The following is a 141239-nucleotide window of genomic DNA, read 5'->3' as shown; positions in this document are numbered from 1 at the left end:
CAGCCTGCTCCCTCACATATCCCTGTTGATCCAGAGGAAGGCGAAAAAACCCTTACAAGGCATGGTCCAATTAGCCCCTAAAGGGAAAAATTCCTTCCCGACTCCAGATGGCAATCAGATAAAATCCCTGGATCAACATCATTAGGCATTACCTAGTAATTGTAGCCATGGATGTCTTTCAACGCAAGGAAAGCATCTAAGCCCCCTTTAAATGCAGGTATAGAGTTTGCCATAACGACTTCCTGTGGCAATGCATTCCACATCTTAATCACTCTTACTGTAAAGAACCCTTTCCTAAATAAATGGCTAAAACGTTTTTCCTCCATGCGCAGATCATGTCCTCTAGTCCTTAGAGAAGGCCTAGGGACAAAAAGCTCATCTGCCAAGCTATTATATTGCCCTCTGATGTATTTATACATGTTAATTAGATCCCCTCTAAGGCGTCTTTTCTCTAGACTAAATAAACCCAGTTTATCTAACCTTTCTTGATAAGTGAGACCTTCCATCCCACGTATCAATTTTGTTGCTCGTCTCTGCACCTGCTCTAAAACTGCAATATCTTTTTTGTAATGTGGTGCCCAGAACTGAATTCCATATTCCAGATGTGGCCTTACTAGAGAGTTAAACAGGGGCAATATTATGCTAGCATCTCGAGTTTTTATTTCCCTTTTAAAGAGACTCCGTAACAAAAATTGCATCCTGTTTTTTATCATCCTACAAGTTCAAAAAGCTATTCTAATGTGTTCTGGCTTACTGCAGCACTTTATACTATCACTGTCTCTGTAATAAATCAATGTATCTTTCCCCTGTCAGACTTGTCAGCCTGTGTCTGGAAGGCTGCCAAGTTCTTCAGTGTTGTGGTTTTGCTATGAACTCCCCCTTCCAGGCCCCTCTATGCACACTGCCTGTGTGTTATTTAGGATTAGAGCAGCTTCTCTCTTCTCTCTTATCTTTTACAAGCTGGAAAAATCGTCCTCTGAGCTGGTTGGGCTTTCACATACTGAAGAATTACAGACAAGGGCAAAGCTGTTTGCAGGAAGAAACAAGCAGCCTGAAACTTCAGTGCATGAGAACACGGGGAAAGAAACACACAAATGATCTCTTGAGATTCAAAAGGAAGGCTGTATACAGCCTGCTTGTGTATGGAAGTATTTTCTATGTGTGGACATACTGTACATCAACCTACTTCCGTTTTGGTGGCCATTTTGTTTGTTTATAAACAAACTTTTTAAAACTGTTTTTAACCACTTTTAATGCGGCGAGGAGCGGCGAAATTGTGTCAGAGGGTAATAGGAGATGTCCCCTAACGCACTGGTATGTTTACTTTTGTGCGATTTTAACAATACAGATTCTCTTTAATGCATCCCAAAATTTTGTTAGCTTTAGCTACAGCGGCTTGGCATTGGGGTGGTGAAGTGTCAGTTGGCGCGGCCAGGAAGAGAGAGCTTTCCAATAGCAGCTCCAGAAACCCTGTAGGAGCGCCCCTGGTGGACGTTTTAAACAGGGAATTCCTCACCTCAATGTTTACCTCTGAGATAGCGACAAATATTGTCGCTAATCTCGGGGGGGGGGGGGGGGGGGGGCTATAGCGTGGCGGGGGGGGGGGGGGGCAGAGAGCGGCAGTGTGGGAGCACAGAGGCGCACAGAGGCTTGTCATGAGGCAGAGAACATGCCTCTGTGTCCCATCTGCCCCCCGAAGATCCACCTCGGGTTCTCTTTAACCATGTTGTCCCTGGCTTCTCTTTTGGGCATAAAGCCTGCTTGATCCAAATGTACCAAACGAAGGCGTGAAGATGGGGAGCAATCCTGATTACCATGATTTTTGCATACAATTTTAAATCTACATTCAGTAGAGAAATAGGCCTGTAGCTTGTACACAGGGCTGGGTCCTTTCCCACCTTGTAGATCACTGCAACATATGATTCCAGTGAATCTTGATCGTTTACCTCCGTCCTCCACCAACGAGTTCATAGCCTTTACCCAAAAAGGACCAACCATGTCTTTATACTTCTTATAATAGTGTATTGTGAAGCCGTCTGGGCCTGGTGATTTTCCAGGAGGTGTCTATGCAACAGCCGGAAGAAATTCTGCTAACAAAAGCAGGGCCTCCAGTTTGTCTGCCTCCTCTTGCGATATATTGCAGATATCTTCAACCTAAATTGCCTTTTGCCCTTGTGGTAGTCAACTGTGAACCATGATACTGTTTATAATACCGGTTGCGGTTTTGGGCTCTTTGCTAGTCATCTCCCTAGTCATCCCTGCTAGTCCCTTTAAGCAGGGGTCCCCAACCTTTTCCGGCCCGGGGGACCACTTTCTGACTAAATCTTTCTCTGTGGACCTTGGGGACAGGAGTGGTTGGAGTTGCCCTAGTGGACAGTGTCATGCGCAGTGGGTTACGGGGTTAGTATAGTGCCCAGTATAGGTAGTATAGTGCCCAGTATGGCTAGTATAGTGGCCCAGTATAGCTAGTATAGTGCCCCAGTATAGCTAGTATAGCGCCCAGTATAGCCAACCCAGGATACACATCGCCGCTTCAGGAAGCCGCTCTCTCTCCTGCTTCCTCCCTCATCAACACAGCAGTCGCGGGGCACGCTGCTGTGAATCACACGGCAGGAGAGAGGGGAATATAAGAGAGAAAGCGGCCGCCAGGGTTAACAGCGGCCGCGGGGGGTGGGGGGGGGGAGACGGGTGGGGGGGGGGGGGTTAGACGGGCGGGGGGGGGGGGGGCAGAAGGACAGTCCCGCGGCCTAACTGCCAACGTCCTGCGGACCACAGGTTGGGGAACCCTGCTTAAGTACATACAATGTGTAATTTACTACTACTAATTTTCCAATCATTCACGAACCCTCACTTTAGTCTGCTATGACCACAATAAGGGTTACAAAGTTTGGCTACCTAAGGGCTGGTTCACGCTGCAGAAGCATTTTAAGTGCTAGATATTTAAAAAGATCTTGCTAATGCAATGCTATGGGGGATTCTTAAAAAATTCACATTGCTCAAGTGAGAACACATAAATAGCATTACATTAGCAAGAGCTTTTCAAATCACAAGCACTTAGAAAAAGCTCTTTCAGTGTGAACCAGAGTAAACAGCAGGAAACAAATTATATTGTGCTCAACAGTACTGCTAACAGGGCTGGATATACCATAAGGCACTGTACGCACATGCCTACAGGCACCTGATGAAGGAGGGGAGGCTCACTCCCTTCCCCTAGCGCCTCCCTCCTTCCTTATGCTGTGTCCCAAGCAGAGTGTATATGAGAGTTTAGTCACCTGGCTCTCGGCACTCCACTGACAAGATCCCCCTTCAGTCGGTGGCACCATTAGCTACTTAGTACTGAGGGTACCTCTGGCTACCTAATGCTAAGGGACACCTATAGCTACCTATGATGAGTAATGGAAAAGTGATAGCTGTGTCAGCCAGCACACTTGCTGTGCGGTTCAGTGGGGGTTTCTGGAGGGCAAAGTCTAGGGTGCCAGGACATCTGTGCCTTTAGGCTCCTGTAATGTAAATCCGTCCTGACTGCTAAGTTCTACTTTACTGTCCACAGAAAAATGTATTAATGTAAGCATGCATTAGGCCAAACATCAGAATGGTAAGGTGCCAATTTCCTTTACTGTCCTAGTATAATATCAATATAGCGCTCTTATTAAACTGTCTTTGGTCATTTGCTTTACTACAGTATTTAGAATTAGGGCTTGAAATACCTTGAGGGGAATTCCTTAACACAAGTCACGTTTTACCTGTTTTCCTACCCGTTAGCTGCAGGTTACAGGACTGGCCACCACACATTTCTGTTTACACAGTTCTCTGGTCATAGACACTGATCTTCAGGCAACAGAATATACTGTATGTATTATTGGAGTATTGTGCACTGCATTTAGCTGTCTTTCTAGTTCCATATGGTAAAATGTGATTACTTTTGTGTCCAGAAAACTTCAGCAAACTTCAGCTAGGACCTCAGGATACTGTGATTTCTGCACACTGAAATCAGCAGGGTGAAAATGATTAGGGATTACTGCATGCTTTGCATGCTTCACAGGCTTCTACACGTTTCCCTAATAGTGCATGTGTATTGCCATTCATTGCACTCATTATAAGCAAAACACTCAGTTTTATTACTAATTAAAGGGACCCTGAGCAGTGGCAGAAAAGACAAAATCTGGACCTATCTGTGGCTTTCATCCGTTGTGTCCCTTCCGTGGTCCCACTGGCGGCTCTGGTAATCTAGCAACTTTGGCTGAAGTCGCCCCTGGTGCGTCATCAGACTAGTGGTTGTAAGCGCCCAGTGCATGCGCGGTTCTCTAAAGACTGAATGCGCAGGCCGCTTACAGTGACTGGCGTAATGACGTGGCAGGTGCATGCACGTGTGACTTCAGCCAAAGTTGCTGGATTACTGTAGCCGCCAGCGGGATCACGGAAGGGACAAAGAGGATGTGGGGGGCTGGAGGAAGCCCCAGGTAAGTCCAGATTTTGTTTTTCTGCCACTGCTCAGGGTACCTTTAAGAGCCCTGACTATCTTTTTCTTTAGTACACTGTAGCAGGAAAAAACACCCAGCACTCAGCTGTTACTTCAGAGGGTGGGCCTTACTCGAAGAAACACCTGCGACATGCGAGGTAAAAATCATCACCTTTTGTTCATAAACACCTCTGGACTGGCTTACAATCAAAGCAATGAGACGTGCAGCAAGTTTAAATAGTGCAGGGCACAAATTAGAAACACATGGCACATAGAGAAATTACTGTGCACTTGTCTCGTTAAACGCTTTTATTTAGTCCTTCAGCCAGGAATCAAACGGCATTGACATAAAGAAGAAATTGCGTCAAACCTGAATTGCAGACGGTGTGCAGGGGAAGGGTGACCAGGGGAAGAAGGGACGGCATTACAGCCGTTTCACGCGAGACCGGTGCTTGCTCACGTGCATCTGTCCTAGAGAGACAGCGCCGTGCGGTTTCCTAGATAGGACCCTCTGGTCACCCTTCCCCTGCACACCTGCACATCGTCTGCAATTCAGGTTTGACGCAATTTCTTCTTTATGTCAATGCCGTTTGATTCCTGGCTGAAGGACTAAATAAAAGCGTTTAAAGAGACAGGTGCACAGTAATTCCTCCATGTGCCATGTCTTATCTTTTTCTTTGTCTCTGCATACATGCATGTGCATGGGAACAGCACCGTGGCATAGTGGTTAGCACTCTCGCTTTGCAGCACTGGGTCCTTGGTTTAAATCCCATGTGCAGCCCTCTTTTCCATGTGTAACATCCATGTGCTGCTGCACCACTCTTTCATGAACAGCCCCCTTGGGCATAAGCTTAACTTTTTCATTTGTTGCTCCCTATTTGCAGCTTCCTCTTTCATATGTATCAACCTCTTTGTCATGACCAGGTGCCCCCTAGTGTTGAAGCTGCCCAAAGTCCGGGCCTTTGTGGCCTTTTCCGAAATTTAGCCCTGGCCATCCCTATGCCCTGCTGGTCTGGACAGGTCCACTCACTCACTCTGCACCCACACAACGCAGACCATTGTCTCCATGCATGCACTGGTAGATGCTGTAAGTAAGAAAATAACCGTTGCGGTGTACCAGCCATGAGGTGTCTGCTGCTCAGTAAAAACACATAGATCCAGGAACATGACCTCAAGTTAGGACATTTAAATAAGTTATAAGGGAGGTGCTAAAGGGAGTGGTGTGGCCAATAAAATAGCAACGCCAGTCAACCCTTCGCACACTCGCACATGCAAATGTTTATACAAATGTTTTCACAGAAATCAATTATACAGGAAACACTACTATCCCTTCAGCTAAGTTAAAAGCAGAGGTCTTGGTATGAAAGAATACATTCTCTTGCGTAGCCACCGACACTGCGCAGAGGTACCCCAGTATTCATAGGTGTCTTAACTCTGGTCCTGTAACATGTTTATTGCAAACATTCATTTTATCAAACCTATCGAATGATTAGGAGCCCATATGCTTACATCCTCTCTTCAGAATCAGAATCAGAATCAGAATCTTTTATTTCGCCAAGCACGACTGGGCCGTGCCCGGAATTGGGTTTGGCAAGTACAGGGCTAGGTGAGAACAAGCGGGACATAACGATACATATATGTAAGCAGACAGACAATATAAAGGGTACAGTTACAGCATTTGAACACATTTGAACATATATGAAGTGTGCAGCCATGCGGTCAGGCTGGGTGCTACTAGACACCACTTGTCGTGGTAGGATGAGGAGGGATCTAAGAGTTCAGATAGTTCACGGCTGAGGGGAAGAAACTGTTCCTGTGTCTTGTGGTCCTGGTGTAGATGGATCGGAATCTCCGGCCTAGGGGGAGCTTACTAAAGAAGCGGAAACCTGGGTGGGACGGGTCATTAGCGATTTTTTGAGCTCTGGAGCGCAGTCTAGAGTTGAAGATCTGGGGGAGAGAGGGGAGTGGTTTCCCGATGATTCTCTCCGCTGATCTGATGACCCTCTGCAGTTTGTGTCTGTCGCTGGCGGAGGATCCAGCATACCAGACCAGGATGGAGGAGCAAAGGACAGATTCAATTGTGGCAGTGTAGAAGCTCGTCAGAAGCTCGTGGGCCATACCGAACTTCTTTAGTTGGCGTAGGAAAAATAGCCTCTGCTGGGCTTTTTTCTGGGTTGAGGTAGTGTTGGTTTTCCACGTCAGGTCCTTAGAGATTGTCGTGCCAAGGAGGCGTGCACAGGGGACGTTCTCAACTACCGTGCCGTCAATGCTGATCGGGGGTGGGGTGGTGGCGCGTTTCCTAAAATCGACAATCATCTCAACCGTTTTTGTAGTGTTCAGGACCAGCCCGTTCTCCCTACACCAGTGGCAAATTCTGTAAATGTGGTGGCGATACTCCTGCTCATCATTTCCAGAGATGAGGCCAACGATGGTGGTGTCGTCAGCGAACTTGAGGACTTTGACGGAGTCTGCGGTAGACCTGCAATTGTTAGTATATAGGGAGAATAGGAACGGCGACAGTACGCAACCTTGGGGGGCCCCTGTATTGGTGGTCCTTGGTTAGGAGATGATAGTGTCCAGCTTGACGGCTTGGGATCTATTACTTAGGAAGTCCGTGATCCAGAGGCAGAGGGTGGGGTGGACTCCGAGGGCAGCAAGATTTTCTTGAAGTATTAGGGGGCTGATGGTGTTAAACGCCGAGCTAAAGTCGAGTAGAAGGATCCTGGCGTATGATTCAGGTCTGTCCAGGTGTTCATTTACAAGCTCCAGGCAGATATTTATGGCGTCGTCAGTAGACCTGTTTGCTCTATATGCAAACTGAAACGGGTTCAGCAGGGATTCGGTCGATTGCTTGAGGAAAGGCAAAACCAAGCTTTCAAAGGCTTTCATGATGACCGAGGTGAGAGCCACCGGCCTGAAATTGTTGAGGTCTGAGACGCCCTGTTTTTTGGGGACCGGGATGATTGTGGATCTCTTGAAGCAAGCAGGGACCCTGCCTTCCTGGATGGACTTGGTGAAGATGGATGAGAGAATGGGAGAAAGCTGCTGTGCGCAGGTTTTCAGACAGGCTGGTGACACTCCATCTGGGCCTGAGGCTTTCCTTGCATTAATCCTTGACAGGTGTTTCCTGACGTCATCCTCATACACCTCAAGGGGGGGGTGGGCTTGGATGTGGGGGTTCTAAGTCAGAGGAGGTGGCCGGAGGCTCTGGGGACCTTGCTGGATTCTCAAATCTGCAATAGAACTCGCTGAGGTTCTCAGCGAGCTCGGTGCTGGGAGTTGCATGCTGCGGAGGGGGCTTGTAGTTCGTGGCAGCCTTGAGCCCCTTCCAGACAGTTCGTGTGTCTCTTGAGGAGAGGTTCTGTTCCAGTTTTACCGTGTAGTTCTTTTTGGCGGCCCTCAGTTCCTTGTTTAGGGTGTTTTTTGCCCTCCTATACTCCTCCTGGTTGCCAGACTTGAACGCCAGTTCCTTGCTTCTGCGCAGATGCCTAAGTTTATTGGAGAACCAGGGTTTGTCATTCGGGTAGTGTTTGTGGATTTTTGTTGGTACACACTGCTCCTCGCAAAAGCTGATGTACGAGGATACAACGTCTGCCCACTCATCTAAGTTCGGTGTTTCCAGAGCCTTCCAGTTCGTGCAGTCGAAGCAGGCTTGAAGTTGTTGTTTAGCCTCCTCCGACCAGACTTTGCTGGATCTTAGGACTGGTTTTGCAGTTTCCAGGCGTCTCCTGTAGGTGGGTATCAGGTGAATGATGCAGTGGTCCGATGAGCCAAGTGCAGCTCGCGGGGTTGCCTTGTAGGCATCTTTCAGGACCGTATAGCAGTGGTCCAGAGTATTGGCGTTCCTGGTGGGGCAGGTGACGTGCTGGTGGTAGCGCGGAAGTTCATGGCGTAGGTTGGCCTTGTTGAAGTCCCCTAAGATAATGAATAGCGAGTCCGGAAGGGACGACTCCCACTGCGTGATGGTGTCGCTGAGCACGCTCAGGGCCGTTTTGACATCAGCGTCAGGAGGAATGTACACCCCAACAAAGACATAGGAGGAAAATTCCCTGGGTGAGTATACGGGTCTGCAGTTGACCAGAAGGAGATAGATAGTGCATCAAACTAATCCCACAAGGGAGCTAACAAGAGAGGACATCAGGATATTTATTCCTAATCTTGTATGAACATTTGCATGTGAGTGTGAGAAGGGTTAACTGACTTTGCTGCTTAGTAAAGACAACTGCCCAGATGATCTATCATTGGACAAGATTGCCCAAACAAGTTGGAACAGTCTCACCAGTCCTGTATGATCTCCGGGTCCTGGTTTACATTTAGGGATGTCCATGTTCTCAGATCTTAAAGAGCCCACACTTTGACCAGAACTTCTGAGCCTCCAGGTCTGTACTCCCATCAGGATGTCGCCCAGGCCCAATTGAAACTCTTCCAAGGCATGGAGCACATCTCTAGAATCCTTCAGGAAAGAAGGAAGATTTGTGTCCATTTTTTGTGTTTAAATCAACAAAAACAATGGTATGGCCTGTTTGTGGCAACCACTATAGGCCTGCCCGGAGGATCAAATTTGGCAATATTGTCCGATTATACATAACAGCATCCTGTACCAAGATTGCTGATGAAAAATGTTGTCATGCCATTTCTGAAAAATTACTAGCCAAATGTCTTCTCCTTTCCTAAGTACATGTCTTACCATCCGCAATGGCTGCTCTACTGATCATGTGACACTCTTTAGTGCTACAGCAGTCAACATGTATTTCTCACAATATGTACATTAAAGCGGGGATCCCCAACCTGTGGTCCGCGGCCCACTGGTGGTCCGCAGGACGTTTTCAGTTGGGCCGCGGGACTGTCCTCTTGCCTGCCCCCTCCGACCGTCCCCCTCCGCGGCCGCCGCTGCTGTTACCTTTGGCGGCCGCTTGGTCTCTTACATTCCCCTTCTCTCTCTCTTGCCAGCGTGTGAGTCACAGCAGAGAGCGGCTTCCTGTAGCGGTGCGCCGTTACTATGGGAACCGCTCTCTTTTTCCTGCTTCTTCCCTCTCCATCACAGCAGCCGCGGGGCGCGCTGCTGTGACTCACACTCCGGCGAGAGACAGAGGGGAATGTACAGAGACCGCCGGCCGGCAAAGGTAACTGCAGCAGCGGCCGCGGGGGGAGGGGTGTGGGCGGGGGCTACTATACTGGGGCCCAATGCTAGCTATACTTGGGCACTATATTAGCCGTACTGGGCACTATACTGGCTGTTCTGGGGCACTATACTAGCTATATTGGGGCACTATACTACCTATACTGGGGCACTATACTAGCTATACTGGGGCACTATACTAGCTATATTGGGGCACTATACTGGGGCATACTAGCTATACTGGGGCACTATACTAAGCTATACTGGGGCACTATACTACCTATACTGGGGCACTATACTAGCCATACTGGGCACTATACTAGCTATACTGGGGCACTATACTACCTATACTGGGACACTATACTAGCCATACTGGCACTATACTAGCTATACTGGGGCACTATACTAGCTATACTGGGGCACTACCTACCTATACTGGGCACTATATTAGCCTTACTGGGCACTATACTAGCTATACTGGGGCAACTATACTAGCTATACTGAGGCAACTAAACTCCCTATACTGGGGCAACTATGCTAGCTATGCCCCCCCCCCCCGGTAACCCGATGCGCACAACATTGCCCCCCCCCCCCTCCTTCCCCCGCCGCCGGGCCCAGAGAGAAATTTGGTCAGAAAGTGGGCCCCGGGCCGGAAAAGGTTGGGGACCCCTGCATTAAAGGACAACTTAAGTGTCTTAAGGCCCATATGCAATTAAAGGGGAACTGAAGAGAGAGGTATATGAAGGCTGCCATATTTATTTCCTTTTAAACAATACCAGTTGCCTGGCAGCCCTGCTGATCCTCTACCTCTAAGGCCCATATGCAATTAAAGGGGAACTGAAGAGAGAGGTATATGGAGGCTGCCATGTTTATTTCCTTTTAAGCAATACCAGTTGCCTGGCAGCCCTGCTGATCCTCTGCCTCTAATACTATTAGCCATAGCCCCTGAACAAGCATGCAGCAGATCAGGTGTTTCAGACTTTAAAGTCAGATCTGACAAGACTAGCTGCATGCTTGTTTCTGGTGTTATTCAGATACTACTGCAGAGAAATAGACCACCAGGGCTGCCAGGCAACTGGTATTGATTAAAAGAAAATAAATATGGCAGCCTCCGTATACCTCTTACTTCAGTTCCCCTTTAATTGCATATGGGCCCAATGCTTTTAGCCAAAGATCCTGAACAAGCATGCAGCAGATCACGACCCATATCTCCTACGTAATATTTTCAAACTTTTCGAAAAAACTTAAAATAGTTTTGATAGTACTTTTTTTCACCTACTTTTTGCTACTTTTGTAATTGCAAAGTGCTGAAAAGTTGTTTTAAATAGAGGTTTAAAAATTATCTCCTAGGAGAAAACTCAGGAGAAAAAATTAATTGCATATGGCCCCCTGGTGTTTCTGACATTATTGTCAGATCTGATAAGACTAGCTGCATGCTTGTTTCTGGTGTGATTCAGACATTACTGCAGCCAAATAGATCATCAGGGCTGCCAGGCAACTAGTATTGTTGAAAAGGAAATAAATATGGCAAAAAAGTTCACATAAAATTTCAACTATATCTACTTAGAAATTTCACACAACACCAAGTTTTAAAGGGGAACTGAAGAGAGAGGTATATGGAGGCTGTCATGTCTATTTCCTTTTAGACAATACCAGTTGCCTAGCAGCCCTGCTGATCCTCTGCCTCTAATACTATTAGCCATAGCCCCTGAACAAGCATGCAGCAGATCAGGTGTTTCAGTGGTTCAGACTTATAAGTCTGATCTGACAAGACTAGCTGCATGCTTGTTTCTGGTTTTAATCAGATACTACTGCAGAGATATAGACCAGCAGGGCTGCCAGGCAACTGGTATTGATTAAAAGGAAATAAACATGACAGCCTCCATATACCTCTCTCTTCAGTTCCCCTTTAATGGTTTAACTATTTATTAGCTGCCACATCATATATCCATGTACTGTATCCGTTGGCATTTATGCTTAATATAGTACAAAGATAAATGAAGTGGTCTAATAAAAACATCATAGATGTGTAATAAATCCAGTTGGAATAGTCGGTTTTGTTTGATTATTAGGAGTTCTCCAAGTTTCAGAATTAAATCATGAAGAATCCGAGTTGTATTATAGATAAAAAGCAGCTCTGCCATTAGAACACATAGGACAATATGTAGTATTCTTATGTAATAGATGCTATTTTCCCTCAGTAAAAATGAGAGTGACTGAATGTCATGCCATTGGCTTTTACCGCCTGGTAACAGGGGAGGATGTAAAAGATTAGTGCCATCGAGTGGATGATTAAAGATTAAAAGCGACTCTTTCAAATTGCAGACTTCATCCAGCAGAGCGGATTTAGTTATTCACAGAAAGCAGATTCTAGTGTTAAACATCCCCAGTTTTACCTATTTTTACATGCAGTTATAAACTGGTATATCATTTGTAAAGATTTTTTGGTATTTAATGACTTCACACTAAGCTTATGAAGTCGAGCAGTTCAGACATCTTAGCTTTGTCCTTATTGATTCAGCAATAACTGTATTGGTGCTTACAACATTAAAGAGAACCCGAGGTGTGTTTGAAGAATATTATCTGCATACAGAGGCTGGATCTGCCTATACAGCCCAGCCTCTGTTGCTATCCCAAACCCCACTAAGGTCCCCCTGCACTCTGCAATCCCTCATAAATCACAGCCGTGCTCTGAGGCTGTGTTTACATCTGTAGTGTCAGTCTCAGCTGATCCCCCGCCTCCTGCATAGCTCCGGTCCCTGCCCCCGTCCCTTCCCTCCAATCAGCAGGGAGGGAAGGGATGCAGGCGGGGACTGGAGTTCTGCAGGAGGCGGGGAGAGCAGCAGACTGACACTATAGAGATAAACACAGCCAGCTCTGACAAGCTGTTTGTCAGCAGCGTGGCTGTGATTTATGGAGGGATTGCAGAGTGCAGGGGGAGCTTAGGGGTGTTTGGGATAGCAACAGAGGTTGGGCTGTATAGGCAGATCCAGCCTCTGTATGCAGATAATATTCTTCAAACCCACCTCGGGTTCTGATTTTGTATTCAGTTCCTTATCAGTTCATTATGTTGCATAATGTATAGTGATACTTTGAAATAGTTTTTTTGCTTTGCGTATTTTTTTGTACTGCGTCTATAATATAATGATGATGGTAAGTGAGAAAAAAACAAGTCAATAAGGAAGTTATTTGTATACTGTAGATTTTGTTTTAAATGTGGGTGCAGATAGAGTGAAAGGCTGAACACTTTTCTTTTTAAAGCGGGATTGTCAGCCATAAAATCAAATTCCATTTACCCACTGCTCTGTGTATTTCAGCCTGAAATTCACCCTGCATTGCAAACACTCCAATCTAATCAGAGATGTTTCTGCTGTAATAAATCGTTTATCAGTCAACCTGGCTCTATTATCTGGTACATTGCCAACGAGCAGGAAGCTTGTCATCACCACTCCCACATTCCTGCTCCTCAATGATTGGCTGAGGGCATTTCAGCGACCTGCTAAAATACGATCTATGCTGTGCTCACATGTATTTACAAAGCAAGCTAGATAGGACAGTACAGTGTGAGGAAACGCGGAAAAGCCGCCGCTAGCACTCAGAGGGAGGCGGCTGTTTCCGCGTCTGACATGGCGGCACAACGCGAAGAAACCGCCGCATGGGCAGAGCGGTGGGGTCCGCATTGGACGCGGAAGATTGTCCGCATGGCAATACTACTAGCGCGTCTCAACGCGGAAAAACCGCCGCAAGCCGTCCAGGCAGAGCGGCGGAATCCGCTTTGGTAACGGCGGAATCCGCATCAGAGGCGGCCCCCGCATTAGATACATTGCATGACAGTACTGGTGTGGCTGGGACTGGTAGTCCACCAAGACTCAGACTTACACGCGCGCGAGCACAGAGGCAGAGTTTAAATAGCAGTTAGAAGGGTGTCGGCTGACCAGCTGGGTCAGCTGACAAATTCCACTGCTCCCATTGGACCAGCAATTAGGGAGGTCCTGGAAAGGTCCTAGAGTATATATACTGCTGGTTGTTCACTTGCTCTTTGTCTGGCGTGCGATCACACATGTGGGAGCACCCAGATCCGTAGTCAGATCCGTTAGTGTGCCGGGACCAGCTGGAGCTGTAATCCTACACTAAGCTAGATTTCGTTGATAGCTTAAAGTACTAGTTTGATTGTGATTATCTGTTATGACTTCTTGCCTGCCTTGACTACTCTTCTGAACTTTGATCTTGTACCTCGTTATTTCTGATACTCCGTTGCCGAACCCCGGCTCGCTCCTAGACTCTGTTTCTGCCTCCTGATTCTGTACCCCGATATATCTGATACCCCGTTGCCGAACCCTGCCTGTACTTTGACTCTGCCTTTTGTCTGCTGATCTTGTACCTTATCTGTCTGTGTGTTTACGACTTGGCTTGCCCGACCTCGAGAACCGACCTCACGATTGGAGGCGGTTCCTTGTCCCGTTAGTGACACTTGCGTCTGAGTGTCACTTTCAGACTTTCCTTCCCACTGTTAGTCTGACTCCTCCCGTTTTGGAGAGCTCAGACCTGTGGAAGGTATCTGTGCAGTACTCCTTGCTGCACTGAGGCTTGTCCTCTGTATTACTGTTGCACCAAACACAACGCTCTACTCGGGTGAACAGAGGTTAGTTTGTATATCGGATTATCGGTGAGACTGCAGATCACTTATAATCTGGTATATATCTGTATTTCCGGTGATACTGCAGATCACCGGTAATCAGATACTCTCTGCGCCCACCGATCGTTACAGAACGCCAGACCAAAAATGCAAATGGACGCACACACTGACCGTCTGGGCGCACTTGCCACTTCGGTGGAAAACATCAACCAAGTGCTGGGTAGCCACAAGACTATGATTAATGTCCTGTCAGGCTCTGTGCAAACCCTCCAGACGTCAGTTGATTCAGTGCGATCCTCTCCTAGTACTGATATACGTATGCCTGTACCTGATAAGTTTTCCGGCCACAAGTCTGACTTCCGGAATTTCAGGAGTAGAGTGTTGTCGTATTTTGACTTGAGACCCCGATCCTCGGGGACGGAGACCCAACGGGTCATCTTTATTAAAACTTTGCTGACTGGGGACTCCCAGTCTTGGGCATACAACCTGCCTCCTACCAATATTGCCCTGACCTCGGTGGAGGAATTCTTTAAGGCCATGGCCATAATTTATGACGACCCTGACCTCGCCGCGTCCTCTGAGCGGAAGCTCAAACTTTTGCGGCAAGGCAGAGGCTCGGTCGAGGATTATGCGGCAGAGTTCCGTAGGTGGTCAGTCACCGCTAGATTCGATAACTTTGCTCTGATGGATTACTTCCTTTCTAGGTTGTCGGAGGAAGTCTCTGATCTAATGTTGACTATACCCGAGCCCGAGACAGTCGATGAGGCCATATCATCGGCCATTCGAGTTGATCGTAGGTTACGCCATCAGAAGCAGGTTAGGGGTACTCACCACGACAGGGTGACATCTTACGCGGCACCGTCCGCTACACCCCTAGTGACACCTTCTCCGCCTGTCTCACCCTCTCCGGTCTTGCCTCCGCCCGAACCAATGCAGATTGGTCGTTCGAGGTTGACCCAGGTGGAGCGACGGCGGAGAATGACGGAACAGCTGTGCCTGTATTGCGCAGCAGCAGGGCATAGGGTGCGAAACTGCCCTACCAAGTCGGGAAAACGACTTTGTCTAGGAGTAGTGGAGAGTGACACCCTAGGCACACAATTTTCACCTCTTAAAGAGAAAAAATTGCTTCTCCCCTGTACTATCACATGGGAGAATAAGTCTGTAGCCACTGAAGCGTTTGTTGATTCTGGCTCGGCGGCTAATTTTATGGATCTTGAATTCGCTCAGGAGTTGGGTATTCCCCTCACTCCAGTGAGTCCCCCCATTCAGGTCACGGCAGTGGACGATTCCCCTCTGCAACGGGATCGCCCCCTGTCACAGACCCCGGAGGTGAAGGTCGTCATAGGGGTACTGCATGGGGAGCAGTTACGATTTTTTGTGTTACGCATGTCTACCTCGACTATTATCCTAGGCATGCCGTGGCTGCAAATCCATTCTCCGCACATAGACTGGGCTACGGGTCAGGTAACCAGATGGTCCGATCATTGTCACCAACGGTGTTTAGGGAAGGTGACATTGGGTCGGACCAAGATTCTTGTGGAGGGGGTTCCCGAAGAGTATGCAGAATTCTCTGATGTATTTTGTCCTAAGTCTGCTGATCAGTTACCCCCTCATCGCCCGTTCGATTGCCCCATTGATCTCCGTGCTGGTTGTATGCCTCCTAGGGGTCATCTGTATAACTTGTCCGGTCCAGAGAAGATGGCTATGCAGGAATACATTCGTGATAACTTAGCCAAGGGGTTCATCCGGCCCTCCCGGTCGCCTGCTGGGGCCGGTTTCTTTTTCGTTAAAAAGAAAGACGGGGGTCTCCGACCTTGCATTGATTATCGGGGCCTCAATAAGATCACGATAAAAAATCGCTATCCGTTACCCTTGATAGACGATTTATTTACGCAAATCACAGCCGCAAAGATCTTCTCTAAATTGGATCTGAGGGGGGCGTACAATCTAATCCGCATCAGAGAGGGTGATGAGTGGAAGACGGCCTTCAACACACCCGACGGGCATTACGAGTACCTAGTGATGCCCTTCGGGTTGTGCAATGCGCCAGCCGTCTTCCAAGAATTAATCAATGAGGTATTCCGGGAGGTTTTGGGTAGATTCGTATTGATATACCTCGATGACATACTGATTTATTCCAATAACCTCGCCGAACACAGGGTTCATGTAAAATTTGTCCTAAACAAATTAAGACAGAACAGGCTCTACGCGAAGGTGGAAAAATGTATATTTGAAGTGACCACGGTCACGTTTCTGGGATACGTAATTTCCACCTCGGGCCTCTCAATGGATCCTGCCAAGGTCACAGCCGTGTTGGAGTGGCCACAGCCAGTGGGGTTGAAGGCCCTGCAGAGGTTTTTGGGGTTCGCAAACTATTACAGGAGGTTCATCAAGGGATACTCCACTTTAGTCGCCCCCCTTACCAGTCTCACAAAAAAAGGGGCGGATACCAACCACTGGTCTCCTGAAGCCGTGACGGCATTTGCTTTATTGAAGAGATTATTTTGCTCAGCACCAATTTTGAGGCATGTTGACACGTCCTTTCCCTTCATTGTGGAAGTTGATGCCTCAGAAGTTGGGGTGGGGGCAGTGCTGTCGCAACGGTCTGGGTTGCAGGGCAGATTACACCCATGTGCTTATTTTTCCCGCAGGTTTTCACCTGCAGAGAAAAATTATGATATAGGCAATCGGGAACTTCTGGCTATTAAGTTGGCATTTGAGGAGTGGCGCCACTGGTTAGAGGGGGCAGAACACACAATCACAGTTTACACCGACCATAAGAACTTGGAATACATCGAGGGGGCGAAGAGATTGAGTCCCCGTCAGGCCCGATGGTCTTTGTTTTTTACAAGGTTTAGATTTATAATCACGTACACCCCAGGCAGCAAAAACGTCAAGGCAGATGCCCTCTCCAGGTGTTTTGAACCAGAAACGGCACAGCCACCCGCTCCTGAGTCTATCATCCCGCGGGAACTAGTGTTAGCCGCAACAGAGACTTGGGAGGATTGGACGGAGGTTTTGGGTCCATTTCAGCAGGACGTTCCTGAGGGAAAACTCGAAGGGGTTATGTTCATCCCTTTGCCCTTTCGTTTACAAATCCTGCACCTCTTTCACGCCCATAAGAATGCTGGTCATCCGGGAGCGGCTAGAACACAGGATCTGATTGCCAGGTGTGCTTGGTGGCCTTCTTTGGCAACAGATTGCAAAGAGTACGTCAGGGAGTGTGCGGTCTGTGCCAGGAGTAAACCCTCCCGACTGGCATCTGTAGGTAAGCTGCAGCCTTTGCCCACCCCGAGTGAGCCATGGACCCACTTGTCCATGGATTTTGTGGGAGAATTGCCCAGGTCTGAAGGAATGTCGGTCATTTGGGTGGTAGTCGACCGTTTTAGCAAGATGGCCCATTTTGTGCCCCTGAAAGGACTCCCCTCGGCTCAGGAACTGGCCGAGTTGTTCATCCTTCACGTCTTCCGGTTGCATGGCATTCCGGAAGACATTGTGTCGGATAGGGGAGTCCAGTTTGTCTCTGGTTTCTGGAGGGCATTTTGTCGCCAGATGGGCATGAAGTTGTCTTTTTCGTCGGGCTACCACCCACAGACCAATGGGCAGACGGAACGTATCAATCAGTCTTTGGAACAATTCCTAAGATGTTACGTTGCGGAAGCACAGACTGACTGGGTGAGGTTTTTGCCCTTCGCGGAATTTGCACAGAATAATTTGAAGAATTCCTCATCTGGGTTCTCTCCATTCCAGATTGTGACAGGGAGATCACCCAAATTTTCCCCTTTTCCAGTCGTGTCATCCCCATTTCCAGCACTGGAGGATTGGCAAAGATCACTTAGGGACAATTGGGGAATTGTTAAGGGGAATTTGCAGAAGGCGTTCCAGAGTCAGAAGGGTCAGGCAGACAAAAGACGATCCGTGGAATGGAAGTTTCAGCCAGGGGAGTTAGTCTGGGTGTCTACACGTCACTTGACCCTGAAGCAGCCTTCTACCAAACTGGGTCTCAGGTTTGTGGGTCCATTCCCAGTAACCAAAAGAATCAATAACGTGACTTACGCCATTGATCTTCCTGCCAGCATGCGGGGCGTAAGGTCGTTTCATGTGTCCCTACTCAAACCTGCGGTCCAGGTGGGTTCTGCTCCTCCTCCCCCTGTGTTGGTAGATGATCAACCTGAATATGAGGTGGAAAAGATTTTAGATTCACGTGTTGTGCAAAATTCAGTACAATATCTCGTACACTGGAAAGGGTACGGCATTGAGGAAAGGCAATGGGTACCAGGGACGCGCATGCATGCAGACGAATTAAGGAGAGAATTTCATGCCTCACATCCCGAGAAACCTGGTGGGAGTTGTCCAGAGTCCACTCCTCGGGGGGGGGTACTGTGAGGAAACGCGGAAAAGCCGCCGCTAGCACTCAGAGGGAGGCGGCTGTTTCCGCGTCTGACATGGCGGCACAACGCGAAGAAACCGCCGCATGCCGCATGGGCAGAGCGGTGGGGTCCGCATTGGACGCGGAAGATTGTCCGCATGGCAATACTACTAGCGCGTCTCAACGCGGAAAAACCGCCGCAAGCCGTCCAGGCAGAGCGGCGGAATCCGCATTGGTAACGGCGGAATCCGCATCAGAGGCGGCCCCCGCATTAGATACATTGCATGACAGTACTGGTGTGGCTGGGACTGGTAGTCCACCAAGACTCAGACTTACACGCGCGCGAGCACAGAGGCAGAGTTTAAATAGCAGTTAGAAGGGTGTCGGCTGACCAGCTGGGTCAGCTGACAAATTCCACTGCTCCCATTGGACCAGCAATTAGGGAGGTCCTGGAAAGGTCCTAGAGTATATATACTGCTGGTTGTTCACTTGCTCTTTGTCTGGCGTGCGATCACACATGTGGGAGCACCCAGATCCGTAGTCAGATCCGTTAGTGTGCCGGGACCAGCTGGAGCTGTAATCCTACACTAAGCTAGATTTCGTTGATAGCTTAAAGTACTAGTTTGATTGTGATTATCTGTTATGACTTCTTGCCTGCCTTGACTACTCTTCTGAACTTTGATCTTGTACCTCGTTATTTCTGATACTCCGTTGCCGAACCCCGGCTCGCTCCTAGACTCTGTTTCTGCCTCCTGATTCTGTACCCCGATATATCTGATACCCCGTTGCCGAACCCTGCCTGTACTTTGACTCTGCCTTTTGTCTGCTGATCTTGTACCTTATCTGTCTGTGTGTTTACGACTTGGCTTGCCCGACCTCGAGAACCGACCTCACGATTGGAGGCGGTTCCTTGTCCCGTTAGTGACACTTGCGTCTGAGTGTCACTTTCAGACTTTCCTTCCCACTGTTAGTCTGACTCCTCCCGTTTTGGAGAGCTCAGACCTGTGGAAGGTATCTGTGCAGTACTCCTTGCTGCACTGAGGCTTGTCCTCTGTATTACTGTTGCACCAAACACAACGCTCTACTCGGGTGAACAGAGGTTAGTTTGTATATCGGATTATCGGTGAGACTGCAGATCACTTATAATCTGGTATATATCTGTATTTCCGGTGATACTGCAGATCACCGGTAATCAGATACTCTCTGCGCCCACCGATCGTTACATACAGTTTCTAGGAGAATAAAAAGCGTAAGGGAGGAAATTACATCAGGATTGGCTTCAGTCTGAGCGAATAAATATGGTAAATGTCAGGAACTGTTTTTTCTTTATTAACTATATAAAATTCACTGAAGTCAAAATGTGGACAGTACGATACATATGTTCTGTAAGGAGACCCAAGTATTTATCTACCTATATATGTGTTTTTTCCGGAGAGAGTAGGGCTGTCCCTCTTGCTTTAACAGAGCCCATGTTTAGTGCTCATTCTGTGCTCCTGTTGGAGAGGGTTTCCCCTTTAGTGTGCCTCCAAATAAAGTCTCTATAGGGTCTGTGGCATATACCTCTTAGCAGTCTCCAGTAGTTTTGTAGACCCTAATGTAGTGCCCCACCAACTCTTGCAACAAAAAAATTTGTGAAGAGCAGACCATGAGGCTGGTATGGGGACCTGCAGAATAAGGAAATGGACCACAAATATAGGGAGTCTGCGATAATTCCGTATCAACAGATGTGTCACATTCACCGATTGCTAACGGAACAGATGAAAACTAATGCTAAATAAAAAGTGATATGTTTTATGGATCCATTTTTTGATCCATACAGTATGAACTGGCTTTAAGGGTGGAAATAGGAGTTTGTGTGCAGTAGTTCTGCCACGCATTACACACGCTCTAGTGTAATATGTATTTACATGGTACAGCATTGTCCCAAAGGGGACTTTAGTCCAACACTTTGATCTGAGGGGCCTGACGCCATGCTGGAATAGATCCAGGGTGCTCAAATGCACCCACACATGGCAAAGCATGGGGCTAGCAGTGATCAAAATGTCAGACAATAGTCAGATTATATTTGAAAACGGCACCCCTAGTGGCAGCCATTATTATTTAGTATTTATATAGCGCCGACATATTCCGCAGAGCTTTACAGAGTATATATAGTCTTGTCACTTAGCTGTCCCTCAGAGGAGCTCACAATCTAATCCCTACCATAGTCATATGTATGTATCACAGTCCAGGGCCAATTAACTTATCTGTATGATTTTGGGATGTGAGAGGAAACCGGAGTGCCCGGAGGAAACCCACACAGACACGGGGAGAACATATAAACTCCTTGCAGATGTTAACCTGGCTGGGTTTCAAACCAGGGACACAGCGCTGCTAGGCAAGAGCACTAACCACTACGCCACTGTGCTGACCCATTATGCTCCTTGTCAGACTATGACTGACATCAGAAGCTGGGAGGACTAAGAACATGTCTGACATTGGATTGGAATGGGTTAAGAAAGGAAGTCACCCAATATGCATAAAAAATGAGCCTGAACTAGGACTTTAATTATTCACCTTTTTTGGGGCCCCTGAAGGGTATACACACACAGCATTAGATACTGATGTTTTAACTATATTAATCTACCATTATAAATATAGGTTTTGGTTAGGGTCTAGTGTTCTATTTCACAGCACTAGATGTAAACCACTTTGGCAGTCATTCGTATTAAGAGAACAGCAGTGTACTGTATTAAGCATCTCATAAATGAGCTGAGAGTACCCACTCCAGCATTACACATGGGTAAAAATTCATTAAGAGCTGTTTGTGTCACACAAAATGAAATACATAAAACGTATTTTCTCTGAAATATTTTAAACAGGTTTGGAAGTGTCAGCTGCGCTTATGCTATGATTTTTATTTTTTTTTACTTCTTCCCGGTGTTCTCTGCTCTGCTTGGCTTCACCCACATTCTTGCATGTCCCCGCTCTCCCCTATGGCTGTTTTAAAACCCATTGGTCTGATCTCTTCTGACAACTGTTCTATTAGGGAGGGGCTATGCTGAACTTGTTATAACGATGGGAGGTCATAAGCAGTAGATAAACAGTGGAAGGCAGCGGCTCTCATCATTTCGCTTTTTTAGTCACAAATCCAAGTCGGTACCCGGCTCTGCATCAAAAGGTGAAAACTGTTTGTTTATTTTTGTTGTGCTAAGTGGACAATGGAGTACTTATGGGGTATGAGGCTGACAAGATGGAAAAAAAATAGATAAACTAGAACAATGGAACAGTTTGAAAAAAAATTGCTATCAAACAATAGAAATAAGAGGCAGTCATGAACACGGATATACATGTTAAACCTCTATGGGAGGAAATTAATGCTAGACCGTTTGTTTTACTTTCTACAGAATCTGAACTCTAAATGACAGCTTGCCTGATAGTTTAGCTTTAAAGAGTGCACTGGTTTCTGCCTTGCATGGATGGTGCACACATGGGACATCTAAACCATTTAATGCTATAATGAGATTGGTGTTTTATGCAATCTGTAAAATATTTCTGTTTCTAATACAATATATTCTTCCACAGCTTACATAACCCTTCTGGAAGGGTCTGGGCTGGAAACCCGACGCATCAAACTAATTGCACAATGATCATCCGCCTTGGACGTCTCACTCCGGGGTATTTCCGCCTACTGCAGGTATCCTGACACATGAAGGGTGGATTTGTTTTTGTTATGACTACACATATTACATATGCAGCCTACGCTCTGAATATGTGAACACGTATTACAAGGACACAACAGGGATCCAAGTGTAATGTTCCATTGGCCACAGCAAAGTAGGACAAACGATGATTCATTATTGTGTGTTCATTGAGATTTTATTTTTATTTTCCTTATTAGCATTTGAGCTAGCAGTTATCCCCTTGAAGTAAACATGTTAATGAATAAATAAAATACAATATAAAATAGTTCTGTATCAAATTTATTTCAGCTGCAAGTATCTGGGGAAGTGGCATCGGAGCCCAAAGACAGATTAGTGAATCATTTGGCCTTTCTTCTCGCCCTTATGGGCCTTGGGCTGTCCTACTACAGCGTCCGTCAGATGATGCATGAGTCCAGTTTCCATTCTTCACATGCACACAGATGAGACCTCTGCCAGATGGGAATAGGAGAGGAGAGCCCTGAATGCTGTATAGAAGCCCCACAGGTCATTGTTATATGTAAATAGAGGATAGCTATGAATTCAGGTCTTCCGAACTGTAGTAGGAAAGATGAAGAGTGTGTGTCTAACGAAAGGAATAACGTGCAGAACACCAAAGAGAATGTATTTTAAGGACTAAGAATGTAGGAATTGAATCCAGAAAGCTTTGGTTCTGGGACACCTGATATAAAAATGAAAAACGCTGAAGAAGAAGTTGGTTAAATATTATATGTATAGGATATGCTGTAAAGAAAAAAACAGTGTGCATGATGTGGAAAAGGAAAACAGAATGCAGACAAAGGTAAAACATGATAAAGGGTTGACCTTGATCACCCAACAAGAAAGAGGGGATATTATTGAGAACCGGTACAAACACTAGAGGGGAGAAGGTCCCATACATCATGAAATGATTACCATCTTTCAGTCAGACCAGTGACTGCTGTACAACTGTGCATGTGTGGCCAAGCCTACATGTCATTTACCATAGAGCGAGGAGGGGGGAGAGGAGCAATACCCCCTTCCACATAGGTATATTATGATGACTGGTCTACTGGTCCCCAGTCATTTCTCCTTATGCAGAGTCTCCAAAGAGAACAGACAACTCTACAGACATCAGGTAGTCACCTTTTCTGATAAAACAGTTGGATAAGGCAACAGCCATCTAATATCTATACGAATCTTAAAGAACCACGGTTGCAAAAATCTTAACATTTTAAATATATGTAAACATATACATAAAAGAAGTAAGTTTCTTCCAGAGTAAAATGATCCATAAAGTACTTTTCTCCTATGTTGCTGTCACTTACAGTAAGTAGTAGAAATCTGACAGAACTGACATGTTTGAGACTCCTAATGGGGGCTTCTCAGGGTTTTCTTTATTTTCAAAAGCACTTAGTGAATGGTAGTTGCTCCGCCCAACTGCCAAAAAAAGGTGCAGGGAGGCTGACCAGCATCTTTATATAAATCTTTTTCAAGGAGTGTCTTAAAAGAATTAAGGCCATGCTGAGAATCCTCTGTGAAGAGATGGACTAGCCCAAAACCTGTCAGTAATTGCAGATTTCTGCAACCTACTGCAAGTGACAGCAACATAGGAGAAAAAGTAATTTATGGCTCATTTTACTCTGGAGGAAATGTACTTCTTATTTCTATGTGTTTATATATATTTTAAATTTTAAGATTTTCGCGACAGTGGTCTTTTAAAGTAAATCTGTCAAGCCACAATACAATCTGATCTTTAATTTCCCTGCTGTAATGATGATCAAATAGCCTTACTGCTATAAATCACTTCCCTGAAAACAAGTATTCAAACCGTGGAAGTCAGAGGAAGGGCATAACAGCTGATCTGTACGCTTGCCCCGTGTGAGAGAGACAGCAAGAAATATGGCTAGGTTACTGTCATTTTTTAGCAAGTCAAGATGACAGCTAACATAGCTTTCAAATGAGGGGTGCACTTTAACCTAGTGGATAGACCTGACTTATGTGACCTTGTACCATCCGTGCACTTTATATCAACCCACAGCCCACACTCTAGCAATGACCTCACTGCAAGGTAAATCAACAGGCATCGGACTTAGCTGCTGTTCACACTGTCATCCTACTGTAAGCTGCCACAGTTAGATCATTCTAAAAAGGTTGTATTAGTTATACCCATACTTGTTTGAGTGGTCTGTATTCAATTAATATAAATGTTGTTTTTAAAGATGATGGTTTCATTAAAAATGGGCTGCAATGAGAGAATGTTTTTGTTTAAAATCATTTGCTTTTCTAGAAATAAATAGATCTATGAACAGCATCTTGGATATGCGATTTTTATTCATAGTACTACATGCAAACATACCGAGAAACAAAAAAGGAAAAAAAAAACTCGTTCACCATCTCAGTCTGACCAGCAGCGCAGAGGTTAACCGCCCGTGCAAGATGAGTGAGCAGACATAATTGAGACTGACAAGAGGATGTCTTTATGGATGCCTGAGCAAGCTGCGCATTATTCCCACCCATACAGAGAATAGGTCATGTAGTTATATAATCCAAGAACAGACGCAGATCATCCACTGCTGAATGCAATGTCATGACTTGCAGACTGTTTACACTGTGCAATCTGTATACTCGGAGTCAAGCAGTCACGTATCAGACAGACAAGTAGAAATAGTCTGAATGTTGATTCATTCGTTATTTATTATTCACTGTTACATATTGTTGACTCATGTAATGACAGAATCAGAACAACTGCAATAATACTTTACTTCAGGGGTGGACCAATAAGCATTTTTAGCTTGTAACTCAGGAATGTCCCAGAGGGACATACCCATGCCAGTGTTTAGGATGGGCTGAGAAATAGAAAAGGTGTGGCTTATCAAGTAGAACACATATCTCCAAATCAGTCCCATAAATAAATTTGATCTGTGCCAAACATGTGAGGAACTCAGCCCTTTAGAACTGGAAGTTCGACGTCCCTAATTTAATTCTATTCACAATAGGCAAGGGACACAAAAGTTTCCCATTTAGATACTTACCTCAGTAGAAGGAAACCTTTGGATAATCCATAGGTTTCCAAGATGCTTTTGCCTCCACTGATCCAGCACTGGGACCCCTCAAACCCCTGTAACAAGGGCTTGTCAAGAGGTGCACACGCCTGTGCTCCTGTCCATGAATGAGTGCAGCTACACTGCACAGGACACCTGGCACCGCACGGGCTAGCCTTTTTTTCCACCAAGCCTGTGAGGCTCTGCTGCTGCGCAGACACTAGGTGGCCTGCACAGTGCATCTGTGCTCATTCGCAGAAGGGATGGTGGCCATGAACTTCCAGAGGGTCCCAGTGCTGGATCAGTGGTGTGAAGGAGAACGTGGGAAACCTCTTAAGGATCCAGAGGCTTCGCTCTACCGAGCTACATATGTGACCTTCTCTCCTTTGAAAGTCAAAGGTTTGCTTTAAGGTGCTTTGGAGAGTTGGCTCCTGTTTTCTATCCAGTTCTGGCTTTTTATCGGATTATTTGTACAATTTGTAAAACAAAAACAAACAAAAAAAAACTTTTAACCCAATTGGTTGTGTAATGTGGTGCAGATAATCTTTAGGAAATCATCTTCATCACACAACAGGGGAGGTCTTGGCATGACACACAGTATCCATAAATTACAAAGGCACTTCTGCTAGCAACCATGGGCTGCATATCGAATGTTGTAAATCAGCTGTATGTTTCTGACCAGCTGACTGGGTAAGCCATTCACTGAAAGACCTCAGAGTCCAATCGATGTATGTGATGCAGAAGTATGGCAGAAGAGGACACACTATTCCATATCTTCTCCCACCTCCTGTGTCTGGACCACAATTTGTTTAGGAGGTTTGTAGGAGCCCATGCCAGCCGCTCTTTCGGCTTCCTCCTGGGTGTATGGCTCTTCGCTCAACTGCTTCAGCCTGCAATGACAATATTAGATTGAGACCCCTCATACCTCAGTCACAGCTACAGTTCAGTACACTAAATAATGCACACATCCAAATGTGCTCCATAAAGCCTATAAATGTCAGCTACAGTAAGTGAAATAAAACATTGTCTTCATAAAACTAAAAAGGTACTTACAGAATATCACTCAATTCCCAAAATACAAACAACAAGGGGTTACTGTATAGTTTTAAAGTAATCCTAAACTCACAATAGAATATGTTTATTAGCCAAGGTCTTACATTTATTGTCATCTATTTAACAAAATTGTTCAGAGTATACTTAGCCTTCTACTTAAACAATCTTCTATGACTGTTTAATATAGCAGTGTGTGTTAAAGAGTAACTGTCAGGCTACAAAAGCTAATTTAAGGGTCTACATGAAAAGGGCGCCGGTAAAAAAGGGCGCCTGGTGGAGCCCATATATATATACCAACTTAGGCTACAAAAAAGGCGCCTGGTGTAGCCCATATAAAGTTCGGCTACAAAAAAGACGCTTGGTGTAGCCCATATAAAAACTTCGGCTACAAAAAAACCAAGGCGCCTGGTGTAGCCCATATAAAAACTTCGGCTACAAAAAAACTCTGGGATGTGTTAATTACTATTCCTCCTCCAGGCCGCCATGGATAGTGGGGGAATGAATTAATTCGGCTTACAGTGCTTGTAGCCCATATAAAAACTTCGGCTACAAAAAAAAGTCAATAATATGGGCTACAGAGGGGCACCTTACTGTAGCCGAAAAAAATATGGGCTACAAAGGGGAGCCCGCTTGTAGCCGAAAACCTTGTAGCCGAAATAATATGGGCTACAAAGGGGAGCCCACTTGTAGCCTATATCAAAACTCGGGCACCCTTTTCTACACCTTGTAGCCCATATTTCCAGAAATAACATTGATGTCTATGGCGGCGCCCTTTTCATACAGGCAGCTCGGGCGCTCTTTTCAACCGATCCCTAATTTAAACCTCTATTCTCCTGTGTTAAACAGTTTAGAAGGAAGCCAAAAAGGCATTAGTGAAGATAAAAATCTCTCTTACATTTGATGTGTGCTTATCAGCAAAGCTGTTATTCCCAAGCAGACGCAAGCCGCATACCATACTGCAAAGCATTCTGGGGCTCTCCCCTCGGCTGCTAATGAGAAGTTACAGGGTCAAGTAACAATAGCATGTAATCAGTCCAGCGCACAGCACTGATAAATCTCCGGGCAGAGTACACTGCAGGAGTCCGCTATTGTTCCTAGCCACATGACTAATTAATATTCACTGCACACTAGTGTTATTCAGTACGAGCTTTTCTGTGATCAGGAAGCAGGCAGGACATGACGACACATTTGGCTTCATAGGAGACAGACAAACATGGAACCTGCCATAAGCTGTCAGGAGCATCATTCTCTGCAAATACTATATAAAACTTCTGTGAAATCCAAACGTGGACAGTGAAATGCATATGTAATGTAAGTACAGCCTATATTTAGCTACTGATATATGTGTTTATTTTCTCTGAGACCTTTTACCTAACAGCTCCTCTTTAATCTTATTCAACAAAATACTAAAAAATATGAGAACCAGAGGTGTAGTATAGCAGAAATTTGGTGGGGCTGCCTGCAGCTACTGCTTATATAACTATCCCCATATGCACCTTGGCAGCAAATATCCAGCTGTCATAGACGCATGATCAACAGCCCAGGCAAGAATTTTTATGTTATTAGTAGCTGGGCAAAAGCTAGTACAGCTGCTTACTGGCCCCCAGCCCGCCCAAGATGCACCATCTTCTCCACCCAAACTGCAGCTTCTGCTGGCTTTTGCAGTTCCCAGAGGTATTGTAAACGCCATAATGCATGCCGGGAGACGTAGTCCACAGATAGTGGAATGCGCATGACACTGTCGGGAACTACAGAAGCCGGAAGAAGCTGCTGGCCGGGTGGAGAAGATGCTGCATCCGTACAGGCAGGGGAATAGAGGAACAGAACCCCGTAGGTAAGTAGTAAGGCTCGCTCCAATTCCCCCCCCCCATTCCCCCCCCCTTACCAATAGCACACACCATTACGAACCTCCCTCTTGAAACGTTTTTTATTTGTTTTTAACAGCCCCAGTACTGCCTAACTTATACGTAATTACAATTTGCATATGCAATTGATTTTGTGTAGCTAATCGTAATTTCGCATGAAATTTCGCTTAATTTCTTGCCGACTGTAGCAGTGAATAGCATTGCCCCCATACATGCTATTGACACCAATTGCTACATATGTAAGGAGAATCGTGGGTACAAGGCAAGCATTTTGCAAAAAGACCTCATAGTTTTTGAGAAACTAGATTTTAAATATGCAAGTAAAAAATGGTTTTTAACCTTTGAAAAATGACAGTTTAAAACCATTTTCTTTGCATTTTAAAAATTGAGTTTCTCAAAAACTACAGGGTCTTTTTGAAAAATTATTTTTGTGACTTATACCCACTATTCTGCTTAACATATGTAGCAATTCTGGTAGAAATAACATGTATGGGGGCTTTGCTATTAACCTCGAAAATCGGCACACAATTATGCAAAATTTAGCGAAAATTACGTGAAATTTTGAAATACTACTTTTACATACGAAATTAATTACGATTTTCTCTGAAATTTCACATTACCATTACGATGCGTAATTGTGAATTTCGATGCAAAATTTCGGCCCACCATTGCTTTGCCCAACATAGACATTGGGCTCTATTCACAATGACTTACCGTATGCGGTAATGTAGTATGTGAAACATACCGACCAAAATACCTCCTTTGTGTAATTCTCATTTCTTCACCCTAAATGTTCGCATGTGGTAATAGTGCGGTAAAAAGTTAATACATTTTCTCCACTTTGAGATTCATAATTGAATAACTGTGCGGATAAGTGGTGATAAATAAGGATTTTTTTATCACCTATAGAGGGCTGGTGATAATTATCACTTCTTTGCTTTTGGCCTTTAGGATGGAGCCTTTTGAACTTTGTTTCCTTGCGTTTATGTCAATTTTACATAGAAGGCAGAGAAGATGAGTGTGTCTAATCTCAAGGCGCACTTTCTCACCTCGTACAGTCTTTTAGATGATTTTATAGATGCCGAGGAGGAAATTCCTCTCTGCTCTAAAAGATAAGCAACAGCATAATAACCTTTAAAGAAAAAATGTGTAACAGCTGATACAAATCCTGCAATAAATCTCCAGTGTGCCTACTTCCTGCTTTTATGGAAGCAGACATATTGTTAACATCCTGTGTTTACAAATTAGCTGCTCTGTTGAGGCAGCCAGCTGGCACAGCTGAGAGCTCAAATTACAGTTGTGATTATTCACAGATGAGGGGGAATTAGACCGGCTAAACTATATACATACAGGGTGCATTTCTATATGTTCTCCTACTGTCTTGTGCAAGAGTTGAAGTCCCACTGTAAATGTGACAGGTTTTCCTGGGTCGTCTCTGTGTAATGGATGGCAAGTATATGGGCTGCCCTACAGTGGTCAAAAAAGCTTCTATTCCGGAACATATTACCGACCAATTACCGCAACGTTACCGAACACTTAACACATTTACCACAACATTACCGAATGATTACCGACCGTTTAACCGCACTTTTATCGAACATTAATCACACTCAGTAAATTTTTAGTGAATACTCAAAAAAGTCGGTAATTATCACTGGAGGTCATTTCCTGACCAAAAAACGTGTTACCGCACAGGTTATTGTGAATAGAGCCCAATGCTGGTATAGTTTATATTGAGTTTCAGAAGACTAAAAATGTTTTTTTTTATTTTTTGCACTATACGGTTAGGTCTATAAATATTTGGACAGAGACAACTTTTTTCCTAATTTTGGTTCAAGTACATTAGACTCAGATGCAGTTGAAGTGCAGACTCTCAACTTTAATTCAGTGAGTGAACAAAATGATTGCATAAAAATGTGATGCAACTATAGCATTTTTTAACACAATCCCTTCATTTCAGGGCATACATTTAAAATGGCCGCAGGCAAATGTGGGCATAGGGTGAAGCCAAGAGATGGATCACCTCTCCTCTGCTGATCCTTGAGGCCATGATAAATACCATTCCAGACTCAAAGTTGTCGCAACTCAGGTGGCATGTCATTTGTGCACTGTCTATTGATAAATGGCATACAGCCATTTAACTTTTGGGACATCATCAGTGCATAATGTTTAAAGAGACTCTGTAACATCAAAAACCTCCCCTGGGGGGTACTCACCTCGGGTGGGGGAAGCCTCCGGATCCTAATGAGGCTTCCCACGCCGTCCTCTGTCCCACGGGGGTCTCGCTGCAGCCCTCCGAACAGCCGGCGACAGATCCGACTGTAGATTCAATATTTACCTTTGCTGGCTCCAGCGGGGGCGCTGTGGCTGCTTTCGGCTCGGAAATAGACGGAAATACCCGATCTCCGTCGGGTCCGCTCTACTGCACAGGCGCCGGAAACTTGCGCCTGCGCAGTAGAGCAGACCCGTCGGCAATCGGGTATTTCCGCCTACTTCGGAGCCGACAGCCGTCAGAGCGCCTGCGCAGGAGCCGGGAAGGTAAATATTGACGTCACTGCTGCACGGAGGGCTGCAGCGAGGCCCCTGAGGGACGGAGGACGGCGTGGGAAGCCTCATTAGGATCCGGAGGCTTCCCCCACCTGAAGTGAGTACCCCCCAGGGGACGTTTTGACGTTACAGTTCCTCTTTAAATGGAGATATCTCTTGTTGAAAAGAAAAAAAAGAACAGTCCTTTCGGATCAACTCAAAAAAATTGGAAGAATTCCTATCCCTTGAAGTTCCCTTTAGGCTACTTTCACACCAAGATGTTGCGTTTTAGGGGACGTTATGGTCGCATAACGTGCCCCTAACCCAACGCATGGTGTTGTTGAAGTTGGACGTCAGATTGAGCTGCGTTATGCAGCTCTCAAAGCAGCCGCTCCAGGTTAGTGATAGGAAGTCCGGATCTTTTTAAGGATTCGGATCATTTGAATCGGATCACTGAAAAGATCCGGATCTTTGAACCGAATCATTTTACTAGGGAAGCAGACTGGGTGAAATGACTAGCAGGACAGGACTTTCCCTGCACTGTACATTCTGTATGTTCCTGTTTCTTCCAGACAGACATCCACTGTGAACCGAATCTTTCATTGTGATGATCCGGATGATTCGACTCACAAAAAAGATCCGGATCAAATAAACGATTCGTTCATGATCCAGACAACACTACAGTCCTACCACGAGTCTCTGCAGTGCAGTGAATATTAATTAGCCATGTGGCTTGCTGCGGAGGAGGAGGGGATACCTCCTCCTCCAACATTACTGAGCATGTGCAAACAGTCTAACAAGGCTTAGCCCAGTATACCGTACAGCATGCAGCACTTTGTTTAAACGTGCTGCGTTACTATGTAACGCACTGTGTGCACTGTGAACAGCACAATTGATTTTACAGTGCTGTGAGTTAGGCTGCGTTACTGGCTGCTGTAACGTGGGACTTTAACGTCCCACTGTGAAACCAGCCTTCAACTAGTTCCAGTTTTGTTTTGTGGCCTGGCAAAAATAGGTAGTGGCATAGAAATAGGGGGTGCAGAGGTTGCGAGCGCACCAGGGACCTTGGGCCAGCCCTCCCTCAACCACAGTATTAGCTCTTTATTGGCCTTGTGCTGATAATAATCACTTCTATAGATGCTTTGAAAAGTAGTTAATCATTAAACGGTTTCCCATCCCTTTCTTGCACCTCTGACACTGTGTTGTCCTTGGCAGGTTTTGGTGCGCCGTATAAATTGGTATGTATAGAGTGCTTGGGGAGCCCAATGTAAAACTTGCACTGGGGGCCATAGCTCCTTAGCTACACCACTGAAAAATAGCCTATTTTAAATGAAATAAAATTAAAACCTGCAATTCTCACAAAATTGTATTAAAGTTGCACCAATATGAATTATATACACCTTTTGTTAGGGATATAAGGGTCAGCAAGTAGAAATGTAATGTTAAAAATTGTCCATATACTTGGACTATAATTATGCTTAAGATCTGTTTACCTTCTTTTGTGAACTTTTGTTTTGAAATGCTCCTTTAAAGTTTTCATATCCACAAAATATCTCCTGAAAAACAAATTGTGAATCAATTACTCAGAAACTATTCATTCATTTAAATAAATTGTTCTTACAGTGTTTCTATAAAATAAGCATTTTAAAGATTTCAGAAAACACTACTAAAGCAGCTTAACACTTTGTCTAAGTACAGTGTTCTCCCCAGAAATATTTTCCAGCCGGGTGGCATGAAAAAGTAGCCGGGTGGGGAAGTAAGGTCACGCTGGCTGCTGCTGGGTGAGAAAGTAAGAAAACGCTGGAGAGGGAGGGTCACACTGGATGGGGATGATCATGCTGGGTGCTGGTTTGGGGGAAGGGGGGGGGGGGGGGTAACTTGTCTGAGAAAAAAAAAATCATTGCGAGCGCTTCCAAAATGCTGTATATGTATGATATTTTCATGCAAATTGCAACTGTAGTGTGAATGCTACCACAGGGCAACTTTGTCATAGTACTTCTGTTTGCTGGCATTCAGTAAAGCTCTGGACATTCCCTGAAAAGCACCCCAGTGTGAATGGGGCCTTAGTGTCATAGCCCCATCATCACATATATGACCAGACACTATTAACCACTCGCAGCATGCAATGTATGTGACTCCTGCAGCTGTATAGGAGCAGACGAGTGCTGACTAAAATCACACAGGCAATCATGGTGAGAAGACTGTAAAAACCATGCTAGTTGAGCATAATTTAGTATTCTGGCTGAACTGGGTGGCTGTATGTCTTCTGTTCAACCTAAAACTGTAACTGTTGAGAAAAGACAAGTTAAACATGCTGTACTGAACCTTTTGCAATTCATTTGCCCATACTGAAAGCTGGATATTTCAGTGATTTAACTGAACACTTGGGGGGCAGTTTGTGATGAAGTGCAGGGAAATATGGGGCAGAGTGAAAGCAGCACCAGGTTCAGATTACAGATCCTGTAAACCGCTTGTTATCTGTATTATCAGTAGAATGTTTCTGGACATTGCAGGGAGAGAAGGAGAGTGTCTGTGCACTGTAGTAGCTGGGGGAGATCGGGTGACTCACCAAAAGGAAAGCAATAGAGCTGCACATTCTATTCTGTGCCTGGAGTCTGGACTGCAGCTGAAACGCTCCCGCGGTCTGGCTCATCTCTTCTCTGTGCTAGGAGCTTTCCCCGCCCCTCCACGCTGCTGATAGGAAGGAGCTGAGGAGGAGGAGGGCGGAGATGAGTCTGCATTCTGAGCTGCCTAGTGATTCGAAACTGTGCAGAGGAATGAATCGAAACTGTGCAGAGGATTGAATCGAAACTGCAGAGGAATGATTCAAAACTCTGTGCAGAGGAATGAGTCTCTGCTGTAGGTAGATGGAGCCTAATCACAGCAGCCGGGCGGGAACAGAGACCTAGGTGGGCGCTCCGCCCGGCTAATAGGCTCTGGGGAGAACACTGAAGTATTTGGGTCTTTTCTCTTTTGTATAAGTATGTGCGTCACTTGTCTTAACAGTTGAGAGCTACAGTCTCAAGTATAAAGGTATTGGCTCCTTCAACACGTCATACATCGGCAACACTGTACCATTGCTATTCAGTATTCCCAGGCTTTTGCAATGGAAAGTGACATTCAGGGCGCGTTTCCACTTGAGCGGAAACTGTCGCGAATCCGCAGTTTCCCCGCAGGCGAATAGTGCGGGGAAACTCTGCCATAGGGTGCAATGGTAACGCCGGCCGAATCGCTACCGCTAGAGATTCGGACGGCTTTTCCATCCGAATCGGCGCGGGAGGCTGCGGATCCCATAGCCGTGCATGGCACGGCTGATGGTATTCGTGTGCTTTCCCCGCAGACCCGGAAGAGGCGGCTCGTGTCTCGCAGACGCGCGCCGCTCTAGTGGAATCGCGCCCTAATTGTCAGACCACAGGGACCCATGTACCAAGGCAGGAGCAAACAGAAGTGAAGCAAAAGACGAACACAGTTACTCATAATGTATGGGAACACACTCAACACTTGATCATCCAACTTAAAGAGAATCTGTATTGTTAAAAATCGCACAAAAGTAAACATACCAGTGCGTTAGGGGACATCTCCTATTCCCCTCTGTCACAATTTCGCCGCTCCCCGCCACATTAAAAGTGGTTAAAAACAGTTTTAAAAAGTTTGTTTATAAACAAACAAAATGGCCACCAAAACAGGAAGTAGGTTGATGTACAGTATGTCCACACATAGAAAATACATCCATACACAAGCAGGCTGTATACAGCATTCCTTTTGAATCTCAAGAGATCATTTGTGTGTTTCTTTCCCCCCTGAGGGGGGAGTGCATAGCAGAACCACAACACTGAAGAACTTGGCAGCCTTCCAGACACAGGCTGACAAGGGAAAGATACATTGATTTATTACAGAGACTGTGATAGTACAAAGTGCTGCAGTAAGCCAGAACACATTAGAATAGCTTTTGGAACTTGTAGGATGATAAAAAACAGGATGCAATTTTTGTTACGGAGTCTCTTTAAAGTGAACTAAGGTGAACTAAGCAGCTCCTGGCTTCAAATAGCTGCAAGGGCTGCCATTGTTCAGAAGCTCAACCCCTACTATTTTACAACTAGCATTGTTCAGGCTAGGTGTGAAATTCTTCAACTGTAACTGACGTTTTCTGTTTGAGGTACAATAGGGGTTTGTTTGTGGTCAGTTAAGTCTAATGATGTGATTTCTTATCCGTGTTCCACAATCTCCTGCTCAGGGACCGCAGTTCCTTTGCGGACGGACAAAGTGGCTATTTTAACCCTTAGATGTAAAAAAAAATGAGGTAAATTGAAAGTTTTTTTTAATAATAAACCACATTTTTAGAATGCATTTTTAATTTGGTATAGAGCTGCCCTGGGTGTTAAAAATGATGCTCGGTTCACTTTAAAACCAGTAGATCGTACTAATCACATTTCCCTTATCTGCAAGTTATAATCCAGTTAAGTGTTATATACAGGACTGCAGGCCATCTTAATACTTAACCTAAAGAAACCAGCAAAACTGTCCTGCCAGCATTGTGCTTCCTTATATGGCAATTCCTACTTGTCCAGTGTAACGATTGTGGAATTCTCTCCGTGGTCAGCGCACAGGACGTGCGCGGACACTGCGGAAATCTTCCACAAGCGTATAATTTGAGAGAGCCCAGCAAAAGGTGCACGCACCTGTAGAGGGAAATTCCTGTCGGCAGATGGAGCTGTGGAGTGCAGATGAACAGCTCCTCTGCCCTGCCACAGACGCCAGACAGGAATTGTACGAAGGGAAGAACGCAGGGCAAGATAGCCCTTAAAGAGAGAGTAAAGCGACAGAGTGTTTGTGTGTCCACCAATCTAGTCGCCACCCAGCAACGATGAACACACAACCATGAAGATCAGGTGAGAAGGCAATCGCAAGGGATGGCGATTGCTAACAGCGACACAGGACCGAATAAGCACAGAGGAGGAATGTATGTATGTCCACCAATCTAGTCGCCAACCTGTGACGGTGGACACACAACAGAGGAAACCAAGTGAGAACGCAATCGCAAGAGAAGCGAATGAGAATGAGCACAGGGACAGAATGTATGTGTGTGCACCAATCTAGTCGCCAACCCGCGACGGTGCACACACAACAGCAGAAACGAAGTAGGAACGCAATCGCGAGAGAGGCGATTGCCAGAGGTGACACAAGGCTAAAGCAAGACAGGGCACGAGAGTAGCAAAGGCACAGCAAATCATACAATGAGAAGATAAGGAAAATAACAAACGCTAACTAAATGCGAACACCGCACTCATTCGCAACAGCGAACGCGTTTACAGCGCGATCTCCGCACGTTAAGCGCAACAGAGACAAGCACGCCTAACTAACCCCTGCCAACTAAACATGAAACAGGGAACGCAAGCGCTTGCTTAATGGTTACCTCACCGAGCCTACAGAAAGCGTTCGCATCAGACAAGACAGACAGACGGGAAACAGGATAGGAAAGATCCACTGCTCTTTCCGCCAGAGCGAGTGCGATCCAGGTACAGGGACAGAATCACAGATCAGAAGGATCCACAGCCGCTACCGCTAGAGGCTGGTGCGATCCAAGTAAGACAGATGAAACAGAAGGGGCTACCAGTAGCAACCGCTGCACTGGTTAGCACCCACAGACAGGGCGATTTCCTATCGACCACCGTTGGCGACAGGACAATAACAGCAGAGAGGCAACATAGACAAAACAGATAAACAGGCTAACTGCACAAGAGAAGCTGCCTAGTGCAGTTCCCAGGATTACTCTAAGATAACTATAACAATCCAACAGGGAAGGCTGACACTCCAGGAGTGTGTTAACAAACCATCATGACCAGCAAAGCCTTCTGATCAGCAGAAGGCTTTTATACTGCCAGCCCTCAAAGGAAACAGCTGGGCAATTTGCATGTATGCAAATCCCTCAGCAAAGCAACTCTGAAAGTTGCAAGATGAAGCCAGGTCTCTTTTCCAGAGACCTGCATCTCTCAGACATAAGGAATGGTCAAACAGCTGTCTGCCTGTGCAGCCAGCTGAGCGGATCATTACATCCAGGAAAGTGGAAATTTGGTGCATCTGCAAATGCGTACGAGAGGAATCGGCACAGGAGACCTGGGCGGTATATGGCTGATCCTGCTGCTGCACAAGTCCAGGCCGTGTTAATTAGTATTCCCCCTCCAGGCCGTCATGGATGGTGGGGAATGAAATAATTTGGCTTCCAGCAATTGCGCTGAAGTTACTCACTGCTGTGCCCAAGTCTCCTGCGCTGGAATGGCAGTGTTCGCTGCAAATGGATATTTGGAATTCTGATGTCCCTTTAGATGTGACAATGCACAACCTATTATAAATGCAATACTGCAGAAACCCTAAGAATTTTTAGCTTAAGATGCGAAAATGAAAAGGGTTTACAGAATGGTGGGCTGTTGCTATATGGTTTACTGATGGACAATAGGCAAGTGTCAGGTATTCCTTAGCTATAAGTGCGACACAGTCTTGTGATTAAAATGTCATGCTTTACATACTCCACATACTTTCTAAAAGAGGCATCAACTAAAATATATTGCAAAATCTTTACACTTGCAATCCACACAACTTTGCATATCGCATGTGCATGGAAATTCAATCACATGCATGTAAAAAACTGGAATGCTGAACAAGGGCTTTAAACTTTATGAAGACTAGCACAGCTGCAAAAAGAGCTACAAAATGGGTTTATGAATCAGAAAAGGTAAAGGTAGCCATACACTGGTCGATTTGCCATTAGATCGACCAGCTGACAGATCCCTATCTGATCGAATCTGATCAGAGAGGGATCGTATGGCTGCCTTTACTGCAAACAGATTGTGAATCGATTTCAGCCTGAAACCGATCACAATCTGTTGAGCTGCTCCTGCCGTCTGTGCCCCCTCCCCTATACAATACCTGACGCTGGCTCCCGGGCGTCTTCTCCGCGCTGCACCGCACTGCTCTGTTCTTGCTCCATCCCGGCGCTTCCTGTGTCACTCCGTGACTAGGAAGTTCAAATAGAGCGCCCTCTATTTGAACTTCCTGGTCACTGCAGTGACACAGGAAGCGCCGGGATGGAGCCGGAACAGAGCGGTGCAGCGCTGAGAAGACGCCCGGGAGCCAGCGTCAGGTAATGTATACCTGATCGGATCGGCCGCGGCTAACGACGCGCACCCTACCCGCGGGCGATCGAGGGTAACTTCCCGCACGGCGCGATCGACGGACCGATCCGATTTCGGGAGGAAATCGGATCGGCGGGTGTGTTTAGCGCGAACGATTGGCAGCAGATTCGATCCCAGGATCGAATCTGCTGTCGAAACGGCCGCGAATCGGGCCAGTGTATGGCCACCTTAATTCTTATAAATTTACACTAATCAGCATAGCGTAATTGCTTAGTAGATTTGGCGTGTTCACTTTTTGCTTTAGTTTGGCTTATTTATGGCAAAGGACCTTACTGAGTAAGCTAATCTTGGTATTGCTTGTTAGCGTGTCAGGTATAGAGTTCATAATGGTTAGCTAAATTAATAATAAGGCTACTTTCACACCAAGACGTTGCGTTTTAGGTGAGTAGGTTCTTTTTAGCCACTCCATAAAACATGGTGGTTTTGAGTCTACCCAATATGATTGTACTTGCACAGCTTCAGCAGCTGGCAGCCACACCTCTGGTTGATGCCTATTTATGTATTCATTTTAATTTTTACATGTTTCCAAATATTTCTGTGCTTTTTGCCAAGAAACTGCCAGAAGTAGGTGATGCAGTACCTGATAAAATGCTTCTTAAAGCAGGCATCTGGCATAATAAGCAGCATTCCTCAACATGAATCAGATCCAGCCAGGAATCAGACAGCAACAATGTCTAGGGAGAAGCCACTGAGTGGGCATGATGAGCATACAGACAAAATGTCGGCTAATCCTGGGGGTCTATGAGGCACACCAGCTGAGTCTGAGCAGCTTCTGAGGCAGAAGACAGAATGCTAGCCGAATCAGAAGGCAGGGTTTACTTACAGCACCACAACACTACATTTTTCCATGAATTACATACAGTTCCGTTTTCCAGTCAGATAGAGCTTTCTGCTAGGCTTTTGTAGGCTGTTATTTGAGAGTCACTTTATCAACTTAAAGGTTTGGTTGCATAGTTCAGTTCAACAGGCACTATACATTTTTAGTAAAGGGCCATGTGGAGAGATCCCTAATGTAAAATAATTATGGCACGAATTAAGGGGTACCTAAAGTCAAACAAAAAAAGCAGTTTAACTTACCTGGGGCTTCTTCCAGCCCACTGTAGTCCTTCTGTTCCCTCGCCATCATTCCGCAATCCTCCAGTCAGCCTCAGCCCCCTTTGAAAGCTGGCTGACCCAGCCAGTTGCAAGGGCCGCAAACCTCCTGATAGCACTCCAGTAGCTGAAAGTGTTCTGTGTATGAGCAGTATTGATTTTCACATACTGCACGAGTGTAGAATGCTCCTATCCAGGGGAGCGTGATCGGGAGGCGTGTAGCCCTGGGCCATGCATATAGCTGACAGAGGGGCACTGCGGCGGACTAGAGAGTCGCAAAATGATGGCGAGGGCACAGAAGGACTGCAGTGGACTGGAAGAAGCCCCGGGTAAGATAAACTGCTCATTTTTTTTAAACTGAGAGGGATATGGATGTTTCCTTTTAAACAATACCAGTTGCTTGGCAGTCCTGCCGATCTATTTAGCTGCAGTAGAGGATGAATCACAGGCCTGAAACAAGCATGTAGCTAATCCAGTCTGACTTCAGTAAGAGCACCTGCTCTGCATGCTTGTTCAGGGGGTGTGGCTGAAAGTATTAGAGACACAGGGTCAGCAGAAAAGTCAGACAACTGGTATTATTTTAAAAGAAAAATCCATATCCTCAGTTTAGGTTCCCTTTAAAGAACATCTGAAATGAGGGGGAATATGGAGGCTGCTATATATTTTTTTTCATTTTAAACAATACCAGTTGCCTGGTGTCCTGCTGATCTCTTTCACTGCAGTTGTGTCTGGATCACATACCTATAACTAGCATGCAGAAAATCCAGCTGGACTTAAAGTGAACTCCAGGTGAGGGGGCTTTGGAAGCTGCCATATTTATTTCCTTTTAAAACAATACCATTTGCCTGACTGCCCTGCTGATCTATTTAGCTGCAGTTGTGTCTGAGTCACGCCAGAAACAAGCATGCAGCTAATCTTGTCAGTTCTGACAATGTCAGAAACACCTGATCTACTGTATGCTTGTTCAGGGACTATGGCTGAAAGTATCAGGGCCCGTTTCCACTTGTGCGGTGTGAATTAGTCGCGGAAAACGCAAAACAAATTCGTGGGCGTTTTTGCATATGTTAGTAAGTATGCAAATTCAACCATGTCAGTGCCTGTGTGCTTTTACATTGATTTTATGTGAAAACGCACGCAAATTCGCGGTAAAATTTGCATACGAAAACGCATGCGAATTTCTTATTAAATACATTGTATGCAAATCGCTTATTAAATTCTGCGGGGTCTACCGTGCAGATTTTTTCTGCACAGAAATACACTCAGAAATCCTGACAAGTGGAAACAGGCCCATCCACTTGTATTGTCTAAACGAATCTGCATGCAGGAAACGCATACAGATTCGCTCTAGTGGAAACGGGTCTTTAGAGGTAGAGGATACAAGCAGGACAGCTAGGCAACTGGTATTTCATAAAAGGAAATAAATTATGGCAGCCTTCATATCATTCTCACCTCAGGTTCACTTTCAATCAGAGACATCTGATCATGCTTATTCAGGGTACATGGCTGAAAGTATACAGGCAAAGGATCAGAAGGACAGTCAGGCAACTGGTATTGTTTAAAAGGAAATAAATATGGATGTCTATATATTCCTCTCACTTCAGGTGTCCTTCAAATCCCTATTATGAAGGTTTATTTGCTAGCCAAGAGCAGTGAGAATCATGGCAAGATGTGAAATCCCTAAAAGTGACCCTGCAGCAGTAATACACCTAATAGAATACATGCACTGAATGCATGCAGGGACTCTAAAAACTTCAGGGTACACTAGTATGTAAATACAGTCTTCAACTCCGTTCTTCATCCCCCTCCTTCATCTTTCTTATCAGCTGAAGAATTTGCAACATACTTCACTAATAAAATTGACAAAATCCAAAGTGAATTCTCCATGCAGCCCTCAAATCCCACCTCCGCACCGCTCATTGACTGCTCTCTAACTGCCTTCTCTCCACTCTCTGAACATTCCCTCTCTCCTCTATAATATGCAAAGCTCATCTAACCACCTGTCCTTTGGCTCCTATTCCCTCCCATTTCATTCCACAGCTATCCTCATCTTTCATGCCTGCACTAACATCGCTATTTAACCTATCCCTCTCCACTGGCATCTTTGCGTCCCCACTCAAAAAGGCTATTGTGACACCACTACTTAAAAAAACATCTCTAGATCCATAGCTCCCAACTGTCCCTTTTTCGGAGGGACAGTCCCTTTTTGGGAGCCCTGTCCCTCTTTCATACTCATTTGTCCCTCTTTCAGGACTTTGTCCCTCTTTCTATATAAATATGTATGTTAATATGCTAAAAATGTGTTTGACTCTAAACTTTATTTCCATCCTTTAAATTGATATATTACTAATTTTAAAATGTTACTATGAAGGAAAATTAACCAAGATAGAAAGGACCAGTGTGGTTTGAATTATAAAACAACATATTTTTCGTATGAAATCTATATGGTGTGCGTGACTAGGGGCGTGACAGGGGCATATCTTAAGTGTCCCTTTTTCTGATCTCAAAAAGTTGGGAGGTATGCTAGATCCGCCCAGTGTCACTTCTCCCATTTGCATCCAAATGACTTGAACGTCATAAACATGCAGAATTAAGCCATTATTTATCTGCTAACTCCCTATTTGATCAGTTCCAGTCTGGCTTTTACTCTAACCACTCCACGGAAACTGCCCTTATTAAAGTGGCCAATGATCTTCTTACAGCTAAATCCAAAGGTCAGTTTTCCATACTCATCCTTCTTGACCTGTCATCAGCATTTGATACTGTCGACCACACCTTACTCCTACAAATACTTTCAATTGTAGGAATAAAGGGCCTCGCTATCACATGGTTATCTTCCTACCTCTCTGGAAGGTCCTTCACAGTATCCTACTTAGATCAGATCTTTTCTCCTCATGCTTTGTCTGTCGGGGTTCCTCAAGGCTCTGTCCTTGATCCCCTCCTCCTCTCCATCTACATGCATGGTCTTGGTGACTTAATCAACTCATTTGGGTTTCAATACCACCTGTATGCAGCCGATACACAACTGTACCTCTCGGCCCTCGTCCCTAACTCCCTCCTCGAACTGGTTCCAGACTGCTTGTCTGCTATATCCGCCTTCATGTCCTCTCGCTTCTTAAAAAACTTAATATGAGTAAAACAGAACTAATCATTTTTCCACCGTCTCTGTATGAAGTTACAATAAATTTTAATAACTCTCCCATAACTTCAGTTCCCAAAGCATGGTGCTTGGGGGTAATATTCGACTCATCTCTCTCTTTTATTCCTCATGTTCACTCCATAACCAGCTCCTGCCATCTCCAACTCAAAAACATATCTCACATCCAACCTTTTCTCACTCAAGGCACAACTAAAATGTTAATACATGCTCTTATAATATCTCATCTGGACTACTGCAACATACTACTTTGTGGACTACCTTCTAACAGTCTGGCCCCGCTCCAGTCGGTACTGAACTCAGCTGCTCGTCTCATTCATCTTTCTTCTCGATCTTCCTCTGCTGCCCCTCTGTGTCAAGCTCTTCACTGGCTGCCAATTAACCAGAGGATTCAGCTCAAACTCCTAACCCGAACCTACAAAGCTCTCCACAATCTCTCTCCCTGGTACATATCCTCACTAATTTCCAGATACAAACCAAATCACAATCTCAGATCTGCACATGATCTTCTGTTGTCCTCCTCTAGAATTACCTCCTCATATTTACGTTTACAAGATTTTGCATGCGCTTCACCCCTCCTCTGGAATGCCCTCCCACAACACATCCGTCACTCGCCAACCTTTGTTACCTTTAAACGCTCTCTAAAAACGAATTTGTTCCGACAAGCATATGCGCCATCTTAGGCCACTTTCCTTTGTCCTAAGGCCAAATTACACTCTTACTAGGTATCCTGAAACACACTGCCTCTAGACAAGACAAAACATTTATATCACGCTTTTCTCCTGGCGGACTAAAAGCGACAGAGCTGCAACCACTAGGGCGCGCTCTATAGGCAGTAGCAGTGTTAGGGAGACTTGCCTAAGGTCTCCTACTTAAAGGGGAACTTCATCCCAAACAAACATACTGTCATCAAGTTACATTAGTTATGTTAATTAGAATAGATAGGCAATATAATCTCTTACCCACCCTGTTTTATAGGAACAGGCAAATGTTTGTGATTCATGGGGGTTGCCATCTTTGTCATGGGGGCAGCCATCTTTTTGGTTGAAAGGAGGTGACAGGGAGCAGGAGACACAGTTCCAACTGTCCTGTGTCCTGATTACCCCTCCCAGCTGCACACGCTAGGCTTCAAATGTCAAATTCAAAATGTAAAAAAAAAAAAAAAAAATTGCACCAAAACAGCAGAACGAGAACAACAACATCAGAAATCCCATCATGCTTTGCACAGCATCAGGGGAAAAAAGCCCAGGCAGTTTTCTTCTGTGCAGCAAAAAATGAGGCTTGTATAAGAGAAACAAAGTTCTGATGCTGTGAAACTGTTAAAGAAACACCAAGCCTTTTCAGTGCTGCTGAGTCGATTTTTAGTCCGGAGGTTCACTTTAATAGGTGCTGGCTTACTGAACAGGCAGAGCCAAGATTCGAACCCTGGTCTCCTGTGTCAGAGGAAGAGCCCTTAACCGTTACACCATCCAGCCTCTATATATATATGTTGTATACTACCCTTTCTCTTGTTTCCCCCCCATTCCCTTTAGATTTTAAGCTTGCAAGGGCAGGGCTCTCTCCCCCTTTTGTGTCTTGGAAATAATTATACATTTTATTTATCATGCTACTTTTATCACTGTTGTTACCAATTCTGTATTTTGTATCATTTTTGTATTTTGTCACTAATTATGTATCTTGTATATTGGTGTACACCCTAGATTCTCAACGTGTGGTACGCGTACCCCAGGGGGTACTTCTGATGGTTCCAGGGGGTACTCAGGCTTCATATACTTAACCAAGAATAACAAATTTAGAGTTTTAGAAAATGATAAATCTTGTTTAAACATCACCAAATTAGTATTTTAGCTAATATAAAGCAATAGCAAATGCTTAGAAATTGTTCAGAACCAATTATGTACTACGATAAGATATATATTTGTCAAGGGGTACTTGTGATGTTTACTATGCTAGGGGGTACTTGGTGAGAACAGGGTTTTAAAAGGGGTACATACCAATAAAATGTTGAGAAACACTGGTGTACACCATTGTCTGTATTATTATGTACCCCATGTTTGTTTCTTACTGTGTACAGCGCCACGGAATATGTTGGTGCTTTATAAATCAATAATAATAATATACTGCAGGGCCTGAGCACACTTGTGTGCTTCTCTGTATTTATTATCAACACACCAATGCTATAGATATGCATTGCTAAAAAATGCACAGAGGTGCAAATGAGTGCTCAGACCAGTAGAAAGTCCTGTGTGACACTGTGACCTCCTATGCATTACAACTAACCCATCCTTGTGATAGACAACCTCAGGATCCAAAATATAAGAATGGAGTAAAGGTAAGCTGTGCTGAGCAGTCAAAGGGAAATCTGAATTTTACCTGCAAATATAGGTATATGCAGATACAAGATAAGGCGAGATGATGTTTATTGTACACAATGTTACTCACGCGCAATGCAAACAGTAGTGTTGAGCATTTCCAGGAAGATCATAGTCTATTTTCTGCTTCAACAGACTTTTAGCATTCTCAGGACGCATATCTTCATGTATCTGGTCTATGTCTTTGACTCTCCTTTTGGTCTTCCAAAGCTTTGCAATATTCTTCTTTTTGTCATTTTTGTGATTACCAGTCTGCTTAGAACGAGTCATATCTGGAAAAAGAGAAAAAACACCTTGTATCAAAAATTTGAGAACTGGTTAAAGTGGCCCTGCCATTGAAATTCCCTGATGCAAGGTCTCCTGTCATGACATCGGATCAGCTATTAGGTCGACTGGCAAATACGTACGTGTGAATGTGAATATATATATATATATATATATATATATATATATATATATATATATATATATATATATATATATATATATATATATATATATATATATACACACACACACACACTCACCTAAAGGATTATTAGGAACGCCATACTAATACGGGTTTGACCCCCTTTCGCCTTCGTAACTGCCATAACTCTACGTGGCACTGTTTCAACAAGGTGCTGAAAGCATTCTTTAGAAATGTTGGCCCATATTGATAGGATAGCATCTTGCAGTTGATGGAGATATTTGTGATGCACATCCAGGGCACGAAGCTCTCGTTCCATCACATCCCAAAGATGCTCTATTGGGTTGAGATCTGGTGACTGTCGGGGCCATTTTAGTACAGTGAACTCATTGTCATGTTCAAGAAACAAATTTGAAATGATCCGAGCTTTGTGACATGGTGCATTATCATGTTGGAATTAGCCATCAGAGGATGGGTACATGGTGGTCATGAAGAGAAGGACATGGTCAGAAACAATGCTCAGGTAGCCCGTGGCATTTAAACGATGCCCAGTTGGCACTAAGGGGCCTAAAGTGTGCCAAGAAAACATCCCCCACACCATTACACCACCACCAGCCTGCACAGTGGTAACAAGGCATGATGGATCCATGTTCTTATTCTGACTCATCAGACCAGGCAACATTTTGTCCAGTCTTCAACGTGTGTGTGCATGCGTGCGTACTAGTTTAAAGGGCCCACCTGTTTAATAGCGGGCACTATGCACGGCTGCGACTTCCCCTCCCGTGCATGCATTGCTGCAACCTGTGCGCGCAGACACCACCAACACGAGCATGCGCACTGCCACGGATCTACGCACGCTGTCTTCAACTACTACCCGAAGTCCGCCTGCGTGCCGTGCTTGCGCACCAGGCACATGTACCACACGGACACATGGGAACAGGGGGAGGACACAAGGATGGGAGAATTATTATATAGATAAATAAAAAAAAATTATATATATATATATATAGCTATATTTAAAGTCAGCGATTCTAATACTGCTTTGACAGTCATAATATATTATATTATACAGAAGATTCCCATTCCCGTAGCTCTCTCTCTCCAATATGATGCGCCCCCTGTGAAATGACTCCGTGACGTTTAACCCATTATCTCACCTACAGTTCTCCGGCGAGCACACGGTAGTTGCTAAATCGTTGTGGGCTAAAGGACCTCCGTGACGTCGCATCGTCATGTGACCGCTGCCCACGTGACAGTGTGTTGCTGCGTGCGGCGTCAGTGTGTGAGATCAATCATATGTGCATTCTTCTTTGTATCAGTATACTATAGTAGTAACAGCAGCAGCAGTGAGTGAATGAAAGGAATTTGCGTCGAGGTAGTGTTGTTTGAGTCAGTTATGTGCCGTTAGTTTGCTGGTGCCAGTGTGTCTTATATATGTGTGTGTAAAGTTAAGTGAGGTAGCCAGGGAAACACAGCAGCAGCAGGGTTTTCGTTCCATATGTGTTTATCAGTGTTTGTTTATTTTACAACCTCACTGTGATGTAATCATGTGTTTGCATTATATAAGTATAGAGCATTAAAATTAAAGCACGCTGAAAACTGCATAACGGCTCAAAAAAGTTCATAAAAACAAAATGCATATTTAGCTGGGAGGGAAGCAGATCAGATAGTTGGGGAGGATGGAGGGTTTCTTTAGGGTTAGACAGACCCAACTGATTGTTTCACTCCCTCATATAGGTGTGGTGGGTTAGAAGCTTTATCAGGGAAGAGCCATCACCGACCTACATTATTTGCGGTACGCTAGTTGCTACCTCAGGGATTGATGCTGTTGCTTTATTTGCGCTGTAACACAGGTATCCTACTGTACTGTCAAATGCTTTAGCGCAGGAGTGTCAAATAGAAAGTGGGTTGAAATTGTACACTGGGACCCTCCGGTAGTCGCGGGCCAACCTCAATGTCTACTGGCCACCTTCCTCCTTTATAAAGTTCCCAGGTGTCTAAAGGCCCCCCCCCTCTAACTGGTGTCTAGTGGCCCTGACCCTCCCGTATATAGTTCACTGGTGTCTAGTGGCCCTGACCCTCCCGTATATAGTTCCCTGGTGTCTAGAGGCCCCCACCCCTATATAATTCCTTAGTGTTTAGTGCTTTCCCCTGCCTCCCACATATGGCTTCCCTGGTGTTGTTGGGCTTCTCCTCCAATATAGCTTTCCTGCAGTGATGGGCTTCCGAGTAACTTTCTACTCGAAACTACTCAGAAGCGCTTCAATCACGCCCCCTCACTACCTTTTGCTTCCTTCTTCAACCCGGAAGAACGCAACGTGGGACGTGAATGAATCGCGTTCAAGCAGATGGCAGCATGGGTAAGTTAACCCTCACTCACCCGCCCCCTCAGGTGCTGTAGTTAACTTTTTGCTTCCGAGTAGTTTTGAATAGGAAGCTACTTGGAAGCCCATTACTGCTTTCCTGGTGGTCTAGAGTGGGCCAAACATAATGCAAAGTGGGGAACCGACTTGAGGGTCAAATTTAATGGCTCTGAGGGCCAGATTTGGCCCGTGGGCTGGAGTGTGACAAGTATGCTCTAGTGGGTGCTTGTTGGTAGTGGAACCACACTTAAATGGCCAAACCCACATACAAGGGGACATATGTGCAGGACCTTCCACCTGGGTACCGCCAGGATTACACAGCACTATGTTTTAACTTCGGTATGATAAAGCTTTCATGACTTTTGAAGATTGTGCAGACTTCATTCAATTGCTTGCTCTATTGGGTGATGCTCACCCTAGACACCCATATGCATAGAGTCCTATAGGAAAAAAAATCTTTACAGAAATGTTAGCAGGCACATTAATACAAATGTTATGAGGGAGAGGGTTATAGAGGCCACACTGTAATGGCAGGGGTCATGGTTGAAGCCCATATTACATAATCTATGTTGGTGCATAATAAGGAGATCATAGGGTATGAATCCCAATAATTTGTAGTTCTGCCCCTGCTCCATTATTTATCCTTTTAACTCCCAGGAGCATGTAATTCTATGGATGTGATCCCACTAGAGGGATGTGATTTTATAAAAAATCCCCCATAGCATTAGCAAGATATTTTCAAATCACTAGCGCTTAGAAAAGGCTGCTAGTGGGTTTAAGCCCTAAGGCCTTGTTCACATTAGAAATCGACAGCGCTATCCCAAGCGCTGAGCGATTTATAGGGCTATTTTTGAAGTGCTTTTCCAAGCGCTTTCTGAGCTTTTTTCGCTTAGAAAACTGCTTTTATAAGTGCTTTTTTTGCAGTAACGAATTCCCTATACTTTCTATTGAATCGCAAACGCTCATAAAATGGTGCAGGAGCTGCGTTCATGATTGGATAGAAAAGCTCATCGCTTATGTGAAAACACTCACATAAGCGACCATTGCACTAGCACTTTTAAGGCGATTCTTAAAATCGCTAGAGCTAAAAAAAAGAGTGAAATCGTTCTTAGTGTGAACAAGCCCTTAGGGCCCGTTTCCACTAAATGCATCTGTTGATGGCAGTGACTCTTCAGAAGTACCATTAACATCAGTGCAATGCAATTGCACTGCCTACTGAATTGTTTGAGTGATTGTGATTCTGTACCGTTCAGTACAACTGGATTTGTCCCTCTGTGTTGGGTGATTTGCAGTAGAAAGGGAACCTTGGTGTGGGTAGAAAAAAACACCCATGACCGTGTGCTTCATCTTCCTCAGCCAGGAGCATAAAATGGTAAACCTGATTAGGATACATTTTCTGTGGCTAATGTAGTGGATGTATAGAGCTCAACAACAAACAGGTTCTTGGGCTCAGTTCACACTGCAAATCAAAAAATGCAGTTGCTTAGCACTGCACTTTTGTAAAGAGATTTTGAAGGAATGTGTGAATTTGCAGCATTCCTTCAAGTATAATCACTCAAAATCCTACATGCAGCGTGATTGCAATATTATACAAATCTCAACACTGCAGTGAGAACACTTACACCTTGCTGGTCACCAGTGAGACCCACAGGAGCGCTTTCAGCAGCGATTTATACTTTCTAGGAATCGCTGGCAATATCAAAAGCGCTTGGCTGCTGAACGTGAAAGGCCATGATTCCACAGGTGCGAATACGATTTTCCAAAATTGTAATCGCTGTGCATGCAGCATTTTCAGAGCAATTTCATAAGGGAAAACGGCCAAAATTGCTCTCCCTTAAACTTTTCTGCATTTAAGTAGCAAAAAGCAAGCATTTCTGAGAGTGTTTTTTTTATTGCAAGTGGGTTCCAGGCCCTAGCCTGTGGTATAGCTGCAGGGATCAGCGCATGGACTTTGAAAAGCTTCAACAGCAGTAGAGTTGGTGGACATATTTGCAGTGTATACTAAAAGATGAAATACTATATACAGTACTTAAAACTAAGGGCTGGTTCAGATGGGCATCTGAACCAGCAGCCCGACATCTCGGGCAAATGCTTTTCTAAAAACTGGGAGTTCAGGCAGCAAGCAACTTTGGCAAAGTCTTAGGACAAGTGAAATCCCTAAACAGGTCCTTCCCAGCGTTTGCATTGATTGAACAATGGATCAAAATCCATGCAAATTCCACCTAGTTGTGAAACAGGGAGTTGTGGGTGACAACAAAAGTTATAGACAGCCGCTTTGTGGTTAATAGAAGTCCAGAGCAGTTTGGGCATTATATACCACCAGCAGATAAAGTAGAGAGTTGCAGAACTCCAGAGGCAACAAACTGCTTAGAATATCAAGTCTTTAACGCAGTACTATCGTGAAAAATTATAAAATTTAAAGTAGATACATACCGTATAAAATGTAGATTTCTTCCAGAGAAAAATGCACAATAAATTACTTTTTCCCTATGACACTTATAATTGTCTGATAATTTGAGCACTCTTTGGCATTGCCCTTTTATGGGATTGGAATGTGAACTGACCTTTTCCAGTCCAGAGGCCACGCTTGTGTTTTCAATGTTCGATTGCAAATTGCCCACGGCACTCGGACAGCATCTTAATGCTAGCTTTTCAAAAGTTCCACTGGAATTCCATTACTTCCTGGAGCCTTGTTATTAGCAGCACCTTCTAATGTCCATTTGACTTCACTCAACAAGTTGCTTGGTTTTTGTTCAGCAAACGTATTCCAAGTATCTGTATAGGTCTATGTCCTTGTATAGTTGTTCTGTATATTATTGCCACCTTTTCTTGACATAGTCTGCTTCTGTTAGATCCTTTCCATTTTTGTTTTTCACCATTTCCATTTTTGCATGGAAGGTTGTCTTCATGTCGCCAATCTTCTTAAACAAAAAATCTCCGGTCTTCCCCATTACAGTGTCTGTTTCTATTTCCATGCCCTGTTGGTTCAGATAAGCTTCCTTATATCTGTGTGCAATTCTCTGGAACTCTGCGTTCAGCTAGGCTAATTTTTTTTCTCTCTATTGGCTTTTGCTATCCTTCTTTCCTCAGCAAGTTTTAAAGCTACAGTAGAAATCCAGTTCGCCAGTCTATCTCCGTTTTGGGAGCTTATTTGTTTCAACCTCTTGGACAATATCACGAAGGGCCGAGTCAAGGCGAGAGAGGCTCCAGCCTCAGCATGCAGTGTAGGAGGGGGCGCACAACTCACTCGGCTATTATTCCCCTATTGTGTTTGAAGCAAACAGAAATAAGAAAAGGGGATGCATGGCAGTGACTGCAAGCCAAATAACTAGAGATTAAGGTTTTGGGGGCCCCAAGGCACCTCATGGTGGCCACTAATGATCCAATCTTTTTCATCCAATCTTACCATTTCTATGTAATACAAGGAAACTGCCCAAATTATCCATTCAATATATTCACTCAATTTACCCTTATACTATATAGATTTGGTAAAATTGTATGAAAAAGATTGGATCATTAGTGGCCACCTTTAGTCTAATAGCAATCAGCGTGTGACGGCTAGGGTGGGAGGGATGGAGGGGCGCACTTTGGTGTCTCAGCCTTGGGTGCTGGAGGCACAAAACTTCAAAAAGACACTGCGCTTGACCAGATGAAATCACTGTAGGATCAAGTTCTGCCTCCAGATCGTGCTGCTCCTTTTTTGGCTGGTGGGAAAGGAGCATGTAATCTAACAGAATAAAAGGAAAAGGAACACTCTCTGGTGCATTAACTTTTTTAATTTGCTTCTATCAAGAATAAAAATTGCACTTACAAGATAAAAATGAAGTAAAAGCTCATCACACCAATAAGGCGTACCACATCCGTCTCCCTCAGCTGGTAAACAATGCCTAGGGCTCCTCCACGCTGTGGCCAGTAACATGGGATTCCAACAGGAACATAGCGTTGGTGGAATGGGGACCAACGGGCCAAATGCAGTGCGCCTATTGCGTCATTACGTGTTTCGGCGTTCTACGCCTTCGTCAGATCTGACGAAGGCGTAGAACGCCGAAATGCGTAATGACACAATTAAAAAAGTTAATGCACCAGAGAGCGCTCCTTTTCCTTTAATTGGGTGCTGGAGGACCTTGTCCCGGCTCTGATATCACGTACTTCTGTCCATAGTTCCTCAGGTATTCTATCTACCTATCTGGATGAAAGAGACCTTACTGACGCTGTTATGACACTACCTGCATAATAAAATAACCAATTACCCTCCCTATTATCTTCTTTCCCCAATCTTTTACCATTAAAAATGTTCTATCATTGTTACAGTTTACAGAAAGGGTACAGTATGCAGAGAAAACATACCTTTATTTCAAAATCATAAACAAGATAAATAGTTGAAAACAATTAGATGTTTTTTTTAATCTGCAGTAACACTTTTTGGTTTAAGGCCTGGTGCACACCAAAACCCGCTAGCAGATCCGCAAAATGCTAGCAGATTTTGAAACGCTTTTTGTTATTTTTCTGTAGCGTTTCAGCTAGCATTTTGCGGTTTTGTGAAGCGTTTTTGGTGTAGTAGATTTCAGATATTGTTACAGTAAAGCTGTTACTGAACAGCTTCTATAACAAAAACGCCTGCAAAACCGCTCTGAACTGCCGTTTTTCAGAGCGGTTCGCGTTTTTCCTATACTTAACATTGAGGCAGAAACGCATCCACAATCCAAAAAATGCCTCACCCCAGGAGTATGCGTTTCTGCAAAATGTCTCCCGCTCTGGTGTGACCCACCCCATTGAGATACATTGACCAAGCGGATCCGCAGCCGCAAGCGGCTGCAGAAACGCTGAAAAAGCCGCTCGGTGTGCACCAGCCCAAAAACTACATTGGGTAAAACTAAAAAAAATGCATTCTTCCTTCTTCAAACTACCGTAGCTCTAATACTCTCTGTTAAAAACAAATCTACTGTTTCTAGAACTCTTTTCTCAAAGTCGTCTATGCTCAAGAAGTTACGAATGAATGGACTTAAAGGTATTGCTTTAGTGGCATGCCTTAGGTGACATAAGCCACAGAATGCATTCCCAGCACCACATTTCCTGAAAATACTAGTGTTACATCTCACTACTATATACATCCAAAAATAAAAATCTCTCTGTTGCTGCTGATGCCCTATATTCGTCATTGTCTGTACGATAAGTGTAGTTTTGTTTTATTACAAGAACTCTTGTTTGGCTTTGCAATGGCTTGGCTAAGGTGGAGTCAGAGCGTTTGATGGATATACAGTAGTAGCTCATCATGGTATCTCTGTGCTCTGCCACCCTAAGTTGTTTTCAGCTTTAGGGAGATGTGAGGAATTATTTATTTGCTGATTCTGTTTCGGTGCTTAGTGCGAGCTCCTTTTCACATGTATCAGTTACACCTGAAACAAGAACTCAGACAGAGAGAGGTTGTTCCATGTGGAGATACTACAGTGATAAGAAGAAAACGCAGGCCAACTAAATGTCCGTGCAGCTCAATGCACCTGTGTAAGAAAACAAGGCCTATATTAAATCTGCTGTTTTTATTTCCATTGGATTTTTAAGATTTAAATAAATAGTGAAGGCCAGGGTCGGACTGGGACACTAAGGGCCCACCAAGGAAGTTTCAGCCTGGGCCCCCCCCCCCCCCCCCCGATCCACTCCTCCTCGCCACCCCCCCCCCCCCCCCCCATTTTGGGCTCACATACACATGTACTCTAGAAATTTTGCATGAGTTTATGGTAGGGAAAAGATTGTGAGCACTTCTGAGGACAGTCTCCAATAGGGATATGTCCACATGCGGCGCGCGCAGCGCGCCGCAGCGAAAGTAAATGGGTGTCACCACGCACTGGAACATCGGCGTGGTCACGATGAGTCATGGGCAGACTTAAAAAAAAAAAAAAAACACAACATAAGTAGCGGTGTTATTCACAGAGATTAGGTCCGACCAGATACATTTTAGATAAAATATTCAAGTAGTTACATGCCTCATGATAATTCATCAAGTAGTCAAATCGCAGCAGATTTTCCGACAAAATGCAATCAGGTTGGCGGCTGATACCCCCACAAAATGCAATCAGATTGGCGGCAGATACCCCCCAAAATGCAATCAGGTTGGTGCCAGATACCCCCCCCCCAAAAGTGGGCAGCAGTGACCAGAAAATCGTAATGTGGGCAGCAGACACCTGAAAATCGCAATGTGGGCAGCAGTGACCAGAAAATCGTACTGTGGGCAGCAGACACCAGAAAATCGTAATGTGGGCAGCAGACACCTGAAAATCGCAATGTGGGCAGCAGTCACCAGAAAAGCGTAATGTGGGCAGCAGACACCTGAAAATCGTAATGTGGGCAGCAGACACCAGAAAATCGCAATGTAGGCAGCAGTGACCAGAAAATCGTAATGTGGGCAGCAGTCACCAGAAAATCATAATGTGGGCAGCAGACACCTGAAAATCGTAATGTGGGCAGCAGACACCTGAAAATCGTAATGTGGGCAGCAGACACCTGAAAATCGTAATGTGGGCAGCAGTCACCAGAAAATCATAATGTGGGCAGCAGACACCTGAAAATCGTAATGTGGGCAGCAGACACCTGAAAATCACAATGTGGGCAGCAGACACCTGAAAATCGTAATGTGGGCAGCAGACACCTGAAAATCGTAATGTGGGCAGCAGACACCTGAAAATCGTAATGTGGGCAGCAGACACCTGAAAATCGCAATGTGGGCAGCAGACACCTGAAAATCGTAATGTAGGCAGCAGTGACCAGAAAATCGTAATGTGGGCAGCAGACACCTGAAAATCGTAATGTGGGCAGCAGTGACCAGAAACCCCCCTCCCTCACCTAGGGCCCCCCCCCTCCAGAATTGCAGCCAGCGGCAAATAATCACTTACCAGCATGACGGAGATGAGATCCGTAGCTCTGCGTGCCGCTGGCTGGTCTGCTCTCTGCTTCCTGAACTGACTGTCCAATCACGCTCTCGCAGTACTTCCTGCGAGAGCGTGATTGGACAGTCAGTTCAGGAACAAGAGCAGACCAGCCAGCGGCACGCAGAGCTACGGATCTCATCTCCGTAACTCATGCCGTTAAGTGATTCTTCCCCGCTGGCTGCAATTCTGGAGAGGGGGGGAGCGCGGAAGGGGGGCCCCTAGGTGAGGGAGGGGGGGGGAGGCTTCCGCCCCTCCCCGCCGATCTGTGCACAATGTCCCCCCTTCCTGCGCTTAGCCCCCCTCCTTTTTAGCACTGGGGCCCCCAGGAGGCGAGACGGCCGGGGCCCACCGATGGGACCATCGGTGGTTCGGTGGGCCTGTCCGAGGCTGGTGAAGGCTGTTTTTGGTTCAAGTGACTCTTTAAAAAAAAAGTTCCATAGTTATTTTAACCTGCGTTTAGGTTAACTGTTAGCAAGAAGATACAGAATATTTTAATTGAAAGTTGACTTCTGTCAAGAGGGAACAGCAGAAAAACCAGACCAGACAAAGCAGGAGGTAAAAGCTGGGGTGCTGCTAAGGTTTTTTAGGCCCCAAGCGTGGAGCGTGAAGCAAGCGCTGTGGCGAAGAATAGGAGTGGCCAGGACATTATATGAACAGAGCAAACTGCATGATGCTATCATGTCAATATGGACCAAAAATCTCTGGGATGCTATGAAGAATTAAGGCAGCTCTGATGGTAAAAAAAAGGTCATACTCAGTACAAGCAAGATGTACATAACAAAGTGCCTGAAATATATCAATTTTCTGGTCATTGTGATGGTTCATGTATTAGCCCCAGCTCAGTCTAGATAGTCTGATGTCCTCTCCCCTGAGTTGATGTTTTAAGGAGCACAGTTGTGAGGGCTCTTCATCATGGTGGGCTTTAAGTCCATCGTCCCAGAAGAACCCCTTTAATCAAAGAACAGAACATCACAGCCCAACTGAGCTTTGCCCGTGAACATTAAAAAGGAAAAGATGTGTTTTGGAAGTCTGTGCTTTGGTCTGATGAAACTAAACTGGAACTGTTTATGCACATGGATGTTGCTAATGTTTGTTGAAGAAAGGGAGAGGCCTTGAATCCTAGGAACACAGTTCCCGCACTGAAACGTGGTGGGAGTATCCTGCTGTGGTGTTGTTTTACAGCCTCCGGCACAGGGAGCCTTGTTCAGATGAATGGCATCATGAAAAAAAGAAATTTATGTTGATAGTTTGAGGAATCTGCCAGTAGTCTAGGCTTAGGTCGTTGCTGGGTCTTTTAACAAGACAATAACCCAAAGCATACATTGCAATTAGTCCAACAGTTCTTCAAGGATACCAAAACCAGGATCCTGGAGTGGCCAACACAGAACCCAGACCACAATACTATTGAGAATCTGTGGCGGGTGCTCAAAGTGAATGTCCATGCTCAGAAAACTTGCAATTTGGACTAGCTAGAACAGTGTGCAATGGAAGAAAAATAAAAAATCCCTCAGGAGACCTGTGCCAATCTAGTGAAGAACTATTCTTAGAGATAGTTGTGTTTCAGAAAGGGTACACTATTGAATATAAATGGCCAGGGGGCTAATCATTTTGGATGTCTCATTTTTGCTCTTTTTTGTTCAACTCGGTGTATCAATAAAACATTCTAATTAAACTTAGTGGACAGTAGTTAGTATTTTACAGTGTATTTGTTTCCAAAATAACAAACACTTGCCATGGCCATTTACATGGAGAAATGTGTTATGTAACTTCATAAAGGGTGCTAATCATTTTGGCCACAACTGTAAGTATGAAATATGTCACTTATTTTGAGTGAAAGTCCGTGTACACATAAATCTACGTAAATATTTTGCTGGAAAAAGAATTTGACTAGAAATACACTTTAAAGGTAACCTGAAGCAAGAAGTATATGGAGGCTGCCATATTTATTTCCTTTTAAACAATACCACCTTGCAGGCCTGCTGATCTATTTGTGATATGTGGAAACAAAAAAGTATAAGGCCCCGTTCACATCTAAAATCGCAAAACGTCGGTGATTACCGCCGGCGTTTTGCTGGAGTGATTTTCCCGCAAATACACCTGAAGCAAGAAGTATATGGAGGCTGCCATATTTATTTCCTTTTAAACAATACCACCTTGCAGGCCTGCTGATCTATTTGTGATATGTGGAAGCAAAAAAGTATAAGGCCCCGTTCACATCTAAAATCGCAAAACGTCGGTGATTACCGCCGGCGTTTTGCTGGAGTGATTTTCCCGCAAATACACTTTAAAGGTAACCTGAAGCAAGAAGTATATGGAGGCTGCCATATTTATTTCCTTTTAAACAATACCACCTTGCAGGCCTGCTGATCTATTTGTGATATGTGGAAGCAAAAAAGTATAAGGCCCCGTTCACATCTAAAATCGCAAAACGTCGGTGATTACCGCCGGCGTTTTGCTGGAGTGATTTTCCCGCAAATACACTTTAAAGGTAACCTGAAGCAAGAAGTATATGGAGGCTGCCATATTTATTTCCTTTTAAACAATACCACCTTGCAGGCCTGCTGATCTATTTGTGATATGTGGAAGCAAAAAAGTATAAGGCCCCGTTCACATCTAAAATCGCAAAACGTCGGTGATTACCGCCGGCGTTTTGCTGGAGTGATTTTCCCGCAATTAACGCAGAAAAATCACTGGACACGCGGCGGTTTGGGCGCGATCGTGATTAGCAGTGCTATGCATGCTAATCGCGAATCGCCGGCAAACCGCTGCGTGTAATACGTTTGCGGTTATCGCTAACTGCAAACGCGGCAGTGAGAACACTGCCATGTGTTACATACTGCAGCGTTTTTTTAAAAACCGCTAGCGGTTTGCCTGGAGCGGGAATTGCGCAATTCCCGCTCAAGTGTGAATGGGCCCTAACACAGCAAAAACGGGAGCCGAATCTGGTGTAGTATTTCAGTATCAGGTTGGTGGAAGTAATCAAAAAAAGGGTACTAACACTCTTCTGGCCGCCCAACCTGCAGCCAGTATAATAGAAAAGTGAGGAAGTATTGTCCACACCCAGTCTTTCAGGTACAGGTGTGGTCACTTCTCCATAAGAAAAATATTTTTGGGGGGATTTTAAACCATTACATGCAGCCATCAGGAAGACACTTACAGCATGAGTTCAGTCCAGTGACCACTTCAAAAGAATGACCATTGACAATTTTGTTATTGGTCAAATCCACAGCAAATCTGTGATACTTCAAAATATTACAATAAATGTTTGTTAAAAAAAAAAAGAAGCACAATTAAATCCATAGGTCAACATTATGACACTAGACATAGCACATTGTCCAAACTTAGCTGGACACCCTGTCACTGAACACAGTGGCAGGTTGACAGCGCTATTATGTGCTTTTTTAGGAAGCCCATCATTGAGGCAGCATTCATACTCCATGTTCACATTGCATTTCCCAAAGTAAATAATCCTTAGCAGCATGCAGAGTCAGAATTGAATTGTCACACAGATCTTTCTTACGTCCAACATGAATACTTCTGTTCTTAAAACAGTCGAAAAACCCATTCAAGACCTCTCAGGGGAAACACAGATACCTTGACAAGACCATGTGAGAGTTGTGCTGATTCAGAAATGTACCGGTAATACAGTATAAGCATTGGGCTAATGTGCTTTCTTTGCAGTCTCTCTATTTGTCTAAGAGTTACAGATTGCCCAGCAAGCTCATGGTGACCCAGAGCTAGAATCTATGCCATGCACTGATGAGCATCAACTAATCTGAACGGTCTGTATGCATGTTTGATTATTGTTGCTCTGTACAGTTAACAAGCTGACACATCACTGAATTCCAGTGGATCTAGAGCAGAGATGTCAAACTGGTCTTTCGAAGGCCAAGGTCCTCACACATTTTTGACACAGCTCAAGTGAATTGATGGGTCTGAATCAGGAAAGGTGTAGTCCATCAGATATAACACATTCCTCTCTTTCTCAGTCCATCCTAAATATTGGCATGGATTGCCAGGCCTGGAGTTCGTCACCTGTGATCTAGAGGTATGTTTAGTTTACAGGAACAACAAAGGAATGATTTGCATATTCAGCAGTGATGCATCGTGGGGGACCTCATATGCTCACCCCAACCTGAATAATCACAAATACCTTCTGTTTTAAGAAAAACAACACCTCTGTTTTACTTGTGTAAGGTCACACATAAGTTGCAGCAGCTGCTCTGGACATCTTTTTGTAAAAAAGAAATAGGTTTCAAAAGTACCTTACATTGCATTTGTATATAGTTATAGTATTGTTAGGCTACTTTTGCACTACAGAGTTGACTTGTGCTCACTGGAAAAACAGGATCGCAACAGAGGGGAAAAATCACATTGCATGTAATGCCTTTGATGCGACGCATACAGTACATAGAAATTATGCTTAAAGGATACCTTAGCGCAAACAAAAATTTAAAAACGGGGAGCAGGTATGTGTGGTGGACTCTTCTCATGCCCATCTCTCCCCCATTCTCCTCCGTCCCCCTCTGTTACTGTGTACTGAACCCCCAAACTCACTTCCTGGTTAGGAGGGTCAATGCTGACTGCGCAGGCGCTGCCCAATGATGCGCGTCCTCGATTGCACGGCCGGGAGCACTCTGCACATGCGCACTTCATAGTTGTGACATAGTGCGCATGACCCCCATTTTTAAATTTTTGTTTGTGCTAAGGTATCCTTTAACCAACAATGTTAACATGCACCTTATGCTGTAATGCACTGCGTACATTGCGTTAAACCTGACGGTTCCTTCGTACCATACTTCCAACATGTCGATGTGAACAGTACCATTACAATACAATTGCATCACATTAGCAATGCAATTATATCGTCCAATGCAATGGACCGCAACACGCCAGTGTGAAAGTAGCCTAACTGCAATATACTAGATACAGTTGCATTTTAAAGTTTTATAGTTGTCATTAAATAGTAATACTGTTAGAAATATTTATTTATTGAACACAGGCTGCAACTTATGGAGAGATGTAGTGATCCCCTAATGCCAAACCATTATGAATGAATGAAGCACGGACTGATGACAGATGCCGGCTGGAGCAGTGCCAAGCAACAGGTACTTGCTAAACCATGCAAAGGCTCACTGATGACAGATATAAAGCAGATTCAAGAGTAAGCTGGGAATATAAAAGCAAAGTATGTAAGAGTACATATTGCAGGCAGAACCTACATATATTGGCTACATATGAGGACTGTTGACATACACAAGTCATCTGACTGTATTTTTTCACTGGTACTACATAATTATAGTCCCTAAGCCTTTTACATGTCACCTATCAAATTTCTGCTGTATGAAGGCCTTCCTGCAATTTTAATGAGGTCACAAGACTCATCTGTGTCAGAGCCAATTAGGCCAAAGAGCCGTGTACCTGAGATGGTCTGCATATTGTAAGATGCTATGCCCACACAAATTAATTTTGCACACCATTAGACACTTGTCTGCTGCTGAGGCACTACTAACTGGAAGACGTGCAGCTCAGCTATCACTGCTCTCGTCTTGGTAAACCAACCTAGAAGCCACTCTGCATATTGCAAGAGCTCAGCTAGGAGAGGAGGCTCTGCAACATATTTAGTTTTTTAACATTGAACTCTACATCATCAACATTCAGATAGTGAGGCATTCTTTCCTCCACTGGTCGCACTATCTGACACCATGAGTCAAAGTATCTGGAAGGTTTACAAAGCTAAAGTTCTACAGACATTTGGTACGGAGCAAAATGGAGAAACGCATGAAGAGGTAAGCACAGTGATGGCTCAAAGCACTTGCAGCATAGACATCAATCACTCTCTAACAAGTGCAAGAGCAAGGAAGTTAAATGCTCTATTGAGAGATGGCAAACTGATTAACTGGGTACATCTAAAAAATTGGGTAGTCTTTTTTTTTTCTTCTATTTTTCAGTTCATACTATCCACTAAGGAAGGGTTGTATTATTCATTTGTCTTTACTGCTTGGATTAACATACTATCCAAGTCCATCTGCACATATCCTGGATTCATACAACTGACTAGGTTTGTCTGGCTTGCAGTTCAATGCTCTCATCGCTTATAACAACCAATCAGATTTTAAGCGAACGGAATACTCTGTATACATATTGGTCTTAAAAGGCCATCATCTAACACGCTGAACAAAACAAAAAAAAGTCAGTCCATTACTCAATGCTTGACATTGTTTTAAAGTTTGGAGTTTAGAGTTGAACAATGTTTTAATGATAGCATTTGGACCCTGCTGTGTGGTTCTGAAACACTGGTGAACAAGGCATTGTTGTGACATTGTGGTATATTTAAATAGGTAAGGAACATACTACAACATTCATAAACTAACAACAGTGCCCCAAAATGTTAAACTAAAATCAGTTACTGCATATTACTGTTACTTATTGCTTTGTATTATTAGAATATTGTAAACAGTGATACTAATATGACTATATTTTCAATGTTAAAGTTGCTGGTGTTATCATTATGGACACACAGGTGGTGGAACATTTACTGTTAAAAAAAACGGACCAATATTTTTTCCTTGGCTTTGCCTCAGAATTCTCCCCATTTGGGAAAAAAAACTCCCATCCCAAAAAAACAAACAAAGCAAATAAAGCAGCTGCACAGGACAAGGGGCTCAATTCACAAAGAATGGGAAATTGTTCCAAATTCAAACATAGCAGTTTGAAAAAAGATTTATGTTATTTACAGCTGGAAAGTGTGTATGTGTGGGTGGGTGTGGGTGTGTGTGGGTGTGTCCAGTTTGTGAAGTCATGGGGAAACGGGTATGGAGATATCTGAGATGTTCTGTGTGGGTTTAAAGGGTTAATGTACCTATACTTAAGGAGAACCTGTTTCCATAGATGTATAGACATAGAGTCAGTCCTGTGTCATGATGTGTTGTGTCCACTCCTTGATTCTTCACTATGGCGTCATACACACTATAACCCTTATTCAATTAACTTTTTCTCCTGTGTTTTTTCCTAGAATATAATTTTGGTCTTGATTTTAAAGGACAACTGCAGTGAGAAGAATATGGAGGCTACCATATTTATTTCATTTTAACCCCCTGCCAACCGCTCCATGCCAATTGGCGTGAACGTGGCGGCAGCAATAGGACCACTCCACGCCATTTGGCATGAATGGCTGCGGGCGGGGATTACAGGAGATTGCACCATGAATGATGGAGCTCCGCTCTGCCTTCAGTCTCCCAGCGGCGATCGCCACTCGGAGACTGTTAGATGGCGAAACCGCTGTCTAATAGGAATCAACAGCGTTGCGATGTAAGGCAGTGCTGTACTGGGGACAGCCGTGTGGCACAGCTGTCCCCCTGGCAGGCCCAGGGGTGATCGGCTGTCATAGGCTGATGCCTATGACAACCGATCACAGTCATTGGCTGGCGGGGGGAGGGAGGGTGGGGATACAATAAAATAAATTAAAAAATAGTAATATTTATTCAAAAATAAAACACAAATAAATAAAAAATAAATGAATAAACATCCCTGCTGCGATCAGACCCCACCAACAGAGAGCTCTGTTGGTGGGCAGAAAAGGGGGGGGGGCACTTGTGTGCTGAGTTGTGCAGCCCTGCAGCGAGGCCTTAAAGAGTACCTGAACTGAAAATAAAGTCAAAATATCCATACCCAGGTCATACTTACCTCCTGTGTAGTCTACTCCTCAATCTCTTTCTCCTCTCCTGCATCCTGTTTGTCCACTGTAATCAATGGATTTCTCCGTACTCCATTTTGAAAATGACCATTACCCCATAACAGCTTCCTGAGCCATAGGGAAACATGGACATTACCTTGCACATTCAGTTGTAACTGACAGCTGCTGATATATAACTGACAGCAACTGGTATATTTCAGTTTTGACAAAATATTGTCAGAACTGGAAGGGATCACTGTAAGAAGAAAATGGTGAGCCTCTGAGAGGGACGGGTGGTGAGGTTAGTATGTAATATTCATTAGCAGCTATGTCGTGTTTATTTTAAATAATTTTCCTCGCTTCAGGTTCCCTTTAAAGCTGCAGTGGCCTATTTAGTAAAAAATGGCCTGGTCACTAGGGGGGTTTAACACTGCTGTCCTCAAGTGGTTAAACAATACCAGTTGCCTGGCAGCTCTGCTGGTTTCTTTGGCTGCTGCAGTTTTTGAATCACACATCTGAAACAAGCATGTGGCTAATCTTGTCAGATCTGACTAATGTCAGAAACACCTGATCTGCTGCATGCCTGTTCAGGGTCTATGGCTAAAAGTATTAGAGGCAGAGGATCAGCAGGATAGTCAGACAACTAGTACTGCTTAAAAGGAAATAAATATGGCTGCCTCCATATCCCCCTTGTTATAGTTGTACGTGAAAATACATTTTCAGAACCTTGCAGTTGAAAATGTACCAAAAAGTAGGTGTAAAAACACTATAAAAAATATTTTGATTATTTTTTTTTTGCTTGCTGGTGGTTTAAAGGGCTTTTAATTGGTAATGTGTAAAAAATATCAAGGTGTAGAAAACTCAAGAGAAAAAGTTAATTGCATATGGGCCTATGTGCAATTCAGTCACACACATTGAACTTACAAACCATGGTAATCAATGGGCTTTCTCATATCCAGTGCTTTTTATTGTGTGTGTGAAAACATTGCACAGCCTGCTGCATTTCTGTGGATAGTGTATTTTGTGTATTCCATTGTATGTGTCAGAGAAAGGGTGCGTTTTAGCCCACACAGTGCTCAGTTAGTTTAGTATAGTTTTCTTGTGAGAGAGATAACACTGTAACCCAGGGCCTTATTTGTACAATGTATTTACAGTATATGCTTCATGTACCAGTCAGTTTTCAATCCAGCACTGCAAAAATGACAGCTGGGAGATGGACAAAGGTTTCCATGGAGCCCACAGTCAATCTAACATATGCTAGGAAATGTAAAAGCAGGTCACTGGATTCCTGTACTCATCTGAGATTTACAAAAATAATTATTATAAAGCCTACAGGCACTGAAAAAAAATAGGAGGTAACACCTGTCTGCATGAATTTTCTCCAGTCATTCAGGTTGTTCTCTAACATCCCAGCAAATTCATGGTAGGCTAATTACCGGTAGCTGTCTCTCAAACTGGCCCAAGGTAAGCGTAATGGCCTGCCACTGAAAATTAGCCCTAGACTATGAGGATGACGTTACACTATGACTATGGCAGTTTGAAGGAAGCACCAGGTAAGTATACAGTAAATACTTTGAATTTTTTTTAATCAGACAGACCTAAAGTGAAAATAATGTGGATGCCTACATATTTATTTCCTTTTAAATAATGCACATTACCTGGCTGTATTGCTGATCATCTGTCTCTAATACTTTTAGCCATAGACCCTGAACAAGCATGCAGACAGATGACTGATTGGATTAGCTGCATGCTTGTTTCAGGTGTGTGATCTAGATAATAGCGATGCCAGAAACATCAACAGGAAACATCAACTGGTATTGTTTAAAAGCAAATACATATGGCAGCCTCCATATACCTCTCAGTTCAAGAGTGCTTTAAGTATACTGTACGTATACGGAATATGTTGGCGCTTTATAAATCAATAATAATAATAATTCCAAAGATAAAAGCTAAAGCTGTTATAACTTCAAATGTCTCCCAAATGACCTAACATTCTTTGTGAATTACACCCATGGCTACAAATATAATATACTGTGTTTTTATTACAGAGTGACACGTCAGAGATGATTGAAAATGAAAACCAGGAAAATGAAGAGGAAGGGTTAAACATGTCACAAATCGCCAGAAAGGTAATGATGTGATATTCACACATAGAATAGTAATGTTTGGTTACATTGTGTGAGCTACAGAGCATTGTTACAGTCACAAAAAAGTAGTAATAATAATAATATCTCCTTTTGGTATTTGTTATCCAGCAAACAGTGGACTGTTACTGGAATGGTAAAAGAGTGTGGTATACTTTTTACATCAGTTATAAAAGGCTGTAGCCGGCTGCAGACTGAATCAGAAAGTTACATTTTAATAACGTCCAGTTACAAGGTGAATTGTGTAGCACTAAAATAGGTGATATCTTTTTTTAATGATAAACTTGTACGAAAGTGATCCCTAAAGAACACCTGTAATCAAGGGGGGAAAAGTTAGATACCACTGGAGAGGGAAGCCTCTGGATGCTCCACCATAACCCCTCCATTGCCAGCCAGGACCCTCCTCCTTGTCATGGCCACACTCCCCTCCATGTACGGGTGCATCCGCAGTGTGCAGGTACCAGTGGGTTTACACCTGCTCAGTGTCAAGTAGCAACTTGTGCATGGAGAAAAAAAGACATGCATTAACGACTCTGTGCTAGTGCGCAGCATGCGCCTTACTTTGCTCCTGCGCAGTGTGTGCGCAGCCATACATGGAGGGGAGTGTGGCCGCGCGCAATCTTCAACATTAATGTTAGAAATTGTTAGGGTTCCAGTGCTGCACAGGAGGGACATAGTAAGATCTGGTAAGCGTGTGGACTATCCAGAGGCGTCACCCTACTGAAATAAGCAACTTCTTTTTTCTATTCTGACTACACGTCTGCTTTAAGTGTCACTGTCATGCAGCCTAACCAGAGCCAGATCATTCATTAGGCAAACTTGGGCAGTTGCCTAGGGCCTGGAGAGAATCTAGGGGCCTGGTGAATGCTAGCACCCACCAAATCTCACTAAAAAAAAGCCAGGTGACCATCAATGCTTGCCTAGGGCCCCATTTTATCTTAATCCATTTCTGAGTCTAATGCTTCATACACACTTGAGATAAAAGTCTTTGGAAAAGGCAAGATCACAGACCAATTTTACTCCATTCCATGTAGTATGAGAGCTATACTCTACACAGTCTATTCTATGGAGCTGAACTCCCCATCAGATAAAATCTTTGCAAGATGCTGCACACAAAGATGCCAGTATACACTCAAAAGATCATTATCTGCAAAAGATCTGTTCCTGCAAAAGATCCATTCCTGCAAAATGCATTCATAGTCTATGAGATCTGCAGATCATCATACACACCTTGTTTAACAGACTTCATCTGCATATCTGGCAATCATCTGCAGATCTGAAAATCCATCCTGGTGGATCTGATCTGCAGATGATTGTCTGTTAAACTAGGTGTGTATGAGGATCTGCAGATATCATAGACTATGAATGCATTTTGCAGGAACGGATCTTTTGCAGGAACAGATCTTTTGCAGATAATGATCTTTTGAGTGTGTACGGGCATCTTTGTGTGCAGCATTCTGCAAAGATTTTATCTGACGGGGAGTGCAGCTCCATAGAATAGACTGTGTAGAGTATGGCTCTCATACTACATGGAATGGGGTAAAATTGGTCTGTGATCTTGCCTTTTTCAAAGACTTTTATCTCAAGTGTGTATGAAGCATTACTCATGAGTGCCCAGTGGATAAGACCAGAACCACTGAGTCCACAAAGGCCCCACTGAACTCTTCTTCTCAACAGTAATAAAGTATTACATTCTTATGAAAGCCCAAGTGCCTACATATACAGAACCACTCAGCATACATTCATTTATTAACAGTACTCCTAATTGTTGTATGATTCCTTTTCAAATGTTCCCCTTTGCTTTTAATTAACTAAAATATTTAAATTTGTTTGCACATGAGCTATCATTTGTAAAAACCTTAAAACGTTTTATAACAAATCAATTACATTACGTAATTTGCTAAATTTAGTCTCTACATGGTGTTTCCCTCTCACCAGTCCCTACACTAGCCCAGTACCATGTATGAGCCTATAAGCTGACATCACAGTAATCATAAAATATTAGTAGCTGTTTTAGTGCTGTCTGTTGTGGGAAAAGGTTAATATACCTACAGTGGGTTGCAAAAGTATTCGGCCCCCTTGAAGTTTTCCACATTTTGTCACATTACTGCCACAAACATGCATCAATTTTATTGGAATTCCGCGTGAAAGACCAATACAAAGTGGTGTACACGTGAGAAGTGGATAGAAAATCATACATCATTCCAAACATTTTTTACAAATCAATAAGTGCAAAGTGGGGTGTGCATAATTATTCACCCCCCTGAGTCAATACCTTGTAGAACCACCTTTTGCTGCAATTAAAGCTGCCAGTCTTTTAGGGCAGTGTTTCTCAACATTTTATTGATATGTACCCCTTTTAAAATTCTGTACTCACCAAGTACCCTAGCATAATACACATTATCACAAGTACCCCCTGACAAATATATATTTAAGTTGTAGTACATGATAATTGGTTCTAAACAATGTCCATGCATTTACTATTGCTTTTAATTAGATAAAACACTAATTTTGTATTGTTTAAATAAGATTTATCATTTTCTAAAACTCTAAATTTGTTATTCTTGGTTAACTATATCAAGCCTGAGTACCCCCCGGAACCATCAGAAGTACCCCCTGGGGTACACGTACCACACGTTGAGAAACTAGGTTTTAGGGTATGTCTCTACCAGCTTTGCACATCTAGAGACTGAAATCCTTGCCCATTCTTCTTTGCAAAACAGCTCCAGCTCAGTCAGATTAGATGGACAGCATTTGTGAACAGCAGTTTTCAGATCTTGCCACAGATTCTCAAATGGATTTAGATCTGGACTTTGACTGGGCCATTCTAGCACATAGATATGTTTTGTTTTAAACTATTCCATTGTTGCCCTGGCTTTAGGTTTAGGGTCATTGTCCTGCTGGAAGGTGAACCTCCGCCCCAGTCTCAAGTCTTTAGCAGTCTCCAAGAGGTTTTCTTCCAAGTTTGCCCTGTATTTGGCTCCATCCATCTTCCCATCAACTCTGACCAGCTTCCCTGTCCCTGCTGAAGAGATGCACCCCCCGAGCATGATGCTGCCACCACCATATTTGACAGTGGGGATGGTGTGTTCAGAGTGATGTGCAGTGTTAGTTTTCCGCCACACATAGCATTTTGCATTTTGGCCAAAAAGTTTCATTTTGGTCTCATCTGACCAGAGCACCTTCTTCCACATGGTTGCTGTGTCCCCCACATGGCTTGTGGCAAACTGCAAACGGGACTTCTTATGCTTTCTGTTAACAATGCCTTTCTTCTTGCCACTCTTCCATAAAGTCCAAATTTGTACAGTGCATGACTAATAGTTGTCCTATGGACAGAGTCTCCCACCTGAGCTGTAGATCTCTGCAGCTTGACCAGAGTCACCATGGGCCTCTTGACTGCATTTCTGATCAGCGCTCTCCTTGTTCGGCCTGTGAGTTTAGGTGGACGGCCTTGTCTTGGTAGGTTTACAGTTGTGCCATACTCCTTCCATTTCTGAATGATCGCTTGAACAGTGCTCCGTGGGATGTTCAAGGCTTTGGAAATCTTTTTGTAGCCTAAGCCTGCTTTAAATTTCTCAATAACTTGATCCCTGACCTGTCTTGTGTGTTCTTTGGACTTCACGGTGTTGTTGCTCCCAATATTCTCTTAGACAACCTCTGAGGCCCTCACAGAGCAGCTGTATTTGTACTGACATACACACAGGTGCACTCTATTTAGTCATTAGCACTCATCAGGCAATGTCTATAGGCAACTGACTGCACTCAGATCAAAGGGGGCCGAATGATTATGCACACACCACTTTGCAGTTATTTGTAAAAAATGTTTGTAATCATGTATGATTTTCATTCCACTTCTCACGTGTACACCACTTTGTGTTGGTCTTTCATGTGGAATTCCAATAAAATTGATTCATGTTTGTGGCAGTAATATGACAAAATGTGGAAAACTTCAAGGGGGCCGAATACTCTTGCAACCCACTGTATGGCCTAGTGCACACCAGAGCGGTTCTGCTGCGGTTTGCGTTCCGCTTGCGGGTGCGGATCCGCTAGGGTAATGTATTTCAATGGGCTGGTGCACACCAGAGCGGGAGGCGTTTTGTAGAAACGCATACTCCCGGGCTGCTGCAGATTTTGGATTGCGGATGCGTTTCTGCCTCAATGTTAAGTATAGGAAAAACGCAAACCGCTCTGAAAAACGGCACTTCAGAGCGGTTTGCCAGGCGGTTTTTGTTACAGTAGCTGTTCAGTAACAGCTTTACTGTAACAATACATGAAATCTACTACACCAAAAACGCTTCACAAAACCGCAAAATGCTAGCTGAAACGCTACAGAAAAAGAAGAATAAGCGTTTCAAAATCTGCTAGCATTTTGCGGATCTGCTAGCGGTTTTTGGTGTGCACCAGGCCTATGTGCTGTTTGAATCACATCATTTACCATCATCATGCTCAATCCGGACTATTTGCAGTTTACTGGGGAATGAAAATAGTGTTTACTGCTTCTGATTGCTTCTGTATCAAGAACAAGTTTCCCCTGAAGCCATCTGGAGAACCCTTTGGCATACGTATGCCACGTCTTGAGAGTGGGTTTGTACTCTACAAAGTACAAGCAGTTCAGAGTTGGGTCTGTGTGGGTCTGTGCCCATGTTTCAACCTCAGCAATTGTTCTGTAGTTGTATTATGAGTTGAGTGGCATTGAAAAATACTTCTCCACTTCTAATGTTTCATTGGTATTATTTGCTGATTTTTATTGCCACCTGCATATTGTTTGTATTATCTGCTTATCTTCAGTAGTATATGTAAGCCATTGATATAATCCTGTTATTAATATCTACACATCATTGGAATTCACCTGTTGGTCTTCCGTATTAAGTTAATACTTGTATGTATTTTGCTGGATTTTTTTTCATTTAGACTTTTACAAGTCTGTGTCTTGATGTGTGATACACTGTGGCATGAGTAGCAGTGATGCTTGTAGCCCAGGACTGTATAGGGAAAGGGAGTGTGGTACATTAATACCAACAGCACATAACCTGTATGTACATTCAGGCTATGGAAATATACAGTGTTTGACCTGCCTTAAAAAGCAAATTGGGCCCAATATCGCTTAACGAGATTCTTCTGAGATCAACAGCCAATCCTCGCCTTGAAGCCATGTTAGACAAGAAAAAGGATTTTCGGTAAAACAATTGAATATAGAAGTGAAAATATTATTATGATCTTTCGATTGAATTTGGCACTGGATAGCAATCAAATGCAGCTAAATTAAATATATGCTTACCCATCGGTATTGCGGCTGTACATATATCCCCGGCAAAAGCAGTGAAATTGCTGCAGGGGTTTCCTGTAGTGTAATGGCCTACAGGAAACTTCAGAGCAAATTGTAATGCTTTTGTCGGGGATAGCCATACAGCCACAATAGGACTGTACATATATGTATGGACTGTACATATATGGCATAGGACTGTACATATATGTATGGACTGTACATGTATGACATAGGACTGTATATATATGGCATAGGACTGTACATATATGTATGTCGCCGAATCATGGTTCACCCTGTTGCTGCTCAAATCCCCGGTGGGGTGAAATACTATTCCCTCTTGGAGTCATCAGAGGGAGATGTAATTCGTGGTCCGGTGATCACCAGAGCCCTAAATTACCCTTATGCATCCCGCAAAGTATAACATTACTGCTACGGGGCCCATAGTTTCGCCACCGAGCGTCATGCGCCAAAACCACCTGCTTCGCTCTAGGGATCCCTGATAAATATACTACACAGATTTTCTGTAAAAACGTTTTTTTCTAATCAAATGTGCCAGTTTTGTACAACTAATTTGCAAGATTCTTGCAAACCAATAGAAAGTTCAATGAAAACCTCACAAAACTGCCAGCGACAATTTTGCTCATCCCAGGTCCAGATACTCTAGGATACTAACAACACCCCTGTCAAGCTTTCAGAGCATAGTGCTTATACTGGGTAAAGTATGTCTATAGCCTATTGAAAATCACTGCCATGTCAATACTGGGATTTCATGGAGAAGCAGTTAATTCACTTATATCTACTCTCCTTATGTTGCTAGATAGTTCCGGCTACCTCAGCCATTTGGGATTGCCTCTGCTGAGAATCTAACATGTGTACAATGGCCTACATTATATGCAGGTGCTGGATTCAGTGCTGGGGTAGCAGTTGGAGCCGCGGCAAAACAGTGGGCGTGGTAATGAGGGGTCATAAACAGGGCCAAATGAACTTAGCAGCTGTGTAATTCACAGACAGTGGACATCAACAGCACCATATAACCAGATGTAGGCACCCCACCCCAGTATAGGTATAGGTCCCATAACTATAAGCCAATTCCCTAGGATTGGTGGCGAGATGTGCCCCCAGTATAGGTAGCCAGGAATAGGTACCCCAGTCAGAGGCGTAGCTAGGGTTTTCAAAAGAAAGACTATTAATGCGCCCCCTAAGGTGAAGGGTCGTGACCAAATGTGGGCGTGGTTATGGGTGCTCCACATTTGGTCACGCCCCTTCAAATGTACATGGAGGTTAGCAGGCTCACGCTCACCCACCCTCCCTCAGTATGTACCTTCCAGCATGTTCCAAGACAAATTCAGCAATCATGAGCCCCCCCCCCCATCAAGACAAATTCCGCAATCATGAGCAAACATGAGGCCCCCAACATGACCAACTCAGCAATCATGAGGCCCCCAACAAGACAAATTTAGCAATCCTGAGGCCCCCAACAAGACAAATTCAGCAATCATGAGGCCCCTAACAAGACAAATTCAGCAATCATGAGGCCCCTAACAAGACAAATTCAGCGATCTTGAGGCCCCCAACAAATCATGAGGCCCCCAACAAGACAAATTCAGTAACCATGAGGCCCCCAACAAGACAAATTCAGCAGTCATGAGGCACATAAATAGACAGCATTTCACATAAATAGGCAGAATGCCCCCTTAATATGGTAGACACCTTTCACTTGGCAGCAGTTCCCCAAAATACACTCAATCTGACAGCAGTGCTTCCCCAAAAATAGGTAGCCCCAGGTCTATAGGTGTCCCCAGAATAGGTGGCCAGCAGTATAGATGTCCCCAGAACAGGTAGCCAGGGGTAGAGATGTCCACAGAACAGGTAGCCAGGGGTATATGTGCCCAGTATATGTAGGCAGGGGTATGTGTCCCCAGTATATGTAGCCAGAGGTATGTGTGCCCAGTATATGTAGCCAGGGGTATATGTGCCCAGTATATATAGTCAGGGGTATATGTGCCCAGTATATATAGCCAGGGGTATATGTGCCCAGTATATGTAGCCAGGGGTATATGTGCCCAGTATACGTAGTCAGGGTTATATGTGCCCAGTATATGTAGCCAGGGGTATAATATGTGCCCAGTATATATAGTCAGGGGTATATGTGCCCAGTATATGTAGCCAGGGGTATATATGCCCAGTATATGTAGCCAGGGGTATATGTGCCCAGTATATGTAGCCAGGGGTATATATGCCCAGTATATGTAGCCAGGGGTATATGTACCCAGTATATGTAGTTAGGGGTGTATGTGCCAAGTATATGTAGGCAGGGGTATATGTTCCCAGAGTAGGTAGCCAGGGGTATATGTGCCCAGAGTAGGTAGCCAGGAGTATATGCCCAGTATATGTATTTAGGGGTATATGTGCCCAATATATGTAGTCAGGGGTATATGTGCCCAGAGTAGGTAGCCAGGGGTATATGTGCCCAGAGTAGGTAGCCAGGGGTATATGTGCCCAGTATATGTAGTTAGGGGTATATGTGCCCAATATATGTAGGCAGGGGTATATGTGCCCAGAGTAGGTAGCCAGGGGTATATGTGCCCAGAGTAGGTAGCCAGGGGTATATGCCCAGTATATGTAGTTAGGGGTATATGTGCCCAATATATGTAGGCAGGGGTATATGTGCCCAGAGTAGGTAGCCAGGTCAGGTGTCCCCCTCCCCAGCAGGAGGGGAGCAGCGCAGAGAAGAGGAAGAGCTGCTCTCTCTCCCTCGCTCTCCCCTCCAATGTCCGGGTGGCTGGCAGCGGCGGGCAGAACTTACCTCCGTCTCGTCGCAGCGCCGGATGGATCTGCCACTACTCTGGTCTGGTCCAGACCAGAGCAGCGGCTGCGCACCCGAACTTCCGGCCGGCGCTGGAGCGAGACAGAGGTGAGTTCCGCCCGCCGCTGCCAGCCACCCGGACATTGGAGGGGAGAGCGAGGGAGGGAGAGCACCTAAGGTGAGGGAAGGAGGGGGGAGATGGCCCCCCTTCCCCACCGTCCGCACAACTCTCCCTCTTCTCTGCGCTGCTCCCCTCACCCCCCCCCCTCCCCCGCAAAAAAAAAAAAACCCCGAAGCTCAGCTGGGCGCCCTTGGGGACCAGGCGCCCCGGGGCACTTGTCCTACCCCGACCCCCCCTAGCTCCGCGCCTGACCCCAGTATAGGTAGCAAGGAATAGGTGCCCCCAGTATAGGTAGCCAGGTATAGATGCCCCCAGTGTAGGTAGCCAAGTATAGGTGCCCCAACTATAGGTAGCCAGGTATAGGGTCCCCCAGTATAGGTAGCCAGGAATAGGTGCCCCCAGTATAGCTAGCCAGGAATAGGTGCCCCCAGTATAGCTAGTCAGGTATAGGTGCCCCTAGTATAGGTAGCCAGGTATAGGTGCTCCCAGTATAGCTAGCCAGGCGGGGGGCGGGAGCATGCAAGAGCACCAGGTTACAATACTGCCTGAGGCTGGAAAAACAATTAGACAAAATGCAACTAACAGCCTCCGAGGGCCCACCCATAAATCTCACCTCTCTATAGACTTCTCTCTCCTCGTCGTTCTCTGGCTCTTTTCTCCCGCCAGTTCCACACATTTGTAGAAGCAGGTCAGCGTGCTGAGGATGGGATCTGAGGAGACTGCATTAGTATTAGTAGCCGCCTTTGGATAATGCAGTTTGATGGCCGCGTGCCACAGGGATATACTATGTGGCTGTTGCCAGTGCTTGCAGGGTGTTATCACCAATTTTGGGGGTACCCCCAAGCACCCCCCTGGCACCGCCCCTGGTTATTTATGAGCAGATAGCTTAGTCTGCTTTCATGTAAGTTGCTGGTAATACAGAAACCAAAGATCAGCATCCTGTGATATCTTGGATAATTTGATCTCTCCCCTATGTCACCTGACTGTCACAGCAGAGCAGCTAATTTAAAAGCACAGGATGTTAACAATATGTCTGCGCCCAAGAAAGCAGGATGTATTGCAGGATTTGTATCAGCTGTAACTAAGAAATGCTTTTCTTTAAAAAGATTATTATGCTGTTGTGTATTTTTCAGAGCAGAGAGGAAGTTCCGAGTGCCATTAATGGTGCTGGACAGGACCTGGGATGTTCTGGGATTTGTGCGTTTTGGACTTTGGCTGACTGACTTTGGCCATTTTGCAAACTGGCCGGCCAATGTCAGAAATTCCCAGCATTTTGGACTCAGCCACTCAGACGTCAAATCAGCCAGTTCTAGAAATGGCCGGCCAATTGGCCGATTTCTGGTTTTGGCCATAACATATATACCAAATGGTTTGTGAATGCCAGGGGCTAATGCTTAGTACAGATGATGCAATTTTACGGCAGATTGACAGTCAACTCGATTATTTCCGACAGGTCCGGTCTGATTTCTGTTCATTTTCCTGTTGGATTTTGTATAGGAGTGAGCAGAAAAACTATCGGAAATCAGATCCTGTTGGAAATAATCAATTTGACCATCCATCTGACAGAAAATTGCATTGTGTGTACCAGACATTAGATTTTAGGTTACTGCAGCGGTGGCGAACCTATGGCACACATGCCCGAGGCGGCACGCAGAGCCGTCTCTGTGGGCACCTGAGCTATGTCCCATCACCACCGCTGACGATCTGGCTGCACGCCCGGAGGGTTGGAGCGGGAGGTAGAGGGGAGGAGGCGACTATCATGTCACCGTATTCCTCCATAGTATTGCTGCTGTGGAAGAAACAGCTTCAAACTCACCTTCCTTGGCTCCGAGCTCCATCAGACGCTAGAGGTCCAGGTCCACGCCATCTCCTTTCCATTGCCGCTCACAGTACTTCCGGATGCTGTGTGAGCGGCAGTGCAGAGGAGACAGCGGGGACCTGCAGCGCTAGCATCGGATGGAGCCAGGAGCCAGGGAAAGTGAGTATGAAGCAGTTTCTTCTGCAGCTGAAGCATATGGAGGAGTACAATGACAGGAGGGGGGCCCCAATGTAAGTTTACTACCCCATAGCAGCCACCAGCAGACCGTGTAGTCACCCTTCCACCTTCCCCACAGCAGACCATGTAGCTGCAGCCCACAGCAGCCCACTGTCCCAACCTCCAACCCACCTACCCCACAGCAGCCCACCCCACTTTCCCACCCACCTACCTACCCCACAGCAGCCCATGGAGTCTAACCTCCCACTCACTTACCCCACAGTAGCCCATGGAGTCCACCCTCCCACCCACCTACCCCACAGCAGCCCATGGAGCCCACCCACCCACCTACCCCACAGCAGCCCATGGAGTCACCCTCCCACCCCACAGCAGACCATGGAGCCACCCTCCAACCCCACAGCAGCCCACCCACCTACCCCACAGCAGCCCACCCTCCCACCCACCTACCCCGCAGCAGCCCACCCTCCCACTCACCTACCCCACAGCAGCCCACCCACCTACCTCACAGCAGCCCATGGAGAACCCACCTACCCCACCCACCCTCCCTCCCCACAGCAGACCATGGAGCCAACCTCCCTCCCTCCCACCCCATAGCAGCCCATGGAGCCACCCTCCCACCCCACAGCAGACCATGGAGCCACCCTCCAACCCCACAGCAGCCTACCCTCCCACCCACCTACCCCACAGCAGCCCACTCTCCCACTCACCTACCCCACAGCAGCCCATGGAGCCCACCCACCCACCTACCCCACAGCAGCCCATGAAGTTCACCCTCCACCCCACAGCAGACCATGGGGCCACCCTCCCACCCCACAGCAGACCATGGAGCCACCCTCCCTCCCACCCCACAGCAGACCATGGAGCCACCCTCCCTCCCACCCCACAGCAGACCATGGAGCCACCCTCCCTCCCTCCCACCCCACAGCAGACCATGGAGCCACCCTCCCTCCCACCCCACAGCAGACCATGGAGCCACCCTCCCTCCCACCCCACAGCAGACCATGGAGCTACCATCCCACTCACCCACCACACAGCAGCCCATGGAATTACCCTGAATTATCTTGCCAGCTACTGTCTATGGAGGGAGAGGGAGTGGGGGTGACCGTAGTCTGTCGCCCAGTATGTCATCAGCTGTCTGGAGGAAGAGGGGTGTTGATCTGTTGCCCAGTCTGTCATTAACTGTCTTGGAGAGGAGGTCGGTAATCTGTTGCCCAATCTGTCATTAACTGTCGGGGGGGGCACTTTGTGATAGACAATCGACTTTTGGGCGGTAGTTTGGGCACTCAGTCCCCAAAAGGTTCGCCATCACTGGGTTACTGTATAATGTTATCCAACATAAAATCCCATTTCCAAAAATGTTAGGACACATGTATAAAATGTAAATTAAAATAAATGTAAATGAAAACAGACTGTAATAATTTGCGTGCACAGCTTGTGGCTTCTTGATGTTGTGCAGGCATGGACCGTACTAGCACATGCTCAAGGATTGCCAAGTCATACAAGGAGGGTAGCGTGGCCATGAGAACAATCATGAGAACAATGTCACCACATCTGACAAGCTCTTCTAGGATATAGGCTCGTGGATGGATTGGATCGGATCGGAAAGCTTCTGGACTATCCAGAGGCTTCCCTCTACTAAGATAAATAGCTAACTTTTCATTCTTGCCCCGCTTCAAGTTTACTTTAATCAGCTATCTCTAATTTCCATAGATACTTTTCCTACCCAGTTCCCTAAAATGCCTCAATATTCATATATCCACAGGTCCAAGGGGCAATTGGATGGAGAAGTGTTACTTCATTGTTCTCTAATGATGATGAGCATAGAACAGATCCTAGAGCTGAGCCAAGGCCAGAGCAGGCAATGGAACAGTAAGTATGGCTATCTACAAGGGCTGTTAAAGCCAATGGGAACCGCTACATAAAAAAAGAAACCAAATACTTACCTAAGGAGAGGGAAGGCTCTGGGTCCTAATGAGCCTGCCCTCTCCTCTGCCGGTGCGCCCTTGGTGCAGCGCTGGCTCCCCCATTCAAATCCTCTGCCGCGGGGGCCTTCAGAAGTCTTTGGGAGCCAAGTCCTCCAGAAGACAGGCGGCTCCATACTGCATATGCGCGATTGCGCGATAAAGGGTGTTCGCGTGTGCGTAGTTTGGAGCGGCCCATCTTCGGTAGTATTCAGGCTCCCGAAGACTTTCCGAAGTCACCTTCGCTGGCGGAAGGAGCAGTATTTGACCAATTTAGCCAAATACTGCTCCCTCTGACAGCGCTGCAACAAGGGCACCGGGAGAGGAGAGGAAAGGCTCATTAGGACTCAGAGCCTTTCCTCTACTTAGGTAAGTATCTGGTTTATTTTTTTTATGTAGCGGTTCCCATTGGCTTTTAACGCTGTTTCAGTTCAGGCGTTTCAGTAGTTTCGTCTGCTGAACAGTCCTATTACACCAACATTTCCTCCCTCTACAGTTAGTACTATACTCATGTCAGTTTGTGGGTATCCTCCGCCATAATGGCAGAGGGATCTGCACAATGTTATGATCCAAATGTATTCAATAATACATTTAATGATGAATCTCCATTTTTGTTTAGAAACATGCTACTATTCAGCTGAACACATTGCAAGGATTAATGCCAAACATGATTTCAACTTGCTTACATTGCTTACACAGCCACTCCATGGTGAAATTGCAATACATGTGTACAGCACTGATATGTATTTATAGCAATTTTTTGTGGAATATAAAATGTCACTTTAAACTAAATGTGAAATGAGAAGATTACAGAAAGACCTTTTACTGACTTCCTTTTAATGAATATGAGCTAAAACCATAAAGGTAAGCACTGGTATAGGCAGATACTGGTTGCTTCTGTGATTTTCCTATTTAATGTCCTGTGGCATTACTTGCTTTGAGTCCCAAATTGCATATGTTTAGAATTAGATATTTCCACCTGAATTGACTGTTCTTGTAACTGGTGATTGACTAGGCATTAAAGGGAACCTGTACTCAGGGCCGGTCCTGGACTTTCTGCTGCCTGAGGCAAAGATCATAAAGGCGCCCCCCCCCCCCCCCCCAATATTTCTACATAACATTACATCCCCCACACAACCGACCGTGTCCGTGAAGGAAAGCCTGAGTGACGCAGCAAAGTGAGTGACTGACTCACCGGGGATTGGGTCTCCCTCCGGGTCTGGCGGGCATCCGCATCCAGCATGCATCCTGCACTGGCAGGGGACAGACGGCTGCGGTCTGCGGCGGGCATGCTCCATCTCGGATCTGAGGGATCTCGCGCTGGGCCAGTGAGCGGCGGCCGGCGGCAGCCAGCCAGCCTCCTCATCATCATCGTCATGGTCCCGTCGGCGGCGCTCGCTGCTCAGTGACTGACCGTGACAATCAGCCGCAGCCAGGGCAGCAGAGCGGGCGGCAGCCGCCGCCATCTAATCAGCAGGCTTAGGCACTAGGCAGCGTCACCAGCGTGCAGCCTTGGAGGAGACAGGAGAGGCCGCAGAGCTCGAAGTCGTCGGACTCGGAGGCCGGCGGCAACAGTGCAGTTTCTAGGCTAAAATGCACCCAGGGCGAGGGTGTAAAAATTGCGCCCCCCCCGGTATAGGTAGCCAGCTATAGGTCCCCCCACGAGTATAGGTGGCCAGGCGTGGGTGAGCCAGTAAAGTTGCCCCCAGTATAGGTTAGCCAGGTAGTTGCCTCCAGTATAGGTAGCCAGTGTAGTTGCCCCCAGTATGTTAGATAGGCAGGCACCCCCCCCCCCCACCCCCGGTATAAGTTAGATAAGTAGGTGCCCCCAGTACAGGTTAGCTAGGTAGGTGCCTCCAATATAGGTAGCCAGTATAGTTGCCCCCAGCATAGGTTAGATAGGTAGGTACCCCCAGTTTAGGTTAGTTAGGTAGGTGCCCCCAGTATAGGTAGCCAGTATAGTTGCCACCTGTATAGGCTAGCTAGGTAGGTAGGTGCCCCCAATACAGGTTAGATAAGTGCCCCCAGTATAGGTTCGATAGGTAGCTTCCCCCCAGTATAGGTTAGATTAAGTCGCTGCCCTTCAGTATAGGTTAGATTAGGTAGGTGCCCCCAGTACAGGTTAGATTAGGTAGGTGCCCCCAGTATAGATTAGATAGGTAGCTGCCCCCAGCATAGGTTAGACAGGTAGCTGCCCCTAGCATAGGTTAGATAGGTAGCTGCCCCCCAGTATAGGTTAGATAGGTAGCTGCCCCCCAGTATAGGTTAAATAGGTAGCTGCCCCCCAGTACAGGTTAGATTAGGTAGGTGCCCCCCAGTATAGGATAGATAGGTAGCTGCCCCCAGTACAGGTTAGATTAGGTAGGTGCCCCACCAGTATAGGATAGATAGGTAGCTGCCCCCAGTATAGGTTAGATAGGTAGCTGCCCCCCAGTATAGGTTAGATAGGTAGCTGCCCTCCAGTACAGGTTAGATTAGGTAGGTGCCCCCCCAGTATAGGATAGATAGGTAGCTGCCCCCAGTACAGGTTAGATTAGGTAGGTGCCCCCCAGTATAGGATAGATAGGTAGCTGCCCCCACTATAGGTTAGATAGGTAGCTGCCCCCCAGTGTAGGTTAGATAGGTAGCTGCCCCCCAGTATAGGTTAGATAGGTAGCTGCCCCCCAGGGTAGGTTAGATTAGGTAGCTGCCCCCCAGTGTAAGTTAGATAGGTAGCTGCCCCCAGTATAGGATAGATAGGTAGCTGCCCCCAGTACAGGTTAGATTAGGTAGGTGCCCCCCAGTATAGGATAGATAGGTAGCTGCCCCCAGTATAGGTTAGATAGGTAGCTGCCCCCCAGTGTAGGTTACATAGGTAGCTGCCCCCCAGTATAGGTTAGATTAGATAGCTGCCCCCCAGTATAGGTTAGATAGGTAGGTAGGTGCCCCCAGTATAGGTTAGATATGTAGCTGTCCCCTAGTATAGGTTAGATAGGTAGGTGCCCCCCAGTATAGGTTAGATAGGTAGCTGCCCCCCAGTATAGGATAGATTAGGTAGCTGGCCCCCAGTATAGGTTAGATTAGGTAGGTGCCCCCTAGTATAGGATAGATAGGTAGCTGCCCCCAGTACAGGTTAGATTAGGTAGGTGCCCCCCAGTATAGGATAGATAGGTAGCTGCCCCCAAAACAGGTTAGATTAGGTAGGTGCCCCCCAGTATAGGATAGATAGGTAGCTTGCCCAGTATAGGTTAAGTAGGTAGGTGCCCCCTCATAATGGCGGAGGGGGGAGACGGAGCCGCGGGGAGGGCAGCCCTCCCTCTCCCTCCCTCTCCCCGGGCCGCCCTCCATGCTCCCCCCTCGGACTGCAGGCAGCAGAGTTAGCGCGCAGGGAAGCGCTGCTGTACACAGCTGTTACTCACCTCCCTGGATCCGATCGCCGCTCCCGCCCTGCTGGTCTCCTCTCTGCAATGTAGCCGCTGATACATTACACACGCTGCGTCCTGTTTACACAGGAAGCAGCCGCGTGTGTATCAGCGGCTAGGCAGAGAGGAGACCAGCAGGGCGGGAGCGGCGATCGGATCCAGGGAGGTGAGTAACAGCTGTGTACAGCAGCGCTTCCCTGCGCGCTAACTCTGCTGCCTGCAGTCCGAGGGGGGAGCATGGAGGGCGGCCCGGGGAGAGGGAGGGAGAGGTCGGGCTGCCCTCACCGCGGCTCTGGCTCCCCCCCCCCCCCCCCCGCTATCACAGCCACTTCATCTGGTGCTGTCCCTCCACTTCCTGCCGCCTGAGGAACCCGCCTCACCCCGCCTCATGGGCGGGCCGGCCCTGCCTGTACTGAGTAAAATTATTTAAAATAAACACATGAGGTAACTTCAAATGAACATTACATAGTTACCTTGCCATCATTTCCTCTCAGAAGCTCACCATTTTCTTCTGACAATGACCCCTTCCAGTTCTGACAACATTTTGTCAGAACTGAAATATATCAGTTGCTGTCAGTTATATATCAATTGCTGTCAGTTACAGCTGAGAGGAGAGCTGATGTGTCCATGTTTCCCTATGGCTCAAGTGGACGATGTTACAGTTTAACAGTGTGCTGACCAGGAAGCTGTTAGGGGGTAATGGCCATTTTCAAAATGGAGGACGGAGAATTCCCTTGATCACAGTGGACAAACAGGACGCAGGAGAGGAGACAGAGATTGAGGAGTAGACTACATGGGAGGTAAGTATGACGTGTGTATGTTTATTTTGACTTTTTATTTTCAGTTCAGGTTTTCTTTAAGTGAGGAAGAGAGTTTACCACACAAAACAAAACATTGTGCAGCAGGCTGGACCTGTAAGAGACTATGAGCTTGATTAACTAAGACAAATAGCATGCCTTATCAGAGTAGCATAGCAAGCGCTACAAACTTATACCTGCTAATTGACAATGATGGGAGCTGCCCTTGACGAATGGTCCTGCCCTGAGCCCCTGCGGGTCCAATCACTTTAAAGGACATTATCCCCACACTTTGATTGACCCAATAGGCTGCCTGTCACTTGACAGGAAACTTGACAGGCAGCCTATTGGGCCAATCAAAATGTGGGAATAATGTCCTTTAAAGTGATTGGATCCGTGTTAACTCTGATAGGACATGTTAACTCTGATAAGGCATGTTTACTCTGATAAGGCATGATGTTTGTTTGTTTGTTAGTGAATCAAGCCCTATGGCAGGCCTTATGATGTGAGCTGCCGATTCTAGTGGACACCTCATTTTTCAAGTGCACGTTAAATGCTATTTGCCAGTTTTCATACTGACCCTGACCTTTGAGTCAATAATCCAGTACAATAATGCAGATCAGGTGGCTGCATGCTTGCTGCTTGCTGCAGGTGTATGACTCTGCTAAAGCCAAATGATCAACATGACAGCCAGGCCACTGGATTTTTTGAAAAAATAAACGCACATAATATCATCTGTGTTCCTAAGTTACGTTGTTTATGAAGCGAAACTCTGGCTTGTGTCATAAATTGTGCCCACCCCTTCCACCCTAACTAAGCTATCACTACTGGCAAACTGTCACTGTCTCTAGTCATGTTATATTGGTGATAAGAGTAGTGGGTACCAGCATAGTGACAGGTTGCCAATGGGAGCAGCGTAGCGAGTGAGAAGGGGATGGGGCTAATTTAGGCCTCACTCTATAAACAGTGGAATCCAGGTTTACTTTAAAGTGTACCCAAGGCAAACCTTGGGTATGAAAACACATACTTACTTAAGAAGAGGGAAGCCTCTGGATCCTATAGAGCATACGTGTCAAACTCCGACCTGCGGGCCAAATCTGGCCCTCAGAACCATTACATTTGGCACTCAAGTGGTTTCCCCACTTTGCATTATGTTTGGCCCACTCTAGACCACCAGGGCAAAGCCCTAGATCACCAGGGAAGCCATATGGGGGAGGTAGGAGGAATGCACTAAACACTAAGGAAATGTATAGGGGAGGGTGGGGGCCTCTAGACACCAGGGAACTGTGTAGGGGTTGGAGGGGGGGGCATTAGACACCTGGGAACTTTATAATGGAGGATGGATGCCAGCAGACATTGAGGTTGGACCGCGACTTGGTCTCAGTGTACAATTTCGTCCCACTTTCTATTTGAGTTTGACACCCCTGCTATAGAGGCTTCCCACACTGTCCCCGTTGCTGAGCACTGAGCCTGGAGATATTCTGACAAGGGCTTGTCAGAATGAAGATTGGGGCCATGCGCCAATTCAGGCTTGAAAAAGGATGTACTGTGTCTACGCTTTTTACGGCCACACTAGCACAGTAAGCCAGAGTCACACATGCTACTGCGGAGATGCGAGGTACAGCTCAGCTGTGCTCACGCCAGAAGAGAAGCATGGCCCCGATGTTCCAGAGGGTCCCGGTGAGCAGCGGCAACAGTGAGGGGGACATGGGGAAACCTCCATAGGCTTCCCTCTTCAGGATCTATAGGCTTCCCTCTTCTTCGGTAAGTTTGTGTTATCTTACCCTCTTAACTCAAGAAGCTTAAAGGATACCTGAAATGACATGTGACATGGTAAGATAGACATGGGTGTGTACAGTGCCTAGCACACAAATAACTATGCTGTGTTCCTTTTTTTATTTCTCTGCCTGAAAGAGTTAAATATCACGTATGTAAGTGGTTGACTCAGTCCTGACTCAGATAGGAAGTGACTACAGTGTGACCCTCACTGATAAGAAATTCCAACTATAAAACACTTCCCTAGCAGAAATTGGCTTCTGAGAGCAGGAAAGAAAGAAAAAAAAAAAAAAGGATCAATAGTTCATAAATTTTAGCGCTGGCATACTTCAATGAATGTGTCTTTGAGCAAAAACAATAAAACAGTTAAAACTTAAAAAGTAGATTTAAACATAAACTAAAACTGTGGAATATCTTAACCACTTGAGGACCGCCCCAGCCGATGGGCGGTGGCAAAGGCTGGGCCTAAACGACCGTAATACGCCCATCGGCGGCGGCGGGCGTGGTTATGCGGCGATCGCGTCATTCGTGACGCGATCAACCGCCGGCGACAGGCTCCGCCCCCCTCGAGCTGTAACCTGACGGCCGTTCGGAAGCGCCAGCGGGTTACTAGCTGCCCGATCGCCGGTAACTAAGTGTATAATAGGCTTTGTAATGTATACAAAGCCTATTATACAGGCTGCCTCCTGCCCTGGTGGTCCCAGTGATCGAGGGACCACCAGGGCAGGCTGCAGCCACCCTATGTCGCACCCAATCACACTGATCTCCCCCCCTGCCTCCTGATCGCCCACAGCACCCCTCAGACCCCCCCCCCCTGCCCACCCCCCAGACCATTGTTTGCACCCAATCACCCCCCTAATCACCCATCAATCACTCCCTGTTACTATCTGTCAACGCAATTTTTTTTTAAAGCCCCAAACTGCCCCCTGGGTGCTCCTGATCACCCCCCCCCCACCCCTCAGATTCTCCCCAGACCACCCCCCCCCCCTGTGTACTGTATGCATCTATCCCCCCTGTAATAACCCACTGATCACCTGTCAATCACCCTCTGTCCCTGCCACCCATCAATCAGCCCCTAACCTGCCCCTTGCGGGCAATCTGATCACCCACCCACACCATCAGATTGCCTGCAGACCCGCCGTCAGATCACCTCCCAAGTGCATTGTTTACATCTGTTCTCTCCTCTAAACACCCACTAATTACCCATCAATTACCCCCTATTACCACCTCTCACTGTTACCCATCAGATCAGACCCTAATCTGCCCCTTGCGGGCACCCAATCACCCGCCCACGCTCAGATTGCCCTCAGACCCCCCTTATCAATTTGCCAGTGCATTATTTACATCTGTTCTTCCCTGTAATAACCCACTGATCACCTGTCAATCACCTATCAATCACCTATCCATCACCCCCTGTCACTGCCACCCATCAATCACCCCCTGTCACTGCCACCCATCAATCAGCCCCTAACCTGCCCCTTGCGGGCAATCTGATCACCCACCCACACCATCAGATCGCCTGCAGAACCGCCGTCAGAACACCTCCCAAGTGCACTGTTCTCTCCTCTAAACACCCACTAATTACCCATCAATCACCCATCAATCACCCCCTGTCACCACCTGTCACTGCTACCCATCAGATTAGACCCCTATCTGCCCCTAGGGCACCCAATCACCCACCCACACCCTCAGAACGCCCTCAGACCCCAGCCCTGATCACCTCGCCAGTGCATTGCTTGCATCTATTACCCCCTCTAATCACACCTTGAGACACCCATCAATCACCTCCTGTCACTACCTGTCACCCCCTAGCACACCTACCCATCAGATCAGGCCCTAATTTGCCCCATGTGGGCTCCTGATCACTCGGCCAAACCCTCAAATCCCCCTCAGACCCCCTTCCGATCACCTCCCCATTGCATTGATTGCATCTATTTTCCCCTCTAACCACCCCCTGAGACACCCATCAATCACCTCCTGTCACCCCCCTAGCACTCCTATCCATCAGATCAGGCCCAATACAACCTGTCATCTAAAAGGCCACCCTGCTTATGACCGGTTCCACAAAATTTGCCCCCTCATAGACCACCTGTTATCAAAATTTGCAGATGCTTATACCCCTGAACAGTCATTTTGAGACATTTGGTTTCCAGACTACTCACGGTTTAGGGCCCGTAAAATGCCAGGGCAGTATAGGAACCCCACAAGTGACCCCATTTAAGAAAAAAGACACCCAAGGTATTCTGTTAGGTGTATGACGAGTTCATAGAAGATTTTATTTTTTGTCAAAAGTTAGCGGAAATTGATTTTTATTGTTTTTGTTCACAAAGTGTAATTTTTCACTAACTTGTGACAAAAAATAAAATCTTCTATGAACTCACCATACATCTAACAGAATACCCTGGGGTGTCTTCTTTCTAAAATGGGGTCACTTGTGGGGTTCCTATACTGCCCTGGCATTTTAGGGGCCCTAAACCGTGAGAAGTAGTCTAGAAAACATGCCTCAAAATGACCTGTGAATAGGACGTTGGGCCCCTTAGCGCACCTAGGCTGCAAAAAAGTTTCACACATGTGGTATCGCCGTACTCAGGAGAAGTAGTATAATGTGTTTTGGGGTGTATTTTTACACATACCCATGCTGGGTGGGAGAAATCTCTCTGTAAATGGACAATTGTGTGTAAAACAAATCAAAAATTTGTCATTTACAGAGATATTTCTCCCACCCAGCATGGGTATATGTAAAAATACACCACAAAACACATTATACTACTTCTTCTGAGCATGGCCGTACCACATGTGTGGCACTTTTTTGCAGCCTAACTGCGCTAAGGGGCCCAAAGTCCAATGAGTACCTTTAGGATTTCACAGCTCATTTTGAGACATTTGGGTTCAAGACTACTACTCACGGTTTAGGGCCCCTAAAATGCCAGGGCAGTATAGAAACCCCACAAGTGACCCCATTTTAGAAAGAAGACACCCCAAAGTATTCTGTTAGGTGTATGACGAGTTCATAGAAGATTTTATTTTTTGTCACAAGTTAGCGGAAATTGATTTGTATTGTTTTTTTTTCACAAAGTGTCATTTTTTCGCTAACTTGTGACAAAGAAAAAAATCTTCTATGAACTCACCATACTCCTAACAGAATACCTTGGGGTGTCTTCTTTCTAAAATGGGATCACTTGTGGGGTTGCTATACTGCCCTGGCATTTTAGGGGCCCTAAGGCTAATTTCACACCAGGACGTTGCGTTAGACGGGGCGTTAAGGTCGCATAACGTCCCCCTAACTCAACGCCTGGTGGTGCTGGATCTGGACGTCAGAGTGAACCGCGTTGTGCAGCTCACTCTGGCGTCAGTGATGCTGTGATGCGCACTCTTGTGCGCATGCGGCATCACGTGGTCCCGCCGGCCAATCGCCGCACAGAGCGGCTGCTCCAGGAAGTAAACACTGCACGTCATAACGTGCAGTGCATATTAATTAGCCATGTGCCTGGCCGCTCTCCGCTCCTCCCCAACATTACTGAGCATGTGCAAGCAGTCTAACGCGGCTCAGCCGCGTCCAAAGTACTGCATGCAGTACGTTGTCTTGTGACGCAGCGTTACAATGTAACGCAACGTCCGCACTGTGAACAGCCCCATTGATTTTTCAGTACTGTGCGGTGGGCTGCGTTACAGGCTGCTCTAACGTGCGCCTGTAACGTCCCACTGTGAAACCAGCCTAAACCATGAGGAGTAGTCTAGAATCCAAATGCCTCAAAATGACCTGTAAATAGGACGTTAGGCCTCTTAGCGCACCTAGGTTGCAAAAAAGTGTCACACATGTGATATCGCCGTACTCAGAAGAAGTAGTATAATGTGTTTTGGGGTGTATTTTTACACACACCCATGCTGGGTGGGAGAAACCTCTCTGTAAACGGACAATTTTGTGTAAAAAAAAAAATCAAAAAATTGTCATTTACAGAGATATTTCTCCTGCCCAGCATTGGTATGTGTAAAAATACACCACAAAACACATTATACTACTTCTCCTGAGTACGGCGGTACCACATGTGTGGCACTTTTTTGCACCCTAAGTGCGCTAAGGGGCCCAAAGTCCAATGAGTACCTTTAGGATTTCACAGGTCATTTTGCGACATTTGGTTTCAAGACTACTCCTCACGGTTTAGGGTCCCTAAAATGCCAGGGCAGTATAGGAACCCCACAAATGACCCCATTTTAGAAAGAAGACACCCAAAGGTATTCCGTTAGGAGTATGGTGAGTTCATAGAAGATTTTATTTTTTGTCACAACTTAGCGGAAAATAACACTTTGTGAAAAAAAATCAATTTCCGCTAACTTGTGACAAAAAATAAAATATATATCACCATACTCCTAACGGAATACCTTGGGGTGTCTTCTTTCTAAAATGGGGTCAGTAGTGGGGTTCCTATACTGCCCTGGCATTTTAGGGGCCCTAAACCGTGAGGAGTAGTCTTGAAACCAAATGTCACAAAATGACCTGTGAAATCCTAAAGGTACTCATTGGACTTTGGGCCCCTTAGCGCAGTTAGGGTGCAAAAAAGTGCCACACATGTGGTATCGCCGTACTCAGGAGAAGTAGTATAATGTGTTTTGGGGTGTATTTTTACCCATACCCATGCTCAGTGGGAGAATTTTTTTACAGAGAGATTTCTCCCACCCAGCATGGGTATGTGTAAAAATACACCCCAAAACACATTATACTACTTCTCCTGAGTACGGCAATACCACATGTGTGGCACTTTTTTGCAGCCTAACTGCGCTAAGGGGCCCAAAGTCCAATGAGCACCTTAAGGCTTTACAGGGGTGCTTACAATTAGGCACCCCCCAAAATGCCAGGACAGTAAACACACCCCACAAATGACCCCATTTTGGAAAGTAGATACTTTAAGGTATTCAGAGAGGAGCATAGTGAGTCCGTGGCAGATTTAATTTTTTTTTGTCGCAAGTTAGAAGAAATGGAAACTTTTTTTTTTTGTCACAAAGTGTCATTTTCCGCTAACTTGTGACAAAAAATAAAATCTTCTATGAACTCACCATGCCTCTCAGTGAATACTTTGGATGTCTTCTTTCCAAAATGGGGTCATTTGGGGGGTATTTATACTATCCTGGAATTTTAGCACCTCATGAAACATGACAGGGGGTCAGAAAAGTCAGAGATGCTTCAAAATGGGAAAATTCACTTTTGGCACCATAGTTTGTAAACGCTATAACTTTTACCCAAACTAATAAATATACACTGAATGGATTTTTTTTTTTATCAAAGACATGTAGCAGAATAAATTTGGACAAAAATGTATACAGAAATTTTACTTTATTTGAAAAATGTCAGCACAGAAAGTAAAAAAAATATTTTTTTGACAAAATTCATGTCTTTTTTGATGAATATAATAAAAACTAAAACTCGCAGCAGCAATTAAATAGCACCAAAAGAAAGCTGTATTCGTGACAAGAAACTGAGGTAAAATTCATTTAGGTGGTAGGTTATATGACCGAGCAATAAACCGTGAAAGCTGCAGTGGTCTGAATTGAGAGAAAGGCTCTGGTCCTTAAGGGGCGAAAAGACTGTGGTCCTGAAGTGTTTAAAAATTCATTTTTAGTAGAAGGAATATAGATACAATTGTTTATTTCATTAGTTTATTTTTGCTTCGGTTGTCCTTTAAAGGGAACCAGGGAAGGAAAATTAAAAAAGATTTCATACATACTTGGGGCTTCCTCCAGCCCCATAAGCCCGGATCACTCCCACGCCGCCATCCTCCTTTTCCTCTATCGGCGGTACCGGGTCCCGTCACTTCCGGCGGACGCGGCCAATGGTCCGCATGCGCAGGGGCTCCCTCCATACCCTTATGCATGCGGCTGCACAGTATGGAGCCGTACGGGTATGGAAGGAGCCCCTGTGATGCGGACAATTGGCCGCGTGCTGACGCCGACTGGCCGAAACTACGGGACCCTGTACCGGCGGATACAGGCAATGGAGGATGGCGGCGTGGGAGCGATCCGTGCGTATGGGGCTGGAGGAAGCCCCAGGTATGTATAAAAGCATCTCTTGTTCTCTTTAAAGAGAATGCCTTGGGTTCTCTTTAAGCTTTCCTTTAATCCAGGATAACAGAAGCACATGAACACACTTAAACTGCCACAATAGTTTTATTTCTTCCTCCAGTTGATAATACTGTGGATACAGGTTTACAAGAAGTTATAACCATATGTGTTTTTCTGCAGACCTTCCTCCTCCCGATCCCCAGATAATCCCTCTGAAAAACGATCAACAGCTCTTTGGGATGTGTTTTCTAGCAAATGGCAGCAAAGATCTGCTGAGCGGTCTGAGGCAAGAGGGGTGCTGTCAGAGCCTCCAGAAGAGCACAATGAAGCTCACCAACCAGAGGAGACGCCCTTTAGATGGAATTTTCTTACCAGCAAACTAGCGGAGCTGAGAAGCAAGGGTGACTAAAGACTTTCTTGTGACAAAATGACTGGAGACACTTCTCTGAGGAACTGTGAGATGAGGACATGTTCCCAAGATCTTGTGCCTTAATGGTACTGCTTGACACAAGCAGAGCTGGAGACTATCAACATTCCATTTGTCTGTGATTCATAAAAATTAGGCGGGTAAACTGATTATACTGTAGCTTTCCTCTGAAGGAGGATCCCTTTGTCTATTTCTAGTCCTGTATTGGTGTATAATTCTCGTAAAAATCTCATTGTGTCTTATGCCTCCTATAAAAGAAACAGCTTCAAGAAAATTTATCTCTGAGAAGAATTCAACCTTGGACTGTAAAAACAGTAAACATTAAAGTGTAACTAAAGTCTTAAGACTTAAACAGACAACAATAGATAAAGAAAACTGAATTTCACAGGAATGCAAAAACCATTTAACAGAACTCTTTCGATTTAGGACTTGTTTTTCTAACAAAATGGTACTTACCCCTGTATACTAGGAAAATCCACACCACATGCTGTGTAATATCATGCCCTGCATGTGTAAAGCTAGGCACACACTATACAGCATACCCAACAACTTCCGGTTCTAAACTCGATTGAGAAATGTCAGTTTTCCACCATTTGATATTGATCAGATTGCCACTCGAGGGCACACCCCACACCCTCACTAAAGAGTGAGCTTGTGGAATCTATGTTTGATAGTTAAAATGGCCCAAAATTGATTGATGTGTCCGAATTTTTCAAAGGAATTTCAATTTATATATCGAATTTAGTGGCAAATTTATCTAAAATTGACTAGTGGTTGCCTACCTTCATTCTTTGGCCCAAGATGCTTCCCAAAAATTCCAGGGTAAAATTACTATTACTGATGGACTGGTCTCCTGAACCTAGTGCTGATGCTTAAACTGTTGAATGCTTAAAGGGGCACTATAGCGAAAAATTATAAAATTTTAAATATGTGGAAACATAGACAAATAAGAAGTACAGTTTTTTCCAGAGTAAAATGAGCCAAAAATTACTTTTCTCCTATGTTGCTGTCACTTACAGTGGGTAGTGGAATTCTGACAGAAGTGACAGGTTTTGGACTAGTCCATCTCTTCATAGGGGATTCTCAGAAAGACTTTTATTCTTTATAAAGATATTCCTTAAAAAGGATTTAAAGAATGATGTTGGCCAGCCTTCCTACTTGCTACACAGTTTTTTGGCAGTTGGACAGAGCAACTGCCATTCACTAAGTGCTTTTGAAAATAAATAAATCCCTGAGAATCCCCCCATGAAGAGATGGACTAGTCCAAAATCTGTCGCTTCTGTCAGATTTCTACTACCTACTGTAAGTGACAGCAACATAGGAGAAAAGCAATTTATGGCTCATTTTACTCTGGAATAAACGTACTTCTTATTTGTTTATGTTTACACATACTGTATATTGCGGCAATCGCCTATATACTGTTATATACTGGGTACCACATACAGTACAGCACCAGTACCTGTTCATATATAGCATCAGTATATGATGTTTTTTAATTTTTATTTGGTGTGGGTTGGAAAAGGGGTAGTCTTATATGGCGAGGATTTCCCAAACTCTATATTTTAAATGGAAAAGTTGGGGGGTCGTCTTATACGCCCAGTCGTCTTATACGCCGGAATATACGGTATTTTACATTTTACAATTTTTCGCCATAGTGCCCCTTTAACAGGTCAACACATACATCACTGGCTACACAAATAAACGCAAGTTTGAAGCATGCCTCAGTGCTGATTGCAAAGTCTGCACTGAACAATACCAAGTACTCACTTATAATTTTTTTCAGCCATCTGTATTTTGAAAATACATTGCTTACATAATCGTCGATATATATTTAATACATTATTCAATATAGAACCGTAACAATGAGTGTCAGGCAGCCTGTGCAGTTGGTTTTTAGATTATGCTATCAAACAGTGAAGGAAAGAGCTTTATGCCAGTATGACTGGCTCAGTTACTGTCCCTCCCATTGCCCTAATGTTCATGCACTAGTGGCGTATGTTGCCACGAATTACTGTTTCACCAACTCATTTTCTGTTTTCCATTAATTGAACAACTGCAAGCATTATTGGGTTTCTCCTCTTCTACCTGTAGACAGCAAATTGACTTGTGGTACTTTTACATGTGTATTATGTGATCATCTATTTTTTCAGTACAGGAACACTTTTTGTGAAAAGATATTTTGTACAAACGGCTGAACAAGGACCCAGCCACTTATGACTCTTAAAGCGGATCCGAGATGAAAAACTAGCTATAACAAGTAACTTGTCTATAGATCTTATCTAAAGTTTAGATAGTTTACACAGCAAATCTGGCTGCATACAGCTTCAACAGTTTATGATGATTTATTCTGTGATATAATGAGAGCGGCCATGTTCTGTTTGTCATCATTACACAGGTAATCTGCAACAGCATCTCCACCCCTCAGCCTGTGAAAAATTCACTCCACCCTCCCCTCTGCCTCTGAATTGTCTGGCTAGTAACCTCCTCCTCCTCCTGTCCAGACTGAGCTCCCATAAGCCCTTGCTACACGGGTCTGAGTGCCTTGACGTTTTGGAGAAGCTGTGGGTGAGGCTTTTTTTAGTTCATAAGGAATTAGAGTATAAAATATATATATATATATATATATATATATATATATATATATATATATATATATATATACAGGATCTTTTCAAAAAATTAGCATATTGTGATAAAGTTCGTTATTTTCTGTAATGTACTGATAAACATTAGACTTTCATATATTTTAGATTCATTACACACAACTGAAGTAGTTCAAAGCCTTTTATTGTTTTAATATTGATGATTTGGGCATACAGCTCATGAAAACCCAAAATTCCTATCTCAAAAAATTAGCATATCACGAAAAGGTTCTCTAAACGAGCTATTAACCTAATCATCTGAATCAACGAATTAACTCTAAACACCTACAAAAGATTCCCGAGGCTTTTAAAACTCCCAGCCTGGTTCATTACTCAAAACCGCAATCATGGGTAAGACTGCCGACCTGACTGCTGTCCAGAGGCCATCATTGACACCCTCAAGCAAGAGGGTAAGACACAGAAATAAATTTCTGAACGAATAAGCTGTTCCCAGAGTGCTGTATCAAGGCACCTCAGTGGGAAGTCTGTGGGAAGGAAAAAGTGTGGCAGAAAATGCTGCACAACGAGAAGAGGTGAACGGATCCTGAGGAAGATTGTGGAGAAGGACAGATTCCAGACCTTGGGGGACCTGTGGAAGCAGTGGACAGAGTGTGGAGTAGAAACACCCAGAGCCACCGTGTACAGGTGTGTGCAGGAAATGGGCTACAGGTGCCACATTTCCCAGGTCAAGCCACTTTTGAACCAGAAACAGCGGCAGAAGCGCCCAACCTGGGCTACAGAGAAGCAGCACTGGACTGATGCTCAGTGGTCCAAAATACTGTTTTCAGATGAAAGCAACATTTGCACGTCATTCGGAAATCAAGGTGCCAGAGTCTGGAGGAAGACTGGGGAGAGGGAAATGCCAAAATGCCTGAAGTCCAGTGTCAAGTACAGGTCAGGCGCTTCTGCAGCTGTTTCTGGTTCAAAAGTGGCTTTATCTGGGGAATGCGGCACCTGTAGCCCATTTCCTGTACATGCCTGTACACTGTGTCTCTGGATGTTTCTACTCCAGACTCAGTCCACTGCTTCCACAGGTCCCCCAAGGTCTGGAATCGGTCCATCTCCACAATCTTCCTCAGAGTCCGGTCACCTCTTCTCTCCTCTCCTCTTGTGCAGCGTTTTCTGCCACACCTTTTCCTTCCCACAGACTTCCCACTGAGGTGCCTTGATACAGCACTCTGGGAACAGCCTATTCGTTCAGAAATTTCTTTCTGTGTCTTACCCTCTTGCTTGAGGGTGTCAATCATGGCCTTCTGGACAGCAGTCAAGTCGGCAGTCTTACCCATGATTGCGGTTTTGAGTAATTAACCAGGCTGGAAGTTTTTAAAAGCCCCAGGAATTTTTTGCAGGTGTTTAGAGTTAATTCATTGATTCAGATGATTAGGTTAATAGCTCGTTTAGAGAACCTTTTCATGATATGCTAATTTTTTGAGATAGGAATTTTGGGTTTTCATGAGCTGTATGCCCAAATCATCAATATTAAAACAATAAAAGGCTTTGAACTACTTCAGTTGTGTGTAATGAATCTAAAATATATGAAAGTCTAATGTTTATCAGTACATTACAGAAAATAACGAACTTTATCACAATATGCTAATTTTTTGAAAAGATCCTGTATATATATAATGAATAAAAGTTCATCTCGGATCCACTTTAAGGTGTCCATTAATGATTCTGTTTTGAAAACGATTGTTCAGGCTCACCAACGGAGGGGAAAATGTTAAGCAACTAAAAGAATAGTTTGGAAATTTGAATTGATAGAACGAATATTTGTTGATTGACACCTGATCCCATTGATCGTTTGGGAGATTGTACCGTTCATGGACACCTTAAGGCCGCGTCTACACTTTACAACGCAGGTGGCTTCCGTTTATAAATCAATATAGTGCACCTGTGTTGCTCTCTTTTGCAGTAATGATCCCAGTTAGCAATAGTGAATGGGACATCACTGTGTTGCAGACATAAAAAGAATGCAGCAGTACATTGCATAACACACTACTGCACAATGGTTATGTTTCCATGTCACCATACGTGGTTCTGCTGAAATATCCACAGAAACACACAGGAACAAGGCCTAAACAGAAGCAAAGTGCCAGTGTTCCCTCTGCTTAGAAGTGCTTTACAGATGGGACACAGTATAAATCAGTAGGACTGACAGAACAATGAGTTGCCAGCTGACCAAACAGGCTACTTTAGCTTGTTTACTGCATGGAAAACTCCAGTGTCCAGCTGACAAGGGGATCTGCTGTGCTTAATTTATGGCCGCAGGCTAATGTATTTTCCTTAAGGAAGCAGCATTCACAATTCTCAGTAATCACAGGTTAATAGAAGCTTCTGAATGGCCCTGATAATCATTATATTAAATGACCATCAGCAAATGGGAGGGGACACTTACAGCTAATAATGCATGCAAGGCGAATAAAACAACAGTAAATTAGGCACCAGGTAGGTTTTATGACTAGTGTAAAGCCCAATCTACATGATACGATTCGATTACGATTTTATTTACGATCCGATTAAATTTGTCATGTCCGATTGGGAAATTCGATTCGATTTAATTCGATTTGCCATTGCAAAATATTGGCAAATCGAATTGAATCGAATCAAATCCCGATCGGACATGTTGGATTTAATTGGATCGTAAATAGAATCGTAATCGAATTGCACAAATAATCGTATCGTGTAGATGGGGCTTGAGACTGACTTTTTTTTTTTTACTTGAGCATCGGCGACTGGCTGCATGGGCACAGGACGTCTACGGAGGACCATTAGAAGCCCCAGGTAAGTTCAATTCTTTTTTTTTTCCCACTCCCCCTTCACAGCATTCCTTTAAAACTCAATAATCCCAAATACCTTGTTTTAAGAAGGCAAAATTATATTCAGCGCTTTTTAGTAGGAAGGCTTTTCGGTCTCTTTTAGATGCTTATACTTTCCTAGTAGTAGCAGTAGAATATTGTTATGGCTTATACTTTCCTAGTAGTAGCAGTAGAATATTGTTATGGTATCATCTTGATTCAAAACTTTTTGCTTATACTTTCCTAGTGATTTTAAGTCACCATGAAGTATCTGGGTACTCTGTTTGTCGAGAGATGGATTTTTAAGGCTCTTATCTGCTGCGCATGATCATGTGTCGCTCCTAGGTCCAATGTAGTCTAAAGCAGGAAGTGATCAGAGCAAATCAAAGCCTTACAAATGTTTATCCTGATCGGATTGATTACATCCTTCTCCATGGGTTCTTCTACACAGGAGCAGCTCCGATGTCAACTAGGACAAAAACAGCGATAACAAGAATACTATTTGTATAGTAAGGAGCTGTAATACTTATGAATTATTTTTGCCTTGTGTGATGACTCTATTGGCCCTTGTCATTGAAAGTGGTAGTGAGGTGAATTTATTTTGCCTGTTTATAAAGGACTAGCAATGTGATTGCAGATAGCCTTGTATTTATCCACCTGCACCATCCATCCCTTTCATACTAACATATTTTTAAAGGGGCCGTGTTCTTTTTATGCAGTGGTGATCAGTTCTTTGATTTCCTACTCTACCTTCCCTAAAGCAGCAATCTGCAGCTCCATTCACTTGAATAGAATCTTGGTTCACATTTGGAGGACATCCATTCACTCAAAAACGGCTGCCGTTGATTTGTGCGTTCAGTCATGGATCACCACTCTTGAAAAGTGGCAATAATCCACACACTGATGGACTGTGTTTGAAATAAACATCCCTACTTTATACTAAAACCAAAGGTGTTCTCCACTTACAAACTGGCAAAGGCTATTTGCCAAACATAAAATGGTAACTAGGCTGATCTATATAAATACAGTGATGTGAAAAACTATTTGCGCCCTTCCTGATTTCTTATTCTTTTGCATGTTTGTCACACTTAAAGAGACACTGAAGCGAGACTAAATCTCGCTTCAGGTCTTATATATAGCAGGGGCACGTGTGCCCCTGCTAAAACGCCGCTATCCCGCGGCTTAACGGGGGTCCCTTCACCCCCAACCCACCCCCCGCAAACCTGGGTCGGAAAAAAGGTCGCTGGACCTGATCTTCCTGGAGGCAGGGCTAACGGCTGCAGCCCTGCCTCCAGTCGCGTCTATCAGACGCGCATCGCCGCCTCTCCCCCGCCCCTCTCAGTGAAGGAAGACTGAGAGGGGCGGGGGAGAGGCGGAGGTACGCGTCTGACAGACACGCATGGGGCAGGGCTGCGGCGGTTAGCCCTGCCCCAACCAGGAAGCGCTCCCCCGCTGCTCGGAGGGGGTTTGGGGGGACAGGGACCCCCGTTAAGCCGCGCTATAGCGGCGTTTTAGCAGGGGCACGCATGCCCCTGCTAGCTATGAGGTCTGAAGCGAGATCTATTCTCGCTTCAGACTCTCTTTAAAGAGATACTGTAGGGGGGTCAGGGGAAAATGAGCTGAACTTACCCGGGGCTTCTAACGGTCCTGTGCTGGCGCAGCCACTCACCGATGCTCCGGCCCCGCCTCCGGTTCACTTCTGGAATTTCAGACTTTGAAGTCTGAAAACCACTGCGCCTGCGTTGCCATGTCCTCGATCCCGCTGATGTCATCAAGAGCGCACAAAGCAGGCCCAGTATGGTCTGTGTCTGCGCAGTACACTCCTGGTGACATCAGCGGGAGCGAGGACACGGGCGTGCAGGCGCAGTGGTTTTCTGACTTTAAAGAGACTCTGTAACCTCAAAAACATCCCCTGGGGGGTACTCACCTCGGGTGGGGGAAGCCTCCGGATCCTAATGAGGCTTCCCACGCCGTCCTCTGTCCCACGGGGGTCTCGCTGCAGCCCTCCGAACAGCCGGCGACAGACCCGACTGTAAAATCAATATTTACCTTTGCTGGCTCCAGCGGGGGCGCTGTGGCTGCTTTCCGCTCCGAAATACACGGAAATACCCGATCTCAGTCGGGTCCGCTCTATTGCGCAGGCGCCGGAAACTTGCGCCTGCGCAGTAGAGCAGACCCGACGACGATCGGGTATTTCCATGTAGTTCGGAGCCGACAGCCGTCAGAGCGCCTGCGCAGGAGCCGGGAAGGTAAATATTGACGTCATCTTTCACGGAGAGCTGCAGCGAGACCCCCGTGGGACAGAGGACAGCCTGGGAAGCCTCATTAGGATCCTGAGGCTTCCCCCACCCGAGGTGAGTACCCCCCAGGGGATCTTTTGATGTTACAGATCCTCTTTAAAGTCAGAAATTCCAGAAGTGAACTGGAGGCGGGGCCGGAGCATCGGTGAGTGGCTGCGCCAACACAGGTAGTCTGCGGGGGACCATTTGAAGCCCCGGGTAAGTTCAGCTCATTTTCCCCCGACACCCCTACAGTATCCCTTTAAATGTTTCTGCTTATCAAAAACCGTTAACTATTAGTCAAAGATAACATAATTGAACACACAATGCAGTTTTAAATGATGTTTATTATTATTTAGTGAGAAAAAAACCTCAAAACCTACATGGCTCTGTGTGAAAAAGAAATTGCCCCCTGAACCTAATAACTGGTTGGGCCACCCTTAGCAGCAATAACTGCAATCATGCGTTTGCGATAACTTGCAACAAGTCTTTTACTTGAGTCTTGCTCTGGAGGAATTTTGGCCCACTCATCTTTGCAGAATTGTTGTAATTCAGCTTTATTTGAGGGTTTTCTAGCATGAACCGCCTTTTTAAGGTCATGCCACAACATCTCAATAGGATTCAGGTCAGGACTTTGACTAGGCCACTCCAAAGTCTTTATTTTGTTTTTCTTCAGCCATTTAGAGGTGGATTTGCTGGTGTGTTTTGGGTCATTGTCCTTCTGCAGCACCCAAGATCGCTTCAGCTTGAGTTGACAAACAGATGGCCGGACATTCTCCTTCAGTATTTTTTGGTAGACAGTAGAATTCATGGTTCCATCAATCACAGCAAGCCTTCCAGGTCCTGAAGCAGCAAAACAACCCTAGACCATCACACTACCACCACCATATTTTACTGTTGGTATGATGTTCTTTTGCTGAAATGCTGTGTTACTTCTACGCCAGATGTAAAAAAGTTCAACTTTTGTCTCGTCGGTCCACAAGGTATTTTCCCAAAAGTCTTGGCAATCATTGGGATGTTTTTTAGCAAAATTGAGACAAGCCTTAATGTTCTTTTTGCTTAAAGGGGCACTACAGCGAAAAAATTGTAAAATTGAAAATAAGTGCAACATATACAAATAAGAAGTACGTTTCTCCCAGAGTAAAATGAGCCATCAATTACTTTTCTCCTATGTTGCTGTCACTTACAGCAGGTAGTAGAAATCTGACAGAAATGACAGGTTTTGGACTAGTCCATCTCTTCATAGGGGATTCTCAGCAAGGCTTTTATTCTTGATAAAGATATTCCCTAGAAAGGATTTAAACAATGATGCTGGCCAGCTTCTCTGCTCGCTACAGTTTTTTGGCAGTTGGACAGAGCAACTGACATTCACTAAGTGCTTTTGAAAATAAATAAATCCCTGAGAATCCCCTATGAAGAGATGGACTAGTCCAAAACCTGTCACTTCCGTCAGATTTCTACCACCTACTGTAAGTGACAGCAACATAGAAGAAAAATAATTTATGGCTCATTTTATTCTGGACAAAACATACTTCGTATTTGTATATGTTTGCACATATTTTACATTTTACAATTTTTCGCTGTAGTGCCCCTTTAAAAGTGGTTTGCGCCTTGGATATCTGCCATGCAGGCCGTTTTTGCCCAGTCTCTTTCTTATGGTGGAGTCGTGAACACTGACCTTAATTGAGGCAAGTGAGGCCTGCAGTTCTTTAGATGTTGTCCTGGGGTCTTTTGTGGCCGTCTCGGATGAGTTTTCTCTGCGCTCTTGGGGTAATTTTGGTTGGCCGGCCACTCCTGGGAAGGTTCATCACTGTTCCATGTTTTTGCCATTTGTGGATAATGGCTATCACTGTGGTTCGCTGGAGTCCCAAAGCTTTAGAAATGGCTTTATAACCTTTACCAGACTGATAGATCTCAATTACTTTTTTTCTTATTTGTTCCTAAATTTCTTTGGATCTTGGCATGATGTCTAGCTTTTGAGGTGCTTTTGGTCTACTTCTCTGTGTCAGATAGCTCCTATTTAAGTGGTTTCTTGATTGAAACAGGTGTGGCAGTAATCAGGCCTGGGGGTGACTACAGAAATTGAACTCAGGTGTTATAAACCACAGTCAGGGCCCGTTTCCACTGTTGCGACGCGATTTCGCCGGCATCCCGACGCTTGTAAAAACGCATGCGGATGCGTTTCCGCATGCGGTTTTACCCGCGATTTCGCGTGCGATTTCACCATGACTCTGCCAGGGCAAAATAACATTGAAAAAGGTGCGAAATCGCACGCAAATCGCGGGTAAAAACGCATGTAAAAAACGCATGCGTTTTTCCTATTAAATACATTAGTGGCGATTCGCATGGATTCCCGACGCAGGCGAATTCTGTGGGTCCCGTCGTGCAGATTTGGCCCGCCGCCAAATCGCTCCCGCACGCCGCACATATGGAAACAGCCCCGGCCACTTCAATGTACCAAGCGAATCCGCATGTCGGCGCCGCATGCGGATTCGCTATGGTGGAAACGAGCCCTCAAGTTATTTTTTAACAAGGGGGGGCAATCACTTTTTCACACAGGGCCATGTAGATTTGGAGTTTTTTTTCTCACTAAATAATAAAAACCATCATTTAAAACTGCATTTTGTGTTCAATTATGTTATCTTTGACTAATAGTTAACGTTTTTTGATGAGCAGAAACATTTAAGTGTGACAAACATGCAAAAGAATAAGAAATCAGGAAGGGGGCAAATAGTTTTTCACATCACTGTATGATAATAGCTGATGAGCTACTTGAACAGGAAGTAGCCCAGAAATGTTTGTATAATTGTACATATGAAGCAATGGGCTTTATTTAGTAAGACTTCGGAGAACAGAAATGATCCAGAACACCTGAATTTATTCAAACTTGTCTGTTATAAGCTGCCAAAAGTGTGCAATCTTTACCTGGGTCATAGTAGAATATAGCACGTCAAACACATCCGCTCATAGAGTGCAAATATTATAGAAAATGCAGCTTGCCCTGCATTTAGTATAAGTAGTTCTTAAGGTGGCCATACACTGGTCGATTTGCCATCAGATTCGACCAACAGATAGATCCCTTTCTGATTGAATCTGATCAGAGAGGGATCGTATGGCCACCTTTACTGCAAACAAATTGTGAATCGATTTCAGCCTGAAACCGATCACCAGCTGTGGAGCTGCCGCTGCTGCCGCCCCCCCCCCCCCTTCCTGCATATATTACCTGCTCCGGCCGGCGCGAGTCCCCTGGTCTCCGCTGTCTTCTTCTCCGCTCCGGGCTCCAGACCGTTCCTGCAGCTACTGAACTTCCTGTCCAGGGGAAGTTTAAGCAGTAGAGGGCGCTCTACTGTTTAAACTTCCTGCCGGGACAGAAAGTTCTGTGTAGCTGCAGCCGGTCCGGAACCCAGCGCGGAAAGAAGACAGCGGGGACCAGGGGACTCGCGCGGGCCGGAACAGGTAATGTATACCCGTTGTATTGCGTCGGGTGTCGGGCATTCGACCGCCGCTATCAACGCACTGCCGACCCGCCGGCGATCGAGAAAAATCTTCCGCACGGACGGATCGACGGGAATCGACAGGAACGATCGATTTAGGACGGAAATCGATCTTTCTGTCAGCGGTGTGCACGGCGATTTCACAGCCGATTCGATCACTGTGATCGAATCGGCCGTATATCGGCTGGAAAATCGTTAGGTGTATGGCCCCCTTTACTGCTGTTGTATGGCTGATGTTTCCAGAACCTTTTGGCAAACCTCATAATAGTCTGCTGCGGCCCAGGCAAGTGCTGTAAATCTTATAGGCAAACAAATTCAGACCAGGGTTCCATTGTTCTCCAGCTTTGTGGTGCAGTAGTAAAATAACCCATATGAGCCCTGTATTAGACTATTAAGACCTAAAATGCTACCAAGTCTCCGAATGGAGCACTGAATTACTGTGAGGCCAACACTATGTGTATGCTGAAGATGTGGGACGCTAGGTGTGAATTAACAAGGATTACGCATGCATATATACAGATGTGACACTGCAGTTTAACCACTTGCCGACCTCTCCATGCCGATTGGCGTGAACACGACGGCAACCCCAGGACCACTCAACGCCAATTGGTGTGAAGTCCTGGGGCGGGGTTTTGCAGGAGATTGCGCACGCCGATGTGCGTGCATCTCCGCTTGAATGACGTAGCTCTGCTCTGTCATCAGTCTTGCAGCGGCGGTCCCCGATAGGGGACAGTTAAACGGTCTATTTACAATGAACAGCGATGCGATCTAGGGCAGCGCTGTACTGGGGGCAGTTGTGTCACTCGGCTGTCCCCTGGGGTGGCACAGTAGCGATTGGCTGTCATAGGCTGATTCCTATGACAACCGATCTCGGTGATTGGCTGGCGGAGGCAGGGAAAAAAACACACAAATAAATGTGTGTGTGCTGAGTTGTACGTCCCTGCAGCTAGCCCTTAAAACTGCAGTGGCCTGAAGTGTAAAAAAATAGCCTGTTCACTAGGAGGGTGTAAGCCTACGGTCCTCAAGTGGTTAAAATCCTGGAATGTTATGCCTGGTGCACAACATACAATTTCCTGTCAGATAGACGGGTCCAATTAATTATTTCTGACAGGTCCGATCTCATGTCCAATAGTTTTTCTGATCGATTTTGCGTCGAAGTCATCAGAAATCAATCAGACCTGTCAGAAATAATCGATTTGACCCGTCTATCTGATGGGAAATTGCATGGTGTGAACCAGGCATTAGGCCCTGAGATCCAACACAACACAAAAGACCATAATAATATAGACTTTATGTGTAGAGACTGACTGGGGCCTGTTTACAAAGAGAAGAAGATGATAGCTTTACTACTTATGGGACAAAGTGGTAGATTCACAAAGCTTACATACTGTATGTTTCACCTTAACTGTAAGAAGAGTTAATACATGAGATGAACAAATAAGAAGAGGTTATTCATGAGATAACCAGATCCTTATGCAGTCACATTTTTTTCTTCTGACTTTTCAACTAGGTGATATTTTTACTCCTTGTCAATAAAATGCCTTTTAAGCCTTCAGCAAGCAAAAAAATACTCAAAATATTTTTGGCAGTACTTTCTAACTACTTTTTGGTATGTTTTTCAATTGCAAAGTGCTGAAAAGTTATTTTAAAGAGAAGATGCTAAGTCATCTCCTAGGAGAAAACTCAGGAGAAAACGTTAATTGCATATGGGCCAAGGAGAGATAAATCATGAGTTAAGTGGAGATAAATAATCAGTTAAAGAGACTCCGTAACAAAAATAGCATCCTGTTTTTTATCATCCTACAAGTTCCAAAAGCTATTCTAATGTGTTCTGGCTAACTGCAGCACCTTATACTATCACTGTCTCTGTAATAAATCAATGTATCTTTCCCCTGTCAGACTTGTCGGCCTGTGTCTGGAAGGCTGCCAAGTTGTTCAGTGTTGTGGTTCTGCTATGAACTCACCCTTTCTGGCCCCTCTCTGCACACTGCCTGTGTGTTATTTAGGATTAGAGCAGCTTCTCTCTTCTCTCTTATCTTTTACAAGCTGGATAAATCGTCCTCTGAGCTGGCTGGGCTTTCACATTCTGAGGAATTACAAACAAGGGCAAAGCTGTTTGCAGGAAGAAAAGAGCAGCCTGAAACTTCAGTGCATGGGGGAAAGAAACACACAAATGATCTCTTGAGATTCAAAAGGAATGCTGTATACAGCCTGCTTGTGTATGGATGTATTTTTCTATGTGTGGACATACTGTACATCAACTTACTTCCTGTTTTGGTGGCCATTTTGTTTGTTTACTAACAAACTTTTTAAAACTGTTTTTCACCACTTTTAATGCGGCGAGGAGCGGCGAAATTGTGACAGAGGGTAATAGGAGATGTCCCCTAACGCACTGGTATGTTTACTTTTGAGCGATTTTAACAATACAGATTTTCTTTAAGTAATTTAAGGAAATGTAAATTGTGAGCTAATAAGTAAGGCGAGATAATGCAACAGAAAAGCTTTGTGAATCAACCCCAAAGGCCCTTCTTCACCAAACTGCAGTAAAGGTGTTGTGCTCACTCAGTTTTACTGGTACTAATGCGGGGGAACAACCCCTGTAAACCCATTAGCGCCATGCGCCTTACTGGGATATTGCACACATTGCTATGGTAATGCGCAGCATAACACACGTTACCATAACAACACATGCGTTACCCACGGTAATGCACGTAGTGCTAATGGGTTTAAGGGCGGTGTTCCCCAGTCTTAAAAAGTTAAATTGCTGTGTGCTTCCTGCGCATGGCATCACAGGGACAAAGTTATAAGATTTCATTTATTTGTAAAAGTATCATAAACCTAAGATTCCTCAGTTTTCACCAGGCAAGAGAGTAACCAGGCAGCTCAGGGTGACCCAAACCACTAGGAATGTATAGGAGGATAAAAGAGACCGAAAAGCCCTCCTACTAATAAGCAATGCTTGGTGAAATTTGCCTTCTTAAAGAGACTCCGTAACAAAAATTGCATCCTGTTTTTTATCATCCTACAAGTTCCAAAAGCTATTCTAATGTGTTCTGGCTTACTGCAGCACTTTGTACTATCACAGTCTCTGTAATAAATTAATGTATCTTTCCCTTGTCAGACTTGTCAGCCTGTGTCTGGAAGGCTGCCAAGTTCTTCAGTGTTGTGGTTCTGCTATGCACTCCCTCCTCAGGGGGGAAAGAAACACACACATGATCTCTTGAGATTCAAAAGGAAGGCTGTATACAGCCTGCTTGTGTATGGATGTATTTTCTATGTGTGGACATACTGTACATCAACCTACTTCCTGTTTTGGTGGCCATTTTGTTTGTTTATAAACAAACTTTTTAAAACTGTTTTTAACCACTTTTAATGCGGCGGGGAGCGGCGAAATTGTGACAGAGGGGAATAGGAGAGGTCCCCTAACGCACTGGTATGTTTACTTTTGTGCGATTTTAACAATACAGATTCTCTTTAAATCAGAAGGAAACTTGCAATATTTCAGCTATAAGTGAACATTTGTGGTTACCCACAATGCACCACTACCGAATATGCAAATTATCTCTTTTCTCCCCTGTAAGCCAGGCTCGCATAGCAAGCCTATAGCTTTACATTTTACACAGCTACATCAACCCCCACCAGGCAAAAGAAATCTCCACATTTAAAAAAGTTTCAGATTTATAAATAGTTTTTTCAGTGAAAATAGAGACATTTTTTTTAATATATTTGCCGTTTCACCATTTCAGTGATGTTAGCCTTGTCCTTTTCTACCATTTCAAACTGTTCCACTTGAGCATCATTTTTCTACTTTGGGGTATTTACGGTACATGACTTTTTTTTATCACCACTCTTTTTCCATGAATCAAAAATATATATTATCTCTGATAACACAACATAAAATAATAAGTGAAAAGTGGAAAAAAATACTTTTTTTGTTTTAAAGTTATTTCTTGCTGTTTTATAAATACTTCATGTAGATTTGGCAGAAATCCTTAATTTTTTAGCATGGTAGGCCGTAGTCTATGCAGAACGTATGAGAGATATTGGTAGGCACATCTGTACATTGTATCCAGTTCTGAGCCACTAAGGCTAAACTTGGACAATGAGCCAATGCCCAGTAACAAGCATGTGGCATAGAAATTATCCATGGCATATGATTTATTGGTTGCTTTATCTCAGATCATATACCATATAATAATGCCACCAAACATTGCAACTGAATCAAACTCAATTGACTCCAATTTGTAAAACGTTCCACACAAAGCTGTTGTTGCGTGAATATGGAAGCTGCCAATGCTGCCTGGGCTTTGGAAGTTTCTGCTGGGTGGGTGTCATGTTCAACCTGTGAGGTCACTGCTTATTAGGTCACTGACTCAAAACAAGCTTGTAGCCTGTGAACTAAGAACCTCTGGCTCCCATGCTTGTTTCAAGCCACTGATTTACTAAACAGAGAGCCATAAAATAAGATTTATAGTAAGGGAACTAGCAGGAATGTAGAGCTAAATGATACCTTTTATTGGCTAAGTAGATGACAGTGGCAAGCTTTCAAGAGAGCTAAGGTCATCTTCCAGCAATGGCTGACAAACTACAACACTCCACTACAGGGAATAAGAAACTACTACCAGTCAGCAACGCCAGCAAATATATTTCTATCGAAACAGTCTGTATGCATGTTGGATTATTATGGCTCTGTACAATTTAACAAGCTGACACATCATTGCATTCCAGCGGTTCTGGAGGTGTGTTTAGCTTCTAAGGGTACAATGGTTAATTTGCATATATTCAGCAGTGGTGCCTGGGAGACATCTCGAGCTCACTCCAACCTGAATTATCGCAAATTCTTTCTGTTTTAGGAAAGCAAATTTTTGTTTTTTATATTTCTATCATGAGGTTTACTTTAAGAAAAAAAATCAGAGCAATTTAACATTTCATAGTAGTGCTGGTCATATCATATTTGGAGCCTGCTCCAAGCAAGATCAAAAGGAAACAAAAGGAGCACATAGACCATTAACCACACCATTAGAAACAATGCCAAATAGGATACATAAAGCAAATAGAGAGAAATTGATGCTATAAGAACATGTTGCCAGATGGAGAAAGATTACAAAGGAACTACCAAAAAGTTATCTATGACAATAACGTGAGAACCTAAAAACAAGCACATGGGCCCTTATCCAATTCACTTTTTCTCCGTAGTTTTTTCCTAGGTGATAATTTTTTCTCTTCTGTTACTTTTCAGCACTCTGCAATTGAAAAAGTACCAAAATGTAGGTGGAAAAATACTATCAAAATTATTCTGAGTATCATCTTGCTTGCTGGTGGCTTAAAGGATATTTTATGATAAGATATGAAAATATAAACTAGGAGAAAAAGTGAATTGGATCAGGCCCACAATCTTTAGCTGCCTGTTTGCAGGAGGTCCTGGGGGCCTCACCTCCATGCAAAGCCAGGTTTTCTGGTGGACTGAAAGGTTTAGAAGAAGGCACTGTGCAATGCTTAATGTGGCAACACTCCAGTGTTAGAACAAGATGTACATAGAGTGTCCTGGAACTCTGCGACTTTCGAGGCATCCTGGAGAAGAAAAGAGTTTTGGAACTGTTGCAACATTTCAGGTCTCCTAAGCAGCTTAATTGATAAATATATTATAAGTTCAAAGTTACCATTTAACACATTTTTAGGTATTTTAGACAAGGGTTTGGTATGATCCAAAAAGTAAGACAAGTTTTCTCTTTGTCATTGTTGATTTTCACAGTGGTTTGTTCAGTGTATGGAAATATGTCATACTGTAGATTCCCTTGGTGTTTGTTTATCGCCATGCTCTCTGTTGGTCTTTGCTCTTTGACAACTGTAGATCCATTTTATAACACGGGCATTCCGCTCAATTACAGATACTGGAGTCTTTTCTTCTTTCTCTTCTTCAGCCAAACCAAACTCACAGCTCACTCTGTCCATGGATTCTAGGCTGCCAAAGGATGCGTCCTCTCCTTTCTGGTACACGTCAAGCAAATTTAGCAAACTACCTTCAAGCCCACAGCTCTCAAAAAAATGTTGTGCTTCAGTGGCAGAGAAAGTCAACTGCTCATTGGCTGGAAGCTGCTGTGGCTGAGGGAGGCTGGGGCTGGTTCTTTGACTAACCATCTGGCTAATCACAAGCTCCTCTCTCCTTTTTTGTAGTCTTGGGGACACTGGTAAATTCTGAGTACATGCTTGAGGCTGAGTTTGTGAAAATCTAGCGCTTCTTCTTAACAATGGTGTCCCTTGGAGAAATCGGATGACAAGCCCAGCTTCTACATTATCATTTTCTTTGCTTGCTAATGCATCATCACGCTTTTGTCTATAAATAATCAGAGAATCCGGTCGGTTCATCCTTCTGCCACTGAATCGCTTCCGGCAGAGTGGGCTGACAGTTGAGGAGTTAGGGGGAGTCTGGGGGTCACTTCCTTGGTTTGATGTGAGGAAACTCTGAGACATAGGTTGTTTCCTGCTGGGAATTAGTGTATGGTCATTGTACGCTTCACTATGATGTTGGTGCCTTTTTATGCTAGGAGAGAAGTTACTGGACTTTGACAAGACTGAGGTTGATTTAGATGTTTGAACTGGTGAATGAGGGCCTGGTTTTACAGATGTTTGCTGAAGATAATGGTCAGTGGCAAAGTCATCTCTTATAGATGCTGATGCTTGTTTTGTAAAGCTAAACTGGCTTGTGGAAGAGTTTCCCGATAATGAATTAGGGCTATAAAGTGATGGGCTCTCCTTCCTTGATAAGATAGGAGAAAAGTGAGTGTTAATGGCTGGGTTCTGCCGGCGGTGTATCACTTGTGGAGATTTCACATATTTGGCTTTGTCAGCCTCTAGTCGATCAGATGCAGTCACTCTCCCAGTGGGTCTGCTCATATATGGAGACACAGGATGAATGACAGGTGTCATTGTAACACTAGGTATGTCAAAGTTGCCAGAGGAGCATGTTGGATGCACTTCAGATCAATATATATGCTGGGCAAAAGTGGACAACATGACTGCTGAAAAAGAGGAGAAATATGTCAGTATTCTGGTTTACAATAACCACACAAAACTCTAAAACTACAGTCATCTTTGGATAGTGCAAAGTAAAGCTATGTATACACACTAGTTTAAACGTGGCTGTGGTGGCAGATAACGCCCGCCTCTGTTGCGAGTGCCCCCCTGATCCCCCTCCAGTGAGTGATACCCCAGGCAGATCAACATGGCCAAGGGCCTTGTTCTGACTCAACCTACTCGCTCTGTGTGCAGCTCCTCATGTGCTGCTCCATCATCCCAAGACCGCCCCCTCACCTTGTATAGCAACATGAAACATTACTAACCTGGAGGCTAGCAACGCATCTGTTCCACGCTGTCGCTAAAAGGAATTGACTCCCATTCAAGGCTTTAGCATCTGCCAGGTTTTTAATGTTATCTGTGTCCCTGTTGAGTTTTTTGACACACTCGCTCTCCTTGTGACACTGACCACTAGGTGTGATGAATTCCAAAATGTCACTGACAATAGGGACACCTATTCCAGTGACACCTGCCAAACATGTGATATCACACTCACAAATTTTGTCGAGAAAAAAAAGTATTGAATCGAGTAAATTTGTTAAACGATATTATGTTGTCCAATAAGATGTGAATATCTTATATTTAATGGTTAAGGGAAAAAAAGAACTATAAATAAGAAGTGAAGAGAAAATGATAGTGTACAGTATTGCACACGTGTACAAACACCCATACACCCCTCCCCCCCCCCCAACACACAGACAAACACAATGTACAATAAAAACGCAAACACTTATAGATATAGAATTCAGAGCCATATACTGTATATGTAAAGCACTTCACTTACATCATCTTCTAACTAACAATTTAACCTTCTAAAAATACAGACATTGGAGACCATCCTTAAAATAGCAAATCTGCAGACGCTTTAACTCCGTTCATGAAGGGGGAAAAAACTAGACCCAGACGAAAACCAGCTAATTATAACTGAGGAGCAGAGATTAGAGAGTAAGGCCCCGTTCACACTTGCGGTTTTGTCAAAACCGCACCGGATGTCCGGACCGCACCGGAGCCGGACCGGACCTGATCCGTACGGTTCCTATCCGGATCCGGTCCGGATCCGGTCCGTTTGCATCCGGTTTCCGTGCGGTGTGAACACGGTTGCGGTCCGGATCCGGTTTCTTAAGGAGATACCATCCTGTAAATACCTGGGGTCTGGGAGGTCAGCAGAAGGGTCTGGGGTCATTGTTGGAGACAGGTGGACGTGTGGAGACCATCCGTGGATACAGAGACTGCAGTTGGGACCATGGATCCAGGCATTTTTTACTCGTAAACCTGGGAATTCTCTCCTTCCTGTTGTTCGCCTCCTCGTTATCAGACATCAGACATGTTGCTGCCAAAACGAGCTCCAGCATGAAATCGCTGCTGCCCCACTCTTTGAACGCTGGGCCCATGTGGTCCCCATCCAAAATGCATAGGAAGTGGGGTAAAACGTCCGGTTTTTGTAGCCAGTGTGTTGTGCGCTCTCCGGCTCTCACTGCTTTGTATTGGCCGGATGGTGCAGTCCGGCTCCGCTCCGGATACGGCTGCCGGAGGAGCCGGACCAAAAAATAGCGCATGTTGGAACGGACGCCGGAGTCCGGATCCGGTCCGGATCCGGTCCGGCTCCGGTCCGGCAGAACGGACGCATGTGAACGGACGCATAGGCTTTCATTGCTATTGCCGTGCGTCCGTTCCGTCCGTTCTGCAAGCGGTCCGGCTCCGGCACGGCGATTCCGGACGGCCACCGCTAATGTGAACCGGGCCTAAGGCAGAAAACACACAATAGTGTGATTTAGCTGAAAGTAAAAGACGAAATATAAGCAAGAACTTTTCTCTCTCCATTACTGTTCCCTGAAATGACTGTACATTTTATTGGACAACAGTGTGTATCAGTAACTGCCTCTTTGGTCATTTTCTCTGTACATCACTTCAGAAGGTCATCATAGAACTATGGAATGATTATAACAATGAGGGTAAGAGGGAAACCAGCTGTAATCTTACTATCATATAAATTAGGTAACATTTACAATGCAAGTGACAAAAGGCATCATGGAGATCCATGTGAGGTACTTATTTGCATTATACAAATAACAGATACAGGTATAATAAAAGATTACAGAAAAAGTGACACAATTAAGTTAGCATTCCAGTTGTATAAGAAAGCTTTTTACATTATTAAATATTTAATGTTGAAACAGTGATTGTGATCAGATGCAGGTCTTACCTCACTGTTGTGCACCTCCTCAACATCCAGGAATGGGGGTGGAATTAGCAGAGAACAGAAGAAGGAGGTATGTGATAACAGCGAGCAAAGGTAGGAGATAGCTGGGGAAGGTCCTTGCTTGTGGGCAGGAGAGAAGGGCATTGGAGATAGCTGGAGGTACTGGCTGAGTGCGTGAGAGGGTGCAATAAGTAAGGAACTGTGTCACAGTGCAATGTAAAGTGTGAATGTGTGCTTGACAAACAAGGAAATCTCCACCCTTTCCAGACAGTCTCCCTTCTCATTATCCGGCTGTTCTGGACATTAACTCCTCATAACCCATCCACGTGTATTTTCCTCTTTCTGTAACTAACCCATCATTGTCCTTTTACTACTCTCACTGCCTTCTGTTAATAACATCAGGTTTAACCACTGCTCACCCTTTATTAACAGCTTTATGTCTCTATATACCTGTGTGTGTTTCTTTTAATGACATCTATTCTAAAATGATTGTACAGTACTGTTTTTGTTGTAAAATTTGGAATTAAAAATACCTTTTGAGTTTAAAAAGAAAATAGCAGTTGTGTTTCCAGGCTGTGCGTGGAGAATGAGTGTAACACAACACTGCATTGTTGTGGGTGAGTTAACAGTTATTGCCCTAACAGATGATTCATGACATCCAACTGCAGATACCAGATGGCAAAGTCTGTTCAGGGTAGGGCAAACAGATGAATAAACACATGCGGGCCAGACAAACCTCCAAGAATGGGTGTTCCTCTTGCTAAGTACAGATTTCCTGGGAAAGGCTGCAGAACTGTGGTCTGTCTGCATATAGCTCAGGTGTTGGAGAAAAGGTTGTCATGTGGTTTTGAGTGATGCTGTCAGTATGTTAAAGGAGAACTCCACCTCTACCACATAAAATCACAGTAATGTATACTTTTGTTCTGAATGCCAGCTGCTGCAGAAACTACTATTATGTAGTTATATGTTAAAAAGTAGTTAGAAGTTGAATATATGTATTATAGAGAATATGGTGTCTGTTACTTAGCAACATATCTGCAAATTTCTGGATTGTTGGATAACAATAAAATACCTGGACAGTGTAGCAACTCTAAGGGCCCACTTCCACTACGGCTGTTTGTGCCTGAATTCACATGAACCAAAACGGGTGCGGAGTCTCAGCCTATTGAAATCCATATGTGTGTGTGAAAAAACTCTGCAGCACTGCTTCAGAATTCCAAACAACCAATCCAAATCCTGTGCATGGCCCAGCTACAGGGATTCAGAGATGTAATCGGTGTGCGCAAGTGCCGGCATCCGTCTCGGAGACAGAAGGTCGGCGCTAGACTGCTAGTGGAAACCCGCCCTTATTAGAAGATAAAAATGCCTACAGATCTGCAATAAAAATGTCACCTTAAGTTTAAAGATCAATACTGTTTTAAAGTGACACTGAAGCGAAAAAAAAATATGATATAATGAATTTGTTGTATAGTATAGATAATTACTAGAACATTAGTAGCAAAAAAAAAATTCTTATTTTTACTTTGAGTTATATAGTTTTTTTTGGTTTTTTTTTAATAACATTGCATCATTCTCTAATATTTGCACTTTACACACTACACGCAACATTCTAAATGGTTTCACAGAGCAGACTAGTGAACTTTTGAACTTTCCTCTGCAGAAAAAAAAAATACAGTGACAGACACTTGAGATAATAAGCTTCAGAAGACAGAGCTCTCTGCGACTTTGAAAGTCATAGAGAGATCAGTGGCTCTTTTGCATAGATAACAACTGGAGTTTCTTAACTCCTCCTGTACTGGAATATTAGACTCATATCTCTGCTGCTAAATAATGTTTTATTTCTTAGCTGTACTACACATACAAATCATTATATCATAAGTTTACTTTCACTTCACATTCCCTTTAATCACAGGTTCATTTTGTTACCATGTACCCCTTTCACATGTGCTCCCTGTAAGTTCACCCCTCTTTCTCCTGTCCTAAATGTTATAACAAAAGATATTATTAAAGGAACCTAAGGACAATGAAAAAAAAAATCAGCTGAACTTACCTGGGGCTTCTACCAGCCTCCTGCGGCCATTCTGTGCCCTCGCCAGTCCTCAATGATCCTCTGTTCCACCACCACAGGTTAGTTTTGTTTTTGCCGACTCAGAGAGGGCGGGCCACTCGTATCCTTCTTCGCCTTTAAGAAAAGGCATCAGTATGAGGGGTGGCTTTTAAGGTTAGGTGTTGCTGGGGGGGGGGGGGGGGGCTTTTAAGGTTAGATGTTGCTGGGGAGGGGGAGCTTTTAAGGTTAGGCGTCAGTGGGGGAGGTGGGGGGAGTTTAAGGTTAGGCATCAGTGGGGGGGCTTTTAAGGCAAAGTATAGTCAGTGTTGTGAAACAAGTCATAAAATGTTTTTTAATTAACATGTTGCCATGTTGCCTTCACCATGCTTCTCTGACAAAACTTGGCAGATCTGTGTAACAAACTCAGACTTATTGTTAAAAAAAAGTTTATTTCGAATGTGTCTCTGTCAAAATATGCCAGAACTATAAAGCAAGGATCCCCCTTCCTGATTACCCAGTAACCCAACTGGATCTTCTGATGTATGGGACATGTAATCAGATATCATTTTGCCTATGCACTGTGTGTGGCTGCTGCTAGTGGTCTGTGATTGGGACAGTTTGCTAAAGCTTTGGATATTGAAAGAGGTTTCTCCAAACACCCAGTATCTCAGCACCTCTGCCAATGCCAGTATTGCTGCTTCTGTCACTGTGACCTACTGCTGTTTGCTGGTGGATTAGTGAGGCTTCCTCAGTTGCAGCTTGGGGAGATGTTCATGCTGCTTTGGCACCAAGGATTTGACCTAATGCCTAGTTTCAATCTGACAGTTTTTTTTTTTTTAAACAAACGCTCCCACTCTCCCCCTGCAATATGGATCAAGCATGGAGACAAGCTAGTAATTGTCACAGTTTTTATTTGTTTGATATGCTTATACCTGTTCACATTCAGCATCTATCGATCCATGCTATCCAGTACTTTCTTCTCCTCTGCTTCACAGTGTCCTTCCAACCACCCATTATACTGTAAAGACAGCTGAAAAGTGTGTGCCCCTTGTCTAATCACCCTCATCAGTGGGTCCAAAACTCTCCTCAACATTCTTCTCTTACTTCACCATTATCAGTTCTTTCTCTATTTCCTGGGGTGCAGATTGTCCACTATGAACACTACCAGTCTGACATCTCTACATCTCAGTTTTCAGCCTCCTCTGGTCCCTCACCTGTTAAGCAGACCACACAGGTTCCTATCAAGCATGGAGAGAAGAGAAAAGAGGTAATTTAGACCGTCCTGGTCCTGACTGACAGGATTGTGACAGGAATGGTCTGCTCCAATTAAGAGGGGGTGCAGTGAGTCTGTCTTGCTGCTGGTGTGCTCTAGCCATGGCTTTGAAGACACACTCCTAATTACTAACCCCCTTTGTTGTCTAATAGCATTGTTTACCTCTTGGTAATTAGCCCAATAAAACAATTAGTAACCTGAAAGCTCTGCGGCCGGGGATGGCCGGGCAGCCCTGCTGAAACAGGGTAATTAATCTACTTTGAACGTAAAATACAAGGTAAAATGAAAGTTTATTTTAATAATGAAACAGATTGTTGGCATGCATTTTTCATGTGCTATAGAAATGTCCTGAATGAAAAAACAGGTGCTCGGTTCACTTTAAGCCACCAGCAAGCGAGAATATACAATATATTTGACAGTACTTTTCAGGGGCGGACTGATCATTAGGGCACTCGGGCACGGACCGAGGGCCCGTGGTCAGGGGGGGGGCCCGCCAGACAACCCTGGGCAGGAGGGAAAGCAGCCAGTGAAAGGGAGCTATGGAAACAGCGGGGAAGGGGGGAAGTCCCCCCCCCTTCCCTCACCTTGGGGCCCCCCTTCCTGGCTGTCCCCTCCGGAATACTGAAGTGTCGCACTGTCGTACAGCGGCTGACAGCGGGCGGAGACTTACCGCTGTTACAGCCGGCAAGTCTTGAGTAGACCAGACTTGCAGCGCACAGATCACAGCTCCCTCCGGTGGCTGGACAGCGGTAAGTCTCCGCCCGCTGTCAGCCGCTGTACGACAGTGCGACACTTCAGTATTCCGGAGGGGACAGCCAGGAAAGGGGGCCCCAAGGTGAGGGAAAGGGGGGGACTTCCCCCCTTCCCCACGCTCTGCACACCGCTTCATTTCACTGGCTGCCTCCCCTCCTGGGGACACCTGGCTACATATACTAGGGACACCTATACACCTGGCTACATATACTGGGGACACCTATACACCTGGCTATACTGGAGGCAGCTATACACCTGGATACATATACTGGGGACACCTGTACACCTGGCTATACTGGGGGCAGCTATACACCTGGCTACATATACTGGGGACACCTATACACCTGGCTATATTGGGGGCAGCTATACACCTGGCTACATATAGTGGGGACACCTATACACCTGGCTATACTGGGGGCAGCTATACACCTGGCTACATATACTGGGGACACCTATATACCTGGCTATACTGGGGGCAGCTATACACCTGGCTACATATACTGGGGACACCTATACACCTGGCTATACTGGGGGCAGCTATACACCTGGCTATATATAGTGGGGACACTTATAAACCTGGCTATACTGGTGGCAGCTATACACCTGGCTACATATACTGGGGACACCTATACACCTGGCTACATATACTGGGGACACCTATACACCTGGCTACATATACTGGGGACACCTATATACCTGGCTATACTGGGGGCAGCTATACACCTGGCTACATATACTGGGGACACCTATACACCTGGTTATACTGGGGGCAGCTATACACCTGGCTATATATAGTGGGGACACCTATACACCTGGCTATACTGGGGGCAGCTATACACCTGGCTATATATAGTGGGGGCAGCTATACACCTGGCTATATATAGTGGGGACACCTATACACCTGGCTATACTGGGGGCAGCTATACACCTGGCTATACTGGGGGCAGCTATACACCTGGCTACATATACTGGGGACACCTATACACCTGGCTACATATACTGGGGACACCTATACACCTGGCTATACTGGGGGCAGCTATACACCTGGCTACATATACTGGGGACACCTATACACCTGGCTACATATACTGGGGACACCTATACACCTGGCTACATATACTGGGGACACCTATACACCTGGCTATACTAAGGGCAGCTATACACCTGGCTACATATACTGGGGACACCTATACACCTGGCTACATATACTGAGGACACCTATATACCTGGCTATACTGGGGGCAGCTATACACCTGGCTACATATACTGGGGACACCTATACACCTGGCTATACTGGGGGCAGCTATACACCTGGCTATATATAGTGGGGACACCTATACACCTGGCTATACTGGGGGCAGCTATACACCTGGCTATACCGGGGGCAGCTAAACACCTGGCTACATATACTGGGGACACCTATACACCTGGCTACATATACTGGGGACACCTATACACCTGGCTATACTAAGGGCAGCTATACACCTGGCTACATATACTGAGGACACCTATACACCTGGCTACATATACTGGGGACACCTATATACCTGGCTATACTGGGGGCAGCTATACACCTGGCTACATATACTGGGGACACCTATACACCTGGCTATATTGGGGGCAGCTATACACCTGGCTATATATAGTGGGGACACCTATACACCTGGCTATACTGGGGGCAGCTATACACCTGGCTACATATACTGGGGACACCTATACACCTGGCTATACTGGGGGCAGCTATACACCTGGCTACATATACTGGGGACACCTATACACCTGGCTATACTGGGGGCAGCTATACACCTGGCTACATATACTGGGGACACCTATACACCTGGCTATACTGGGGACACCTATACACCTGGCTACATATACTGGGGACACCTATACACCTGGCTACATATACTGGGGACACCTATACACCTGGCTACATATACTGGGGACACCTATACACCTGGCTATACTAAGGGCAGCTATACACCTGGCTACATATACTGAGGACACCTATATACCTGGCTATACTGGGGGCAACTATACACCTGGCTAAATATACTGGGGACACCTATACACCTGGCTATACTGGGGGCAGCTATACACCTGGCTATATATAGTGGGGACACCTATACACCTGGCTATACTGGGGGCAGCTATACACCTGGCTATACCGGGGGCAGCTATACACCTGGCTATACCGGGGGCAGCTATACACCTGGCTACATATACTGGGGACACCTATACACCTGGCTACATATACTGGGGACACCTATACACCTGGCTATACTAAGGGCAGCTATACACCTGGCTACATATACTGGGGACACCTATACACCTGGCTACATATACTGGGGACACCTATATACCTGGCTATACTGGGGGCAGCTATACACCTGGCTACATATACTGGGGACACCTATACACCTGGCTATACTGGGGGCAGCTATACACCTGGCTATATATAGTGGGGGCAGCTATACACCTGGCTACATATACTGGGGACAGCTATACACCTGGCTACATATACTGGGGACACCTATACACCTGGCTACATATACTGGGGACACCTATACACCTGGCTATACTGGGGGCAGCTATACACCTGGCTACATATACTGGGGACACCTATACACCTGGCTATACTGGGGGCAGCTATACACCTGCCTACATATACTGGGGACACCTATACACCTGGCTATACTGGGGACACCTATACACCTGACTATACTGGGGGAAGCCATACACCTGGCTACATATACTGGGGACACCTATACACCTGGCTATACTGGGGGCAGCTATACACCTGACTACATATACTGGGGACACCTATACACCTAGCTACATATACTGGGGACACCTATACACCTGGCTACAAATACTGGGGACACCTACACACCTGGCTACATATACTGGGGACACCTATAGACCTGGCTACATATATTGCGGACACCTTTTGACCTGGTTACCTATACTGGGGGCGCCTATTTTCTGGGAACTGTTATCAGATTAACTATTTTTGGGGAACTGCTGCTGCCAGATTAAGTGTATTTTGCGAAACAGCTGCCAGATGATGTGTATTTTTGGGGAACCGCTGCCAGATTGTGTATAATGGGGGAACCGCGGCTTCCAGATTATGTGTATTTTGGGGAACCACTGCTGCCAGATTACATGTATTTTGGGTGATCTGCTGCCAGATCACGCATATTTTGGGGAGCCGCTGCTAAATTATGTGTATTTGGGGAACCACTGCTGCCAGATTACATCTATTTTGGGGGAATGACTGCCATATTATCTGTATATTTGAGGAACCGCTGCCAAGTTGCATGGATTTTTGGTGAAATGCTGTCAGATTACATGTATTTTGGGGGGAAACACTATGGCAGAGTTCAAACTTCCCCGGCAGACCTTTTACACCACTGCTAAGGTCATGTATATTTTGCCCTACCCATGACCACGCCCACATTATGTTGCGTGACCACACCCGTTTTTCGGCGCGCCGCGCTACACACGGCCCAGGGGTTTTTATCATTATAAAATATCTGTTGTCAGTAAATTATTATGGTATATCTTAGCCTGTAAAAAAAGAATGTGAAACATGGGAAACACTGGTATGGGGGGCCCCATAATCTCCTATTGCCCGGGGGCCTTATGAGTTGTCAGTCCGCCCCTGGTACTTTTTCACCTCTTTTATAGTTGTTTTTCAATTGCAAAGTGCTGAAAGGTTATTTTATATAGAAGATAAAAAATTATCTTCTGGGAAAAAACTTGAGAAAAAAATTGAATTGAATAAGTATAGCCTGACTTTTATAAAGTTGAAGCAGGCTTTGATCTCAAGATGCTTTTCACACCCCTGGCAGATTCCACAGATTAGCTGTAGCACATTGTTGAAACTCTTTGCATATGCTGGAGCATGTATTTACAAAATTAAGACTACACACTCCTCTGTCTAGGTGAGGGTGGAGCTACTGTCACTGCTACCTCCATATTCCTCTAACTACAGCTCATTTGTAAACGTTTTTATTAATGAATGCCTTCTTCATTTTCCAACACATCAACTTCTCCCCCCAGTCCTAGTATATTTAGGATGGCCTTTTTAATGTCATTCTGCCTGTATTCTCACTGAGGCCTGGCTATTTATTTATTTTATTTTTTTTTTAATGCAGACGTATCCAATGGCTTTCTGGCCCGACTCTAATGCTTGGTACACACTATGAGATTTTCAGGCCGATTTACTGTCAGATCGATTATTTCCAACATGTCTGATTTGCTTTCCGATCGATCACCGAGCATTTTCCAATCGATTTCCTATTAAAGTGAAAGGAAATCGATCGGAAAGCAAATCGGACATGTTGGAAATAATCGATCTGACAGTAAATCGACCAGAAAATCTCATAGTGTGTAGCCAACAAAAGACTTAGCTAGTTTTTACAAAGTCCCTAGATGAAATAAAGCACTGAACAAGTAAACTCATCCCACATTCTAGCACAGTCGTTTTTAAGGGTCCGTTCACATCTAAGAACCGCAAAACGCCGGCGATCACCACCGGCGTTTTGCGGGAGTGATTTTCCCGCGATAACACGGAAAAATCACTGGACACTGTGGCAGTTTTGGAGCGATCACCGGCAAACCGCTGCATGTAACACGTTTGCGGTTAACGATAGCGAGAACACTGCCATGTGTTACATGTTGTAGCGGTTTTAACAGAACCGCTAGCGGTTTGCCTTGAGTGGGAATCGCGCGATTCCCGCTCAAGTGAGAACGGGCCCTTAAGGACACCTAAACTGAGAGGCTGCCATATTTATTTTATTTGTAAACAATACCAGTGGCCTGCCAGTCCTGCTGATCTCTCGGGCTGCAGAATTGTCTGCATCACACACATGTAACAAAGCATGCAGGTAATCCAGTCAGAACGCCTGAGCTGCATGCTTGTTGAAGGTTTTTGGCTACAAGTATTAGGAGGCAAACAGCAGAACAGCGAGGCAACTGGAATTATCTAAAAGGAAATAAATATGGCAGCCTCCATAGCCTTCTAAGTTCAGGTGTCCTTTAAATCGGCAATAATATTGTGTTTTAAGTTGTCAAAGGACAGGAATTCACATGGGATTTGTTGTATGACTTTAAACCCCCTGCTCGAGCTCAACTCGGGCTCCGTTTTGGGATCTGGAAGCAGTAAGCCCAAGCTCAGCTCTGGTTGGCTAAACCGCCACTCCCTTTGATCTCCTGGATCCCGCTCTCAATCAGCGCTTGTCAGTGGGACCCAGGCTTCTCCCCCCGGATCCCCTTTACCTTCACTCTCTTTCCAGGGATCCTGGCGGCCAATCAGGATGGCCGAGCAGTGGTGCAGTGTGACATCATCGGTGGGGGGCCAGGGAGGGGCTAGGGGTAAAAAATTAAAGTGGGCCTGAACTTTCGCACAGGGCAGAAGGAAAACAGACAACTGTGCCCTGTATGTATATAGAGAGTTTAGCCTGTCTGATCCCCTATCTGGACCCCAATCTGCACAGAGCAGAAGGAAAACAGAGAACTGTGCCTTGTATGTATATAGAGAGTTTAGTCTGTCTGGACCCAATCTGCTGCACAGGACAAAAGGTAAACAGAGAAATGCTGCCTACATCTATATAGATAGTTTAGCCTGTCAAATTCCTCCTCATTTGCCTCTATTCACAAATTGTAATTTGATCTCTCCCCTGTGTCACCTGATTGCCATGGCAGATAAGCTTATTTGAAAGCACAAGATGTTAAAGAGTAATTGTCAGGCTGCAAAAGCTAATTTAAACCTCTATTCTCCTGTGTTAAACAGTTTAGAAGGAAGCCAAAAAGGCAATACTGAAGTTAAAAATCTATCTTACTTTTGATGTGTGCTGACAGCAAGGCTCTGTATTCCCAAGCCCTTAAAAAGGACGAGAGGCCGCATACCATACAGCAAAGCATTCTGGGGCCCTCCCCTCAGCTGCTAGTGAGAAGTTACAGGCTCAAGTTACAACAGCATGTAATGCAGCCCAGCTCACAGCACTGATAAATCTCCTGGCAGAGTACACTGCAGGAGTCCGCTATCGTTCCTAGCCACATGGCTAATTAATATTCACTGCACAGTAGTGTTATTCATTACAAGCTTTTTTGTGAGTGGAATCATCAGGAAGCAGGGAGGATATGACATCACAATTGGCTTTATAGGAGACAGACAAACATGGAACCTGCCATGAGCTATCAGGAGCATCATTCTCTGCAAATACTATATAAAAATTCTGTGAAGTACAAACGTGGACAGTGAAATGCATATGTAATGTAAGTACAGCCAATATTTAGCTACTGATATATGCGTTTATTTTCTCTGAGACATTATACCTAACAGCTCCTCTTTAACAATATAGCCATTTGGTTCCCAACTGCTTCTGGGCTAAGTGCTTCTGCCTTACTGTTACCGATTTTTAGCTGGATTTTGACTACTCTCTGCTCTCTGCCTGTACCGACCTCTGCGTGGATTTTGACTACTCTCTGCCTGCCGCCTGTACCGACCTCTTCGTGGATTTTGACTACTCTCTGCCTGCCGCCTGTACCGAGCTCTGCCTGGATTTTGACTGTTCTCTGCCGGCCGCCTGCGCCTACCTCTGCCTGGGTTTTGATTACTCTCTGCCTGCCGCCTGCACTGATCTCTGCCTGGGTTTTGACTATTTTCTGCCGGCCGGCTGCACCGACTTCTGCCTGTGTTTTGACTAGTCTCTCCCGGCCACCTGCACTAACCTCTCCCTGGATTTTTACTACTCTCTGCCGACCGCCTGCACCGACATCTGCCTGGATATTGACTACTCTCTGCCCCGATAGACTGATAGCAAAGGGAATAAAGTCGGAAAGGAATCACGCTTCTACTGCCCCGATTGTGATGTCGCCCTCTGTGCCATTCCGTTTCAAAATATACCACACACGGGAGGTGTATTAGGTATATATGTACATACTGTATAATAATCTGCTGCCATGTAATTATTTCAACAATTTCGTGTTCCAGTCTTTTATTTATATGCAGGATGTCTACCAGGCCATTATTCTGATATATTTTGGTGAGTTATGACTTAAAGAGACACTGAAGCGGAAAAAAAATTATGATATAATGAATTGGTTGTGTAGTACGGATAATTACTAGAACATTAGTAGCAAAAAATATATTGTCATATTTTATTTTCAGTTATACAGCTTTTTTTTTATAACATTGCATCATTCTCTAATATTTGCAGCAGTGCTGCTCAGCAAGATTTTCGCACTCCCGCATCCACCTGCACCCGCGTCCCATCTCCTCAATTCACTTCCGCATCTGGAGATGCAGAAGTGATGCGATGCGGCTAGGTAGCTGCATTCGCATTACTTACTAGTGGAAATGGGCCCTAAGTGTTTCCCTTTAAGAAAGCATGATGCTACATGCCTCATTTAGCATAAAAAATGTTTTAAAAGCAATTTAATCCGAATCCAGGCGGATATCTGGGATACTGCGTTCGGATATCCGGTTCGGATTTTAAAATGTAAAACTCGGATATCCGATTCGGATCGAATATCTGGGTATCCGGATCCGATTTCAATCCGGATTTTGAAAAGGGGTATCCAAGCAGCACTGATTTGCAGTTTACACACTACTCAGAATTCTAAATGTTTTTTACAGAACAGGCAGTGAACTTTTGACCTGTCCTGAACTAGAAAAAACAATACAGTTAAGATAGCAGCCTTCAGAACACAGAGCTCTCTAAACTTTGAAAGTCACAGAGCTCAATGGCAATTTGCATAGATAACAACTGGAGTTGTTTAACTCTTCCTGCACTGGAAACAAATATTAGACTTATGTCTCTGCTCCTAATGCTTTATTTCTTAGCTGTACTACACATACAAATCATTATATCATAATTCTTTTGGCGCTTCAGTGTCTCTTTAAGAATTGGAGGCCTAATATTCTTGAAAAAAATGTACCGCTTTTAGACCCATAAATACCAGACAGAAATGCACCGCCAGGGAGGTTAAACTTAAGCCTTGTACTCACTTATAAATGATACTATAAGAGAAAAGATACCCCTATAAACAGCAAGACTGCAGACCATATGTGTCAATTAAAAAAATGTCTTTATTACAATCTTTGCAAACGCATATCAATGACACACACATTTTTTTTTCAAACATCTAAAAACAGCATAATATTGTATTTCCAGCCATATTCAACACAATGGGCCTGCTAGATATAATCTATTATGTTCAACCTCAGTGGATGTACAACCTGTAACCACTGGGGGCTCAGAGAATGAGCCCCCTCGTGGATGAACCCGGGTTCAGTAAGAATTATAAAGTGCAAAAAAACTGTGTATAACAGTGCATATCAGCCCTACTTGGGACCATGAAAGTGCATAAAGTGCTATATTTACACAAACAAACAATCATTCAGCATATGCCATAACCTGAACTGTGCAACCTATAACTAAAAGTGCAGTTTACCCATTTCAGCCCGCAGGGATTTTTCGCCTTATGCATCGGAGCAATTTTCACCTCCCATTCATTCGCTAATAACTTTATCACTAATTAAAATTTATTGATCTATATCTTGCTTTCTCCGCCACTAATTAGGCTTTCTTTGGGTGGTACATTTTGCTAAGAGCCACTTTACCGTAAATGCATTTTAACAGGATTAACCACTTCACCACTGAGGGGTTTTACCCCCTGACCACCAGAGCAATTTTCACCTTTCAGCGCTCCTTCCATTCATTCGTCTATAACTTTATCATTACTTATCGCAATGAAATGAACTATATCTTGTTTTTTCCGCCACCAATTAGGCTTTCTTTAGGTGGGACATTATGCCAAGAATTATTTTTTTCTAAATGTGTTTTAATGGGAAAATAGGAAAAATGTGGGGAAAAAAAAAATTATTTTTCAGTTTTCGGCCATTATAGTTTTTAAATAATGCATGCTACTGTAATTAAAACCCATGAAATTTATGTGCCCTTTTGTCCCGGTTATAAAACCGTTTAAATTATGTCCCTATCACAATGTTTGGCGCCAATATTTCATTTGGAAATAAAGGTGCATTTTTTTCAGTTTTGCGTCCATCCCTAATTACAAGCCCATAGTTTATAAAGTAACAGTGTTATACCCTCTTGACTTAAATATTTAAAAAGTTCAGTCCCTAAGGTAACTAATTATGTATTTTTTTTAATTGTAAATTTTTGAATTTTTTTTTAATTACAAAAAAAAAAAAAATGGGGAGTGTGGGAGGTAATGAGTTAATTTTTTGTGTAAAAGTCATTTATTTGTATGTGAAAAATGTGTAGGGTGTAGTTTACTATTTGGCCACAAGATGGCCACAGTAACTTTTTGCTTTATTGCGACCTCCAAGCCTCCTTCCGGAAGCTTGGAGGAAGAATAAGGAGGCTGGACACGTGAGTTTCTTCTCACAATGATCGCGCTGCCCATAGGAGAGCAGCGGGTCATTGTGGGGCTTAGATCAACGAACGGGAATGGATTTTCCCGTTCATTGATCTCCGGGCGAGCGGGCGGCGGCGGTTTTACTAGCGGCGGGCGGCGTGTTTACGAGCGGGAGCGCGGACAGCGTCGGGAACGCGGAAAGTACGTGTTTCTCCGTCCCTGGTTTTTAAAGGATGGAAAAAGGGGCGGAGAAATACGTACGTGCGGGGGTAAAGTGGTTAATAAGAAAAAAATGGAAAAAATTCATTATTTCTCAGTTTTTGGCCATTATAGCTTTAAAATAATCCACGCTACCATAATTAAAACCTATGTATTGTATTTGCCCGTATGTCTCGGTTATTATACCATTTAAAGTTTGTCCCTATCTCAATGTATGGCGCCAATATTTTATTTGGAAATAAAGGTGCATTGTTTCCGTTTTGCGTCCATCACTATTTACAAGCTTATAATTTAAAAAATGTTTGTAGTATACCCCCTTCAAATGCATATTTAAAAAGTTCAGACCCTTAGGTAACTATTTATGTCTTTTATTTATTTATTTTAATTCAAATTTTTTTTTTTTCTATTAAAAATTTTATTTGGGGAATATTTTGGTGTGGGACATAAACAGTACATTTTTAATGTTGCTTTATGTGTAAATTGTAATGTAAAAAATTTGTAGATGTAGTTTTACTATTTGGCCACAAGATGGCCACCTCATTTTTGTTTACCCTCCTTGTACTTCTCGCTAAGCGGAAGTACAAGGGGGATGCGGAAATCTGTCCGGGCAGAAGAACTGAAGCCTCACAGGTGAGCGCTTCGGTTTTTCTGCGGGGGAAAGGGATCGGTGATCGGGAACCATGTTCCCTTTCACTGATCCCAGGGCTACCGGGGGACACAACAGGGACACGGGGGTGCGCCCGCGATCGCGCCCAAGCACGGGAACGCTGCAGAGCTGCCGCCCGGGCGTGTGCTTCACGTCCGGGTGGCGGAAATGGTTAAATACTGTCAAAGTCACTAATAACCAAGTGGGAGCAACCTATAGGGTCTGTAACACTGGCGTACCAATAGGCCCTGCAGCCCCTGTGGGGGGAGGGCGCCCCCCCCGGGCCCGCTCGGGGCTGTTTTGTGGGGGCTGGAGGGGTGGCAGCATGAGGGGAAAGCCTTGGCCACAGTCGGCGGGGAGAGGGGAGGTTCCCCCCTCTCCCTCACCTCGGGGCTCTCCCCTCTGCGCTCCCCTCCAGCTAAAGTTATAGTGTGGGAAGCGGCGGGCAGATACATACCTTCCTTGCGTTACACCGCATAATCTTCGCTTTGGTGTCTGACGTCACTTCCGGAAGTGACGACAGACGCTAGAGCGAGGAGTATGCGGTGGAACGCACAGAAAGTATGTATCTGCCCGCCGCCCACACTATAACTTTAGCTGGAGGGGAGAGCCCCGAGGTGAAGGGGGGAACTTCCCCTCTCCCCACCGACTGTGGCCAAGGCTTTCCCCTCATGCTGCCACCCCTCCAGCCCCCACAAAACGGCGCTGAGTGGGCCGCAGGGGGAGGAGGGGGGCCCGTTGGGGCCTAGTTACGCCCCTGGTCTGCAAGGAAGTGAATAAATAGGAGCATGGCTATCCACCTCACCTTTCAAAGCGGAGTGATGACTGCGGCGCATGTGGGCTATGTCCTGAGGGGATATTTCCGTCTTTCCAAGCCAGTCTGCGCCTGCCTCTCATTATACCCGGCTAAGTATATCTCCTATTTATTCACTTCCTTGCAGACCCTATAGGCTGCTCCCACTTGGTTATTAGTGACTTTGACAGTATTTAAACTGCACTTTTAGTTTGATAGGTTGCACAGTTCAGGTTTATTGTATATGATGAATGGTTGTTTGTGTAAATATAGCACTATATGCACTTTCATGGTCCCAAGTAGGGCTGATATGCACTGTTATACACAGGTTTTTATAATTCTTACTGAACCCGGGTTCATCCACGAGGGGGCTCATTCTCTGAGCCCCCAGTGGTTACAGGTTGTACATCCACTGAGGTTGAACATAATAGATTATCATATCTAGCAGGCCCATTATGTTGAATATGGCTGGAAATACAATATTATGCTGTTTTTAGATGTTTTAAAAACATTTTTTGTGTATCATTGATATGTGTTTGCAAAGATTGTAATAAAGACATTTTTTGATTGACACATATGGTCTGCAGTGGTGCTGTTTATTGGGGTATCTTTTCTCATATAGTATTATGTATATATGTTTTACCCCAGCACACGCAGTCAATATTACTTGGGGTGCTGACAAACTCTTTTGTGTACTTATAAATTATGTCGTCCTGTGGGGGATCAGGACACGTCCCTCGGACAACATTGCAGGGCTGACACTGTATAGGCGCATCCCTAGCCTGCAGGCTAGCTATATGTTCTGTGGCTATGCGGGGGAGTGGAGGGCCAACGGAGTGGCCGATGCTCGGCCAAAGGTTACCACCAGACTGATGGCTAGTGAAGGGGGTTGGGGACTGATGTGCACATGCTGGATTCGTGGCACGTGCGGTCATTTTGGCCACCTTGGCCAAGTTTCATCTAGCATGTGTACACAGCTTTAAGCTGTACAGGAAAGGTGGAAGAAAGCATATACATTAACCCACCTTTGCCATCTAACATTTCCAGACACATAATGTTGTAAGTTGTCATTTTAATACCCTCTAGCAATAAGGGGTCATTTTTTTGTCCACAAAAAAAAATTTTTTTAGTTGTTAATTATATCTGGTGTTCGAATTTGAATATTTGATTGGAGGTACAAATGGGAGGTATATGACATAGCTAAATTGCTTGTTTTCACAAAATAAAGTGAGTGAGCGAGTTTCAAACGATATCTAGCTTACGAAAAGAGCATTTAGGACATGATTTGCAGAATATTTAGTAATATAGGGGATATTAAAGGCCATAGCTGTCTTTCTGTAATTTCTTTATTTAGAATAGTTTAGTTAACATAATAGCTTCTACACGCTGCACTCTCGGGACAGGTGGACTTCTGTAGGCTGATAGGATAATTTAACCAAAGGGGTTCTTCCTAAGTTCAGAAGTGGAGAGGACATATATAAACTTGTTTAATCAGTCATGCACATTAGAAAGAATTTGGTTTGTGTGTGGGCCACAGGGTGAGTTGGATCTACTGGCTATTTGGGCAAAAGGAAGTCATTTTTCCTGTGTCGATGAGGATGTGTTCCAGTGTGTGAATGCCTCCATTGTGCCAGCGAGCTAATAAATTATGTCTTTTACCATGAGGAAATGTTTAGGATAAGGTCAGTGGGAAGCAGGTTGTGAATGATCCAGGAAGTTTATAAAGCTTCCTAATTTCCCACCAAGTAATGACTGTGTCTCTGAGAATAATACTGTGCTCAGCGTAAGAGGAAAGTCATGGAAAGTGTGTATGCAGCAGCCTCACCAGGGACCTCACTTAGCTTTATCTCAGTGTTGTTAACATAAGAGGATTTATTAATTAAGTCTAGTATATGTCTAAAACTGCTGGCTAGTTTATATAGTCTGATCTGTAGGATATTAATGCCCCCCTTTATCTGTTGTAATCTTTTTAAAGCTAACCTATACCTTTCTTAATGAGATAAGGGAATTAATGTCTAAAGGCCCATCCAAACGTCGGATTTTTCTGAACCGCCCGGCGGATCGCTGGAAACCAGTCTTATCACCCGAACGATAGTCTGTGCACACGTCGGATTTGACGTGCGAACGACTGAACGACGGAACGTTCAAACGACGGGTCGTTCGCAAAAATCCGACGCGTGTATGGGCCTTTAGTTTGAATAAGATTGGGTGATATTGCTGGGGACATAGAAGACTTTGAAAGCTGATTGCCTTAAAGCGGTATCGTCACCATAAAATTCAAATTTCAACAGCAACTGGTCTGAGTGTATTAAGTGATAAAGATGCTAATCCTGCATTCAAAATGTTTTTTGCTGTTATGATGTGGAGTTATCATATACCTTAGGAGCACTGGCTCTTTAGTAGTTGGTGCTAAAGAATTGCATGCTGGGGGTTCTTTTTATCTATAATATATTCCTCCTCTTTCCTTTATTTCCCTGTCTGCTGCTTATCTGAAACCTGATCCCCTACTCACTTGTGTTTACAAGCAAGGCTGAGGTAACTCAGTGATTGGAGGAGACAAGAAAAAAAGTAAAAAGGGCAGAAATGACATCACCAGTTAGCCTTTACTGTGGACAAAAGACATGGCCCCCACCAGGAACAGTATTCTCGTCATTTACTATATAACATTCACTGAAATCAAACCGTGGACAGTACAATACATGTGTTATGTAAGTAGATCAAGTATTTCCCAAATAAACATGGCGGCATACTAGTGGGTTAGGCGCCACCCCCTGACCCGATAGGACAGACTACTCTTTAAGAATTCCGGTCCCCCCCCCCCCCCCCCGCCATTCTCCTTTTTTCTGTCCTCAATGGACAGTCACTCTCTTTTTTTTTCTCCTCTTCCATTACTTACGGGTTCAGTCTCTCCCGTACAGCGGCGGCATAGTCGTCCTAAATCGGACTTCAGCCGCCCCACTGCCACCCGCAGATATCTCCCGCAGATCCCTCTGAAGCCACTTCCGCACCAGCTCCAGTGGTAGTAAGTCTCGCGAGGTTTGTGACGTCATCTCTGACGTATAAGGAAGTATCCTGTCGGAAGACGCTGATCTCTCCAGGAGGCGCGTGGAGCGGTTTTGTTTGGCAAATTGCTGAGCGCTGCTTCCCCTCCTCTCCGGAAAGCTGAAGGCTGGATGTCGGATACACTGGTCGCCTACACCTCGTCTGACTCAGGTCTGATAAAAGTTTACATCATGCTTACTGTATTTGGCTTGTGAAAATGTTCCAGCTCACTTATTGAAGTTAAATACTTCTTTTAAAGCGAAATATAACCCTGCATTTCAACTTTGCTCTAAAACATTATTTACAGCATATTATATGCAAAAAGCATTTTTTTTTACTAGACCAGCATTGGAAGGGTTAAACACAGAGGTTTTAAGTTCCGTGCAGACGTTCAGATAGTTACATTCTATTTAGTTATATGTATATATTTAGAAATGTTACACACTCTTTGGCTGTCCTCCAACTCCTTCTCAGTGAGAGAGATGAGTCACAATAAACACTTAGATACATTTGTGTAAACAAAAAGTATCTAACTCAAGTTCGGATGTGTCTGCAAAAATCTCCAGGGACTTTAAAGCTTTGTGTAACCCTTCCAATGCTGGTCTAGTAAAAAAAAAAAATGCTGGTTGCATATAATATACTGTAAATAATGTTTTAGAGCAAAGTTGAAATGCAGGGATATATTCCGCTTTAAAGAGACACTGAAGCGGAAAAAAAATTATGATATTATGATTTGTATGTGTAGTACAGCTAAGAAATAAAACATTAAGATCAGACACATCAGTCTAATTGTTTTTAGTACAGGAAGAGTTAAGAAACTCCAGTTGTTATCTCTATGCAAAAAAGCCATTAAGCTCTACAACTTTCAAAGTCGTGGAGAGGGCTGTTATCTGACTTTTATTATCTCAACTGTTTTCTTTTTCTCTGCCAGCGGAGAGGTCATTAGTTCACAGACTGCTCTGAAAGAATCATTTTGAATGCTGAGTGTTGTGTAATCTGCACATATTAGAGAATGATGCAATGTTAGAAAAAACACTATATACCTGAAAATAAAAATATGAGAATATTTTATTTGCTGCTAATCTCTAGTAATTATTCATAGTACACAACCAATTCATTATATCATATATTTTTTTTCGCTTCAGTGTCTCTTTAAAGGTGAAATGAATGATGCTGGACAAGGGAATTCTGCTGGGAGATCCAGGTAAAGGATGCTAAAAGCATCCAAAAGTGCTGGTATTTCACAGGGTGCACTTTTTAGATAATATCCACTGGTGCTGGGCAGTCTTTTAAAAGAGCAATCTTTCTCTCTTATTAATATTTTTTGATGCGGATATTACTAGTGAAAACGCTATTTTTCTTTTTTGTGTTTTCACAGTCCGTATGAGAGAGAAGAGGGGCTAAAGGTTACTAAAAGCAACCAGCCACAGTCATCTAAAGATGTGCAACAGCCTAGGGAGGATTTCCACAGATCGATATAGATCTAATTCCACAAGGGGGAGGTCCCCGCAAAGATTCTATGAAGATAGATCTAATGCTTCATGGAGACCTTATGAATATAGGAGAAGATCACCTGATCATACTTCAGGGAATCCTCATTTCCGTTATTACGGAAACAGATCTCCTAGGAGACAGAGGACGGAGGATTATCAGTATAGAAGAGCCTCAAGAAAGGCCTCTCCTGATTACTACTATGACTTGGATAGATTTTCTCCTATGAGATACTATTCTGATAGATTTCCAAAAAGAAACTATAGATCTAGATCACACTTATCAGAACATGAGGAAATTACACACCAGAAGCAATCTGGTCTAAACATATGCTGGTCCTGTTCTGAGCCTTCTCTGCCTAATAAGAAATTGTGCCAATCATGTCTCTCTGAAGTCGCTAGAGATAAGGAAGCTGACAATCAGCAGGTCCTATCATACATACAACAGGCGGTTCAAGATACTTTTCAAAAGATGGCCTCCACTCATGCAATTCCATCGCAGAGTGCGCAGCCTCAAATGGAAGAGTCTGGGTCTCAGGGTGATTTACCTCCTCTCGGCTTCGATTTCGCCTTAGTCCCAGCCTTCTTAACAGCTATTAAATCGGCGATTGACTGGCAGGATGAAGGAGATTCACTCCAAGAACCAGATAAATATTACCCACATTTACAAGCACAACAAAAAGCTTTTCCTTTCATGAAAGTTATCAAAGACATCATATTTAAGGAGTGGGGTAAAGTTGATCATAAGCCTTCTCTAACTAATAGATGTAATAAATTGTATCCACAGAGAGGAAGATGCTAAGTTACTAGATGTGGCACCTATAATAGATGCATCTATAACAAGATTGGCAAAACACGTCACCTTACCAATGGATGATGCAGTGTTATTCAAAGACCCATTGGATAGAAAGATCGATATGGACATTAGGAAGGCTTTCATAGCGGCAGGTGGAGCCTGCAGACCTGCCGTTGCTCTTACCTCTCTTGCGAAGGCAATAAAGGTCTGGGTGGATAATGTGGAGACAGCCATAAATAATGATACAGATAAACAAGATATTATAAAGGCGCTTGACGAACTCAAGCTGGCTGGTGATTACGTTGGAGAAGCAGCAATAGATACAATTCGTTCATCGGCAAGGTTGATGCTGCATTGTGTTACTGCTAAAAGAGCACTTTGGCTCAAGCCATGGTCGGCCGACCAAGCCTCACACAATAACTGGTGTAAAATTCCATTCGACGGAACTCACTTATTCGGGCCAGTAATGGATAAAGCGATCTCCGTGGTTACTGGAGGCAAAACAGGTCTTATTCCTCAGGACAATAAGCGGAAAGACTTTAGACAGCAAGGTTCTAAACGCTTTTATACAAACAGATTTCAACAAGCTAAATCTTACAGGCCGGGTAGACAGTTCAATCGGAACTGGAAAGGTACGCAATCCTCATTCCTGAAGAATAAGAGTAAATCAACCACTACTTCTCAGCAAAACCAGAAGTCCTTTTGAGGAAACGCCCATCTGAGATTATCCAGTGGGTGCCAGGCTTCGCCTCTTCTGGAAGTCTTGGAAGGAGAAGATAAGGGATCCATGGGTATTAAATACCATAAAAAATGGACACAGATGGAGATTCCTAAGGAAACCTCCAAAGTCACATTACATTGTGACAAAGATTCCGAAAAACAAACAAAAGTTTCAGACCCTAATGGACTATGTGAATACCTTACTGCAAGGGAAAGCAATCACCGAAGTACCAATAAATCAACATTGCAATGGAGGCCAGTATTGGATCTAAAAATTTTAAATCGTCATATAAAAGTATCCCATTTCAAGATGGAATCACTACAATCCATAATCCCTATGATAAGAATAGGAGATTGGATGAGTTCTGTGGACCTGGCAGACGCCTATCTACATGTCCCTATACACGAAGATTTCCAAAAGTTTCTACGCTTCTCGGTTCAAGGGAGGCACTTTCAGTTCCGAGCTCTACCATTTGGGATTTCAACAGCCCCAAGAACATTTACAAAACTGATTCTTCCAGTGATAGCGCTGTTAAGGACTTTAGGTCTAAGAACGTTACATTATTTGGACGACATATTGATCCTACACCAGAACAGAGACAGCCTGTTGCTCCATCAGGACCAGCTCCTGAGCATGTTAAAGGAATTGGGTTGGTTGATAAATCACAAGAAAAGTCAGTTGTTGCCATCACAGGACGCAATTTTCTTGGGAGCCAGATTCTCGACGACAGTAAACAAAGTTTGTCTTCCAGATCAAAAAATTTGTATAATTCAGGAGAAAGTTTCTCAGGTCCTACAATCTCGACACGTAAGGGCGAGGAATTGCATGAGTCTACTAGGTTCCATGTCATCAACGATTCCTATGGTAAAGTAGGCCCATTAGCACCTTCGGCCTTTACAGTATGTGTTTCTGAAGGTCTGGAACAGACAAAGTCTGAGTCCAGTGATATCTCTACCGCGGGAAGTCAAAGAATCTTCGAGGTGGTGGCTATGCAAAAAGAATCTACTGAACGGTCATCAGTTTCAACCACCCATTCCAATCGTAATAACCTCGGATGCGAGCATAACCGGTTGGGGTGCCCATTGCAACGGAATATGTATGCAGGGGAAATGGAATACTCCGCAGAGATATGTTCCGTCGAACGTGCTGGAGCTGAGAGCAGCATTTATGGCGTTGAAGTCGTTTCACTTTCTAATACACGCAAATCAGTTCTACTAAAAATAGACAACATCACGGCTGTAACATATATAAAGAGACAGGGAGGAACAATGAGTCTGACTCTTCTTCCCGGAGACTTATCAAATAATGGATTGGGCACAGGAAAATCTGAGCAATCTCACGGCAACTTATCTCCCGGGAAGCAAGAATTTATTAGCAGGTCGCTTAAAGCGGACCCAAACCAAACATTTTTTTAATTAAAAATATTTAGTTGCAAAACTCTGACACATACAAAGATAAATAAACACTCCTTCAAACCTATGATCATTTCAGTGCATGCTTTTCACCCTTCTCTTTTTATAGCTAGGATTATACTGGGAGCAGCCATTAGCAATTCCTCCATTGCCAGACACCATCTACTCCACCAGTTTGCCGGAAAAATTCTGGCAATTTGAAAGGAAGGGAGGAGTTCCTCCAATAAATGTAAAATATTTTATATTTGTCATCATGCAGCTGAAAAAAGGCTGCTGTTTATTATTATAATTTAGAAAATAGATTTTATTTCTGAAATCTTGTATTTTTAATTTGGGTCCACTTTAAGCAGATCGTTTGTGGACCCCCACGAATGGCAACTGAACCACGAGATACACGACAGTATAGTTCAGGAATGGGGGTTCCGCAAATGGACTTATGGGCATCTCCTCAGAACACCAAAGTGCAAAAGTTCTTCACACGCAGACCTCACCCATTATCAGCGGGGATGGACTGTCTAACTCATAAATGGGACTTCAGCTTGGGGTATGCGTTTCCTCCATTTCCAATGATCCCCAAGTTCCTACAGAGACTTTCAAAAGAATCTTGCTCGATCATAGCTATTCTACCCTTTTGGCCAAGAAGGCCCTGGTTTGCTCTGGCAATGGATCTCAGCATAGAGAAACCAATAAAATTACCGGAGCGGCACGATCTACTATTTCAAGAACATCTCCTGTACCCGAATGTGAAAGCATTACATTTGACGGCCTGGAAATTGAGAGGGAAAATTACCTAAACCAGGGATGCTCATTATCAGTAGTGGAGACTTTTCTAAGGGCCAGGAAGCCATCGACAAATGTGACTTATAGAAAGATATGGGAAAGATTTACTTTCTTTGCAAAACTCCATAGCTTTGATTGTCTTAACCCTTCCTTATCTCAGGTATTAGAGTTTCTACAAACCGGGGTGGAAAAAGGTCTAAGTTTGTCCGCAATCAAAGTACAGATATCTGCTTTATCAGCATTGACTAATGTTAGATGGGCGCAACATCCTTTAATAATACAGTTTGTAAAGGCAGTATTGAAAATGCGACCACCAAGAAAACCATTTTTTCCTAAATGGGACTTGTGCTTGGTACTTGATGTTCTCTCCTCACCTCCCTTTCATCCGGTGGAGACAGCTTCATTGCAAGACATTACTCTTAAAACAATATTCCTAATGGCAATTTCTTCAGGAAAAAGGGTTTCCAATTTACAGTCCTTAGGATGCACGGACAATTTATTGGAATTCTTTCCAGACAGGGTGGTAGTCAGACCAGTCTTAGGCTACGTTCCAAAGGTAGCCTCTAGTTTCCATATTAATCAGGAACTCACTTTACCTACCTTTCCCTTAAATGAGAATACACATCCTTTGGACGTTGGAAGAAGCATTAAAGCCTACTTAACCAAAACGGCTTAATTCAGACAATCAGATCATTTGTTTGTTAACGCTCAGAGTCCCAATAAAGGGAAGAAGGTCTCAACCAGGACTTTGTCAGCTTGGTTAGTAAAGATTATTCAGAGAAGTTACCAATTAAAAGGTTTGTCAGTCCCAAAGGAAATAAAAGCCCATTCGACCAGAGGTATAGCAGCCTCATGGGCTTCCTTTTCAAAAGTTTCATTAGAGACAGTATGTAATGCAGCATCCTGGTCATCTGTGCATACCTTCATGACTCATTATTGTGTTGATCCTGCTGCTTTGTCAACTTTGGAATTTGGGAAAGCAATAATGTCTGTCAATTGTAAATAAATTGTGTGATATTTCTGCATTATACCCTCCCTCGTTGGTGATTTGTTACATCCCACTAGTATGCCGCCATGTTTATTTGGGAAAGCTGAAAATTGAATACTTACCTTCCGTAATTTTCCTTTCCCAAATAAACAATGGCGGCATACGTCTCCCTCCCTCCTGTCCATTCGAGGACTAATTTTTACAGAGAATGGTGGGTTGGTGGGGGGGCGGGACCGGAATTCTTAAAGAGTAGTCTGTCCTATCGGGTCAGGGGGTGGAGCCTAACCCACTAGTATGCCACCATTGTTTATTCGGGAAAGGAAAATTACGAAAGGTAAGTATTCAATTTTCAGCTTTATCTACTTGTATATGTGTTTTTTTTTTCCCCTGGAATTGTATGGCTGATCCTGCTTTAACCACTTGAGGACCCACCCTTTACCCCCCCTTAAGGACCAGCGCTAGTTTGATTGATCTGTGCTGGGTGGGCTCTGCAGCCCCCAGCACAGATCAGGGTGCAGGCAGGGAGATCAGATTGCCCCCCTTTTTTCCCCCCTATGGGGATGATGTGCTGGGGGGGTCTGATCTCTGCTGCCTGCGAGTGGCTGGCGGGGGGGGCACCTCAAAGCCCCCCTCCGCGGCGAAATGCTCCCCCTCCCTCTCCTACCTGGCCCCCTTTGGTAAGCCGGGCTGCACAGGACGCTATCCGTCCTGTGCAGCCAGTGACAGGCTGTCTCCTGTCACATGGCGGCGATCCCCGGCCGCTGATTGGCCGGGGATCGCCGATCTGCCTTACGGCGCTGCTGCGCAGCAGCGCCGTACAAATGTAAACAAAGCGGATTATTTCCGCTTGTGTTTACATCTAGCCTGCGAGCCGCCATCGGCGGCCCGCAGGCTATTCACGGAGCCCCCCGCCGTGATTTGACAGGAAGCAGCCGCTCGTACGAGCGGCTGCTTCCTGATTAATTAGGCTGCAGCTGGCGACGCAGTACTGCGTCGCTGGTCCTGCAGCTGCCACTTTGCCGACGCACGTTATGAGTGTGCGGTCGGCAAGTGGTTAAAGCGGAACTGTAAAGTGTTTTTAAACACATTGTTTCATTTACCTGGGGCTTACCAAGCCCCCAGCAGCTGTCCCGCGCTGCCATTCTCCAGCCACCAGCTACTTTCGGTTTCGCCGCCGGGCCACTGCGCCTGCGCAGCTCTGGCCACGCGTATCCTTTCTTCGCATCATGAAAAGACACGCTTGGCAGGGCTGCACTGGCGTCGACTTAGAAGCCAACGGCACGGCAGCGGGAGAACGGAGGCACGGGCAGGACTGGCGCGAGACAGGACAGCTGCTGGGGGCTTGGGGAAGCCCCAGGTAAGTGAAACAATGTGTTGAAAAACACTTTACAGTTCCACTTTAAGGTAGCTATTTTTTTGGGCGATTTGGTGCCAATCGACCTTCCGATTCAATTATCAAATCAAATAAAAAATCACTGCCTTTCGGGCTGAAATTGGCTACTTTAGTCAATTGCACTAATTGCTGCAAAATGTAAGGCTGACTCTCGATCAGGTGCATGCTGGTAACGGCGTGCGATCGACGAACGCAATGAAATCCCCGACGATGCCCTCCCCCAATGTTAAATGTCTTACGGTGCCCAGTGCAAGTGATACATTACCTGTCCACTGCCTCCGCACTCCATACATGCACACCCCACGTGGTTGCCTAGCAAGGGTCCCCGTGTGATGTCAGACACCAAACACGCTGTCACGTTACTAGGCAACCATGTGGAGCGTGCATGTACGGAGAACAGAGTGCACCTGGAGCTAGCGGAGGACAAGCGGAGGCCGCGGACAGGTTAATGTATCACTTGCACTGGGCACGGAGGGACATTTAAATCTTATTTCTCAGCATCAACATGGGTTTACTAAAGACAGGTCCTGTTTGACTAACATGCTCAGCTTTTATGAGGTAGTGAATGCTAATATGGATATTGGGAATGCTGTAGATGTGATATACTTGGACTTTGCAAAGGCCTTCGACACTGTTCCCCACAAAAGTCTGGTGCAAAAGTTGAGGATGCAAGGACTGGGGAAGAGTTTGTGTGCATGGATAGGGAACTGGCTAATGGACAGAAAACAAAGAGTTGTAGTCAATGGATCGTACTCAAAATGGGAGATTGTTAGCAGTGGGGTCCCACAGGGGTCTGTACTGGGTCCAGTGCTCTTCAATTTATTTATTAATGACCTAGTAGATGCAGTAGTGAGCAATGTTGCTATTTTTGCAGATGATACAAAATTGTGCAGAATCATCAACTCTCAGGAAGATAGTGTCATATTGCAACAGGATCTGGATAGGATGGCTATATGGGCACATACATGGCAGATGAAGTTCAATGTTGACAAATGTAAAGTCATGCATTTTGGTCGTACCAATGGTCTAGCACCATACAAAATAAATAAGATACAGTTGGGGACATCAAACTTGGAGAAGGACTTAGGAGTACTCATCAATAACAAGTTAAATAATCGTACTCAATGCCAAGCCGCTGCAGCTAAAGCTAACAAAATTTTGGGATGCATTAAAAGGGAAATAAAAACTCGAGATGCTAGCATAATATTGCCCGTTTAACTCTCTAGTAAGGCCACATCTGGAATATGGAATTCAGTTCTGGGCACCACATTACAAAAAAGATATTGCAGTTTTAGAGCAGGTGCAGAGACGAGCTACAAAATTGATACGTGGGATGGAAGGTCTCGCTTACCAAGAAAGGTTAGATAAACTGGGTTTATTTAGTCTAGAGAAAAGACGCCTTAGAGGAGATCTAATTAACATGTATAAATACATCAGAGGGCAATATAATAGCTTGGCGGATGAGCTTTTTGTCCCTAGGCCTTCTCAAAGGACTAGAGGACATGATCTGCGCATGGAGGAAAAACGTTTTAGCCATTTATTTAGGAAAGGGTTCTTTACAGTAAGAGTGATTAAGATGTGGAATGCATTGCCACAGGAAGTCGTTATGGCAAACTCTATACCTGCATTTAAAGGGGGCTTAGATGCTTTCCTTGCGTTGAAAGACATCCATGGCTACAATTACTAGGTTATGCCTAATGATGTTGATCCAGGGATTTTATCTGATTGCCATCTGGAGTCAGGAAGGAATTTTTCCTTTTTGGGGCTAATTGGACCATGCCTTGTGAAGGTTTTTTCGCCTTCCTCTGGATCAACAGGGGTATGTGGGGGACGGGCTGGAATTGTACTTTGTACTGGTTGAACTCGATGGACGTATGTCTTTTTTCAACCAAAATAACTATGTAACATTAGGGCGATAGCGTTGGGGTGGCGAGCTGGCCGGATGCGGCGTTACAAGGCCGATTCCTGATCAGTTTCTGTATGTGGGGTGTAGTGTGCAAGTGTAATGCAGTGTCGTGTGGAAATTCAACAAGGCTGAAGTTGAATAGTGTGGTATGTGTGAATGCAGCATCATGTGTAACATAAGGGGCGCAGTATCATCTATGCAGCTGTAACATGGCAAGATATGGTGGCAGCATATGGGTAGATGCAATGGAGAGAAGCATTATCAGTACAATGAAATGTGACAAGAAGCAGTCAGTTGTAAGGTGAGATGTATGATACTGTAACATTACAATGTGTAATTATGGGAAGCTGGAAGCAGTGCACTGTTTGGGGGTGTCAAATGTATTCTTAGAAGTCCTCTTTATCCAGTTTTTCTTTTCCACATAACCCCCCCCCCCATCACTCTCTCTAGCTTGTTTTTAATATCACCCTCTCCTTTTTCTATTCATTTACTTGCTAAGCATCCTAAATCTACGATATATATTTTATTTATTTTTTTCCAGATTCTGCTTGTGCCCAAATTTCATAATCTGCAATAATTACTGCAGCTACTGTAGTACTGACCCGAATAAATATAGCCAAATGATTAGCATTTCCCATGTTTTGTTTCCAGAAGGCCAAAATAGGAACCCCTCGCAACTACCGCTTTTAAGCTTTATTTAAACAAAAACACCTACATACAGTACATTCTCCAGAGGTCTAAAATCACTGTAATAATGCTTCATTTTCTTCTCTGTAAGGACTTCTTTGTCTCCCATCCTCTGTGCTTACTTCTGTGCTGAAGTGTGAACTTACCTTTATGGGCATTCCTAGGAAAATTAACAATAAAACCTGATACACACATCCAATTTTGATTGTCGTATGAGAGCTTACCTATACAATCTATTCACAGTACGATATTAAAAATCTGTTGGCCCTCAGGCTACATTGAGGTGGTAAAATTGGATGTTCGTACCAGGCCTTAAGATGACAATTAACAGTCCAATCATTGAACATTTGATAGGATCAGGTGCCATAAGTGGTGCTGATCTACAAACTATCATTCTGTCAATCCGAATTTCAGAAAGATTCTTTTAGTCTGATCGGATTGCTTATCATTTTCCCCTCAATATGGTTGAATCGGACAGTCAATTGTTCGGGAAATTGGATTGTTAACCTCCCTGGCAGCAACCCTGAGTCAGGCTTAGGGTGGAAAAAAGCCAGAAACATTAATGCCGAGCCTGACTTGGGGTAGCTGCCAGGAGGTCTATGCAGAGCCTCAAAGGACAACTGAAGTGAGAGAGATACGGAGGCTGCCACATTAATTTCCTTTTAAGCAATGCCAGTTGTCTGTCTGTCCTGCTGATCCTCTACCTCTTAAGCCTCATCTACACGGTACAATTTTACATCAGATCGGATCTATTCGATCATTTCCAACCGGTCCAATCTGATTGCGTTCGATTTTGAAATATTTTGGGTACTTAATGCAAAATCTATCACAAAATTGATCTGAAACAATTTGGACGTCTACACACAATGCAATTTCTTATTAGATCTATCTAATGATCTGTCTATCTGATGGAAAATTGTACCGTGTAGATGAGGCTTTATACTTTAAGCCATAGACTCTAAACAAACATGGAGCAGATCAGGTGTTTGGCATTATTGTCACATCTGACAAGATTAGCTGCATGTTTGTTTCTGGTGTTATTCAGACATTAATGCAGCCAAATCACAGGGCTGGAAGCAACTGGCATTGTTCCCTTCCTCCCTCCCCCAGTCAGCCTATCACCACCGATCGCTTCTGTGTCCCCCAGGGTGACAGCCTGTCCCCAGTACAACACTGACTTAGATCACAGCACTGTACATGTGTATTAAATGGTGATTTTACCATTTAACAGTCTCCGAGCAGTGATCGCCACTGGGAGACTGCGCCGCCTTCCAAGCGGAAATGCGCGCACTCTCCTGCTAGCCCCATAGAAGGCCGTTCACTCCAATCGGCGTGGAGCGGTCCTGGGGCTGCTGCCGCGTTTTTACGTGAATTGGAGTGGAGCAGTCGGCAGGAAGTTAATTTCAGCTCTGAGGGACCCATGTATCAGGAGGTAATGGATGAATTCCTTGTTGCACTACAGTACGAAATATCAGCCCAATTGTAATTTTTTGTTGGGGTTGCTTGAGGCTCATTAAAAATAGGCCCAGCTACTACAGTACTATACCCTATTCTATATACATACTATGACCTCTGTATTAAATGTTAAAGTAAATGACAGTATATTAACCATGAGGGGGCCCTGGAACCTAGTCTTTAAAAGGAACCCGAGGTGAGAGACATATGGAAACTACCATATTTATTTGCTTTTAAACAATACCAATTGCCTGGCATCCTGCTGATCCTTCTAAACTGTGGTGTCTGAATCACACACCTGAAACAAGCATGCAGCTAATTTTGTCAAATGTTTGTCAAAAACATCAGATCAGCATGCTTGTTCAGGATATATGATTAAGGGCGTTTTGATATGCGTTGCACTGCAGTGAGTGTGCGTTTTTAATCCGTTTTCAATGCGTTACAGCATCAACTTTCTATATTGTTCCTCTGTTGCATTCTGGGACTGATTGCCTGCGTTAACGGATTAAAAACGCGCATAGTGTGCGTTTTACATTGACTAACATTGTAACGCGTAAAGCTAGCGTCGGCCGAAAAACTGCGCCTGTGCAACGCACAAAAACGCTGCGTTATATGTGAAAGCTAAAATGAAAGTCTATGGATTTTCATTTCACCTTGGGTAACGCAAACTTTACCCTTTACGTTGAAACGCAGAAAATCTGCCCTAATGTGAAAGAGCCCTTATAGCATTAGAAGCAATGGATCAGCAGGCCAGCCAAGCAAAGTACAATGTTTCAAAAATAAATATGTCAGCCTCCATGTTTCTTACATCAGATTCTCTAATCACAGCAGAGCCCACAGTCAGTCTAAGACGTTGGCCTTCACCACCACAAGTACTGCTGGCAATTTGTTTGGTTGAGACTTCTAGTTAGTTGAGTTCCTAATAACCTGGACTTTACTGTATGTACCTAATATAGTCAGAAACATCTGATCTGCATGCTTGTTTAGGTTCTGTGGCCCTAAAAGTATTAGAGACATAAGATCAGTAGGACAGCCAGGCAATTTGAATTGTTTAAAGTGATTTTGAAAGGGGGAAAAAAGGTGCCTAAGGGAGGTGAATCCTGCATTCTAAAGAGGATTACCTTGTTCCCCTAGTGGCTTTCCACTCAGGTACCGGTGGAAACAGAGCCTGATCAGGTCCGCTTTACTCCGACGAGCAGATCTGATAGAGCTTGTTTATTTCTGCCGAAGCCTGCGCTAAAAGCCACTGTTTGGGGCTGTGGAGGAGGATGGGGATATCATTAGAATTCAGAGCCTTTCCCCTCCCAATGTATGTTTGTTTTTTTTTTTGTAAAGACACAGGTGTACTTTAAAAAGGAAATAAATGTCAGCATCTATATCACTCTCAGTTTAGGTGTGCTTTAAATATTCTTTAAAGTACTGCAAATACTTTAAATCAGAACGTTTATCATGCATAATTGTTCTAGATCAGGGGTGTAAAACTCAAATACAAACTGGGCCGAAATTATACACTGGGACCAAGTCATGGGCCAATCTCAATGTCTACTGGTCCCAGGAGTCTAGTGCCCCCCTCCCTCCCCTACACAGTTCCCTGGTGTCTAGTGGTCCTTCTACCTCCCCTATACAGTTACCTGGGGTCTAATGCCTATTCCCTCTAATGTACAGTTCTCTGGTGCTTAGTAGTTCTCCCTTCCCTATACAATTCCCTAGTGTCTTCTGGCCACCTCCCTACCCTATATAGTTCCCTGGTGTCTAGTGGTCCCCCCCCCCCCTTGCAGCCCTAAACTGTTCCCCAGTGTCTACTGACCCCCTCCCCTATACAGTTTCCTGGTGCCTAGTACATTCCCCCTCCCTCCCCCATATGGCTTTCCTGGTGGTTTAGAGTGGGTCTAACATAATGCAAAGTGGGGAAACCACTTGGGGGCCAAATGTAACAGCTCTTAGGGTCATATTTGGCCCATGGGCCAGAGTTTGACATGTATGTTCTAGATGAAGGAATTAGAAAGTGTAACTTAAGTACCACAACAGCTCTCTGTATTTGACGTATGTAACTGGTTTCCAATTTGTCATGTTCTCTGCATCACACTATTCCATTTCAGCATTCCTGTCCTGTATCAGGAAAACCGAAGACTGCCATTGGTGTCTCTTGAATGACCTACAACAAGCATGCAGCCAGTGGGACCAGCATGTTTGATTTGGGCTAACAACCCAGAAGTCATTAAAGTGTACCTAAACTCAGAACATCCTTTCTGCTATGAAGATACACAACTGCATAATGACCTTTTAAGAAAACCATTTGTAACGTCT

The 141239-nt window shown here is 44.6% G+C and overlaps 4 protein-coding genes across 7 annotated transcripts; 2 read left to right on the top strand and 2 right to left on the bottom strand.

Moving 5' to 3' along the window:
- The first annotated feature begins 21641 nt into the window (after positions 1-21641).
- ZNF593OS (ZNF593 opposite strand) lies at positions 21642-24501 on the top strand. Its single transcript, XM_068269210.1, has 3 exons — positions 21642-21743; positions 22148-22259; positions 22555-24501. Exons 2-3 carry the CDS (start codon positions 22209-22211, stop codon positions 22708-22710), a joined length of 207 nt encoding a protein of 68 aa, XP_068125311.1. The 5' UTR covers positions 21642-21743; positions 22148-22208; the 3' UTR covers positions 22711-24501.
- Positions 24502-24558: 57 nt separating this feature from the next.
- On the bottom strand, positions 24559-46209 carry ZNF593 (zinc finger protein 593). Of its 2 annotated transcripts, none has more exons than XM_068269208.1 (4): positions 46105-46209; positions 44609-44810; positions 32224-32286; positions 24559-26176 (listed from the first exon to the last, which is right to left on the bottom strand). In XM_068269208.1, the coding sequence occupies exons 2-4, from the start codon at positions 44806-44808 to the stop codon at positions 26050-26052; spliced, it is 390 nt and encodes a 129-aa protein (XP_068125309.1). In that variant the 5' UTR covers positions 44809-44810; positions 46105-46209; the 3' UTR covers positions 24559-26049. The 2 variants fall into 2 exon arrangements, with proteins under 2 accessions (XP_068125309.1, XP_068125310.1); XM_068269209.1 differs by lacking the exon at positions 46105-46209 and adding an exon at positions 45686-45784.
- A 4-nt stretch (positions 46210-46213) lies between these two features.
- On the top strand, positions 46214-89351 carry C2H1orf232 (chromosome 2 C1orf232 homolog). Of its 2 annotated transcripts, none has more exons than XM_068269207.1 (5): positions 46214-46229; positions 59236-59341; positions 63957-64037; positions 76004-76110; positions 88411-89351. In XM_068269207.1, exons 2-5 carry the CDS (start codon positions 59291-59293, stop codon positions 88637-88639), a joined length of 468 nt encoding a protein of 155 aa, XP_068125308.1. In that variant the 5' UTR covers positions 46214-46229; positions 59236-59290; the 3' UTR covers positions 88640-89351. The 2 variants fall into 2 exon arrangements, with proteins under 2 accessions (XP_068125308.1, XP_068125307.1); XM_068269206.1 differs by having other exon boundaries at positions 46221-46322.
- Positions 89352-104746: 15395 nt separating this feature from the next.
- Positions 104747-109372, bottom strand: FAM110D (family with sequence similarity 110 member D). 2 transcript variants are annotated; one of them, XM_068265474.1, is made up of 2 exons: positions 109145-109372; positions 104747-106886 (listed from the first exon to the last, which is right to left on the bottom strand). In XM_068265474.1, exon 2 carries the CDS (start codon positions 106792-106794, stop codon positions 105646-105648), a length of 1149 nt encoding a protein of 382 aa, XP_068121575.1. In that variant the 5' UTR covers positions 106795-106886; positions 109145-109372; the 3' UTR covers positions 104747-105645. The 2 variants fall into 2 exon arrangements, with proteins under 2 accessions (XP_068121575.1, XP_068121576.1); XM_068265475.1 differs by having other exon boundaries at positions 104747-106883.
- Positions 109373-141239: the final 31867 nt, after the last annotated feature.

Source organism: Hyperolius riggenbachi, chromosome 2 (assembly GCF_040937935.1).
Source record: "Hyperolius riggenbachi isolate aHypRig1 chromosome 2, aHypRig1.pri, whole genome shotgun sequence".
NCBI classification, from domain to species: Eukaryota; Metazoa; Chordata; class Amphibia; order Anura; family Hyperoliidae; genus Hyperolius; species Hyperolius riggenbachi.
Note: the sequence above shows the minus strand (reverse complement) of the source record. Positions and strands in the feature narration are given on the sequence as shown.

What these genes read in the sequence shown, in the direction of transcription:
- ZNF593OS (XM_068269210.1), top strand. Translation starts at nt 22,209, where the DNA reads ATGATCATCCGCCTTGGACGTCTCACTCCGGGGTATTTCCGCCTACTG. An exon ending in GGTATTTCCGCCTACTGCAG is followed by an intron (nt 22,260 to 22,554) that starts GTATCCTGACAC and finishes AATTTATTTCAG; the next exon opens with CTGCAAGTATCTGGGGAAGT.
- ZNF593 (XM_068269208.1), bottom strand. Translation starts at nt 44,808, where the DNA reads ATGACTCGTTCTAAGCAGACTGGTAATCACAAAAATGACAAAAAGAAG. An exon ending in CACTACTGTTTGCATTGCGC is followed by an intron (nt 32,287 to 44,608) that starts GTGAGTAACATT and finishes TTTGTTTTTCAG; the next exon opens with GAGATATTTTGTGGATATGA. An exon ending in ACAAAAGTTCACAAAAGAAG is followed by an intron (nt 26,177 to 32,223) that starts GTAAACAGATCT and finishes TTGTCATTGCAG; the next exon opens with GCTGAAGCAGTTGAGCGAAG.
- C2H1orf232 (XM_068269207.1), top strand. Translation starts at nt 59,291, where the DNA reads ATGAAGCACGGACTGATGACAGATGCCGGCTGGAGCAGTGCCAAGCAA. An exon ending in GGAGCAGTGCCAAGCAACAG is followed by an intron (nt 59,342 to 63,956) that starts GTACTTGCTAAA and finishes TTTTTATTACAG; the next exon opens with AGTGACACGTCAGAGATGAT. An exon ending in TGTCACAAATCGCCAGAAAG is followed by an intron (nt 64,038 to 76,003) that starts GTAATGATGTGA and finishes ATATATCCACAG; the next exon opens with GTCCAAGGGGCAATTGGATG.
- FAM110D (XM_068265474.1), bottom strand. Translation starts at nt 106,794, where the DNA reads ATGACACCTGTCATTCATCCTGTGTCTCCATATATGAGCAGACCCACT.